We start from the raw sequence: 144,179 nt of genomic DNA on the forward strand, positions 1-144,179 counted from the left end.
CGTTCTTTTTGTGCTGAATAAACCGCTCCTCAGGGACAGGGAAACCTTATTAAATAACAGTCGAGTTGTGGAATGGTTGGAGAAAATATCTTCAAATAAGAGTGTTTCTAGAGAATTTATATCCTCTCGTAAGTATCTGCTACTAAGTATTTTTTTTATATTTATAAAATTTTATTCATTTCTTTACTAGATCGATACAGACTTTACCCAGGCAAGGGAAACTTATTGTTTCTAAAATTGGAGTCTTTTATAAGGGTATATTGGACATTCTTGAAAAAGAAATAAAGGACCGACCGCCATTCCAGAGAGTTATATTTAAAACACCTCAGCGCCTTAATAAAACTGACAAACTTACTATAGCCGATGCTCAAAATGATTTTGTCACTCTCGTAGCAACACCGAATGATTTTCAGCATAAAGTTAGGGACATAAATCAATTTGCTGAAAGAAAAGAGAAATGTCAATCCAGAATCATTGCAGTTGGAACTGATATTACGTGTGTTTCCGAATTTTATATCTTTTGCGATGGCATAGAATCGTAAAGAAGACAAATACAATCAAATTTTTAATAATGTTTATAGATTTCAGAATCATCTTGAAAATCTTACTAAAAGTATTCAAAACAAATACTTTTTTTTGTATTTATAATAATACGTAATAATAATGTTTGCTTAAGAATAAATAAACTGAAATTTTATTTTTTGTTTAGGTATCTATAGGGTTAAATAAATAACAGGTAATCCATTTAGAATTTGAAAAATATCTCTTCAAAAATATTAATAAGATTATCTTCTTAATAACTTGGATATATTAATAAGAACATCTTATCGGTAATATATGATACCTCTATAGATATATCAAAGAGAATCTCTGATGATTTTTCGAAGATATCTTTTTGAAGAATTTAAGAAGTTTTTCTCTACATATATATGAAGAGCTTCTTCTTGAAAAAAATCCATACAGACTCATATCATTTTTGTTCTATTTTATTAGGTGATTTTGGCTCTGTGCGTGAGGACTAGAATGTCTGCAAAAAGCCTGCTGCAAGCCTCACAGCAGGAATCTTTCCAGCTTATTTCAAAAGATTTTATTGTTTTTCAACATCTCCATCGGTTCAGTAAAATTCAGTTCCTTATAAAAAACACAGAGCTTACATATAATGTCAGCGTCTAAAGAAAGTGTACAGCGCATATCAAGGCGCATTCATTGAAGGTGATGACATTAGAACAACAACAATGTTTTGTACGTTTGATTGTCAAAGTATTGAGAGACTAGAAAACAAGCTGGGATACGGCTAAAAAAAAACAAATACGCTGATTTACCGATACAGCTTTTAATAGATTGGCCTTGGCACGTATTGACAGGTTTTGACTATTTATTTATTTTTTATTTAATTTCAATTATATAAAGAAAAATAAAGTTCATACTACGGCAAATGCCATGGAATACAAAGTGGCGACCTTACAAAATTTAAACAAATTCGGCAAATTTTCATCAAAATTTCAAACTTGTTAATCAGAATTTCGGGAAAAATGTCGAGTATTCAGTTCTTATTTTCCTCCAAATAAAAAAAATTCAAGTCTTCGTTTTATGGAGGAAAACACCCAATACCATCAGTAGAAAAAAATACCAAAAATCAAAGCGAATTGAAACTTCCGAATGTCAAAGTTCTAAATCTAAACAGAAATGCTGTTTAAAAGGAAGGCACGGTGGGTGAAACTGAAAGCAGGAAAATCTAAGGGTAGGCCGTCCGTTTATACTGTGATATATTCAAGGATATCGCAGGGCCTACTGGTTACGCAAAAAGAAATATTATGAGATTTATGCGCTTTTATAAAAGAACCGAACGATCCGAAAGGTTACAAACCGATAAATTCATGCACTCATTTCTGAACTATGGTACAGATTTGTAAGTAACAGCCAGGCTTGTTATAAACCACATCAAAATATCAGAGTGGATGAACACTTGTTTCCAACTAATAGTCCGGGAGCCAGGGGCCGATTTTGGACTGCGTTTCTATACCGTTAAATTGTTGACTAAACTTGTGATTTAGCTTTCATGAATAACGAAAGTGAACGTCAGCTGGCGCACCCGCGGTGGGTGTGATTGTGGGAGTGTACGAAACGTGTCGAAAAAAATTTCTACCAACTCATTTTATACCGGCTGAAATTTTTTTCATGTATTGTTGACATTTAGTAGAAAAAAAATAGTCAGCTGCACGGTAGAGGGGGAAAACCACGTCAGCTGAACAGGTGAACTTGTAAAAAAAGTGAAAGGAAAACTACTTTATAGTTCGGGAGCCAGGCGTGATTTTGACCTCATCATTTCATGACGACTGATTTTAATACTGAAGGCAGACGCCATCAAGTTTTTCACAATATTTTAGATTTGGTAGCAGGAAACTCCTGGATATTGTACAAAGGGTGTACTGGATCGAAAATATCCGCAAAGGAGTTTACATTTCCTTTAGCCGATGAATTAGCTGGAGAAAATAAGAAGAATATTTGTCACAGGCGGCCGCCGTAGCCGAATGGGTTGGTGCGTGACTACCATTCGGTATTCACAAAAAATTAAGAAAAACATTTTTCTAATAGCGGTTGCCCCTCGGCAGGCCGAGTGTATTTCTGCCATGAAAAACTCCTCATAAAAATATTGCCATTCGGAGTCGGCTTGAAACTGTAGGTCCGTCACTCCATTTGTGGAACAACATCAAGACGCACACCACAAATAACTCGGCCAAACACCCAAAAAGGGTGTACGAGCCAATTATATATATAGGTATATATAAAGATTTCAATGGTATGGACACGTTGTAAGAATGAGCAGCGAAAGAACGACTAAAAAGTATTTGAAGCAAACCCTAAAGGAGCAAGAGGGAAAGGCTGCCCATGGAGACGATGGTTGCAAGGCGTAGAAGACGATATGCGAAAGATGAAAATCTCACAACATAGAACGAAAGCGGACTGTGGAGAAGAATGCATGCGTACTGCAGAGGAGACAATGGTCCGCCCCCGACCTGTAATGCCAAGATGATTATGGGTACTCATGTAACTGTGCGTGTAAAAATTTTAATTTAAGTGAATTTGAAAAAGTGTTGATGAATATCCCCTATTATATTTCAAACTTGATTCCTGTCCAAAAAACAGCTAAAGTCGCAGCGTTAGTAGCTTTGATGATAAGACTACAATTTCATATTAGCATTCGTATAACTGACAAAATACTTTATATTATTTGTGCAAATAGTGTCTGAGCACTCGTAAAGTACAAACACCTTTTCGCTTTTACCAAATACCTTTGGTGCAATAAATTTCAATTTTTTCTCCAGCATTTTTATCTCTGACGAAAGTTCATTTTTGTTACAAGCAAACTCGTATGCATGGCAATCTTAGAGTTCTTATAAACAAACTAATTTATAGAGATATGTACACAAGCATTTGCTCATTTATTTGTCTTAAATTATACAGCATCTGCTACTGTGCCTACTTCCATTTTTAGACATTTAAATAAAATAGGACAAGCACCGCTGACATCATTTGTTAGCGGTGAACAATGGGGATGACTATTTCTGCACGAGAGTAAATTCGTTACTGTGCTACTCCAAAAGTGTACTCGTAAGCAAAGAGCAGCCAACCACCATAAGTTGAGGATTTCTAAATAAGCGAGGATTACCATCATCGGGGGCTTCAATAGCTCAACACTGAATACAAAATGTCGATCGATGTGAAAGAGAAACAATTGACTATAGATGAGGCTCTGGAACGGACGGGTGAGTAAATGAATTTTAAGCTCCAGTGCGAAAATGTGAATGAAAACTAAGCGCGCTAAAAGTTATACAAAAAAAAATGTCTACAATGATCGGATTGTGCCATCGAATTCTGTATGTTCTTAAAGCCATTAATTGCCATGTGAAGCGCTAATGAGTGAAATTAAAAGAAAATAATCAAATACTTTCGCCTTATTCGAGGTAGAAAAACATGCGCTAGTTTTAAAGGATTTTGAAAAGTAAACTTAAAAACGTTGTTGATAGAAATTTAAATGGTTTTTGAAGGAAAAATCCTCTATTGAAACCAAGGCGCATTCATTAAAGGTGATTGTTAAACCAAGGTTATGGCAAAGTAGAAAACAGGGAATGAATTTGCCTTGCTTCATTCTAGGCTGACAGCCACATTGACACGGCGAAAGAAAAAAAAAACAAATCAGCTGATTTACCGATGCCACCTTTAATAGATTCGCCTTGAATTCAACACTCAATTGTTCATTTTATAGCAACTGTCAAATTTGATTGAATGCGATGGCAATGTTTTAAGTGTGCGCTGTCAAATAGTCCACTACTTTGTGCCCGCGCATTGATTGTTTGAAAGCATGGTTTAATTTTTACGATGAAGAGGGAAGAAGAACGCCGAGATTCCTTTTACAAAAAGGTGAAATTCGCAGTCTGAAAAACTAAAATTATCAAAACTGCTGACGCTGTGAGCGTAACAAAAATATACCATTTGGCTGTCAAACATGCAAAATAAGAGCCTGTTGCTTCACAGATATTGGCTTAAAATTTTTCATGACACGAGTTGCCAACTCCATTCAATTTGGTGTATCGATTGGCAATTTCATCGAAATTGACCATTGAAAAACATCCAAAATTTAGTGTCGAGGTGCCTGGTTAACCCTAAAGTTTGTGAACAGCTAACAGGCTAACTGTTGCATATGTGGGTAATTTTCCGCTTTTCTTATCCAAATTATCCAGTAACTTAATTTCTGAGAACTCTCTCTCGAAGGGAAAAATATAAAAAAAAACAAGGACATGAAGGCAAAGCCAGTAACAATCAAGATTGACAGAGAGGAAGATTGTGCCTTCCGAATTCGCCGGGTCGTAAGAGTCCATGAATAAACGATCAAAAGGAAGGGGAGTTACTTGTTTGTGAAGAAGAAGAATAGGCGAAAGCAATGGAAACGACCAAACACAAGAAATTATACACACACACACACTTTCTGACTACCTGCGGTCTGCTCTTGGAAAGATGGGCTTCGCGACAACTCAGCGAGCGAAATCTTTCTGGCCACGTGTGGATCGGGGGCGCTCGGGCGAGCTTCTGACGTTAACAAAATATCAGGTCTCGAATCTCGTGAGTTTTCTCACAGCACACTTTGCGCGAGGAATGCATGCTGTGAGACTTAAAATTACCTCGAGTCCTTTTTGCGTTGGATGTATGGAGGATGAGGTGGAATCATCTCAGCACCTTCTCCTTAGCTGCCCTGCTCTGGCGGGGTTAAGATCTGGGCATCTTGGCTCTTACTTCTTTTCTACGCCTGCTAATATAGCTGACGTTAACATTAAAAATTTGACGAACCTCATCAACAGCACAAAGCGGCTGACGCAAGCGCAGCACAGTCATCGTCCATAATCCACTCACTCTAAACCCATTCCCCTAACCATCTCTCCCTGCCCTCTCCATGCTCTCTCCTTTCATCTCATCGGTTTTCTCTTTCTCCGTACCTCCTTCACAATGGTACCACAAAGGACGAATCCGTTTATCTTCGCCCAAGTGTGCTCATTCCTTAGGCAACCATTCCAATCTAACCTAACCCGCGCTCCCATACACCCCTACACCATCACCCCCTCCAGCATCATGTTTCACTGTTGTTAATAAATGTTCCTTATTCAGCGTTGTACCAAATTTCCTCAACACAACTTTTCTGCTTTTCATGCCAAAAATTCAATTCAAATAAATTTTTCCTAAAATTCTTCAGGCTTCTTACGATAATTGGCAAGCCATTTTTGCCTATTTACAAGCGAAATAAATGGCTTCTTGCTAGCAACTATTCTATGATTACCGGCTTTTTCAGACTATTCTGACAGTTGAAGCACTAATGTATTATATTTTTGAAACTGTTTATTTTATTTTTCACTTTTCAAGCAGTTATTTTTGCATCTTTCGTCACAAGTTTTTTTCCTTAGTTTACAAGCACGCCCTGTTCTTTGCCTTGAAGTTATAATTCCGGTATTCTCGTACTTTTGAATTATAGCAGACGGCAGCGTTCATCCGGGGCAATTAATTCTGAGTAAATATGTAGTGTGACAGATGGTTGTTATGCGAATTAGTGAACAGCTGATTTGTCTATGGGATAGTTTTGGCAGTCAAATTTCTTTCCCATTAAAACTTAGCGTACATAGGTACATATCATGATTCAATTATACAAGGTTAAGTAAAGTTTGACAACTGATTTCGGATGCTACTTAATCCATTGATGTAATTTGGAAGCAAGGGAAAAAAGGGCATAAGTTTATCCCCTTTCTGAAAATGTAGTAAAAAATTGAAAAAGGTCGTTGTAAGCCATAGAATAATTTTATGTTATTTTATAAGTGGTACTTAATTATTTATATTTTTAATATAATAGTGGAAACTCTTAACGAGGAAAAACCACTTTTATTTCGTTACGTCCGCTAATCATACATTTGATTTTTTAACGAGATTACCTGCAAAGTTAGAAGTATAAAATCTGTGCTAAAAAAAGATAAATTCATATACAGTCACTCACATTCAAAGTCGGGCAGATGCATACGAAAACTTCTAGACATAATATCTATGTTTTGATGAAAGAAAACACGTTCTACCTTTTTCTGTTTTTTCACAAAAATTGTTTTATTTAAAAACAACAAAAAAAATATATTCCAAGTTGCTTTATAAAATGTTAATGTATAAAAAACTGAAAAAGGCCACTTCTTTACATTTAAAGTCGGGCAAACCATGTTTTGCAAATATGCATACCGTTATTTCTAAATTTTCTATACTTGTATTAAAAGTTATTGTTCATTGTTACCTTGTCAATCATTGGGTGAGTTTATAAAAGTACTTTGCAAAATGCCGCGTTATGGTAAACAGTCTACATTGGAGGAACGCAAAATAGTAGTTCAACTGCACTTAATTCTACCAGGACAACGATCCCAAACATTCCTCATATGACGTCAAGAGCTGGTTGTTATATAACTGTCCAAAGGTAATAAAAACCCCTGCACAAAGTCCCGACTTCAATGCCATTGAGCATTTGTGGGATGAATTAGGTCGCCGGATGCAGGAAAGGCAGTGTACATCAATTCAACTCTTGAAAATTGCTCTGCAGGAAGAATGGAATAAAATAAGCCCTGATGTTTGCAAAAAGTTAGTGGAATCGATGCCAAGCCGGCTACAAGCTGTTGAAAAGCAAAAAGGTGGAGCAACGAAGTATTAATTTTGCGTTGTGTACAAATTTTTTCACACCTGTGTATATAAATTTTAAGCAGTTATTAACAAAAAATCAGATTGATAATCTGCAACAAAAGACTTACCTAAATGTGGCTATGTAGCAGATATTTATCAATGTAATTTTCACAGAACTTTCAATAGAATTGAAAGATGCGAAAGTCTAAGCAAAATGGAATAGGCAAAACAATATTGCCTACTAACTTTTTCAGCAAAAATTTTAATTTCTACACTTTTGAGTACTTTTTCTTTAGAATTTGCTCTGAAATAAAAAGTAGCTTTTCCAAGAGGACAACACGGATTTATTAAGTAGCTTCAAGATGGCTAACACAGGGTGAAATTTGGCTACTTACATCACCTTTAATTATTGCTTCATGGGTACATATGTACATACATATAAATGTATTTTACTTTTGACATTTTTTTTAATTTTTTAATATTTTATTATTTATTATTTATGCACTCACAGGTTTTGGAAAGATTAACATTGGCATCATTATACTTTCCGGTTTTGTCCTGGTAAATGTTGTTCTCGAATCAGTTGGCATTAGCTTTGCGCTACCAGTCTTAGAATGCGACTTGAATCTATCACACCAGGAGCAGGGTGTATTGGGTGCTGTGTCCTTTGCCGGCGTCATTGCGAGCTCACACTTTTGGGGATTTCTAGCCGATACTACGGGTCGCAAGAGGATAATGCAACCGACTTTACTTTTCGGATATGTAGTGACAATATGCTCTAGTCTGTCACCTAATTTTTTGACATTCGCCATACTGCGATTTATTAGTGGAATACTGTGAGTACTATTTATAATTATTGTACAAAAATTCATACAAATTCAGTCAATAATATCCAAGATAAAAGAAAACAAGATTTTGCCATCTGAACCCAAAATTTTGAAAGTAACTTTGGCTGCTATATCAACACAATAGCGCCCGCTCTTAAGCTCATCCAATACACCGTTATCCACTGTTATAATATCTTGAGATAATGCGTTCACCATAGTCGAATGGGTTGGTGCGTGACTACCATTCGGAATTCGGAGAAAACGTAGGTTCGAATCTCAGTGAAACACCAAAGAGGAAAGAACGTTTTTTCTAATAGCGGTCGCCCCTCGGCAGGCAATGACAAATCTCCGTGTGTTGTGCTGCCATGAAAAAGTTGCTCGTAAAAAATATCTGCCGTTCGGAGTCGGCTCTCCCAGCCATCAGAGGGAGCCTCCCTGCTCTCCTACGCTGACGATTGTACGATAATGGCGTCGGGCAATGACATCGATAAACTGTGCGCCAGAGTATACGATTGCCTCACCTGTCTTTCTCGCTTTTTCACTGCGGGGAATCTACAACCTTCCCCCCTAAAGTCCACGGCGATACTCTTTACCACCAGGACAAAGTCGGTTAAACCACAGCTCAAGGTTAAAGTTGGCAATACACCAATAAAGACTGTAAACAACCCAAACATATGTCCAGCATGTGAAGGCACCCCGCACGATACTAACCACCTTTTCACATGTCTCATCAAATTTCGCAAATACAGTCCTCAGACACAACTAAGTCCATTGTATTGTCCCTTAATTGTTCCTATTTATATTCTTTAAATCTACTCGACCTCCGAAGAAATCTGAGTAGATCTTGTGGTGCCAAGGAGCCAAGGTGATCACATCAGTGCCAAAGACCTCAAGCCTGGGCAGACGCCGTCTTATCCTCCTTTCCACAGAGTGTACGGTCTGAGAAGCCCACCTTTTCCATGTGCTTTGCCCACAGAGAGTGGCCCATCATCAATCCAACCAGCCTCCTAAAGCCCCCTCTGCTTAGTGACAGGAGAAACTGTGACAGTCGGTCGGACATGACAGGTAACATCAGTTTTTGTCCATCAAACTCACTCATCTAACACCCCCCTCCCGCTGGACCCAACCTGTCGAAACAGCAAGTTCCCTGGGCCTACCGTTAGATGAGCTAGATGAAGACGACCGCACTGACAGGGTTTAGTAAGCTGCTACAACAACAACAACAATATTTCCTCATAATGAGTTAATCAACAAAAATCGTTGGTACTTAAGGGGTTATATGCAGTTAGAAGCCCGAAAGCGAATTTTCCAGAATTTTTTTCTGAGCTAACTTTTAAATTTATTGTTCTAAAAATGTGTACACATATTACGTTATCTTTTAACTCTACTTTAAGACTTAGTATTAGCAAACCGATGGAGACCGATGATTTATAAACTTCGACAGATGGGAATATCTAGCAAAATAACGAACCTCATAGAAAATATTTACGGTAATACTAGATCGGCGGTTTGGACGGGAAAAGAAGTATCCGACTATTTTGAAACCTGCACTGGTGTGAAACAAGGATGTCTGTTGTCGCCATTATTGTTCATTTTATATCTAAACGATTTGCACGACTATTTAGAAGGTGGTCTATTGGTTGAGGGCATGAATATACGTATTCTCCTTTATGCCGATGATATCGTTCTCCTAGCGGATAACCCTAAAGTCATGCAATCCATGATTAATAACCTGGAGAAATACTGCGCTGAATGGAATATGGAAGTAAACCAAAATAAATCGGAGATGATGGTGTTTAGAAGAGGTGGACGACTTTCCCAGGCTGAAAAATGGTGGTACCAAGGTAAAGAAATTAAATTGGTGGCCGAATATAAATATCTTGGTGTCATTCTCACACCCAAAATGGCATTCGGCAAGCACTTAGAAGCCAGAAATACTTCAGCAAAAGCTAGTATTAATTGCACATGGAACGATTTTTTAGCGAAGCCATTCATTTCATTAAAATCAAAATGGAAGCTGTTCCAAGCGGTATGCAGAGCGATACAAACCTACGCAGCGCAAGTTTGGGGATATGCCTTATTCGATGAGGTAAATAAACTTCAACGCTACTTTATTAAAAGAATCCTCAAACTACCCGAGTTCACTCCAAATTATGCAATAACATTAGAAACTAATATAGAAGATAGCCACATGTATTCTTTAGAATTACACATGAAGTATATCTGGAAAACTATTTACAAATATAATTGCAACAGACTCCCACACAAACTAACGCAAGGCATCTTAAATAAAAATGTATTTTGGCTTAAACATCTGAACGACATGGGAATGGAGTTCGGTCTGAAGTTTGAAGAAAACATCACTTCTATAGACTGGCAAGATCGCTGTGTGCAACTTCTTACCGAAATGAGAGTAAAAGATATCAACATGGCAAGGCAAAAAGCACAGTCAAGCGAGAAGCGAATTTATAAACATTTAGACTACTCAAAAGGGGAATCATATATTAAAGAAGATATGCGGCTAGCTGATATTACGACAATTTTCAAAGCAAGATGTGGTTTACTGAAGCTAAATGCAACTACGTATGGAAATGCTCAGAAAATATGCACCCTCTGCAATTTAAACGAGGAAGAAAATATGCAGCACTTCTTAGGAAGATGTCCGGTACTGAAAGAGATCAGAATAAAATACCTAAACGCAGCGAAGCTAAATGAAGCAGAAGTAACAGATATACTTAATGGCCACAATTGGAAAATACTAACTTGCTTTATATACTCAGCCTTACGCTATAGAAATTTTCTTATTGCAGAGTTCAATTTTTGATTAATTTTTGAGTTGTGACAGACAACATTGTTATTGCCACAAATTTATTATTTCTTTCTTTATGTATTTATATGTATATTTAAACGAATTATTGTAAAAATTATTGTAATGTAAGATGAAATATTTATAAATAAATAATGAAGAATTACTACTACTATTAGCAAAAATATTTATTTGGAAAGGAGCTACAGCTGATCTCTGGGAGTTCCTCTCAAAAAATACGTTTTGCGGTGATCACTATATCTCTGAACTGAATCCTCTGAAATTAAAAAAGCAAACAGATTTCGTTAAAGTAATGTTAAATCTAGTAATCAATCGAAGGAATAAGCAAAATAATTTTTTTTGACAAAATGGCGGTTACTCAAAAAAAATCGATTTTTGACCAAAATTTCGGCCTTAAATTGATTATAAAAAATATTTATCGGTGAGAAAAAATCTTCGATTAATTACAAAAAAATATATTTGAAAACTCGTGTTAAAATTTGAGACAAGCCGTTTAGCCGTTTTCGAGTAATGTTGGCCACCAACTTTGAAAACACCATTTTGAAAAAAAAACGCGCTGCCGCTCCGGCTTTGTACGTTTATATTTTTGAAAACTCTAACTGTATTAACTCCTTAATATCACAAACATTCAACTTGAACTAACAGCCTTTGTTTTTTTTTCAGTGTTTCTGCTAGTTCGGCGACAATTTTTGCTTACCTTGGTGAGTTCCACTGCCAAAAATATCGGAACCGTGCAATACTGAGTGGTGCTTTAATGAGTGCGATTGCAGCTGTATTCTTCCCCATTATCGCTTGGTTCTTCATCAATCAAGATTATGAATTCTACGTGCCTTATATCGATATTACTTATAAGCCTTGGCGTTCCTACTTCCTCGCCTGTGGTTTGCCTGGTTTTCTATGTGGTTTGGCATTGTTTTTCTTGCCCGAGAGTCCAAAGTATTTGCTCTGTTCTGGAAAGCCTGATGAAGCTCTTGAGGTGCTCCAGCGTATGCACCGGACAAATATTAAAAACAACGGACTTCAAAAAGCATTCGAGGTAAAATTCAAAATCATTGGCCTTAATGAAAGTATTTGTAGTTAAGTATACAGGGTGCTTCAACAAGAGGTTTCACTTAACAGTACTCAAAATATTAAATATTTCCTTAATTTGTAATAATTCAAGGTACAGATTGTGAGCCTTCACGGCTGGCTAGGCTTTTGGACGCCGTCTGAGACAAGCAACGTAGTGAATAATTCAATTCATATGGGCTCTAGGTCTGATCAGATCTTAAGTGTGTTTGCCTAACTAGATAAGGAAATGAAGAAAGCTTAGTATTCATTCAAGACACTGATGTACGACCACGATAATTAAAAAGCACAAAAATGAGCTTTCCTAATAATGGAAACCGCGGTTTGATCGAATGCAAGTCGTCGAGCATTAATCCAATGACGTATGTATAACTTCAGTTGGCAAGATTTAGATATCTAAAAATGATTTCTCATGAACATTGCATTGAAGCTGGAAAGATAGATCTGGCATTAACTCAGCGAGCACCGGGTAGGTTTACGTTGCAAAGTCGCGAGGTCCTTTTGGCCACGACGCGATCGGGCGCCCTCGGGGAAACTTGTAAGGTTAAAAAAATCGCAGCTTTCGATTTTGGTGGGTACCCTTACCGGGCATTATCCGTTAGGTACCCATGGATTAGGTGAGACTTGGGATTACTTCAAGTCCTTTCTGCAGAAGCTGCCTGGAGGGTGAGACGGAATCATCTAAGCACATTGCGCCCTGCTCTCGCCAGGCTGAGCTTTCACTTTTTGCCACACCTGCGGATATAAAAATAAAATAAATAATTGGCACGTACACTTCTGTTACGTGTTTGGCCGACCTCCTCCTCCTACCCTCCTATTTGTGGGGTGCGTCTTGATGTTGTTTCACAAATGGAGAGCCGTAGATAGTTTTAAACTGACTCCGAACGGCACTCGGAGGTTTGCCATTGCCTGCTAAGTGGCAACCGCTATTGGAAAAAAACTTTGTCTTCATTTTGGTGCTTCATGCACGGAGATTCGATCCTACGCACTCCCGAGAGGCAGTCAGGCATCGACCCATTCGGCTACGGCGGCCACGGATATAGCAGATTTACATATCTCACACTTGGTGAACTTCATTAGCGGCTTCAAACGCTTAACGCAAATATAATATAATTGGCCACTGTTTGCTCGTTATCCGCCAATTCAAAGTCACTTCTTATTCTTTCTCCCTGTCGAGTTCTTCTCCCTCTGTTTTTCCTCTGTATAGCATCAGAATGGACGAATTTGATTCTTTGTCCAAATGAGTCCTCGAATTTTATTCTTTGTCCATCGCACGGACAGCCATTTATCCTCCATTTCTATCAACTGTATGATCTATATTACTCAGATGCCAAATAGAGGCAGCTCAAGCTTCGCCACATTAAAAGTAAGGAAGGCGTTATTCGAAAGGATGATGACAAGTATACCAAATCGATTATATCGTTCGATAGAAGGATCCGTAGAGCTTTAGTGGGTGCAGGGCACTGCCCAGTTGCAGCGCAAGTTTACAAGCTAAATCTAACGTTCAACGATGTTTGCAGTAAATGTATTGAACCGGGTCTAGAGCATCTCCTATGCTACTGTCCGACTCTCTCGAAAACTAGACTATGCTACCTGGGTGCTCTCCGTTTTGAAAAACTAGAATGTAGCCCTGAACTGAGCGATTTGAGCGACTCCTAAAATTCGCGAACAGTACGCCCATCTTGAGTGAATCATATGTATTTTCGTTAAGATAGGTCATTGATCTGGTATCATTATGGTCTCTGCGTTGTTTCGGCCAGCCAGTATAACCTAACCTAACCTATTCAAAGTGAAACCTCTTGTTGAAACCCTTATATATATGTATATAATTGGCGCGTACACCCTTTTTGGGTATTTGGCCGAGATCCTCCTCCTATTTGTGGCATGTGGCAAGCCGACTCCGAACGGCTGATATTTTTTGTGAGGAGCTGTTTCATGGAGCTTGAAATACACTCGGAGGTTTGCCATTGCCTGCCGAGGAACCCATAAATTCTTGCATCATAACTTTTTATGAAATAATCTACTAATTTTCTATTTTATTTGTTATATATTTTTGAATTTGTAGGACATTACTTTGTTGCCAGATGGCGATACACCAATTTCTAAAGTAAATGGATCCGGCAAAGGCAAAAATCTGCTAACATCCATAATGAAATCGATGTGGCAACAAACAGCACCTCTTTTTATGCGACAACACATCCGGAAAACGTTTTTATCTAGTCTCATTTTGTTCATCATATTCTTTAGTGCCCATGGAGTGTACATGTGGTTCCCATACATCCTCAACATCACCATGCAATATACAGACAAGTTTTCGGAACCCAGGAGCATTTGTGACATTATTAAATTTTCGCAAGCGGAAAACCTTACAGCCGCCACAGATGATGTGAGTAAAAATATTAAAGTTTGAAGGAAATGAGAGTAGTTACATGTGTGTGCTTATATTTTTCCCGAATACATCGACAGAATGAGCGCTGCGTAACGCATCTGGAAATTTCCACCTATCAACACACTATAATGCTGGAAATTATATATGTGTCTCTTCTATTGACCGCTATGTATGCAATCAGCAAATTTGGACGCAAGCCCATCCTTTGTAAGTAGTTATATTCAAACCAGTTTTGTATGTAGTCTTGACTCTTTATTTAATTACAGTCGTATTCCTTGCTGTATGCGGAATTTGTGGCATTCTAGCTTTCTGTATAAAGACGCCATTGTTCGCTATTTACCTCTTTGTCGTTGAACTGTGCTGTGGCGTGGGCATTACTGTGGTTAATGCTATTGTGGTAGAAATATTTCCAACGAATTTAAGGTAAGTGAATGAGGTGCATTTAGCGGATTTTGTTTGCGACATATGGAACTTTACTACAGCGCACAGCGCGCTAACTCGACGGAAGATTGAGACATTCGAACGGAACATGTTGCCCCTGACCTCAGTCAAGTTGGTGTTGATCAATAATGATAGATTACAAGGTGGCGATCTACGTGAGAGTACTTCTGACTATGGCCTAACAATTGAATAAACAAGAAAGCGGGAAGTGGTAGAAAAAATTCGCTCATGAATAAAAAAAAATAATTAAAAATTCAATTATTACGTCAGCAAATCAGCTGATTATGCCAGGTTCATTGAGATCATAATAACGGATCGCGGATCTCGCCAACTTCTGAATTCTCTCCAACGTGGGTGTTAGGTTAGGTGAGCCAGGTTGCTTGTCTGAGACAAGACACTCGATGGCCTTAAGAGCCTTCTGTTTGTCACTTCAGACATTTGGAAAAAACGATTGTTAGTGCGGGGAAACAAATATTTTCGAAGTGTTAAATGTCTTTCAGCAATTCGTAAATCTCACTTGTACTTTTACACACTTTTGTAATGCAATCATTGCAATGCGATTTTTCTAAGCTCCCCGCTCCATTGATTTTTTTTGTTGTTCGTTGTTCACTCCTCTTGGGAGCATAGGGCCTCGACAAGGCATTTGTCTTGCGTTGGTTACGTTAATTTATTTGATTTCTGACAGGGTAAGTGATCAGCCTGCCCCCAACAGTCATAAACTGAAGAACAACGCCTTCTTACTGCTTGGAGTGCCATCTATGTTTTACATTTTTCTGCCAGAAGGATCGCACTCCATTGTTAACAAGCGAAATTTGCCACGAGTAGACACTACATACGAACAAAACCAAAAATAACGGAACTTTTTTCTGCGGCTTTGTGCTCGTCGTATGCACTGTAAAACTTGCCACAGAATTTATTGCAAGAGTAAGTAAATCCAAGTAATTCCGGTACTCTCCATTTGTAAAAATCTTCCCTTGCTAGTCTTTGCATTGACAAGTTTTTAGAATAAATTGAACAAAACTATACGCAGGTCTTTAGTTCGACAGCTGGGTTTAAAAATATCCCAATCGAAAGTTCTAAATGTCTAGTAAAACAACCGTTACGTGCATAAATATGTCATAGCTGAGTATGCAAGTATTTCCAAAACTTAACTTGAATTTAATTTAAATATTTCTTTCAGAGCTATGGCCGTTTGCATTTCACTCATGCTGGGCCGCATAGGCAGCGTCTCGGGATCCAACATTTTGGGTGCATTAATCAAAACTCATTGCGAAATAGCACTTTTCAGCCCATCAGTAGCGCTCATCATAGCCGGCGTTTTGGGATTTTTTATACCGAGAGCAGATAACGCGCCAAAAACAAAAATGGATCTGAAAAATACTCCATAGCATGGGGCAAGTTGGCCTCTAACATATTCTATAAGCATCAAACATGTTTTAAGAGAGACAAAAGTTAATCTAAACAAATTGAAAATAATATCGTTGCTTAATGAAAAAAAAATAATACAACTCGTCGCTGCCGTGATAAAAGTTGCTAACTCCTTTTGGTAAAATTTTACATTAAAGCTAAAAAGCATCATTTTGTAATAACTACGCAGTAAATTCCAATACAAATAACATTTTTTAACACCTACTCTATTTATTCACCAAAGAAAAAATAATATTTTTTTAGCTTAATTTTTCCATTATAATTAAAAAAGTGTTACTTATTCAGACCGAAAAGTTGATTTAGCAGATTTTACCGCGGCGGCGCCGTTCTTCTGAATGTTTCAAACAAATTAGCTGGTTATCCAAGAAAAAAAGAATTGGTGTTAATGGTTAATGAACATTTTTCTATTTTGTGAATTTATTATTGGCTGATGTACAGTGAATCATAGTGAAAGTGAGCCCGCTATGCTAGTAAACTTTCGTGAACAAATTACTCAAATTCTGGCTAACATTCTAAGGCTAAACCAGAATGGCTGCGTATTTCCGTTTTATTACTTTTTTTAAGTCAGATCCATTTCGTGAGATCCAGATATAACAGGATTTTGTTGTGGGAAAAGTAAAGAGCGAAGTCGTGTTGTGGCTAAACCTGGACATAAACAGTGACAAAGACTTCATTTCACGCCCTCCGCCTGACAGCTTCTGAAGATGGGATTGAAAGGAAGGTTGAGGTTGAGGTTGAGGAGGTTGAGTCTGGCTGCATGATCCCTTACCTTTCAGTGACCTGTGAGGGTTGCAGTAATACGTGAAATACGCGAGAGCATCCTAGCAGGTAGTTCGTCCTCTGGATGTTATACGACGGCCATGTTTTTTTGATGTAGTGAACGTATTGTAGTTGCTTCCATCTTCTTTCGGCTAAAGCATAGTAGTGTGACGCAATGGATGTTTTTTTTTTTGCATTGAATGGGGAAGCAACTGCCACCGCATCTGCTATCTCATTACCCTCTATATTTCTGTATCCGGGAACCCATAAAGGAGTAATTTGAAGCCAATGACCGAGCAGTTCTAGTTCCTCTCTACATTGTGGAACGAAGTTGGATGAAATGGAGTTGGAGTCTAAGGCCTTGATAGCTGCTTGACAGTCTGAAAAGATAGCTGCTCTTGCACCAATTTCTTTGTAGTGTTTGAGTGATTTGCAAGCTTCCCTTATTACTAAAAGTACGGCCTGGAACTCGCTGGCATAGTGAGGAAGTCGAATTGATTTGGATACATTGAGCGATTTCGAGGCCAGTTCCCACACCATAGAACCATCATCTTAGAACCGTTAATGTAGATTTCGACATCGAATCTACCAATAATTTTCTCTCTCCTCCATTGGGCGCTCGGTGGGAAACGTACCGTAAATCCTTCTTGAAGTTGAGGGTATCACGGCTATGCAAAATGGCGTTGCTCAACACCGAGGCGGTTAGAATTGGGAAGGACCTCTCCGAGACGTTTCATACCAAACGAGGTTTCAGACAGGGTAACTCTGTCGTGATTTCTTTAAGCTGATGCTGGAAAATATTGTACGAGTCGCAGAACTCAATCGCTCAGGCACAATTTTTTATAAGAGCGTACAATTGTTGGCATATGCCAATGATATTGACATTATCGGCCTTAACAATCGCGCTGTTTGTTATTTCTGCCATTTTCTAACAGGATAAAGAAGCAAAGCGAATTGGTCTGCTGTTGAACAAGGGCAAAACGAAGTACCTCCGTCATCAAACAAACAGTCGGCACACTAGCGTATCGGCACCTACGTCACTACCGACAATTATAACTACAATCTCGAAGAGTTTTCGTTTATGTAGGAACCAGCATTAACACCGATAACAATGTCAGCCTTGAAATCCAACGGAGAATCTCTCTTGCAAACAAGTGCCGCTTTGGACCAAACATACCACTTAGTAGTAAAGTCCTCTCTCGACGAACAAAACTAACACTCTAAAAGGCTCTCATCATGCCCGTCCTAACGTATGGCGCAGAAGATTGGACGATCACAATATCCGATAAGGCGTCTCTGGGAGTGTTTAACAGAAAGATTTTGCGGAAGATTTTTGGACCCTTGAACATTGAGCTGTATAAGCTTTAGGACGACATAGACATAGCGTAGCGAATAAAGTTCCGGCGGCTTCGTTGGCTGGGTCATGTTGTCCGAATGGATACAAACGCATCGGCTCTGAAAGTATCCGATGTGGTACTAGATGGTGGTAGCCGAGGACGAGGAAGGTCTTCTCTATGTTGGAAAGATGAGCTGAAGAAGGGCTTAGCTTCACCTAGTGTATCCAACTGACGCCGGTTAGGACGATAAAGAAACGACTGGCGCGCTTTGTTAAACTCCGCCAAAATCGAGTAAGCAGTTATCGCGCCAATTAAGAAGAAGATTCGGCTTCATATAACAAAGTGGGACGCACGGCGGTTTTATATATTTTGCCTTTCACGTCAAGTGACATTCTTTTGTCACATAGCACCCCGATTAGAGGTTTCCATTTGAACCATACCAAATTAACCGTATGGACGGAGCCTAAGTATTTAAACATGGGGAACTCATTTAGTGGGCTGCCGTCCAACAAAATTGGTGTTAAGCTTGTTGTTGAGTTGGTGGAAGACTCGAAGCGCATAACCTCTGCCTATATCTTGTTTATTTTTAGCCCATGCGACTGCTTACAGAAAGTAATGTCTGTAATAAGGAGCTCAATTGTATTTGTATCACATTTTTAATTTGCAATTTCTCTATTCTCGTAGGATATTGAAATGCTATCAGAAATGCGACTATGCTACTAATGACTATGCGGATAACTATGATGACTTCAAGTAAATACTGTTGAGATGCGCATACCATATTGCATAAAAAATGTTTGCTTCATGTTTTCTTATGGAAAATTTATATAAAATACATACAAATGATCGCTATGACCTATATCTAAAACTGCTTGTGAATTCATTTTATATAATTATACTTTATTAAATATGTATAAAAAAATATTTTCTTACACTTTTTGAGATCTCTGTTGCAACAGTTTAAAATTCATCAAAAACATCATGGGAATGCTACTTTGGCGACAGCTATTGGTTGTTTATAAGTGTTAGTTGTATGAACGTCGGTTGCAAAAGTGCGCTTAACATATATTCCATTTAGAAGCCCTCGTTGCTCAATTCATGGACGTTTATAAAAAAAATTATTTCCGAATCGATGATGATGGAGAGTGTTTTATTTTAATTTTAAATATAAGAAAAACGTGATTTTTACAATATAATTTATATTTAGAACATAAATTCTTAATATTTGCAAAATTGATCGAAAAATAAATTATTTAATTTAATTTAAATTTATTTAATCCATTTGGATTTTATCCTCTGCTGTGCACTGTGCGGTATCGTTACAGGTCTGTTTGACGTCCTTCAACTCTGTGGGCATCTACGATATAAAAACACAAATGATTATTTATGCCTATTATTCGAATCGTTATAGTCTATATCCGAATTAGCATTCAATTTCAAGACTTTTTCTCACTGATAAATATTTTTTTGAAGTGAAACTTCTTTTGTCTCGAAGGATGAAACGCTGTGAGGAGTAAAACCATAGCGTTTCATCGATATGTGACGCTACGCCAGCGCCATCTGTTAAAAGCGTGGCGTGGATGAAACGCTGTGAGGAGTAAAACTACGCTAAACTACGCAAAACTCACGCTATGCCAGCGCCATCTGTTAAAAGACTGGTGTGGCGTGTCGTCGTGAATGTAATGCGGTCGTTTATTATTGCATTCTTATCGAATGTAATTTGTAAATATGACATTTGATTGACGGCCGCCGTAGCCGAGTGGGTTGGTGCGTGATCACCATTCGGAATTCACAGAGAGGTCGTTGGTTCGAATCTCGGTGAAAGCAAAATTAATGAAAACATTTTTCTAATAGCGGTCGCCCCTCGGCAGGCAATGGCAAACCTCCGAGTGTATTTCTGCCATGAAAAAAATCTGCTCATAAACATATCATAAAACAAAATGAAATAAATGCATAAAAAAAAAAAAAAAAAAAATTTTCTTGTGATTCGAACCAAGGATTTCGGATCGGAAGCCCACATTGCTAGCCGCTGGGCTATCGCGATGTGCTGTCGCCGCAAAATAATGTATCATAAATCTGTTTACCATACCAAAGACCATACACTTTGCGAACGCATTTCGGTGGAAACAGTTGACAGTTATCCCAAACACAATATTATATTAGTAACGCGAGACGCGTCATAGAGTGTGTGTGTAGTTTTGAGCAAATCTTACAAACATATTTTGTTTTGTTGATTGATTTCTGTTAAATATGGCATCAAATCAACAAAAACGGAAACCGAAAACAGGTGCTGAACGGCAACGTGAGTATTTGGAGCGTAAAAAATTAAGAGCTACTGTTGAACACCGTGACAGTGAATCCTCCGGTTGTACGATAAGTGATAATTTGTAGTACCAACAACAAGATGCGGAACTACCATTGATGCAGTATTTCATCGATACCTTGATAGATTAGAATGTAGATCATTTTTTACGTATTTCAGTTACCATAAAGCCCTTGTTTCATTTTTGGAAAACGAATCCAATAATGATAATGACAATGCCGAGAACCAAATGTAATTGAGTACAATAAATTCATTTCTTTTTATATTAAAATAAATAAATAATTCTGTTTAATAAAATTCCATTCCATGCTTTCCATGACTTCTGCATGCATTATATTGAAATAATAGTTAAATTATTGATTTGTTGATAAAAGAAGTTTCACTTCAATCGTGCGGGTTCCGTGAACTACCACACACTTTCTTTTTTTTTTATTAACTATTTAAAGCCCTAATTTCGGTCAAAAATCAACCAGTTTGTGAAAAAATTTATTTTAATCGAAGGAGCTTAGTATATATGATTGGCGCGTACACCCTTTTTGGGTGTTTGGTCGAGCTCCTCCTCCTATTTGTGGTGTGCGTCTTGATGTTGTTCCACAAATGGAGGGACCTACAGTTTCAAGCCGACTCCGAACGGCAGATATTTTTATGAGGAGCTTTTCATGGCAGCCAGACTAATACCCGATCGAAAAAAGTGGGTAGAAAGAGAGCACGGTGAGGTTAACTATTACCTCTCACAGTTTTCGTCCTGACATGGGTGCTTTTGCAAGTATCTGGGGCGAATGGGAAAAGTGAGCCTACCGAACTGCAAATATGGAGATACTGAGTATGATAATGCGGAGCACACCTTTTTTAAATGCGAGAGGTGGAACGCCTGAAGAAATAATCGAGTAAATGATGATAGACGAAGAAAAATGAAATGCCTTCGCAAATTTCGTAGAGGATATTATCCGAAAAAAGAAGCGCGAAATGGAAAGTTATGCTGAAGAGCATTGAGCATAGGTTTCTCAAAACAGGCGACCCTAGACGCAGGGTAAGTAAGTAAGTGTCCTTCTTAGGACCCCGTCTTGGCGCTCTACCTCGAAGCAATGCGGAAGCAGTCCCGAGGTGGAGGAAAAAATCCAAAAGAAGAGGAGGGATATTTTTAGTGGAATCACCATACACGTAGTAGTGGCGGTTACTATATGGTGCGAAGGCATTTTTAATCCAACCTCACAGCCGAAAAAAAAAAATTGGTTCCAGTCCTCCATGCTGTCATCACTGTCACTCATCATCTTTAACGGTCTGCCCACATTTTGAACAAATCAGAAAAAGTATCTTTCAGAACCAAATACCTTCTATACTATTAAGAACTACTTCCTCAGAAAATATATCAAAAATATCAGAATTTCTAGTTAAATTAGGATTGAAAAAATTGCTTTGATGTTTTCCCCTCTAACATAGTTACTATATTTTTACCATAGTCTTAATTAATGAAGTTTTCTAGTCTCACTCTTACGTGTAAGACCTCTCAGCTAAGTATCTGTTACTTTTACATCAGCTAGATTCCTTTATGCATCAATTTTCTGATTTAAATCGTATCTAAAATTTTCAAATCGAACGGAATACTAAGATTGAAAAGTATTATTTTTCAAAAGAACTCGAATTGTCAGTACAGATCAAAAAGGCAACTATTGAAAAATTCAAGCATAGCCTAGGTTAGATCAAGAAGGCGGCGAAGAGCCTCAATGCCCACGTACAAACTAAGTGCCGTTTTGCTATCAGCCCCGGAAGGCTATGTTAAAGTCAAAAATTAAAGTACTATATATTCTATTCAATGCTTCTCTTATATTGCGCATTACTGTACTATGAATTTATTTTGAACATCTTTAATATGGAACTCTTTATCTTTTGATTTCTCTGTAAACATCTTTCCGCAACTGGAGCAAAGGTACAGTTTCTCACCTCATTGCTTAGTTTTAATGAAAAATGAATTTGCGTGTGGAATTCCCAAAGTATAGGATTTAAATCAATGTTAGCTAGGGTCTTTAGATAACCCAAAGTTTAGATAGCGCTATTTTTACACGTGGACACACAGCACTTCCATAATATGTTTGCCAAAACTTGACTTATTTACACATTTGCAGAATAAATAAACACCCAAATAATGTGAAAAAATGAGAAGACGAAAATAATGACGTTGCCAGGGGGGCTCATATGATGATTAGATTAGTTGAAAATATATCAGTTATGATTCATAACTTTATAAGGAAGAAAATCAAAGGCGAAAAATGTCCATTCGGATAGACTTACAATACATAGTGGAGCCTTCTTGTTTCCTAATGTACGCCTAGATATTTTATCTATTAACCCGTTCTTTTTGTGCTGAACAAACCGCTCCTCAGGGACAGGGAAACTTTATCAAATAACAGTCGAGTTGTGGAATGGTTGGAGAAAATATCTTCAAATAAGAGTGTTTCTAGAGAATTTATATCCTCTCGTAAGTATCTGCTACTAAGTATTTTTTTTATATATATAAAATTTTATTCATGTCTTTACTAGATCGATACAGACTTTGAAAGCCTTTACCCAGGCAAGGGAAACTTATTGTTTCTAAAATTGGAATCTTTTTATAAGGGTATGTTGGACATTCTTGAAAGGGAAATAAAGGACCGCCCTTCCAGAGAGTTATATTTAAAACACCTCAGCGCCTTAATAAAACTGACAAACCGACTATAACCGATGCTCAAAATGATTTTGTCACTCTCGTAGCAACACCGAATGATTTTCAACATAAAGTTAGGGACATTATTAATCAATTTGCTGAAAGAAAAGAGAAATGTCAACCCAGAAGCATTGCAGTTGGAACTGATATTACGTGTGTTTCCGAATTTTATATCTTTTGCGATGGCATAAAATCGTAAAGAGGACAAATGCAATCAAATTTTTAATAATGTTTATAGATTCCAGAATTATATTATCTTAAAAATCATACAAAAAGTATTCAAAACAAATAATTTTTTTGTATTTATAATAATACGTAATAATAATGTTTGCTTAAGAATAAATAAACTGAAATTTTATTTTTTGTTTAGGTATCTATAGGGTTAAATAAATAAAAGGTAATCCATTTAAAATTTGAAGGATATGTCTTCGAAAATATCAATAAGATTATCTTCTTAATAACTTGTGATATATCTTTGGATATATTAATAAGGACATCTTATCGGTAATATATGATGCCTCTATAGATATATCAAAGAAAATCTCTGATAATTTTTCGAAGATATCTTTTTGAAGAATTTAAGAAGTTTTTCTCTACATATATATGAAGAGCTTCTTCTTGAAGAAAATCCATAGAGATATCATATCATTTTTGTTCTACTTTATTAGGTGATTTTGGCTCTGTGCGTAAGGACTAGAATGTCTGCAAAAAGCCTGCTGCAAGCCTCACAGCAGGAATCTTTCCAGCTTATTTCAAAAGATTTTATTGTTTTTCAACATCTCCATCGGTTCAGTAAAATTCAGTTCCTTATAAAAAACACAGAGCTTACATATAATACATATAATGTCAGCGTCTAAAGAAAGTGTACAGCACATATCAAGGCGCATTCATTGAAGGTGATGACATTAGAACAACAACAATGTTTTGTACGTTTGATTGTCAAAGTATTGAGAGACTAGAAAACAAGCTGGGACACGGCTAAAAAAAAAAAAAAAAAAAACAAATACGCTGATTTACCGATACAGCTTTTAATAGATTCGCCTTGGCACGTATTGACAGGTTTTGACTATTTATTTATTTTTTATTTAATTTCAATTGTATAAAAAAAATTTATACAAAGTGTCGAACTGTACAAAATTTATACAAATTCGGCAATTTTTCATCAGAATTTCAAACTTGTTAATCAGAATTTCGGGGAAAATGTCGAGTATTCAGTTGTTATTTTCCTCCAAATAAAAAAAAAAAATTCAAGTCTTCATTTTATGGAGGAAAACACCCAATACCATCTGCAGAAAAAAATACCAAAAATCAACGTAATTTTTGAGCCACTTGAAACTTGCACTTTGTTTAGCAAAATTCAATTGACTGCTTTTGTGGGGTTAGGGGTAGTCAGAATTTTCAAAAAATTGCATTTCGCTTTCATAAAATGTTATAAAAAAGAAAAATTTAAATGCAAAATAAATTTATTTACGGTTTGTTAGATCTGTTCATGAAGCAAATAATTTGCAAAAAACTTGCAAAGTAGGGGAAAGTGAGAGAACAAAAGGCATTTCATTTAGAAGGGAAGTAGCCAATTTTTACTGAAACTGCAAGTGAAAAAATCAGTAAAACTAAACGCGAATTAAAATTTCCGAATTGAGTCAAAGTTTTGAATCTAAATAGAAATGTTGTTTAAAAGGAAGGCTCGGTGGGTGAAACTGAAAGCAGGGAAATCTAAGGGTAGGCCGTCCGTTTATACTGTGATATATTCAAGGATATCGCAGGGCCTACTGGTTACGCAAAAAGAAATATTATATCGGGTTGTGTAACTAAAGCTTTTGAATTGATAATTGCCACTGGCATTATAAAACATGTAAAAGACTGCACCGAAACCGAGGCAAGTCGAGTTTTGAAGAACGACTGGAGAATTACAGTTTCCGAATTACGTAGTTTTCTAGCAATACTATTATAAATATATACGCGGGGCGCGTACGAAGTAAGAGCTTTGAAAGTATCTTATCTATGGTCAAAAAATTGGCCCCTTCTTTTTTCCGAGACACAACTCTCAGAGATAGATTTATGCAAATTCTGAGATTTATACGCTTTTATAAAAGAAACGAACGATCCGAAAGGTTACAAACCGATAAATTCGTGCACTCATTTCTGAACTATGGTACAAATTTGTAAGTAACAGCCAGGCTTGTTATAAACCACATCAAAATATCAGAGTGGATGAACACCTGTTTTCAACTAATAGTCCGGTAGCCAGGGGCCGATTTTGGACTGCGTTTTTATACCGTTAAATTGTTGACTAAACTTGTGATTTAGCTTTCATGAATAACGAAAGTGAACGTCAGCTGGCGCACCCGCGCACAGTGGTCCGACCAGAAGGCGTTGGCGGACGAAATTCAAAAACTCATTTAATTAAGCTGAAAATATATATTTAGGGGTTTTAAGAATCAGTGATGACGAATCTGACCTTAGTTTTAGCAAATTTGAAATTCATTGAATACTATAAATACATTTTTACTTCCGTAATTAGCTGGTGAGTTCATTTTTACATTTTTCACGACCCCAGAGAGTACCACGTGGAGGTTTATGGTAAGGTTATTCTCTCCTCATTTTTTTTTTCTTCTTAGATTTTTTTTATTTTTTATTTTTTTTTAAATATTTTTTTTTAATTTTAAAATTTTTTTTATGTTTAATTTTTAATTTTTTTTTTATTTTTAATTTTAAATTCTTTTTTTTGTTTTAGTTTTTAAGTTCTTTTTGGATATTTAGTTGTTTTTTTGTTTTTAATTTTTAATTTTTTTTTATAATTCAGAATCCTCGGTTTCTGATGAGCTGTTTTCTGAGGCTGGATCATTTTTCAAATTTAAAAGCGGAAGAACCTTTTTTGAAAATGGTTTTGGCTTGTTTTTCGGAACCTTAGTTTTTGATATTATAACTACATCTGATGAACAAAGCAAAGCATTTAATAAATCTGTCATTGTGTCTCTTAATGCTGATGACACAAAATTGCATAAGCCATATGTAACGTTTTGCCTCTGGGTAAATGCACAAAAGCTACATTATTTTTAATTTGCGCAACTTTGCGCAACAGGTTTCAGTTTGAGATCATAGCTGAAATATGTGGCTACATCACTCATGTCGATTTCAAGTAGACCGGTGTGGACCACTCGAAAAAATGATCTTTAAAAAAAAATTTCGAAAAAATTTTAAATTAAAAAAAAAAAGTTGGATTTTGTACCACAACTTAAGAGAATTATTACTGTTTCCGTTAATATATTCAATTATCTTTTGTTTTTTTTTTTTCAATATTTGGTTAACAATCAAATGGTAATATTTATTTGCAGACATGAAAATGAAACTCTTGTATGAAGTGCGATTTGCATATAATTTCATGTTTAAAGTCAAAAAACTACGATGAAAAATTTGTTCAATTAAGTAATATTTTCAGGAAATCTGCCTTGAATATTTAAGAAAACATCTGCATTATCAAATTTTTATTTCAAAAATGTTGAAAAATTGAATTTTGTCCGGGGACCACTGTGCCGCGGTGAGTGTGATTGTGGGAGTGTACGAAACGTTTCGAAAAAAATTTCTACCAACTCATTTTATACCGGCTACAATTTTTTTCATGTATTGTTGACATTTAGTAGAAAAAAAAATAGTCAGCTGCGCGGTAGAGGGGGAAAACCACGTCAGCTGAACAGGTGAACTTGTAAAAAAAATTGAAAGGAAAACTACTTTATAGTTCGGGAGCCAGGCCTGATTTTGACCTCATCATTTCATGACGACTGATTTTAATACTGAAGGCAGACGCCACCAAGTTTTTCACAATATTTTAGATTTGGTAGCAGGAAACGCCTGGATATTGTACAAAGGGTGTACTGGTGTTAGCTGGAGAAAATAAGAAGAATATTTGTCACAGGCGGCCGCCGTAGCCGAATGGGTTGGTGCGTGACTACCATTCGGTATTCACAAAAAATTAATTAAGAAAAACATTTTTCTAATAGCGGTTGCCCCTCGGCAGGCCGAGTGTATTTCTGCCATGAAAAACTCCTCATAAAAATATTGCCATTCGGAGTCGGCTTGAAACTGTAGGTCCGTCACTCCATTTGTGGAACAACATCAAGACGCACACCACAAATAGGAGGAGGAGCTCGGCCAAACAGCCAAAAAGGGTGTATGAGCCAATTATATATATATATAAAGATTTCAGTGGCATGGACACGTTGTAAGAATGAGCAGCGAAAGAACCACCAAAAAAGTATTTGAAGCAAACCCTAAAGGAGCAAGAGGGAAAGGCTGCCCATGGAGACGATGGTTGCAAGGCGTAGAAGACGATATGCGAAAGATGAAAATCTCACAATATAGAACGAAAGCGGACTGTCGAGAAGAATGCATGCGTACTGTAGAGGACGCAATGGTCCACCCCGGACTGTAATGCCAAGATGATTATGGGTACTCATTTAACTGTGCGTGTAAAAATTTGAATTTAAGTGAATTTAAGCGTGTTTCGTAAATTTAAACGTGTTGATGAATATCCCCTATTATATTTCAAACTTGATTCCTGTCCAAAAAACAGCTAAAGTCGCAGCGTTAGTAGCTTTGATGATAAGATTACAATTTCTTATTAGCATTCGTATAATTGACAAAATACTTTATATTATATGTGCAAATAGTGTCTGAGCACTCGTAAAGTACAAACACCTTTTCGCTTTTACCAAATACCTTTGGTGCAATAAATTTCAATTTTTTCTCCAGCATTTTTATCTCCGACGAAAATTCATTTGTGTTACAAGCAAATTCGTATGCATGGAAATCTTAGAGTTCTTATAAACAAACTAATTTATAGAGATATGTACACAAGCATTTGCTCATTTATTTGTCTTAAATTATATAGCATCTGCTACTGTGCCTACTTCCATTTTTAGACATTTAAATAAAATAGGACAAGCACCGCTGACATCATTTGTTAGCGGTGAACAATGGGGATGACTATTTCTGCACGAGAGTAAATTCGTTACTGTGCTACTCCAAAAGTGTACTCGTAAGCAAGGAGCAACCAACCACCATAAGTTTAGGATTTCTAAATAAGCGAGGATTACCATCATCGGGGGCTTCAATAGTTCAGCACTGAATACAAAATGTCGATGGATGTGAAAGAGAAACAATTGACTATAGATGAGGCTCTGGAACGGACGGGTGAGTAAATGTATTTTAAGCTCCAGTGCGAAAATGTGAATGAAAACTAAGCGCGTTAAAAGTTATACAAAAAAAAATGTCTACAATGATCGGATTGTGCCATCGAATTCTGTATGTTCTTAAAGCCATTGCTATGTGAAGCGCTTATGAGTGAAATTAAAAGAAAATAATCAAATACTTTCGCCTTATTCGAGGTAGAAAAACATGCGCTGGTTTTAAAGGATTTTGAAAAGTAAACTTAAAAACGTTGTTGATAGAAATTCAAATGGTTTTTGAAGGAAAAATCCTCTATTGAAACCAAGGCGCATTCATTAAAGGTGATTGTTAAACCAAAGTTATGGCAAAGTAGAAAACAGAGAATGAATTTGCCTTGCTTCATTCTAAGCTGACAGCCACATGGACACGGCGAAAGAAAAAAAAACAAATCAGCTGATTTACCGATGCCACCTTTAATAGATTCGCCTTGAATTCAACACTCAATTGTTCATTTTATAGCAACTGTCAAATTTAATTGAATGCGATGGCAATATTTTAAGAGTGTGCCGTCAAATAGGCCACTACTTTGTGCCCGCGCTTTTGATTGTTTGAAAGCATGGTTTAATTTCTACGATGAAGAGGAAAGCAGGACGCCGAGATTCTGAGTGAATCCCTTTTTACAAAAAAGTGAAATGCACAGTCTGAAAAACTAAAATTATCAAAACTGCTGACGGTAAAATAAGAGCCTGTTGCTTCACAGATATTGGCTTAAAATTTTTCATGACACGAATTGCCAACTCCATTCAATTTGATGTATCCTTTAGCAATTTCATCGAAATTGGCCATTGAAAAACATCAAAAATGTCAAGCGTTGAGGTGCCTAGTTAACCCTAAAGTTTGTGAACAGCTAACAGGCTAACTGTTGCATATGCCGGTCATTTTCCGCTTTTATTTGTTTCGCTCTCTAAAAACACAACTCTCCTCCAATTAAAAGTCTAATTATGTAAACACACACACACCTTCTGACTACCTGCGGTCTTCTCCTGGAAATATGGGCTTCGCAACAACTCAGCGAGCGTTGGGCAAGTACACAAACTTGTAAAGTCACTTGTGGATCGGGGGCGCTCGGGCGAGCTTCTGAGGTTGACTCGAATCTCGTGGGTTTTCTCACAGGACACTATGCGCGAGGAATGCATGCTGTGAGACTTGCAGCTACTTCGAGTCCCTTTTGCGTCGGATGTATGGAGAATGCGGTGGAATCATCTTAGCACCTTCTCCGTAGCTGCCCTGCTCTGGCGCGGTTAAGATCTAGGAATCTTGGCTCTTAGTTCTTTGCCTGCTGATATAGCTAGCGTTGACATTGAAATGAAATTCGAAATTTGAAAAAGGTCGAGCCAAGGAGCACCAGGAGATTTGGTGACTCCCAAAACACTCAGGCTAAAAAGCCCATTGTATTTAAAGCTCTGGAAAGGGGGTAGATAGTCAAGGAGGGAAGGAGAAAAATATCAGAGAAATAGATTGCAAAGAATAGAAACAGAGCTAGAGATAGTTAGTCCTGTCTCCAGATTCTTTGGCAAATCTGAAATTATCCTGACATCGGAACCCAAAACTCGTAGCCGTGCTCTAGCAAAGGCAGGACACTCACAGAGAAAGTGCTCAGTGCTATCCGCCTCCTCCAAGCATGACAGGCACACTGGGTCGTCAATGATTCCAATGGTGGTCATATGCTGACCCCATGGGTTGTGTTCTGTAATGATACCGACCATCAACCGAACGTCTTTCCTTCTAAGTTTTAGTAGAAAGTTTGACAGTTTTCTGTTCGGACTTGTCACAAAACACTTTGCAGTTCTGCAGCGTTCTAGGATGGACCATCGCTCTTTATGTAGATTGCCTACATAATCGCTGATCCAATTCATGATTCCTGCGGAACTGATTCCGATTATTGGCTCTGGCCCTTTTGGGGGGTACCGCTGATCCACGGTTGGCCAATTCGTCGGCAATTTCGTTTCCTTGGACCCTGAAGTGTCCCAATCCAATCTGTTTCCCGCTCCATCGCCTCTCAATCATCTATTCTGCTGCGTTCAAAATGGCAAATATTTTCGCTTGAAAAATAGTTACCATTCCTCCCATAGCGTGAAGATACATATTTTATTACTATCGTTTAAGTACCATCCGGCTCCAGACCCTATTTCATTCTTGGACCTGACATTAAAAATCTGATGAACATCATAAGCAGCACAAAGCGGTTGACGCAAACGCAGCACACTCATCGTACATAATCCACACAATCTAAACCCATCCCCCTAACCATCCCAGCGTCCACCTTTCCCCGCCCTCTCCACGCTCTCTCCTTTCATCCCATCGGTTTTCTCTTTCACCTTACCTCCTTCTCAATGGTATCATAAAGGACGAATCCGTTTATTTTCCTCCAAGTGTGCTCATTCCTTGGGCAATCATTCCCACCTAACCTAACCCGCGCTCCCATACACCCCTACACCATCACCCCCACCAGCATCATGTTTCAATGTTGGTAATAAATGTTCCTTATTCAGCGTTGTACCAGATTTCCTCAATACAACTTTTCTTCTTTTGATACCAAAAATTCAATTTTGGTTTCATCCGAAAAAATAAATTTTTCCTCAACTGGAGGCTTATTACGATCATTTGCAAGCCATGTTTACCTATTTACAAGCGAAATAAATGGCTTCTTCCTAGCAACTATTCCTAGCTTTTTCAGACTATTCTGACAGTTGAAGCACTAATGTAAATATTATATTTTTGAAACTTACTGTTTATTTTATTTTTCACTTTTCAAGCAGTTATTTTTGGATCTTTCTTCACAAGGAAAAACCTTAGTTTACAAGGACGCCCTGTTCTTGGCCTTGAAGTTATAATTCCGGTATTCTCGTAGTTTTGAATTATAACAGTCGGTGGCGTTCATCCGGATTACCGGGACAATTAATTCTGATTAAATATGTAGTGTGACAGATGGTTGTTATGCGAATTAGTGAACAGCTGATTTGTCTATGGGATAGTTTTGGCAGTCAAATTTCTTTCCCATTAAAACTTAGCGTACATAGGTACATATGTACATATGTAAAGTATGTACATACATATAGACGTATTTTACTTTTGACATTTTTTAATTTTTTATTATTTATGCACTCACAGGTTTTGGAAAGATTAACATTGGCATCATTATACTTTCCGGCTTTGTCCTTGTAAATGTTGTTCTCGAATCAGTTGGCATTAGCTTTGCGCTGCCAGTCTTGGAATGCGACTTGAATCTATCACACCAGGAGCAGGGTGTATTGGGTGCTGTCTCCTTTGCCGGTGTCATTGCGAGCTCACACTTTTGGGGATTTCTAGCCGATACTACGGGTCGCAAGCGGATAATGCAACCGGCTTTACTTTTCGGATATGTAGTGACAATATGCTCTAGTCTGTCACCTAATTTTTTGACATTCGCCATACTGCGATTTATTAATGGAATACTGTGAGTACTATTTATAATTATTAAACAAAAATGCATACAAATTCAGTCAATCATATCCAAGATAATAGAAAACAAAATTTTGCCATCCGAACCAAAATTTTGAAAGTAACTTTGGCTGCTATATCAACACAACAGCGCCCGCTCGTAAGCTCATCCAATACACCGTTATCCACTGTTATAATATCTTGAGATAATGCGTTCACCATAGTCGAATGGGTGGGTGCGTGACTACCATTCGGAATTCGGAGAAAACGTAGGTTCGAATCTCGCTCAAACACCAAAATAAAGAAAAAGTTTTTTCTAATAACGGTCGCCCCTCGGCAGGCAATGGCAAACCTCCGAGTGTATTTCAAGGTCCATGAAACAGCTCCTCATAAAAAATATCTGCCGTTCGGAGTCAGTTCGAAACTGTAGGTCCGTCCATTTGTGGAACAACATCAAGACGCACACCACAAATGTGGTCACAATTTTTAGCTACACTGACGTTTGTACGATAATGGCGGCGGGCAATGACATCGATAAACTGTGCGCCAGAGTATACGATTACCTCACCTGTCTTTCTCGCTTTTTCACTGCGGGGAATCTACGAACTTCCCCCCTAAAGTCCACGGCGATAATCTTTACCACCAGGACAAAGTCGGTTAAACTACAGCTCAAGGTTAAAGTTGGCAATACACCAATAAAGACGGTAAACAACCTAAACATATGTCCAGCGTGTGAAGGCACCCCGAACGATACTAACCACCTTTTTACATGCCTCATCAATTTTTTTTTTCGTCGGGGCAGACTAGCAAGTACAGCACTCAGACACAATAAGGTCCAATGTATTGTCTCTTAATTGTTCCTTCTTTTATTCTTTAAATCTACTCGAGCTCCGAAGAAATCTGAGTAGATCTTGTGGTGCCAAGGAGCCAAGGAGGTCACATCAGTGCCAAAGACCTCAAGCCTGGGCAGACGCCATCTCATCCTCCTTTCCACAGAGTGTACGGTCTGAGAAGCCCACCTTTTCCATGTGTTTTGCCCACAGAGAGTGGCCCGTCATCAATCCAACCAGCCTCCTAAAGCCCCCTCTGCTTAGTGACAGGAGAAACTATGACAGTCGGTCGGACATGACAGGTAACATCAGTTTTTGTCCATCAAACTCACTCATCTAACACCCTTCTTACTCTGGACCCAACCTGTCGAAACAGTAAGTTCTCTGGGCCTACCGTTAGATGAGCTAGACGAAGACGGCCGCTAACTACGTTGCACTTTAGTAAGCTTTGCCAGGTTCAGTAACCTGATACAACAACAACATTTCCTCATACGTAGTAACGAATTAGTGAACAAAAATCGTTTACTTGGAGTTGACACTTATCGAATGTTCTGTACATCTCAAATAAATAAAAAAAAACTCGTTACTTAATATCACAAACATTCAACTTGAACTAACAGCCTTTCTTTTCTTCCAGAGTTTCTGCTAGCTCGGCGACAATTTTTGCCTACCTTGGTGAGTTCCACTGCCAAAAATATCGCAACCGTGCAATACTGAGTGGTGCTTTAATAAGTGCGGTTGCATCTGTATTCATCCCCATTATCGCTTGGTTCTTCATCAATCAAGATTATGAATTCTATGTGCCCTACATCGATATTACTTATAAGCCTTGGCGTTCCTACTTCCTCGCCTGTGGTTTGCCTGGTTTTCTATGTGGTGTGGCATTGTTTTTCTTGCCCGAGAGTCCAAAGTATTTGCTCTGTTCTGGAAAGCCTGATGAAGCTCTTGAGGTGCTCCAGCGTATGCACCGGACAAATATCAAAAACAACGGACTTCAAAAAGCATTCGAGGTAAAATTCAAAATTATTGGCAGTAATGAAAGTATTTGTTGTTAAGTATGCAGGGTGCTTCAACAAGAGGTTTCACTTAACATTACTCAAAATATTAAATATTTCCTTAATTTGTAATAATTCAAGGTACATATTGTGAGCCTTCACGGCTGGCTAGGCTTTTGGACGCCGTCTGAGACAAGCAATATAGTGAATAGTTCAATCCATATGGGCTCTAGGTCTCTCGAAAACTAGACTATGCTACCGGGGTGCTCTTAGTTTTGGAAGACTAAAATGTAACCCTGTACTGAGCGACTCCTAAAATTCGCGAACAGTTCGCTTATCTTGAGTGATGCTTATTTTCGTTAAGATAGGTCACTGTTGCGGTAGCGTTATGGTCTCTGCGTGGTTTCGGCCAGCCAGTATAACCTAACCTAATCTTTTCAAAGAGAAACCTTTTGTTGAAACCCCTATATATATATAATTGGCGCGTCCACCCTTTTTGGGTATTTGGCCGAGCTCCTCCTCCTATTTGTGGTATGCGTCTTGATGTTGTTCCACAAATGGAGGGACCTACAGTTTCAAGCCGACTCCAAACGGCAGATATTTTTTATGAGGAGCTGTTTCATGGAGCTTGAAATACACTCGGAGGTTTGCCATTGCCTGCCAAGGAACGAATAAATTCTTGCATCATAACTTTTTATGAAATAATCTACAAATTTTCTCTTTTATTTTTCTCTTATTATTTTTGTAGGACATTACTTTGTTGCCAGATGGCGATACACCAATTTCTAAAGTAAATGGATCCGGCAAAGGCAAAAATCTGCTAACATCCATAATGAAATCGATGTGGCAACAAACAGCACCTCTTTTTATGCGGCAACACATCCGGAAAACGCTTTTATCTAGTCTCATTTTGTTCATCATATTCTTTAGTGCCCATGGAGTGTACATGTGGTTCCCATACATCCTCAACATCACCATGCAATATACAGGCAAGTTTTCGGAACCCAGGAGCATTTGTGACATTATTAAATTTTCGCAAGCGGAAAACCTTACAATCGCTGCAGATGATGTGAGTAAAATATTGAAGTTTGAAGGAAGTGAGAGTAGTTACATGTGTGTGCTTATATTTTTCCCGAATACATCGACAGAATGAGCGCTGCGTAACGCATCTGGAAATTTCCACCTATCAACACACTATAATGCTGGAAATTATATATGTGTCTCTACTATTGACCGTTATGTATGCAATCAGCAAATTTGGACGCAAGCCCATCCTTTGTAAGTAGTTATATTCAAACCATTTGTATGTATTCTTACTTGACTCTTTATTTAATTACAGTCGTATTCCTTGCTGTATGCGGAATTTGTGGCATTCTAGCTTTCTGTATAAAGACGCCATTGTTGGCTATTTACCTCTTTGTCGTTGATCTGTGCTGTGGTGTGGGCATTACTGTGGTTAATGCTATTATGGTAGAAATATTTCCAACGAATTTAAGGTAAGTGAATGCGGTGTTATGTGCATTTAGCGGATTTTGTTTGCGACATATGGAACTTTACTACAGCGCACAGCGCACTAACTCGACGGAAGATTGAGACATTCGAACGGAACATGTTGCCCCTGACCTCAGTCAAGTTGGTGTTGATCAATAACGATAGATTACAAGGTAGCGATCTATGTGAGAGTACTTCTGACTATGGCCTAACAATTGAATAAACAAGAAAGCGAGAAGCGGTAGAAAAAATTCGCTCATGAATAACAAAAAAAAATTAAAAATTCAATTATTACGACAGCGAATCAGCTGATTATGCCAGGTTCATTGAGATCATAATAACGGACCGCGGATGTCGCCACCTTCTGAATTCTCTCCAACGTGGGTGTTAGGTTAGGTGAGCCAGGTTGCTTGTCTGAGACAAGACACTCGATGGCCTTAAGATCCTTTGTGATACCTGCATTTGATTTCCATCCCCTAACTTAGTGGCTTAAATCACTTTGATCTGTTGCTAGTCAATTGGTTTATTTTACAAAATTAAAAACATAGCATTAATACATCATGTTTCGACTTGACTTAAGCAAAATTAAAAAAAAAAAAAAAAAATTAATAATTGTAAAAGTTATCGCTGTTTGTGCGAAGGCCGTTTCTCCAGGAATCTCTTCGATCAGGTACGAGTTATGTTGGTCAAAAGCAGTATAAATTTTATTGAAATCTACCACGCGGCTCTTAAGTTACAGTGATTATTATTATTAGAAGGCCATTACGCACTACGACCAGAGTTGATCTATTGTGAAAGGCCTATTTTGTAACCCTGGAGTTTTAGGCTTTTTAGAAATTTTAGCACAGTTTTGGGTTTGTTGTTCCAAAGATTGCATGGAGATACTACGATACCACTAAGGAGGTGAAGTCTTTGTCTGCCCAACGCAGGACATTCACAAAGCACATGTTCTGAGCTTTCTATGTCCATTTCGCAAAAGCGGCAGACATTGGTCTCGGATAGACCAATATTATTTAGATGGTACCTCAGGCTGCAGTGACCTGTAAGGTATCCGGTTAAAAGACGCAGATCTACTCTGTTTAGTGAGAGAAGTTTGTCAGATATTCCTTTATTGGGACTTAGGAATAGTTTGGCTTGACGCTGACCGGCACAGTTTAGCCAGTGTGCGGCAAGTTTTCTTTCTTCCCATTTCCTAAGGAATTCATTAATGTGGCCTTTTGTTAGTCCACAGAAAGGCTCAGGACCAGTAAGTTGCATATTTGCTCCTTGTTTTGCAAGGTCATCAGCCATTTCATTTCCCTCATGTCCTTCATAGTGTTACTGTGTTGAGGTTTCCTAACGTATTTAGAAGGTTTAGGCAATCATTTACCAATTTAGAGGTGATAGTTGTTGATAGAAGGCCTTTTAGAGCCGCTTGGCTATCTGTAGATGTGAGTACCTCTCATTTTCCTTTTAAGGCATTCTCTCACACATATTTCAATGGCATTTATTTCTGCCTGGAATATAGTTGGGTAGGATCCCATCGGAATCGATTTTTTGAATTTGGGCCCATTGATTCCTGCCCCTGTTCTACCATTTTCCAATTTGGATTCATCAGTAAACCATAGCTGGGAGCCAGGTTTGAAAGTGATAGAGTTAGTTCTCCAGTCTGTTCGTTCATTGATTATAACTTGTAAGTTTCTGAAGAGTATTGGTTTGGGTGATAGTATATCATCCCTATGAAGAATGGGACTATGTAGGAAGTCTTCTAAGATCTTTAAATGTCCTTTCATATCCCCACTTTTAAGTTCAGTTATACCTTTTAGTCTTAAGGCACTCGAGCGAGCTTCCCTTTCAATTAGAATTGGAAGCGGTGGTATGTTCAGGAGCACACCCAATGCATCCGTGGGACATGTTTTCATAGCCCCTGTAATACCAACACATACCAGGCGATGCAGTTTGCTTAATTCGTTTGCCGCCTTTCTTTGCTTGACCTTGGGCCACCATGCTAAGGATGCATAAGTGACTATGGGGTTTACAACTGTGGTGAATGTCCAGAAGGTCATTCTAAGGTTTAGTCCCCATGTCTTACCAAAAAGCCTTGTACAGACAAAGAATGCCCTTGTGGCTTTTGAAGTAACTCTCTCAATATGGGAATTCCACGTAAGCGTTTTGTCAAGACTAACGCCAAGATAGTTCGCTTCTGTCGAGAGTTCAAGTATTGTTCCATTAAGGGTCGGACATTTGAGATTTATGTTCCTTCTCTTAGTAAACGGTACAAGTGTTGTTTTGGATGGGTTGATGGAGAGCCCTTTTTCCGTGCACCATTTGTTTATTAGTGTAAGGGCTTGCTGCATGCGATCCGAAATAGTATCCTCATGCCAGCCTAATACATAAACTACTAGGTCATCAGCGTAACCCTGAGTGTGAAATCCTAGGTTATTCAGTTTGTGGAGAAGTTCATCTATGACTAAAGTCCACAGAAGAGGAGAGAGTACGCCACCTTGAGGGCAACCTCTTGTGGCTTTAATAGATTTGATTGTTCCTCCTAGTTCGGTGCTGATCGTCCTAGATTTCAGCATGAATATTATCCATCTAGTGATGGGTTCAGGTACCTCCTTTAAATGTAGGGCATTATACATAGATTGCCTCATAGGAGGTGTTATCAAAAGCTCCTGATATGTCAATAAATGCACATAGAGCTATCTGTTTGGACTCAATAGCCTTTTCAATAACTGTTACCAGGCTGTGTATTGCAGTCTCAGTGGATTTTCCCTGTTGATAGGCAAATTGAAGTCGATGCAGTGGGAATTTAGCTAGATTGTTTTCCCTAATATACTGATCAACTATCTTTTCCATTGTTTTGAGGAAAAATGAGCTGAAACTAATTGGTCTGTATGATTTAGGCAATTGTTCGGGTTTTTCCCTACCTTTGGAATAAATACGACCTTAACCTCAGCCCATTTTGTAGGCAAATATCCTAGCAGTAAGCTTGCTTTGTATAATCTGGTCAAATTAGGGATAATATGGTGTGCACCCTGCTGTAAAAGACAGGGGAATATCCCATCAGGACCAGGAAATTTGTATGGGCTGAATGTTGATATCGCCCATTGTACCCGCTTTTCATGGAATAGCATGTTTGCTAGTTTTAAGTTCTCAGCACCCGCAGATGTAGTAGTTTCTGCTGGTATAGAGATCTCGTCTAGCACAAGTGATCCAGGGAAGTGAGTGTCCAGCAGAAGTTGACTGGTTTCCTCTGGATTCCTTGTGTAGCTTCCGTCTGGCTTTTTCAGGGTACTAATGCCGTTTGAGTGATCTTTTAGTAGGGCTTTTTGGATACGAATAGCATCCGGAAGACTACAAATCTTTTCACAGTGATTCCTCCAAGTAGCCCTTTTAGATTTCCTCAATTCTTTATTGTAGTTGGTTAGGGCTGTTGAGTTGGAGGACCAGTCCCCCATTGCTTTAGCTCTATTCCATAGGGTTCTTGTTTCTTTACGCAGGTTGGAAAGTGTACTATTCCACCAAGGAACATTTCTTTGTGGCTTTTTCACTTTTACTGGGCAACTTTCGTAAAACGCAGATATTATGTTTGAATGTAGATCATTTGATTCGAACTCAAGCTCAGATGTAAGCTGAATGTGACGCTTAGAGCAGTTAACACTTTGTTCTAAATAGAAGTGAAAGTAGTCCCAATTAGTTTTTCTGGGGTTTCTGTAAATTGTCATTTGTGGTTTGGTTGCACCTATATCGAATCTAATATGTCTGTGATCCGACATAGATGTTTCCTCTGACACATGCCAATTTGAGACTTCGGACAAAACATTATGGCTAGAGAGAGTGATATCAAGGACTTCACCTCTGATTGCATTAATGAAAGTAGGTTCGTTGCCTCGGTTTAGGATAGATATATTATACCTAAGTAGAAATTCAAGAAGGTACTCACCTCTTGGATTTATGTTTGTGCTCCCCCACGCTGTGTGGTGCGCATTTGCATCACAGCAGAGGATCCACCGGAGACGTTTTTGCTGACAATATTCCACCAGGGCTATAACCTCCCTTGTTGGAGCAGTGACCTCATCTCCTGGAAGGTAAGCGGAGGCAAGTACTACCTCATGTTCACCTTTGCTCGTTGGCACTTTTACCCAAATCGCCACCAGGTCTTCTGTAATAAACTGTGATATTGGGATAAAGGTTAGTTGATTATTTATTATCAACGCCGCTCTGGGACGGTCTTTGTTGGCAGCATATATCAACTTACCGTTTACGCTCTGGAGTCCCAGAACGACTCCTTTACGTACCCATGGTTCTTGAATGAAAGCTACATCCAAGAGTTCTTGGTTAAATCTCCTCGTAAGCACGTCCGAGGCTGCTTTTGCGTGATGGAGATTTATTTGAAGGCATCCGAGTTGCCTTCTGGTGTTGTAAGATTTTCGCTTAGGCCAGGTCATCTAGTGATCCTTCGTTTGGCAATGGCTGCCTTTTCCTTGCCTCGGTTGCTTTTCAGCAGGACTGCTTCCTCAGCGGACATCTGATCCCCTCTTCGATCCTTGTTGTGGCTGTGGCTGTGCGCTTTTTTATCAGCCTGCAGCGGGGGTCGCATGCGAATACACTCGGCCACGTTATGGCGCCATGTGCCGGATGTTGTTGGCTTTTCTGCCTCGTGTCTGGAGCAGCTGGCCTTATCGTCCTGGGCTATTGAAGCCGTTGGAGTCAAAGTTCCCGCTTCCTCAGAGCTTTGTTTCGCAGAGGGTGCAGAGTCCTTTTCGGTAACCTTAGGCGGATCAATCGGGCCTTTAGATTTTGGCCGAAATTGGGTTTTACCGAACCCGTAGTTCAGCCAGTTGTTGGAAGTCTTTATGACTTCTGCGGAGATTGGGTCGATAGCAATGGTAATTTCTACCACAGTACCCTTGCGCACTCTGTTGAGCACCCGCCAGTCATTTGTGTTGAGGCCCTCGTTTTGGCCGTCAAGGAGGCTAATAATATCCTCAGTTGAGGTGCTGTCCAATTCTGGAAAGTGACCAACGAAGATTTGTGGGCGCGGTATGTCCGCCTCCTGCACAATCTTCAGCTGTGCATCTTTCCACGGCTTCAGCTTAGGAACTACTTCCTTTAGCCAATTAGCCGTATCATCGCAGCCGCATGATATAACTATATATCCTGGGCGAAAGGTGCAGCTATTAAATTTGGGCTTTGCAGCACCAGTCTGCTTTTTCCTTATCGCCTCCAGGATAGCATGTTGTATGGCCGTTAGTCTTTCTGTCGACCATACTGTAGTTGGATAATCATGAGGAATTATTCCCAACTTCGTGCTACACGCCGCGTCTTTGTAAGACATTTTTGTTGAGTCTACCTTGTCTTCTGGATTAGGCACTTCTGCCTTTGGCCCTTCCGTTTCGGTAGTCTCTACTGCCTTTTTTCCAACGCTAGAGCTCCCCTGTAAATTGGCACGCTTAGGGGAGCTTTGCTTTGGCGTGGTGCTGCTGGAGCGTTGTCGCTTCAGATCAGCTGGTTTTTGAGCCAACTCTCTTGCCTCGTCGATGCTGTGACCTTTTCTCAGGAAGTACTTTAGGCGCTTTCTGGCGGCACCGCAAAGCCGCACCTTGTCTTCGTCCTTTCTTCCTGAGTCACGAGTGGGAGAAGATAATAGTTTCTCCTCTTCCTCTGGTGATATGGTAGCTTTGCCATCTGGCCCCAAGGCCACGTCGTCAACTTCCATATCCGTGATTTCGCTGACAGTTGGAGGGCATTGTTTGCCCTTAGCTGCCTGCGATGTTGTAGGTAGTTCGGCACTGTTTACCGAAAGGTCGTTATCGACCTGGTTTATATTAGGCACTCCTGCCTTTTTTAATAAATTGTTTAACTCTGCCATGTGGTTCCAAGAGTGCAGGGGAAGGGAAGGTCGAGCCACGACAGTGCCCCGGTGTCGCGGTAAGGCTAATTACAACCAGAGGGCGCCCGATATCTGGAGGTTACAGTGATATATATATATATATTTATATATAATTGACGCGTACACCCTTTTTGGGTGTTTGGCCGAGCTCCTCCTCCTAGTTGTGGTGTGCGTCATGATGTTGTTCCACAAATGGAGGGACCTACAGTTTCAAGCCGACTCCGAACGGCAGATATTTTTTTTTTATGAGGAGCTTTTTCAAGGCAGAAATACACTCGGAGTTTTGCCATTGCCTGCCGAGAGGCGAGCGCTATTAGAAAAATGTTTTTCTTAATTTTTGGTGTTTCACCGAGATTCGAATTGTGTATTCCGAATGGAAGTCACGCACCAACTCATTCGGCTACGGCGGCCGCGAGTTACAGTGATCACCAGTTCAAAAATTATAGTTTTGAGAAAAACGCATTTAAAGTTTTGCGAACGCTCCGCCCGAGCGCCTTTTATTAATTGTTGAATAACTCGAAAAGTATTTGTCGGATTCACTTCAAATTTTCACACAATATTTTTAAAATATTATACTTTAAGAAAATGCAAACAAAAATCCAATTTTTTGAAAATTCTGACTACCCCTAACCGCATAAGAAGGTAACTAGTGTCTCCTGTAAGATATTATGCTTATTTCTTAAGTCTTTAAAAAAAAAAAATCGCCAAGATATTTGGCACGTCCTCTTCGAAGTGCAGAGCATTCACCGACGAGAATTTGTACCTACTCAATTTCTTCTTCATCTCCACAACTCCTGGGAAAGCTATTGCGAGGTACATCCATTCATTATACTGGCCTGTGAAGACGCTGGTAAAGGGTTTTCCAATAAGAGGTGTTATTTTGATAAAAGATGAATGGTTTCGTTGCTTGTGTGGCACGTAGTGCCGTCTTGTTGAAAATAAACGTTGTCCAGATCAATACCTTTCAATTCCCCCCATAAAAAATCGTTAAGCAACTCTCGATAACGCAATCCATTCACTGTAACTGTTGTTCCAGCTTCATTTTCGAAAAAGTAAGGTCCAGTGACTCCGCCGGACCATTAACCGCACCAAACATCACACGTTGGGGACAGAGAGGCTTTTCATCAATAACTCTTGGATTTTCTGAGCCCCAGATCAGACAATTTTGCTTGTTGACGAAGCCACCTAGGTGGAAATGGCCCTCATCACTCAAGATGATTTCTCGATGGAATTCCGGATCATTTTCATGCATTTCAACGACCCAATCAGAGAAGACACGACGTTGTTGATGATCGGCCGGCTTCAGTTCTTTTGTTAACTGGACTTTATAAGCCTTAAGACCCAAATCTTTATGCAAAATACGATGTAATGACGTTTGTGGAACGCCTAATTCCAAAGAACGACGAGGAATGGACAAACCTGGGTTTTCTTCAACATTTTGACTACAACAGCAATATTTTCGGCTGTTCTTGAGCGATGTGCACGAGTTTTATTCTTCACATGACTGACTTGTCCCAACAGCTCGAATTTTTTCACCAATTTCCGTATTGCGGTCCGACAAGGTGCTTCACGATGACCCAAAAAAGTTCGAGTTTTACGAACCGTCTCTGCCAAATTTTCACCATTTTTATATTATAGTGAATTTTAATAATTTCAATGCGTTGTTTAAGCGTCTATCGTTCCATTTTTTTAATTAGGTAGTTCCTACTTGTCAAATATCAAAAAATGACATTTAGTTGATTTGTTGAATCCGAGCAGACATTTTGTCCTTTTAAGATTCAGTTTTGGGCAGAGCGTTTTGGATGCATTGCAGTTAGTAGTTGGAGCCCACCTTCTATTGGTTTCCGCGATTACGCTCAAGTTGATCGCAGTGTACTTAGTATCGCCATAAGTTCTGTTACAAGTTAAGTCCGTTATAGATTCGAAATTATAATACTTTTTTTAATGAAGTTAGTTTTATTTAATCATATTAATCAAATATTAAAAACTATTAAAAAAAGTTTTAATTTTCATTCGAAATAGTCACCTTCAAACGATTCGATCATTCAGCTATTGCAGCACGAACGGTTTTCACGCCGCTGCTCGAACCAAATATTGGTTGAGACTCTCCAGGTCCTCGGCAGGCCATGTTCTCTAATTCTGACCATAAGCCGCAGTTCAATGGATTCAGATTTGGACTTCCAGACGGCCAATCTTTTGCACCTATGAACCCAGGATTGTTTTTTAGCCACTGCTGGGTGGTTTTTGCCACCACGCTTTCTCGTCTTCTAAGACATCCTCGTGGTACACTTTTGCCCTGGCCTCAACCTCTTTTTCGCAGAAATGAAGAGATGTAACGCCTCTCCAAGACACTCCCCACCAAACCATTACGGAGGCTGGTTGGTGGCCAAGCTGAACCCTTCGAACAACATATTTGCGTCTTTAGAAGATTTAGCATAGATTTTGTTGTTTCGCTTATTAAAAACTTCTTCAACAGTAAAAATTTTCTCATCTGTGAAAAGAATATTTTCATCGTTGTTGGCCGCGTGCCACCGAATAAGCTGCTTACATCTGTCGAGTCTAATTTTCTTCAAGCGCGTTGTCAAAAGACGCCCAGTTGAGCGACGGAGGGCTTTCATGTGAAGATCATCTATAATTAGTCTTGACATGGATCTGGTCGATAGATTCATTTCCCCGACCATGATTTTCCGCTTTCTAGGGGGATTTCCGCGAATTCTTTCTTGAACGGTTTTTGTGGCTGCATTGGTTCGTACGACGCGAGGACGACCACTTCTTCTTCGGTCTGTCACTTCATAGGTTTGGAAAAACGATTGATAGTGCGGGGAAACAAACATTCTCGAAATATTTAGTTTTTTCAGCAATTCGTAAATCTCACTTGTACTACACACTTTTGTAATGCAATCATTGCAATGCGATTTTTCTAAGCTCTCCGCTCCATTGAATTTTTTTTTTTTGTTGTTCCTTGTTCACTCCTCTTGGGAGCATAGGGCCTCGACAAGGCATTTGTCTTGCGTTGGTTACGTTAATTTATTTGATTTCTGACAGGGTAAGTGATCAGCCTGCCGCTACCAGTCCTAAACTAAGGAACAACGCCTTCTTACTGCTTGGAGCGCCATCTATGTCTTATATTTTTCTGCCATACGAACAAAAGCAAAAATAACGGAACTTTTTTCTGCGACTTTGTGCTCGTCGTATGCACTGTAAAACTTGCCACAGAATTTATTGCAAGAGTAAGTAAATCCAAGTATTTCCGGTACTCTCGATTTGTAAAAATCTTCGCTTGCTAGTCTTTGCATTGACAAGTTTTTAGAATAAATTGAACAAAAATATACACAGGTGTTTACTTCGACAGCTGGGTCTAAAGATATCCCAATCGAAAGTTCTAAATGTCTAGTAAAACAACCGTTACATGCATAAATATGTCATAGCTGAGTATACAAGTATTTCCACAACTTAACTTGAATTTAATTTAAATATTTCTTTCAGAGCTATGGCCGTTTGCATTTCACTCATGCTGGGCCGCATAGGCAGCGTCTCGGGATCCAACATTTTGGGTGCGTTAATCAAAACTCATTGCGAAATAGCACTTTTCAGCCCATCAGTAGCGCTCATCATAGCCGGCGTTTTGGGATTTTTTATACCGAGAGCAGATAATGCGCCAAAAACAAAAATGGATCTGGAAAATACTCCATAGCATGGGGCAAATTGGCCTCTAACATATTCTATAAGCATCAAACATGTTTTAAGAGAGACAAAAGTTAATCTAAACAAATTGAAAATAATATCGTTGCTTAATGAAAAAAAAAAAAAAATACAACTCGTCGCTGCCGTGATAAAAGCTGCTAACTCCTTTTGGTAAAATTTTACATTAGAGCTAAAAAGCGTCATTTAGTAATAACTATGCACTGCCTTCAGTAAATTCCAATACAAATAACATTTTTTAACACCTCCTCTAATTATTCACCAAAGAGAAAATAATATTTTTTTAGCTTAATTTTTCCATTATAATTAAAAAAGTGTTACTTATTTAGACCGAAAAGTTGATTTAGCAGATTTTACCGCGGCGGCGCTGTTCTTCTGAATGTTTCAAACAAATTAACTGGTTATCCAAGAAAAAAAAGAGTTTGTGTTAATGGTTAATGAACATTTTTATATTTTGTGAATTTTTTATTGGCTGATGTACAGTGAATCATAGTGAAAGTGCGCCTGCTGTGTAAACTAGTAAACTTTCATGAATAAATTACTCAAATTCTGGCTAACATTCTAAGGCTAAACTAGAATGGTTGAGTATTTCTACTTAAATAATCTTAATTAACGACTAGCGCCGTTTTATTACCACTTTTTTTTTAAGTCCGATCCATTTCGTGAGATCCAGATATAACAGGATTTTGTTTTGGCAAAGGTAAAGAGTGAAGTCGTGTGCTGGCTAAACTTGAACTTTCGCTTAAATAGTGGAAAAGATTTTCTTTCGCCCCATCCGCCTGACAGTTTCTGAAGATGAAAGGAAGATTGAGTCTGGCTGCATGATCTCTTACCTTTCAGTGACCTGTAAGGGTTGCAGTAATACGTGAAATACGCGAGAGCATCCTAGCAGGTAGTTCGTCCTCTGGATGTTATACGACGGCCATGCTTTTTTGATGTAGTGCACGTATTGTAGTTGCTTCCACCTTCTTTCGGCTAAAGCATAGTAGTGTGACGCAATGGATGTTTTTTTTTGCATTGAATGGGGAAGCAACTACCACCGCCTCTGTTATGTCTAGTGCATGCCGAACCTTTTCCTGCTAGCTCATCTGCTATCTCATTACCCTCTATATTTCTGTATCCGGGAACCCATAACAGAGTAATTTGAAGCTAATGACCAAGCAGTTTTAGTTCCTCTCTACATTGTGGAACGAAGTTGGATGAAATGGAGTTGGAGTCTAAGGCCTTGATAGCCGCTTGACAGTCTGAAAAGGTAGCTACTCTTGCACCAATTTCTTTGTAGTGTTTGAGTAATTTGCAAGCTTCCCTTATTACTAAAAGTACGGCCTGGAACTCGCTGCCATAGTGAGGAAGTCGAATTGATTTGGATAAGGCCAGTTTCCACACCATAGAACTATCATCTTAGAACCGACAATGTAGATTTTGACATCGAATCTACCAATAATTTTCCCTCTCCTCCATTGGGAGCTCGGTGGAAAACGTACCGTAAATCCTTCTTGAAATTGCGGGTATCACGGCTATGCAAAATTTCGTTGCTCAAAACCGAGGCGGTTAGAATTGGGAAGGACCTCTTCGAGACGTTTCATACCAAACGAGGTTTCAGACAGGCTAACTCTGTCGTGATTTCTTTAAGCTGATACTGGGAAATATTGTACGAGTCGCAGAACTCAATCGCTCAGGCACAATTTTTTATAAGAGCGTACAATTGTTGGCATATGCCAATGATATTGACATTATCGGCCCTAACAATTGCGCTGTTTGTTATTTCTGCCATTTTCTAACAGGATAAAGAAGCAAAGCGAATTGGTCTGCTGTTGAACAAGGGCAAAACGAAGTACCTCCGTCATCAAACAAACAGTCGGCACACTAGCGTATCAGCACCTACGTCACTACCGACAATTATAACTACAATCTCGAAGAGATTTCGTTTATGTAGGAACCAGCATTAACACCGACAACAATGTCAGCCTTGAAATCCAACGGAGGATCTCTCTTGCAAACAAGTGCCGCTTTGGACCAAACAGACCACTGAGTAGTAAAGTCCTCTCACGACGAACAAAACTAACACTCTACAAGACTCTCACCATGTCCGTCTTAACGTATGGCGCAGAAGCTTTTATACATATATTTTGCCTTTCAGGTCAAGTGACATTCTTTTGTCACATAGCACCCCGATTAGAGGTTTCCATTTTAACCATACCCAATTAACCGTATGGACGGAGCTTAAGTATTTAAACAAGGGGAACTCATTTAGTGGGCTGCCGTCCAAAAAAAATTGGTGTTAAGCTTGTTGTTGAGTTGGTGGAAGACTCGCAGCGCATAACCTCTGCCTATATCTTGTTTATTTTTAGCCCATGCTATTCTAGGTTGTTTTGCCATTGATGAGTGTGGCCATGTTTTTTCATTTACATCTTCGCTCACTATCATAATGTCTTGTATGGTGTAAGTTTAGAATGAGGAAACACAACGGAAGAAAACTTCCAAACAAGGGTAAAATTAAAGTCTCCCTGCTTACAAAAAGCAATGTCTGTAGTAATGAGCTCAGTTGTACTTGTATCACATTTTTAATTTGCAATTTTTACTTGTGTAATTCTCTATTCGCATAGGATATTGATGGCTATCAGAAATACGACTGTGCTACTTATGACTATGATGACTTCATATAAATACTGTTGAGGTGCGCATACAATATTGCATAAAAATGGTTGCTTCATGTTTTTTATGGTATATAGAATACATACAAATAGATCGCTTGACCTACATCTAAAACTGTACATTTAAAATTTGTGGATAACAAATTTCTAACATGCTTGCGATTTCATTTTATATAATTATACTTAATTAAATATGAATAAAAAAAAATTTTAAGGAGTAAAATTTTTTGATATCTCGCTTAGTTTTCGAGATATTAAATAAAAAAAAAAATAATAATAATAATTTTTTCTTCAGTTAATAATAAAGTAATTAAAATTAAATTAAATTAATTAACACAGTATTTTTGCGTAGAACTTCTTTTCGCATGGGCGGCCTTCGGCCGCGCTTCAAAAAAATAACCCTCATCAGTCCGACTCCGGCTACGCAATCCACCGTATTTTTGCGTAGAACTCCTTTTCGCGTGGTATGCATTGTAGTATTGTTATAAGCAGTTATATATTTTCAGGGGAGTCTTACGTCAGTTTGGATTACCAGACGCGATTATCCAAATTAAAATCGTCATATTTAAAGGTATGGATAGATTGTATAATATATATTAATAAATATTTCGCAATTAATAACAAATTTTTTCCCAGTTTCCGAGCAACAAATCCGAATGGGAGGCTATAGCAACAGAATTCGCGTTTAAGTGGCAATTCCCCAATCGCATTGGCGCATCAGATGGAAAGCATATAACTTTCCGTCCCTCACGGACTGACGGAGCTTTTTACTATAATTACAAAGCACTAACAGCATAATTTTTTTTAGCCCGGGGGATGCTAATTGTAAATTTATTTTCGTTGACGTGGGTTGCAACGGTCGCAGTAATGATGCTGGAGTTTTTCTACAAAGCAAGTGGAGTACTGTTCTTCAAGATGAGAAAGAAATACCAAAAGCAGCTTTAATTGGAAACAATCGAAGCGTTCCATATGTTGTAGTCGGAGACGATGCATTTCCTCTGCAGGTGCATTTATGGAAGCCATATCCTTACCACACGCAATGTCAAGAAAAACAAATTTTCAATCGAAGACTCTCCCGGGCAAGGCATGTAGTGGAACATGCATTTAGCATTTTGTGGAACCGATTTCGCGTTTTTCTAGCTCCTATAAATCTAGATGTGGCCACTGTAGAGAAAATTGTATTAACGTGCTGTACTTTACATAATTATCTAATTGAAAATGGCGAAACATACACTGATGGTAGCGGAAATGTAGAAACTGTAAACAATAACTGCCCAACTGGATCGAATATATTATATAATCCGAGAAAAGGTGAAGCGGAGAATGTTCGTCAAAAACTTTTTAAATATTTGGATGAAGAAGGCAAACTGGATTGGTTAAATAATAAATAATTTCTTTTATTGTATTTTTAGTAACGTAAATGTACTTATGTATACAAGCTTTTGTACTTCAATAAAAAAATTAAATTAAATATACTTCATGTATAAATACTTTACTTAAAATACATAAAAATTATGATCCTTTGATTTTTAAATTTCTTCGACTTAACTTAAATATTATAGGAAACACAGTCTTATATTTCGTAGGCATTTCGGTTTTCAGATTTGGTGGCTTTACACGCAGTATCACTTTTTTGGCGCTTAAGTGTCTAGAAACCGGAAAAAGTGGAAGTCAACATAAACATGTCTCATAGGTTTTATGAATTATACCTACTTTACTAGCAAAAATCATCCTTGTCTAAAACTTCAACCATGGACAGCTGCAGTAAGTCCTTGTCTGATGATGATGATGTTGCTAATGATTCAGGAGTGCGATGATTGGATTCATCAATATATCTTTTTATAATCGTCTGTATTTCCCAAGCAGCGCTTTGTTGTTGGTCATGGTCTATTTCCTCCATTTGATTTGCAACCAAAGTTCCCAACCAGGCGTATTTTCGGGAGTTTTTCTTTTTTTGAATCATTGCTTTAAATAAAGAGAATTCCTGCTGCATTTCACCAAACTGATTACTTTCCTATATAAAAAAAAAAAACAAATTATATGATATATTTTTTTTATTAATCGTAATGTTATGTACCTTTCTTCGTTTTTTCGATGGCTCGTCGTCACCGCTCGAGCTACTATTTTCTGCACCCATAAAGCTGCTATTTTCAGTATTCGTATAAGTTGAGCTACTCGAAGAAGAAGGCATCTGAAAAACAAATTTGTGACGTATGTTAATTATTCTTTCATATCAGTTATACAGTATACGTCTGACGATACCACAATTTGTATTTTCTTAAAATTTTTAACACATTGCATTTTAATATTACCTCAGTATTGTCTTGGCTCTGTCTGGTTGCTAACGAATGAAGCAACTGTCAAAAATTGTTTTGCAGCCAACTTCACAATTGGAAATACGAATAAGTGCCCATTTACACGAGGAGACATCTGGAAGGGAAACATTTTGTTCGCGGGTGAAGGACGACCGCGGAAGAGAGAAGGGAATTTGTCTTCTGTACTGGCGACACGCTTTGCTCTTCTTATTCGTATTTCCAATCTCAAAGCAATTTTTGACAGTTGCTTCTTTTGTTTTCTTCTTTTGTGGAAGAAAGTTCTAAGTTATGTGTTGATTTTCAAGCAAACGGAAGATAACAAAGATGACAAACATCCGAAAACTGCTTGGGAAATGCACGATTATTTTTGCTGGTAAAGTAGGTATAATTTAAAATATATTATGGGGCATGTTTATGTTGAATTCTAATTTTCCTCGCATTTCTAGATACTCAAGTTAATTTTAAGTTAATTATTTATGTATGAAAGATTTTTAATTTAATTTTTTTTATTCAAGTACAACAATTTATAAATATATTTAAATAAAAAACAACAAATTATTTATTGTTTAACCAGTTTGCATTTTTCATTCATATATTTAAGAAATTGTTGACGAACATTTTCCGCTTTAAATGTAAGCGCGTGCGAGAATACATTCGAACCAGACTCTGCTAAAGCATTAAATGTCAAAATGTTGCCAAAAACAATTTTGCCCGTGTGGCCGCGAATGAGACATGAAAAGAGAATTTCCAGTGTTTCCCTTCCAGATGTCTCCTCGTGTAAATGGGCACTAAGAAGCACAAAGCGTGTCGCCAGTACAGGAAACAAATTCCCTTCTCTCTTCCCCGGCCGTCCTTCTCCAACGCAGTGATAGTAAATGATTTTTTGAAATATCCCTACACAGCCCAAAAAAATTCTCTACTTTTCCCTACGCTTACAAAAAATTTTCCCTGTACAATTCCCTACATTTTTCCTCCTGTGTTTACATTATAATGAGGCACTTGCAACGTCAAAATTGAATTATTTTCGGTTTCGGATTTGGTGCTATTTTGACACTTTATAATAAAAACAAATTTTATTTCAAATATATATAAGTGCACATATTTATTATATTATAAACACAAATGTAAAGAAAAATTGAGCAAAAGGACTAAAAATTAGACTTTTTCATTACATTTAGTTCTGTTTAAAGCAAGGCAGAGTTTTTATTTTTTCAGAATCCGGTACGGTTTCTTTTAAGAGTGGGATTAAATGGTTCACCACTTGCAGCGCGACATATGCTCAGCGAAGAACGTGCTAAGTCTTAATTCGAAATTTCTGGAACCATTTGGTTTACTCGATTTTTTCTTAAAAAAATATGTTTATTTTAGGTGTCTTTTTTATTGCCTTCATATTTTTTTGGTGCATTTCTGATTCGGCGTGCTTCTGAAAATTAGACTTGCCGCAGTTCAAAACTTTGTCGCACGCAGCGCATTTTCATTCGAATGGATCGTTAGCCATAGCTTCCAACCAGCCACTAAAATTGTCGTTATCAAGCCACTTGTTATTGAACTTTTGTTTCCGATACTTGCATTGTTTTTTCTGGGGTTCCTCCGAAGAGTCAGTCGAAGAGGGGGAACTCATATATAAGTATATATGCATTTAATATATAAAAAAAGCTAAAACTAAATTATTTACAAACTTACTTCTAAAGTGAAAAGCACCAGAAAACAAACAATTTTCGCGCGAAGAAAAAATCGCTTTAGCGTTAACGAAGAAAAAAAACCCCAATGTTGCCGTATTAACGCTTTTAAAAGTATTCTGCCATAAAGAAAAAAAGTCTGGCATGAAACCTTACTGCGGATTTTTATGAACTTTTCTAATTTTTCCCGCTATTTCAAATTTGTTTCCATCCTTCTTGAAAATTCCTTACATTTACAGAATTTAACAAAATCTGTCCTTCTTTTCCTTACACCCACATTTTTCGACGAAAATCCCTACATGTAGGGAATTTTCCCTACATTTACCATCACTGCTCCAACGAACTAAATATTTTCCCTTCCAAATCTTTCCATGTGTAAATGGGCACTTACACAAAAGGCATATATGCTTTTACTTATATGTGGTTGCCATCACCTGTTATAAATTCGCCTTGTTACCAGGTTTCCTCGTTAGGTATGGTGAAAAAAAAATATTTTTGAGGGGAACTTTGGATTCACGTCACTTAGATGTGTTTCACAAAATTTAGCTTGTAGTGCTGACATACAATAAAAATCATAACAGCCAATGCTCATCACATTGGTTTGTTTACGAATGCGGCGAATGCAAATGTGCAAAGCTGCAAATGGTTGGCGAATGCTGCTGCGTGGTTAACCAATTGCGGAAATTTGTGTATTTTAAACTAAATTTAGCTATATTTGAAAATCAATTAAAATATAATTTTTAATTAAGCCATACAATTTGCACGTTTGTATTCATTGCATTCGTAAACAAAGCAATGATATAAGCACTGGATGTGATAAATTTTATCATTACCATAACCTAAATTGTGTGGAACACATCCCAAGTGACATCAGCAAGTCTGTCAAATACGTTCATTAATACACCTTTAAAAAATCGTTTCACCCGGGGCAACTGCTCTGCTAAGAACCCGTCGTAGAAAACATTTAAATGTGTACTACAAATACGAAAAAATTGTAATCGTGGATTCCATGTGAACACGAAAAACGTGCTGCCAAACTCAAATTTTGGTATTTCGACAATTGCTCACTTTAATGTAAACAGGACAATTTAGCAAGTAATCTTTCAGTTTTCTGACAAATTAGCTGAATATTCAAATCTCGGCATGAGTGCCAATGAAAAACGACAAAGCAAGAAAGAGAAAATTATTTTCCCCACTAAAGAACAATTCCTCTATTACAACCGGAAGGGCTACTACAGTATCAATGTCACATGATTGATTTCTCCTATGTTAGCTCCAACAAAGTCACATACTGGTGCCGTGTTGTTACAAATTTACACCTGTGGAAGTCACATACTTCACATAATTACACGTCCTAATTTTTGTCCGTTAGTCTAACGTCGTCGTAGAAAATTTGTACAAAACTCTAAGATTTGACGTTACGAATCTATTCAGTGAATGCTACTCTACGAATATTCGAATTACAATTTCTTAGTTCTACGAAAAACAATCTACGATAAATTGCATGATACAGCTGAATTTCAGTTTTTGTCGATCCCTGTCGTAAGCCGCTATCACATCCCCAGTTACTTCAGCAAATCAGCTGTCACCTTCAAAATCGGCTAGAGCCGCTTAAAAAAAAAATACCAGTCTAACGGTTAGACGCGATAGAAGTGAAACCTTCCGTAAAACAAACTGAGAGAGAATGAGACGAAAGCAGCATTAGGGGCGGGATAATTATAGGTTCATTATAATATTGCTATAAAGTTCATATTTTATTTTCTTCATTTTATTATTATTCATCCTCAATGTTTTCAATTTCAACAAATGATACGAGTGGCTTATGATAGCTAAAATATGATACAAATGCTTTGGTTTCGATGTTGTCAACATATCTTTGAAATACTGCGTCAATGGTTGTTTTTGATCGTGTTGTCGATTCAGTGCGATTGTTACACATTTTTAAATTGAATGTTGTATTGAGAAAGTCAATTGAAGGAACCGCTGTGTCCAATGCAAAATTTACGTTAAAATCGCCACTTAAAATCATTGGAACTTTATTGTAATCTTTTCTAAGTATCCGCGATACTTCTGGTGTATACTTTATTAAATTTTCGTGAATGAATTCCGTGATGCTATTTATTGATTTTTTTTCTGTCGATACTCACGACACTTTTCTGTATTATTTTTCGGCATAATTGCGGTAAATATTTAAAAATGAAAATATTAACGAATATAAAAATACACACGCGGTTGCTATTATGAGCGTCCCCAGCAAAACCTGCGTGACCGAAACTCTAACACAATTACATTTTTTTGAATGTTACAAACACATATGCACGCAGGTTTTGCTGGGGCGTGACCGAAACTCCAACACAATTACACATATGCACTCGTATTTGTTTGAAAATCGAATTTTTTTTTGGTTCTCCGTCACCTTTGGAAAATGTGTAAACAGTAAGCAAACTTTATTCATATATTTTTCCTCATTTTTGCATCAGTAAAATTAAACAAACGCCGTAGCCGAATGGGTTGGTGCGTGACTACTATTCAGAATTCACAGAGAGAACGTCAGTTCGAATCTCGGTGAAAACACCAAAATTAAGGAAAACTATTTTTCTAATAGCGCTCACCCCTCAGCAGGCAATGGCAAAACACCGAGTGTATTTCTGCCATGAAAAAAAGCTCCTCATAAACATATCATAAAATAAAATAAAATAAAATAACTATAAAAAAAAATTTTTTTCTTGTGATTCGAACCAAGAATTTTGGATCGGAAGCTCACATTGCTAGCCGCTCGGCTATCGCGCCATGCTGTCGGCGCTGGCCTAAAAGTTATTTAGTTCGTCGCTACGTTTATATGTAATATTCGTAGCCAAGAGTGTCGCTTTTTTCGTTTCACTTTTTCTCAAATCACTCCCAACGATTCTAAAGAAGTTTTCACTTCATTAAATAATTGGCGCGTACACTTCAGTTAGGTGTTTGGCCGAGGTCCTGCTCCTATTTGTGGTGTGCGTCTTGATGTTGTTCCACAAATGGAGGGACCTACAGTTTCAAGCCGACTCCGAACGACAGATATTTTTATGAGGAGCTTTTTCATGGCAGAAATACACTTGGAGGTTTGTCATTGCCTGCCGAGGGGCGACCGTTATTAGAAAAATGTTTCTATTAATTTTGGTTTCACCGAGATTCGGCCTGCGTTAGCGGCCTGATATTGGGTACACCTTGTGCATTCTCTATACCGTATATCTCATTCACTCAACACATGTTTACAAATGAAACGAATTTGACTAAAGAAAAGTAATTTTATAAAAAAAAAACAACAAAAAAAAATATTTTATAAAAAATATGCATTCCCATGGCAGCCGGTTCTACGTTACCGGAATAACTCGTGCGTTTCCCGATCAAGGGCTGCCGCTCCAGTAAACTAGCCTTGTCTAGTGAACCGTTTATCATCCCGTTCATATGAAAAATATGTTATGCATCTACAATTTTGTTTTTTTACTTTATGTATTCACTTTTTACGCTCATACTTAAATTTAAAAATCGGCGGTGCATCCTTCGTCCCTTTTCTAATTTTTTTGGGCTTCAGAAGTCGTTTTTGCTTCAGTACGCGTTTTATTTGTAACTTTTGCTGTGCCACTGCCAATTCCTTTTCACGCTCAATACGTTTGGTGAGCTCTTGATATGACTGTTTCTTCAGAGCATTAGCCTTTCTGATTTCCTGTAAAAATGCAAATGATTAATTTTTAAGACCTGGATAATAAATTTACTACTAACTTCTGGAGACAGTTCGGGTAACTTCATTTTCTCTAAATCCTCTATACGTGGCCGATTTGTTTTGCGTTGTAGTAAACTAGGATGCGTGTCGAGACGCTTTGCTAATTCCATCTTACTCAACTCCTTCCCGACTACTTCATCGTCACCATCGTCAAAGAAAGTGTGCTTGTTCTTCACTGTATTTGCGAAATCAATCATGTGCAGTTGTGACTGTAGCCGCATAATTTTCTTTGCTTCCATAGTGCGTTTCATAGTCACATATTGCATATCTTGTGTCTGCATTAGAGCTTTTTGCACTTTGCTGTGCTCATCTGGTTCCTGCTCTTTTTCATGATGAACATCATCTTCTAGTTTGGAATTGATCATATGATGGTAGAATTCATCAGGATTTTTATTTAGTGCGCGTTTATGCAGCAACTTCAATGTGTGCTCCTTGAGATGTTCATTGTTTGCCCGCTTCTTGTAATCCTTCTTCTTTTCCAGCAGACCCAGATGTTTGCGGTCTTCCGGCTGGTGACGCTCGCGATGCACCTTTTGGTTGCTCTTGGAAGCTTTTTTCCAAGAGGACATTGCTAGTTATTTGATAATATTCGATACTCGTTTAAAAGACCAAAATGTACAAAATATAGCGATGAAAACTGACGTGAAGCAGAAACGTCATCGAAATGTCAAATATGTGAAGTGGAATAGCTTAGCCAGACTGCTTAATTTTTATTAGGGCTGTTCTCTCAATGTCTGATTAAGTGTTTAGGGTCGGCTTACATAAGAAATTTAAATACCGTTTCAGCAAAATCTAAGCAAAGTAGAATTTAAGATTTCTTTCATATTTAAATAAAATAAAGTGGCAGAAAGAGCACAAGAAATCGTGATGAAAAAATTGTGGACGTTTTTGGTATTGGAATAACACTACAAATAACAAAAAATTGCAAAAAGCAATGGAAAAGTAAGTTTTGCTCCACAAGTATTGCGGTTATGTTATGTTATGTTATTGCACATTTAAACAAGCTAAGACTAGCTTACTGATTCAAAATCTTTCACGAAAATCTTTTACATCGTTTAAGGGGTTAGGTGGGTTACAGAGGTTAAAAAAAGGGTATTTTTACTATTTTTTTTTAATATATACAGTCATATATTTTATATAAACAATTCAGCATATCAAAGATACATATTTAAACAGTATTTTGTGAAATTTTTATTTAAAAATTCCGAAAACTCAGCCGTTGGTACCTCATCTCCCTTAACGTCTCACAAAAAAATGCTCTTGCCGTGGACAGCATAACTCATTATTGGTTCATTTAAAATCAAAAAACCAAAAATATTTCGTTAGTACATGGATAAATCTCGTTACTGGACGAAGGAAAAAAAAAATTAATTTGAATTTTTGACAGACTTTGAACAAAAAAACACATTTTTTGGTCAAATTTTCGTCATGTGTTGGCTCGAAAAAATTAGTTGTAATAAAAATAAAAAAAATCCTTCGTTCAATAACTTGATAATGTTATTCCAAAGATGTGTGCAAAATTTGAACAAAATCGCTTCATAACTTTTCGAGAAATCGTGTCCACCGACTTAAAAAATCGAGTTTTGAGATAAACGCGTATACCTGCGAAACGCTGCACTGACATGGCCTGATGGGCGGAACTTCTGAAGGGTCTATCTCGTAGAATTTTACTCGGATCAATTTGAAATTTTAGGAGAATATTTTAAACATATTATACTATTTAATAAGACAAAAAAAAATCGATTTTTTGAAATTTTCAAACCCACCTAACCCCTTAATTGAAAAACGTGTACGGTTGAGAATCACCCTGGTTCTCTCTTATACAATTACCTTTATTATTTCTTCATACTACAAAATGCATCTCTTGAAAGTGAATTTATTTTAATTTTTCTAATGTCACTTATTTCTTGCTTCACAATTTGCTTAGCAGCTAATAATCAGCTGTTTGCCAAGGTACGAAAAATTTAAGTGGCCGATTTAAGTCGAACTTAAGTTTTGATCGAAAAGAGATTGCTGGAACGCAAAATATTAAGATGGAGATAAAAATACATGTCAATACTGAATATACGTAACTTAATTTAAACTCAAAAAATTGCCTAACTTGTTAAATAAGAAGCCGTGGTGGCGGTAAGTTAAACTTTATAGTGTTTTCTCTTCTCGAAAAAAAAGTCTATTCAATTTATGCCGGAGTAATGCCTTGTGAAAATACTGCTTTTCTCATATAAGAATAAAACAAGAAAAATTCAACGCTTCCACAAATTACGCATTTAATATAATAAAATAAGTATATGAACAATTACTAGGCTCACCGGCAAGATGCGAACCAAAATACAAATTGTTGGCTGATGGGTTTGTTCGCGCCACTCAATAGTTGCTGTAATATTGCAACCCTGTTACTGTTTTGCAACTCTGTAGCAGATACTCAGCTGTCAGTTAGCCTTAATATTAAGGTGGGTACAGACGACGAATATGCTCGCGAGCATGCTGGCTAACATGCTCCCTGTCGTTTGCCAAAGACGGCGAGCGGCTTGTATGTGATTTTGTGATCATAGCGTAAGAATGGATAACAAGAACGTGGATGAAACGATGGCAATGCTTATTATTTATGCCTGTTTAAAAATGAAAAATGAAAGAGAGCAAAATTAAAGAGAAAATCTCAGAAAAGTATGGGTAATTGATTGGCTAATAAACGGTGTTTTTTTAGAGGTTAGGTTTTCAAGTTGGCACTACTTTTTTCGTAGATGGTCTTTTTGACAGCTGTCACTTGATTTATGCTCAGTTTGGTTTGCCATTTCATAATGAATAGACTTACGCCTGAACAACGTATGCAAATCGTGCAAATTTATTACGAAAATAATGGTTCGGTTCGCGCGACGCATCGAAGAAAATTTTGTTCAGCGATGAAGCTCACTTTTGGTTGAATGGGTATGTCAATAAGCAAAATTGTCACATTTGGAGTGAACATAATCCACAAGCCATTGCTGAGACGCCGTTACATCCTCAAAAAGTCACTGTTTGGTGTGCTCTATGGGCAGAGGGAATCATTGGTCCATATTTCTTTAAAAATGAAGCCGGCCATAATGTTACAGTCAATGGAGAGCGCTATAGAGCCTTGATTAATGACTTTTTCGTGCCTGAATTGGACGATGTTGATGTGGACGACCTTTGGTTCCAACAAGACGGCGCTACATGCCATATAGCCAACGCGACAATCGATTTATTGAAGGAAACTTTTGGTGAGCGCATTATCTCGCGCCGTGGACCTGTGGCGTAGCCTCCAAGATCGTGCGATATAACACCGCTTGACTATTTCTTGTGGGGCTATATGAAGTCACTTGTCTATGCAGATAAGCCCGAGACGATTGACGTCTTGGAAGAGAATATTCGGCGCGTTATTGCTGACATACGGCCCCAATTGCTGCAAAAAGTTGTCGAAAATTGGGCCTCTCGGCTGGAATTTATTCGAGCCAGCCGCGGCGGCCACTTGCCCGAAATCATTTTTAAAACATAATGGCAAACCCTTATCTTTATAATTAATAAAGCTAAATTCTTGGCCATAACATTAAATTATATACGTTTTATTTCATCTTGAAAACCTAACCTCTAAAAAAAACACCCTATATAAGAAAAAGAAATATATCATTTAAAAAACCTACATTCTCGAATTGGTTACGATTGCAATTAAAAAAAAAATACATTAATGAAATTAAAAAAAAAAATACAATTAATGAGGTTTTCCGGTTGTTGTTGAAGTGGTTGAGTATTTCCACTGAAATAATCCTAATTAGTGACCAGCCCCATTTTACTACCACTGCTCCCGTTTGATGATATCTTTTTTTTGTTTTTTTGTTTTGTTTTTGTTTCTAAGCCAGGCCCATTTAGTGAGGCCCAAGTATAGCAGCAAATTCTTTATCTCAATGTCTGAGATCTCATTAATTTGCTGTAAGAAAGGCCTACCGAAGGAAGAAAGTCCTGCCCTAGCTAGCTCTGGACATTCACATAAGTAGTGGGTTATCCGGTACTTTAATATTCCTTTCCTCAGGACAATGCTACGAGGACTTCAAATTCTTGACAAATATTTTACCCCAGTCCCTCGGCTTAATTGTAGTACACATTTGTTCAACAATTATTTCTGCACCAAAGCCGTTTAATCTTAAAGCGAATTGAGTATCTAAGGGGGCGCTTTTAAAAAACGGTTACTCCATTTTTCGCGATTTTAACAGTTGTGATGTCAGCTTCTGCTGCAATAGAAAACATTTTATATGAGGAAAAATTACATGTTTGTGAAAATTCAGTGAATGGCTTTGTCTAAAATAGCTGATTTAAACTAAACAAACTAATTAAAACGAAGTGCCGAAAGCACAAATTAGTATAAAACCTCCAAATGCAGTATGTTTGCGTTTTTATGCGGAAGACGCCGTCACAAGAAAAATTGTGTGCGTGGGTATAATTTCTTGTGTTTGGTTGTTTCCATTGTTTTGGCCTACTCTTCCTCTTCACACACAAGTGATTTCCCTTCTTTTTGCTTGTTTATTCATGGGCTCTTACGACACGGCGAATTCGGAAGGCGTAATCTCTTTCTCTATCATTCTTGGGTTTGCATGCTGATCCCGGCTTTGTGCGCATGAAACGTTAAAAGTCGAATTGCTCCACAACGCATGCTCCAGCGTATCACATTTTTACATCCATTAAGATTCCCAATATTGCCGCATCGATTGAGAATAGAATAAATGCAACGCTATAGGGGAAAAATTTGTTTTACCATCGTTTTGCGAGGTTTACAAAACCTTTTTTTAATAGCGTAAAGTCATGCCAATCAGCTCTACATTTGGTTGATTGGTTTTTTTTAGGTTTAGTTGATTAATAACTGAAACTATGTTTTAAATCTTATTGGTTTTTTTGGTCGTTGCAATATGTCTAGTGGTACACTAGTAGTTTCAAAGGATTGATTGTGAGTGAAGACTGATTGCAGATGTTCAACAAATACGCATTTTTTTTAAGAACCCGTACGTGCCCGGTTACCATTCCTAGTCGAATTGGTGATTCGTACTGTATGGACCGATTGAAGATCCCTTTCCTTTTATTTTTTAAGAGCGCAACGCAACTTAACTGTGCATTCAGACAATAATTTTTTGTATTTTGGATATTGTTGCCAAGACCTTCTCAGCTCTCGTTCCTTTTTAACTAAATCTTCTGCAGTCAATATTCTTCTTGGAAATAACCCAACTTTAGCTATTTGTAGCCACTGCTGCCCTAGGTTAGGTTAAATGGCTGCTCTAGCTAAAGGGCTCACTTGAACAAATGTTAGGAAATTCGTCCGCTGTGGTGACATACATGGGAGAGAAGGAAGGAGATGGGAAGGAATAAGGAGCCTTGGGATTAGAAACGATGATGACCATACATTTTTACGACGGCGCCGACGGGGGCTGATTTGCATTCGTAGTTAGCCGTAACAAGCTACTAATGAACTTCACCAAATTTATGATAGCTACACCGGCTATATCCGCAGGCGTAGCGAAAAAGTGAGAGCCCCGATTTCTAAGTCTTTGCCAGACGAGAGCAGGGCAGCTGAGAAGAAGGTGTTGAGATGATTCCACCTCGTCCTCCAGACAGTTTCTGCAGAACGGACTTGAGGCAATCCCAAGCCTTACGGCGTGAACACCTAATGGACAATGTCCGGTAAATATGCCCACCAAATTTGAGAGCTGGGGCTTTGCTAGCCTTAGGAGTTCCCTGATCTACCCGTGGCCAGAAGGAATTCGCGACCTTGCACGTTTGCGCACTAGCCCAACGCTCGCTGAGTTGACTCAAGGCCCATCTTTCCAGGAGCAAACGACAGGTTCTCAGGGGAACCCCAATTCTCTCATTTCGCGACGAAACCGTCTCCAAAGTTCCCTGTCTAGCCAGCTCATCAGCCCAGCAGTTTCCCTCTATGCCGTTGTGCCCGGGAACCCAAATGAGCCTGATGATGAAGTATTCGGATGCAATCTCGAGCGCTGCTGCCCTAACAGCTCCATGCATTAGTTCAGTCAATGTACATATCGGTTGATAAACTAATTGTGCTACACCTTTTAATATTTTTTTTGTTTTGTTTTCTTGTTCACTCCTCTCGGGAGCATAAGACTCTTCCATTGTACACGGTTCTGTACTGTTGTTTTTGCACCGTCCCATGAGATGTCGGCATCTGTTAGTTCGCGCAACATTGACCTTCTCCAAGTGTTTTTTGGTCGACCCTACGTCTGTTCCCTTGTGGGCTCCAGTCCAGTGCCATTCTCGTGATGCTATCTGGTGGTTTTTTAAAGCGTATGACCTATCCATTGCCACTTTCTGCGTTTGATTTGCCTAAGGATGGGTTTCTCATTCGTTAATCTCCACAGTGCGTCGTTACTGATGGTGTTTGGCCAGAATGTTTTGCAGATGATGCGGAGGCATTTCTTGATGAAAGATTGTAGCCTCTGTGTGATGGTGTTGGAGACCAGCCATGTTTTGTTTCCGTACTTCACGCATTAGTGCGCCTGGAGATTTGCGAACTCCTCCATACTGTATGCATTCGCCCGAACGTCGCCCTTACTTTGTTTAGCAAGCAGTTGACATCTTCATCTGCTCCACCTTCTGCCGTAATGTGGCAGCCGAGGTAGCACAAGCTTTCGACGAATTCCACCGGGCAATTCCACCGTCAACCAATATCTGCCTTGCGGTATTGTGGTTCACTCTCATAGCCTTGGTCTTGACGATGTTCACCTCCAGTCCGATAGTGCGTACCAGCGCGACTACTTTGTCCGCCTTCGCTTGCATGTCAGAGAGCTTGTGAGAGAGGAGGCAGATGTCATCGGCGAAGTCCAGGTCCTCAAGATGTATGGTGAAACTCCATACAATGCCTTTTTTGTGCAGGGTCAGTTGGCTCATGATGACATCAAGGAAGAAGGCGAAGATAAGCGGGCGACAGGCGACAACCTTGCCTTGCGCCTGCGTTGGTAGTGAATGAATCGCTGATATCGCCTTTGTGAAGCACTGCCAGTTCGGAGTTCTCGTAGAGAGCTTTGATGAGGCGGGTTATCTTGGCGGGAACTCCTTTTCTACTCAGTGCCCGTCATATTTCGTATCGTTTGATAGTGTCGAACGCCTTTTTAAAGTCTACGAACAGCATGTAGAGCGGGGAGCGCCACTCAACTGATTGTTCTACTAAAGGGTGGTTAAGTTTCAAGGGCCGGTGATGATTTTGAATAAAATACAATGTTTTTAGGAAATTGTTGTCATTTTTCTTTATTATGATAATACTGGTATGGCTCAATTACGTATGGAACAAAATATCGGCCAAATGGCCGCCGTGGCCTCGGCGGCACACCTCCAAAGACCACCAAATGTAAATAGTTCCTTATCTATTTATATACAATCCGCAGTGTGTTGGCTTGGTCAACAAAGCTTCGGTGAGGGCGAAAACCAGCTTGCTTGTCTCTTAAGGAGCGTTAGATACATTTGAACCTGCTTTGTATGATCACGGCTACAATTTTGTAGATGGTGTTAAGTAGGATTATTGCTCACCAGTTGCCGCAGTCACGCAGGTCGCCTTTCTTGGGCAGCTTCACGATTATGGCTTTTGTCCAGGACGGAGCCAGCTTTTCATTGCTCCAGACGGCGGTGATGTGGGGATGAAGAATTTCCCTTAAATATTGTAAAATTTGTATTTTGGTTTCGAATTTTGCTAGACATTAATGAATAAATAATAAGCCTATTCAAATCCAAGCCGCATTCTTTAACGGGGGTGGCACAATGTTTTCTACGTTTGATTGTCCAAGCAAAGTATTGGGAAAATAGAAAACAAAGAATGATTTCGCCTTGTTTTATTCTGAGCTGACAGCCACATGGCTACGGCGAAAGAAAAAATCAAAATCAGCTGATTTAACGATACCACTTTTAATAGATGCGCCTTCTCCAAATCGCAAGATGTAAGTTTTCTACAATGAAGGTATGATCGATAAATATTTATTTAAAAAAAGAAATCAAAATAGTTTTTAATCAAAAAAATGGCGTATATCACGCTGCTGACAGCCTTACCAGTTCGTTATCATGGCGACAACTGCAACGCAAAGTATCATCTGAAAAGATACCTGAGATGGGTGCGTCCTGAATTATGCTTTCCATAATTATGGTTTGGAAATATTGGGATGGGATGGGATGGAAAATATTTGTAACCAATATTTAAGTGACTGCGCCATGCCGCTTATTATTTAACAAAAACATAAATCAGTTAAACTGTTTGCGTAGCGAGCCGAAGGTGCGAAGGCACTTTGCTGTAGTCCACAACAGGAATGCAAGTGACGTGCGCGTGGCAACCGCCTCTGGGTTGGCCATTGTTCTTGCTATTTTTGGGAACACAGTTAGTTAAGATGAATTAAGATGTCGCTGGGAGAGTACTTTGCCGAAATTGCAGAGCAGCGCTACGCTGGCGTCCACAGGGAGTGTTTCATGTTCATGTGTTGAGTGCTAGTCTCTGATTATAAAATTTAGATAACAAATGAGCTGAGCTGGTGAATGGCAAGCATACTCTCACCGTGCATAGTCGCAGCTGCCCGCCCATTCATGTCAAGGCATTGATGCAGATGACATGTCGCTAATCTGGAGCATGCAAGAGTAGTGTTTCACATGCCATACCATATCCTGTACGTAGCCAGTTTGTGTACTGCGTTGATGTGGTGCTGCTCTTATCGCGCGACACGTGTCCAGCACGTGACTCTTGCCTTGCTATCGTGCAACACGTGCAACATGCTGCAGTGGTTGCTGCGGTGCTACTCAGGACATACTAACAGGCGCCTCTGTTGCCTGGCTGTTGGAATGATAAGCAGGGAAAGTGTTGGTAGGCATTGCATTACCTTCAGTTTTTTGAGTTTTTTCTACTTGTAACTTTTTCTTGCTGCCATTTGAGCTATGCATAATAAGCACGTAAACGCCATTGAAATGCAGCCCTGTGGCATACGAACCTGCACGCTGCCTGTGTGCCGCTATGCATTACAAAACGGAAGTGGGCGTACATTTCCGCCCAACTCTTTTTCCACATTTATGAGTTATTCTCCCATGCGCAGACACACACACCACACACACACAGGTACACTCATACCTGTACAATACACTTTTTCATAAAATTGTCTGGTGTGTAAGGTGACGGGCAAAAAAATATGTATGGTGGAAAAGTGGTGTTACGCGCGTGTGTGGGAGTGGCGTGCATAGAAATTATGTGATTACCCAGCTAATCACTAATAAGCGACTAACAATGAAAACAAGAAAACAACTAATGAAATGTATTTTCTCAACACACATTGACATCATTGACGTTAGAGCTACAACATTAAAATATGTCAGAAGTTGTATCTACTGTAAAGAAGATTAAATTCGGGCCGGACCTGGACCTGAGATTTATAGCTTGTAACATCAGACAATTTGTAACATCAGGAAATTTAGTTCTAGTTAGTACCGTCTTTTTCCGAAAATAAGACACTGTTTTACTTTCGTTTTTGGTCCAAAATACGCGCTAGGGCTTATTTTCGGGGGAGGGCAGAAATAAAAGTATATTTATTGGGAGGTTGAATTAGTTTTAAAGGTGACACACAGATGGCGCTATTTATCACTTTATCGCGTTGGCAATACTGAATATATATTCATGACAAAGTCTCATCCCTAGGCTTTGTTTATCAGTATCTGTCATTTCGCTGAAGTATAAACAACGCAGTGTTTTCGTGCTCCGAGTATGTCAACTTTCGTGCCGTCGAAACGCAATTTGCGGGAAGCTTTGCTTTTCTGCTTCAATTTAAAAAAAATACAGCCCAAGCCCGTGAATTCCTGCAGGAGGCCGATTATCATTTGTTCCGGCATATGAGTCTCGATTTGGCGGACCAGCGGTTCTCCTCGTACGAGGCTACCAAAATATGGGTTGAGTCATGGATAGCCAAGCAGCGGCCAGAATTTTGGAGAAACGGCATTCGGAAATTGCCCGAAAGATGGGCGAAAGTTGTAGCTAGCGATGGCCAATACTTCGAATAAAATATTTTGTACCGTTTTTTCACAATAAAGCCCCAAATCTTCGAAAAAAACCTTTAAAACTAATTCAACCTCCCAATATATATTTTTATTTTATATTTATTTTACACAGAATACAGAAATTTAAATTTATTCAATTACAGTCATGTCATCTTCTTCAGGAACATCGTCATTAATAAAATTCTGAATTATAAAGGGGTTTCCAATAACAGGTGCTATTTTGAATAGCCCGCTATTTCGGTAAATGTCATTTTTGAAGCTGTCATTTATTGATATTTTACAAGTAGAAACTACGCCATTAATAAAAATGGAACGATACACTCCTAAACAACTCACTCAATTTATTAAAATTCACTATAAAAATGGTGAACATTTGACAGAGACGGTTCGTAAAACTCAAACATTTTTGTATCATCGTAAAGCACCTTGTCGGACCGCAATACAGAAATTGGTAAAAAAATTCGAGCTGTTGGGGCAACTTAGTAATGTGAAGAATAAAACCCGTGCACGTCGCTCAAGAACAGCCGAAAATATTGCTGTTGTAGCCGAAATGTTGAAGAATACCCAGGTTTGTCCATTCCTCGTCGTTCTTTGGAATTAGGCATTCCACAAAGGTCATTACACCGTGTTTTGCATAAAGATTTGGGTTTTAAGGCTTATAAAGTCCAGTTAACTCAAGAACTCAAGCCAGCCGAGCATCAACAACGTTGTGTCTTTGCTCATTGGGTCGTTGAAATGCATGGAAATGATCCGGAATTTCATCGAAAAATCATCTTGAGTGATAACGCCTATTTCCACCTCGGTGGCTTCGTCAACAAGCAAAATTGTCGGGTCTGGGGCTCAGAAAATCCAAGAGTTATTGTTGAAAAGCCTCTCTATCCTCAACGTGTGACTGTTTGGTGCGGTTTATGGTCCGGCGGAGTCATTGGACCTTATTATACTTTTTCGAAAATGAAGCTGGAACAACAGTTACGGTGAATGGATTGCGCTATCGAGAGATGATTAACGATTTTTTAAGGCCGGAATTGGATGGTATTGATCTGGACAGAGTTTATTTTCAACAAGTCGGCGCTACGTGCCACACAAGCAACGAAACCATTGATCTTTTATGAAAATAACACCTCTTATTGCAAAACCCTTTATTCTGATTTTCTGCCAAATCCATTTCGTGTAGAATCATTGGTCAGAATCTCTTATGTGTTGCTATATAGCTATCGTTTAATGAATACTTCTTGCCTAAGTAGCCTGCTCGTGGTGCATTGGAAACATCACTGGCAGTTATTTTTTCCCATGAAATTTTTACCCAATTCACAACTTCCTGTAGGCCTGGTTTTACTAAATTACCTTCCCCACCTTCCACATTTCTGTTTTCAATATATTCATTGACTTCTATCGGCAAATTATCCTTGAATGGCTTGTTTATTGCAATGTCAAATGTCTGGAGGCAACTAGTCATTCCTGGCGGAATCATTATTTGATCAATCTTCCTCTCAGCAAGAAAGTTTTTCATGTCTTTAGCGCGGTGAGTGCTGGCTGAATCCCAAACTAGTCTATTCTAACCCCCCACCAGTGGTGGCAGCATAAAATCAATCCACTTTCTTATAACTGCTTGGGCGCACCAGGCTTTTTCACTCCGATGACATAAATTCCTGAAACACGTTGAATCTGGTCTTTTTTATCTTTGGTGATTAAAATCGCCAAAATACAGGTAACTCGTGCACTATCGTAACCGGTAGAAGGAACGTGAATTGACGAAGAAGTCTTGTGGTGAACTGTCGTTTGTGTTCCTTGGCCTAGGAATACCGCCGTTCGTCCATAGCAATCATGTTGGAGAGTTGGTATATCATAAAATCGATACCATCATCCAAAAGCTTAAACGGAAGTGCACGCTTAACGACGTCATTGTCTTCCAGCTTAAACAATGTGGTGATCTGCTTAGAGACAGTTCACATCGTTTAAGGAAGTTGCCCAACCATTGTGACGATGCTTTAAATTCTTCTGTGGATATATCAAATTCAATTGCTGTTTCAAAGGTAAATTTTTGAATATCAGCCCTGCGCACAACCAAAGCCATTGCTCTCCTGTCTGCAATCCGTTTCCAGATGCAATATTCCAACTCAGAAAATAACGGCTGCCGACCTGATCCAATTCTGATTTTTTTCTCATTTCCTTAGTCCACCAGTTGACACAGGTAATCGTAGTCTGCACGCCATTTACGACCCATACGGAGATCCAGCATCTTCTCTTTACAGAATGCTACAAGATTTACACCCCTGGAGTCTTCCCTTTTTGTACTCGACGGAATACCTCTTTCGGTTTGTACTCATTTTAACTGGGGTTGAAAATTATTCCCTTTATTTTTAAATATATTAAAATTATGTATGAGGAAATAATCAGACTTACAAGACTGAAATGAATGAACGTTGTATACCTGCACTGTCGATCAATATATGTAGACTGCTAGACTGGTATTTTTAAGATAAATCCCAAGAATTAATTTGAAAGAAACTGTAGAGATAAACAATTGATTTCTTGGAATATTTTGTTTAAAACATTTCTCTGAAATACGAGTATTAGGAAAATTAAACATATTATTAAAAAAATAAAAATAAATAATTGGCGCGTACACTTCTGTTAGGTGTTTGGCCGAGCTCCTCCTCCTATTTGTGGTGTGCGTCTTGATGTTGTTCCACAAATGGAGGGACCTACAGTTTCAAGCCGACTCCGAACGGCAGATATTTTTATGAGGAGCTTTTTCATGGCAGAAATACACTCGGAGGTTTGCCATTGCCTGCCGAGGGGCGACCGCTATTAGAAAAATGTTTTTATTAATTTTGCTTTCACCGAGATTCGAACCAACGACCTCTCAGTGAATTCCGAATGGTGATCACGCACCAACCCATTCGGCTACGGCGGCCGCCTTAATAAATCAACAGTATTTTTAACGAATTCTTTTTGTCACAATTTTAAATAAACGATGTGGGGAGCAATACATACCCGTACTCAGTTTGGCCGAGTTTTATTAAGTCGTTATCGAGAGATACACGCATTTATTTAAAAGCACCGTAGCACCGCCTATTTTGCAAAATCTATATGGCTGACCACGCTAGGGGGGGCCCCTTGGCAACAGAAGGAAAAGCACCAAACAGGTGGAAAAAGAAGAAGGGGCTTTGGATTAGGAGATGATGACCAACAGTGGCAAAATACTTTCGTGTTAACCGCTTCAATCTGCTGATGAAATTCAACAGGTGTGCGATATTCAAACCCGCCATACTCGTATTCGCAGGTGTAGCGAAAAAGTGAGAGCCCAGATGTCTAAATTTTTGCTCGACTAGAGCAGGATAGCTAAGAAGAAGATGCTGAAATGATCCGACCTCATTCTCCAGACAGTTCCTGTAGTAAGAAATTAAAGCAAACCCAAGTCTCACTGCGTGGAAACCTAACGGACAATGTCCGGTAAGGATACCTACCAAATTCGAGAACTAGCGTTATTTGGTAGGCGCATGGTTATTGACCAACTTAAAGGCCATACATTTAGTTTGGAAAATTACTTTTATTCAATTCAAAGTAAAAAATATGTGAAAATAATATAAAATTCAGAATCAATTTACTTTTGCTCGGTATGATCACCTTTTGCCTTGACTATGGCCTTTTGGCAATCGATGACTCAGACTCTCGTATGAACGGTCGGTCAAATAAAACTTATCGTTTTGGGAGTTTACGAATTGCTTAGTTTGAAAAATTTTCTTGTCAGAAAACACAAAGTTCGGAGATTTATCGCTTTCGGCCAAGGGAAGCAAGTCCTTCGCTCTCTCAAGTCTGAGCTCACGCGCCTTTTGGATCTAGTAAGTCTTAACTTTGAGACCATTTTTCAGGATGCGACGGATGGTACGATCAGATATTTTCAGTTCTTTCGCCATTTGATTGGCAGTTCTTCAGGGATTTCGCTCAAGTCGCCTCTTCACTTTTTCACCCATTTCACGTTACTTTGCAGTCTTTTGATGACCACCTCCATGACGTTTCGCGTTGCTACCAGCATCATTGTAACGAGTAATGGTGCGATAAACAGAAAAAGCTTTTTGTACTTTAAGGAGCTTGAGCTCAAAACATCGCTGGTTGTGATTTTCCAGCCGAATATAATGGAATCACACTATTACGTTTGAAATCCATTACTGATTTTCTTTTTTCGCGTTTACTCTCGGCAAAATGCTTCCGCGCGCTTGTAAACAATACTCTGAACTGTTATTTCGCCAACTAACAGACAGCGAGCGGTCTGAAGTTGGTTAAAATTCGAATGCCGGACCCTGTATTTATCATAGTACAGCGTTGTATTGTATATATATTTTGGTATATGGTATATTTTGTTCGCTGGCAATTCCCGCTAATCAATTCCCAATCGTTTCAAAATTAATTGCTCAATCTTTTATTCAAGTTTCTCTTCACTTTCAATCGCTAACGAAAATACTTAAGGCACATTTACTACATCCAGAACTAAATGTTTGCACTTTTTTGATTTTGTCACGCGTGTAAGTTCATTACGCATGACAATTGCAATTCGCTCGTATTACATTAATGAACGCTCACTTACATTACCTTAAACACAATCATCATCTCGTCACAAGTCATCATCTCGCACCGCATCAGTTTGTAATTCAATATTCCATAACAGACCTCAATCAAATCGGCCATCTCCCGCATTGCTGTTACTGCTTAACATGTGGCAATTTCGTTTCGCAGTAATTAACAATGGCCAGTGGGTGTGCGAGGTGTGGTATAAAAGTGATAAAAGCATATGACACTATTTCGTTAAAAAAAAAAAACAAATCATAAAATAGAGTATTGTGTTGTGACATTCCCGCCAAAGCATATCAAAACGCACGGTACCAAAAAAATATTTGAATACTCTTTAAAAATGTGCTCTCGTAATAATAACAACAACACAATAACAATAACAACCCTAATCGGACATGTTGTGGCTCGTTGAATGCAAGAGTCAGGCACACAATCGGGGTTGCATAAGTTTGGCCAAGTGTGGTGGCACCTAGGACAATTGGAAGTGGAAAAGTGGAAGCTTTAAATCATGCGAAACAACTAGCAATTATGAAGTATGATAGAGAGAATTTTGTAAAGTGACTGTAAATGATGCGCTACGCGGGAACAAGCGGCAGGTTCGATTATTTGAAAGGCTCCAGCTCAAACTCATATCGAGTTAGATATTCATTTATTTAATTAGTAAAAATATATATATATTTTTTTTTGTCGGAACAGACTAGCAAGTACATCACTCAGACACAATTAAGCCTACCGTACTGCACTCGGGTTCCCTTTTTAATTTTCTCTAAATCTACTTGACCTCCGGAGAGATCTGAGTAGATCTTGTGGTGTCAAGGAGCCAAGGTGGTAGGTTCTTAACATATCAGCCTGATTCGAGCGAAGGTCGGGCAGACGCACAGAAAGTGGTCCGCCGTCTCATCCTCCTCTCCACATGCTGGGCAGAGTCCACTAACTGAGATGCCTATCCATTTGCTTTGCCTATAGAAAGTGGCGCGTCATCAGTTCAACCAGCTGTCTACAGTCCCTTATGCTTAGTGACAGGAGAAACTGCGACAGTCGATCGGACATGACAGGTCACATCAGTTTTGTCCATCTGCAGCCCCTCTCAGCCTGCCAAGTTCGCTTGTGGGTTAGAGTAACCCGTTTGCTAACCGTGGCTTTGATGGCTGCAGAAGGGAGTGGCAGAACGGGCTCCGGGCCAAGATAGTGGTCTTAGGCTAAAGAGTCAGATATCTCGTTACCCGTGATACGCACGTGTCCTGGGGCCTATGTTAACATAAGTCCATCGCTTATTGAACAGCATACACCTCCGTTTGAAACACAAACTAAACGCAAATATAGACATACAAGACTACAGACTATATAGAACTGACAGTATTTGTTGAAAGTTTAGAAGTCTGTGCTTTGCGATGTCGTCTTTATTTCCAGCTTTGAACATAGGTGTGATGGAAGTAACTTTTCAAGCATCTATGAATTGTCCACCTACTAAGGAATTATTAAAGATTAGCAGAAGTGGATAGGCAAGAGCTGAACATTAAAAAAAAGAAGGTTGGAATCTGTCAACATCCACTTGCCATGAACTGTTGATGTGCTGAATAACATCCCAAATATCATCAATAGTTAGCAGGAGAGATCCAAAATTAACTGAGGAAAGCAGTATTCCCTCTATCATTCCCCTTGGTAGAGGATATAGACATAAACTTGTATATGATTAGGTGAAGTTCAAATTAAACAAGACTGAGCTAAAATAGAAACCACATGTGCTTTGTTCTGATAACTTCGAGTTTATTTATTACAAAAAGTCCCCTCTGCCCTCGATACCGTGTTTTGCGCGATCTAAAAGCTCTTCGAAAGAGTGTTTCAGGTCATTGACAGGAATGTCCTTCAGGATGTCGGTGCAAGCCTTTTGGATGCCCTTACGGGCGCAAAACGTTTTCCTTTCAAGGCCAGATGTAATTTTCCGTACAGGTAGAAGTCACACGGAGCCATATCAGGTGAATATGGTGAGTGATTGATGGTTAAAATGCGATTTCTAGTCAAAAAAACAGTCACAAGAGTGAATCGATGAGATGGTGCATTAACATGCAATCAGCGCCAGCTTCCATCTTCGCGGTATTCAGGGCGAATTCGATCAATGCGATGCAACAAACGCTTCAAAACGCCAAGATAGAAAATTGCGTTGACGGTATGGCCCATTGGCATGAGCTCCTTGTGGACGATTCCCTTGGAATCGTAAAACCAAATGAGCATCGACTTGATTTTTGACGTCTCCAAACGTGATTTTTTGGCTGGTGGCTCGTCTAGGGCCTTCCGTTCGGCACTTTGACGCTTAGTTTCAGGTTCAAGTTGGAAACAACGTTTCATCACCAGTTACAATGTTGTAAAGGAAGTTCTCGTCTTTTCTCGTCTCTTTAATGAGGCCTTTCGAATGTTGAATTCTGAGCAATTTCTGGTCCTCTGTTAACTTGTGCGGAATGAAACGAGCAGTTGATGTCGATGGAGTTTTCGGTGATTATTGATTTTGGGCGGCCCGTACGTCCATTGTCATTTATGCCCTTACAACAATCTCTGAAACGTGTAAACCACTCATGAACTCGGGTAGACAATCATCGCCATAAACTTTCTTCATCAATTCAAATGTTTCGGTAAACATTTTATCAGTTTTAAAACAAAATTTGATATTAGCTCTTTTTTCGAAACTCATTTTTGTACCGATGAAACTTTAGACGCAATTACTTCGCTTCGACTCAACCGAATGTCTCCAAGCTTTTCCTGAAAGTCGGCGAGCTATGTCATTTTCAACGCACTAACTCATTAAAAAGATGGCGCCATCTAACACATTTTTATGACGCCAGTCTTGTTAATTTTGAACTTCACCTTGTATATACACCGAAATTCTAAGAATGTGTATCTGACCGTTCATATCTCTGCCTGTGCTACAAATAACTCAAGCGCAAATTAAGATACGGCAAGGAAACTTGTGCACAGTTGGAGAGTCCTACAGATTGAAGCCGCCTTTGAATGGCAGAAGGTTTTTTATGAGAAGCTTTTTTATGGTTGCAATGCAGGCAGAGGTTTGCCATTACCATTGCCTGGCATAGGACGATCACTATTAAAAAAGAAAAACCTTTTCTCTCGACTACGGCGACGGTAGGGTAGATAGCCTAAACCTCTAGCAACCTCTCAAATGCCATTTTATGTATATTTTATAAAACAGGAGTCTGAATGACCCTTTCATGAGAGAGCTAATGGGTTACATTTTTCTACAAATTATTCCTCGCAAAATTTTATTACACTCAAGGCGCATTCATCAAAGGTGGTGGCACTATACCAACAACATGTTTTGTACGTTTGATTGTCACAGCAAAGTATTGAGAAACTAGAAAACAAATAATGAATTCGCCTTGTTTCAGTCTGCGCTGACAGCCACCTGAGCACGGCGAAGGAAAAAAATCAATTTAGGTAATTTACCAACACCACCTTTTATAGATTCGCCTTGATTATACTTAAACGACATTTTTCGCACCGGTATGAATTTTAATTTTTTTTTCTTTTTCTACTTATTCTGGAAGCTCCAAGGCAAAAAAATTGCAAAATTAATATAAAATTGCAACTTAACATTTCACTTGGGAATGCAAAAAAATTTGGAAGTTTTACTATATGAGGCTGTCATTCTGAGTTGTAATTGTACCGCTCCTAGACAATGACAAAAACAAAATACATGAACGCTTGCTCATATGAATTCTTCATATGAAGTTCTTTATTCGCTTCTCTGGATTCCCTACATGAATACATTCTGTACTCGCTTCTTTGAGACAAAGTTTGCTCCTTTCGCTTGTCGGTACTGTAATGGTGAAGGGTTTTCAAATAAGAGGTGTTATTTTGATAAAATATCAATGTTTTCGTTGCTTGTGTGGCACGTAGCGCCGTCTTGTTGAAAAAGAAACGTTGTCCAGATCAATACCATCCGATTCCGCCCATAAAAAATGGTTAATCATCTCTCGATAGCGCAATCCATTCACCGTAACTGTTGCTCCAGCTTCATTTTCGAAAAAAGTATAATAAGGTCCAATGACTCCGGTGGACCATAAACCGCACCAAACAGTCACACGTTGAGGATAGAGAGGCTTTTCAACAATAACTCCTGGATTTTCTGAGCCCCAGACCCGACAATTTTGCTTGTTGACGAAGTCACCGAGGTGGAAAAGGGCCTCATCACTCAAGATGATTTTTCGATGGAATTCCGAATCATTTTCATGCATTTTAAGGACCTAATCAGCAACAACACGACTTTGTTGTTGGTCGGTCGGCTTCAGTTCTTGTGTTAACTGGACTTTATAAGCCTTAAGACCCAAATCTCTATGCAAAATACGGTGTAATGACGTTTGTGGAATGCCTAATTCCAAAGAATGACGAGGAATGGACAGACCTGTATTTTCTTCAACACTTTCGGCTACAACAGCAATATTTTCGGCTGTTCTTCAGCGACCTGCACGGGTTTTATTCTTCACATCACTAAGTTGTCCCAACAGCTCGAATTCTTTCAGCAAATTTCCGTATTGCGGTCCGACAAGGAGCTTCACGATGAACCAAAAATGTTCGAGTTTTACGAACCGTCCCTGCCAAATTTTTACCATTTTTATAGTGAGTTTTAATAATTTCAGTGCGTTGTTTAAACGAGTTTCGTTCCATTTTTATTAATGGCGTAGTTGCTACTTGTCAAATATCAAAATATGACAGCTTCAAAAGTGACATCTACCGAAATAGCGGGCTTTTCAAAATAACACCTGTTATTGGAAAACCCTTTATGTCTATGTTTGGGTGATGACTTCAAGTGGTGGATGATTAAGCGATCCCCAATATTTCTTTCAACATATTTTGCATTTATTTCAGTACCAATAGCGATTTTTGCATGGACCGGTCTAAGGTATGTATCTTTGACTACCGTTAAGATAAACTTTTTATCGAATTATCCGCTGATGCAACCCAATATACCGCTTCTACTGCATGTAGCGTGCCAGTTAGTGCCCTAGCACATTGGCTTAGTAATGCAAATTGAAACGATTTAAAAATTCACACTGCTATAACTTCTAGGGTATTTTCAAGTTCGTGTTTATTTACCTTTGTTCCTTTTTTTTATATTTTGTATTTGCGCTGATGGTACCTCGTCGAGGTGGTACCACTTAAACTGACAATCTGCATTCAAATTGTTGTTTAACAACACGTTTTGACTGCGACAATAAATGTTTTGGGCGCGTGAACAATAAAACGCAACAACAAAACCAACCAGGCCTAGAAGTGAATATGTCATATGTGCATGAGAGCAGCGATTTACCTACAAACGACGACTATTTCTTTAGGGTTGTCACATGTAAAGCAGCGAGTATAGCCAAAAAAGGGTTACATTTGCTTTATCAACAGAGTATTTCATGCTTACTTCTGTTTGTATGGCTGATATTCCTGCCAGGCTCAACATAACACAACCCCCTCTTACAAAACTTTTCAAATACACTCAGGGACATGGGTACTTGTGCATTTACATGTAAAAGTTAACTGCTCAAGTGTTTTATAACAGTTTTTGTTTTTGTTGATTGCCATTACATATGTGGTGGCTCACAACCCCTAAATTGACCTTAAAACACTGAAATGCACAATTTATCATTTTGCTACGATGAGCTGCGATTACGAATTTGACAAGCGCATCTCGTTCGTCTTCTATACGTGTGAATGTTTTTTGTGTGTATGTTTGTAGGCCTATATGGAGTATGTGTACCCTGCAGGGAAAAATATTAGAATACTATCAGTGCACTTTGCAGCTCAACTAGTTCGTGTGCTATCTATGTAACAGGTATTTTTAACACGGCGATGTCCTTACGAAAAGCCAATTGCCCGACCATGCATCAGCAAAAAACCAGCCAAATATGTTTCTAAAATAACGAGTTTTAGATTAAAAAAAGACATCCCCCTTTTTAAAATATTCTATTTCATACAAAAAGTATGTACAGAATTGTTTTTTTCTTAAAATTAAATGAAATTTCTTTCAGAAAAAAAATCCCAAAACAATTAAAATAAATTAAAAAAAAACTGCTACCTCGGCTGCATCATCACGGCAGATGGCGGAGCAGATGAAGCTGTCAACTGCAGGCTAAACAAAGCAAGGGCGGCATTCGGGCGAATGCATATAGTATGGGGGAGTTCACATGTATTCATTTAGTATTCTTATACGGCAGTGAAATATGGCTGATATCCAACACCATCACACAGAGGTTACAATCCTTCAGCAACAAATGCCTCCTCAACATCTGCAGAATATTCTGGCCAAACACTATCAGTATCGACGGGCTGCGGACACCAACGAATGAGAATCCCATCCTGTGGCAAATCAAACGCAGAAAGTGGTGATGGTTAGGTCATACATTGAGAAAACCACCAGATAGCATCAGGAGGATTGCAGGAGGAACCCGCAAGGGAGCAGAGGTCCACAGAGGGCGACCAAAAAACACTTGGAAAAGATCGATGCTGCGCGAACTAGCAGATGCCGACATCTCATAGGATGGTACAAAAACAACAGCACAGAACCGTGTAGGATGGAAGACTCTTGTCGAGGCCCTGTGCTCCCGAGAGAAGTGAACAAGGAGAAAAAAACAATAAAAAAATTTAGTTTAAATTACCATCTTATTTGCCAATTCGATTCCATACTGGATTGCCCATATTCGACGGACTCATGTGCTTTTTTTTAAATCAAAGAAAAACACAATTTTTTTGATGTTGACGATAGTAATCATTTTATTTGGTTCAAGTAGATTTGTTGACATCACTTTTTGAATATGATATCTCTCAAATGGCCGCCTTGAGCCTGTACGGCGTGTTGTGCCCGTTTTGCAGCATTTTCCATAGTTTTAGCTAACATTTCGGCTGGAATAGCGCCTATTTCCTCACGGATGTTGTTCTTGAGCTCTTCTATGGTCTTTGGCTTATTAATATAAACCTTTCATTTTAAATATCACCACAAGAAGAACTGAGGTGGCGTTAAATCGGGCGAACGTGGTGGCCAGGCAAAATCGCCATTTTTCGACATCAAACGACGAGGAAACAATTTCTTCAAAAAATCGATTGTGGTGCGAGCTGTGGTGGAGCGCCGTCTTGTTGAAACCAGAACTGCCTCATACGCTTTCGACGAATAATTGGCATCACAAAAGTGGTTATCATATCGCGATAACGCTCCTGATTGACGGTAACAGCTTGACCATCTTCATTTTCGAAGAAAAACGGCCCAATAATCGTTTTCGCACTAACGCCGCACCAAACAGTGACTTTTTCGTCGTAAAGAGGTACCTCTTGAATTTCGTGAGGATTTTCAGTGGCGTAAATACGGCAATTTTGCTTGTTTACCGTCCCATTCAATAAGAAATGAGCCTCATCGGACATGATGATTTTGTTCTTCTTCTTTTGACTTTTTTGTTGAATGTAAATTTCAACAATTTGGGAGCGCTCGCTTGGCGTGTACTGTTCCATGGTAAAAATCTGAGTGGACTGACGCTTCCAACGCGGTATGTCATTAAGCGATCTGACGTCTCTGTCAAAAGATACAGGGTTGCCAGATGGGTCCATCGAATATGGGCAACCCTGTATACTTAGACCTGCCATAAGTTCTGTTACAAGTTAAGTTCGTTATAGATATGAAATTTATTTCTTTAACCATATTAATTAAATACTCAATCAAAAAAAGTTTTAATTTCCATTCGAAATAGTCACCTTCAAACGATTAGGCCTTTCAGTAGTTCCAGCACGCACGGTTTCCATGGATATTGACGTCGCTGCTCGAACCAAAGCTTGTTTGAGACTCCCCAAACTTCTGTGAGGTCTTCGACAGGTCATGTTCTCCAATTCTGACCATAAATCGTAGTCCAATATATTCAGATCTGGACTTCCAGACGGCCAATCTTTTGCGGCTATGAACCGAGGAATATTGTTTTTCATTGGGGACGGGAATAAGTTTCCGTTCTTTCTTAGCCAAAGTTCCAAATTATTTAAAGAATTAAATAATACTCGATATTATGTGAAGTAGGTGCCATTGGAAGCTACAATTTTACTCCATCTTTCAGGCAGCATACAAATTCCTCTGACAAAAAATTCGAGTGCTTTTGACTTGATCCATTCATTGAGCCAGTCTGCGATGCTCTCGTAAGAAGTGAACCGCTTTCCAATAAGGGCTGACTGCATTGATCGGAACAGGTGGTAATCCGAAGGTGCAATGTCTGGGGAGTACGGCAGATGGGGCAAGATTTCCCATTTCCCAATTCAGTCCCTCTAAATATTTTGGGACCGATTTAGCAACGTGTGGCCTGCCGTTGTCATGCAGCAAAATTAGTTTGTCATGTCTCCCGAACCATTCCGGCCGCTTTTCTTTGAGAACTCGATTCAAACGCATTAGCTGCAGTCGGTAACGATCGCCAGTGATGGTTTCAGATGGTTCAAGGAGTTCATTATAAATGACACCTTTGAAGCATGAATATTTTTTTTCGCTGTCGATTGTCCTGGTTCACTTGACAGGGCTCCTACATTTTCAACGCTTAGGGTTATCGTAATAGATCCATTTTTCATCGCCAGTGACGATGGGATGAAGAAAACCTTTTCTTTTCTGCCGTTCAAGAAGCATCTCACAAGTCATCAAATGTCTCTCGATATCCCTCTCCTTCAATTGATGTGGCACCAGTTACCTGCTTTCTGCTTTCTGGACCATTCCCATCGCGTGCAAACGTTTACCGACGTTTGATCTGTCAACATCCAACTCTTTAGACATATCATCAAGGGTTCGACATGCGTTTTCATCCAAAAATTCGAATTTTTTCAGTACCCTTTGCGATCTTTGTCACTCACGTCGAAATTACCACTTTGGAAGCATCGAAAGCACTCTTCACAAGTTGTAACCGTAAATATTGATCAATATACGACACGCTTCAGCTGCTCCTCTCTTTAAAAGGTTATAATCAAGCATGACTTCCCGCAAATGGTGTTTTTTCGGGACGAACGTAGACATCAATATTTTTGACGTGAGATAGAAAAGGATCTTAACGCTTCAAACGAATGTCAACTACTGCGATCGAGATCTCACATCTACACCTTCAAATCACCAGTATATTACTAGAATGAATACGAAAATAGTATCAGTAGCGACACCTCTTTTAGGAGGGCGGAAACTTATTCCCATACCCAATAGCCACTGCTGAGTGGTTTTTGACTTATAGGCTGAAACGTAATTTTGCTGGAAGATCCAATGCTCTCAATTGAAGGGAGTACTGCTGAACTAATATACATCGCCACGACTTCTAAGACAAGCTGCTGGTACACTTTTGCCTCGGTCTTTTTTGCAGAAATCAAGAGAAGTAACGCTTTTACAAGACACTCTCCACCAAACCATTACGGAGGCTGGATGGTGGCCAAGCTGAACACCTGGAATAACATGTTTGCGCATTTAGAAGTTTTAGCATAGATTTTGTTGTTTCGCTTATTAAAAACTTCTTCAACAGTGAAAATTTTCTTAATAGTCTTCATCTTTAATAGTCTTCAAATAGATCTGGTAGGTGCGTTCATTTTCCTGGACATGATTTTCCGCTTTCTAGGGGGATTTCTGCGAATTCTTTCTCTAACTCCACTACACTGGTTCGTACGACGCGAGGACAACCACTTCTTCATCGGTCTGTTTCTTCATAGGTTTGGGAAAACGATTGATAGTGCGGGGAAACAAACATTTTCGAAGTCAGCACTTCGTAAATCTCACTTACACCTTTACCACACTTTTGTAATGCAATCACTGCAATGCGATTTTCCTAAGCTCCCCACTCCATTGTTAATAAGCGAAATTTGCTACGAAACTGAGTATAATTTATGAGTAGACAATTCATAAGCATTGACGCAAAAGCGAAAATAACGGTACTTTTTTCTGCGAATTTGTTCTCGCCGTATATATAAGTAGCAAGGCGAATTGAATATCTAAGGTTGCGCCATTAAAAAATAGTTACTTTATATTTCGCGATTTTGACAAGTCTGACGTTAGCTCCCTTCGCAATACAAAACAAACGAACAACACAAACAAAAATAGGAGAAATCCAGTGAATGGCTTGGTAGTATTGTGATTTGTGAGATTTAAACTAATCAAACTAATCAAACTTCAAATCGTGAAAGCCCAAACGATTAGAAAGCCTCCAAATGCAGTTTGTTTGGGTTTTTGTGCGGAAGACGACGTGGCGAGAAAGCGTGTGTGTGTGCGTATAATTTCTTGTGTTTGACTATTTCCATTGCTTTCGCCTACTCTTCTTCTTCACACACAAGTAATTCCTCTTCCTTCTGCTTGTTTATTCATGGGCTCTTATGACACGGCGAATTCGGAAGGCGCAATCTGTTTCCCTATCATTCTTGCATAAGTAGTACGTTTTTCCTTTATTAAATGCCAGTATCTGAACTACAATGTATTCCTGTTAATTCGGCTTTTCCCTGCAGGGTACATATTTTTGTAGAAATATATGTATAATAACCTCTGTGGTGCATATAACTCAAATGCGTCGCTTCGTGTGTCTGCCTGTCAGACTGGCTGTCAATCCTTTGATATGTTGCCACATCCATCCACCAAATGCGACTATATAAAATGCCTCCTCGTTCTTGTGTGCCCGTCTGCCTCACTGCCTGTTTGTTTGCAAAATTCTTCGTGTGCACTTCTTTCGAAAATCTGTATCAGATGTGACCCAATGGTGTACTTGTGCATATTTTTTATGACCATCGCTGGTACCATTACCAAACCATAACAATTCGGCTGCTGCACTTTGGGTCCTGATTTCGCTGTAGCTCGGTTGTTTGTTTTTATTTTTTATTTTTTACCCTAAATTCGTATTTTATTGTAGCTGCATAAAAAATTTTCGTCTTTTTGGTTTTCATGGTTCATAACTCTTCTTTTATTCATTAATGTTGTCAGAAATGTAGAGGTTCATTTAAATGTTAAGGGGTTACTACTTCTGACTTTATGGCGCATCAGTAAACCGGCAGACAGGTTTTGCGCTTTTTATAATAAATTGTTATTGCTTGGCAATCTGTTAGCTTAGTTGTTAACATTTTAAACCATCTGCATTGTTGTGGGCGGATTTCTGCGCAAAGGCAAGGTCGTAACAGTTATCGCAAAGCAATAAGAGGAAAAGTACTTAAGGGAATGCCATAGCTGACTCAATACGCTGCGATTTTCGATGAAGGTGCACAGTCTTTTCCAATAGTGAAATGCACATATTTGACCTGATTACGCCCCCTAACTATATAGACTTACAATTAAGTTTTAATTACTGAGAAGATGTCAATCGTTTATCTATAAATCACTGTAATTGAATGTTATATTAAGTTGATGAGATGAGATGTCATCTGTGTCATTTTTATTTAAGGCTGGGGATACTAGGGGTGTTTTGTTGTGTCTTCATGTCTTCATAAGTAACAAATTTAACGTTTTTTTCAAAATTGAGGGATATCTAATGTCAATGGGCAAGAACAATACAGGGTCCGGAACTCGAAGAGTAACCAACTTCAGACCGCCGGTGCATCAGCTGTCTGTTAGTTGGCTAAATGACAGTCCAGAGTATTGTTTATAAGAAGACAACGTTTTCAAGACAACGTTCCCAAGCACCGAAGCCGAAGGTGCGTAGAGTGGAAACAGCAAAATGGAATTGACCTTCAGAGTTACCTTATGCCAACCCTATTGAAAATGGGAGGGATTTGTTTTTCTTGACGGTCAAATAGGTCTCAAGGCGAATTCGGATTTGGAGCCTATTACCTTTCCCAATTAGCGAAGAAATTAACACCAACTATGACTCGAAGATGTGAAGCCAGTATAGCAAATGGCGCTGACTATACATTTTATTCAATATTTTGCGTGTAGTAAATATTAAAAACCCATACAATGCAGTTTGTTAGAATCGAATTGGTCAACTATTTTCTTAGTTATGGAGGGTGTTTTTCAGCTGCATGAGAACTAACGACATCGATAGATATGGTTTGACAGCTGAGAATGATAAACTGTGTTGACATTTCTGCCCGAAAAGGTTTGGAAAGTCATTATGAATCGTTTAACACCAGAAAAACGACTTAACACAAATGGTGAAAATTTACATTGAAGAAAAATAAATCTGCCCGCGAAGTTCATAGAGCACTTTGTCTAAGAATTGTCTTTAGTGATGAAGCTCGTTCCTGGTTCGCAAAATTGCTGTATATGGAGCGAAGACAGTCCTCAAGCCGTTAATGAGTCACCATAGTATCCACCAACGATTTGACGGTTTGGTGCTGTTTACACGTTGGCGGTATCATCGGTCTCTAATTCTTTCGAAATAAGGAAAGAGCTGCCGTTACGGTGAATGGCGAGCGCTATCGAGACATGCTGACTGAATTTTTCTTTTCAATTTACAAAAATTAATCGCTTAAACATCGACGATGATGTTGGTTCCAACAAGGTGACACAAATTGCCAGAACCGCGCTTAGCAATTGATTTATTGCAAATTCAATTTGGTAACAACTTTTTTTCTAGAAGTGGTTCCGTTCACTGGCCCCCTCAACCGTGCGAGTTAACGCCTCTGGATTACTTTTATTGGGTTAAGCCTTTCGTTTATGGCGACAAACACGCAACTCTTGAAGCATTGAAAAACAATATTCAAGCCATCATTGACCGCCTACTGCCAGATTTATTCGAAAAAGTAGTAAAAAAGAAGATTATTGAGTTATGAAAACTGAATTTCAGCTATCTCACCTGGTTATCAGATCCTCTGAAAAATTATAACATCATCAACTAAAATTACAGCAAGTTTACGCTAACCTCCGCACAGCAGTAAAACTGTACCCGATTACGCTTGTAAAGGTGTTACAAATACATATATCCCTCTTCCCCTCTACAAAACCTAATAAATAAAATACAAAACTATACTTGAGCGTAAACAAAATACTTGTTGTTTATATGGCATCTACTGGCCTGTGTGTACGAGGCTTTGCAAATCCCAAATTAGGTGACTCCACTTAATAATGTCAAGCATAAGCTATTAAAGAAACTTAGCAAGTTATGCCAAACTCAATGATAGCACTAAAGGTTGCTCATTAATAATGCACGCTTTGCCCAAAGAGTATTGCCAACGCCTCTTCTTGAGCAAAAACAAAAAATACAACTTACTCAGCCACAAAATATGCCACAAAAACTAATGAGTTGGAGTGGAAAATATCAAGCAATATTATTCTAAATGTTTTTGTTGTTGTTGTTGTTTTTGCTTTTTGTACCTTTCTCAGTTGTCTTGTTAAACCTTAGTTGTTGTTTTTGGAATGGGTGTGCGCATTTTTTCTTTATTAACTTTCTTCGTGACATTAAAGTTTAACACCGTCAACAGGCCATAAGCAAAGTTGCCACCCTGGCCTTTGTATTGGTGTGGGCAGGACATTTGTTTGAGTTAACTCGTGGCCGAACATCTGTGAACAAATATGAATTTGTATTTGCAGCGCAGGTAAACAGCAATGGCAAGAACCTTAACAACTCTGACAACAATAGCAACAATAGCCGAAATAATATGTAATTATTATAGCTGTAATCATTTCATAATCATATTTTGTGTGCACCTCAAGCATGCCAAACCCCCCGCACGCCGCGGGCTCGAACCCATAGCGAATGTGTTGTTGTACATTGGCAACAAATTCGATACAACTATTGTTCATTCGTTTGTCACACACGGCGCGCAGCGGGAACACGCCTCTGAGTCCCTGCTGGCTTTTGCGAGAATGCTGAAAGGGCTGGTGGCTAGGATACAGTGGGTAGTTTTTGAATGTTGATGTAATTATTATGAAACTAAGGGAAATAAATTGTATGCCATATATTTGCATTTTGCCAAGAGTAAACGCGAAAAAAGAAAATCAGCAATGGATTTCAAACGTAATACCTATTGTGATTGCACTATATATATTTGGCTGGAATGGTACCACCCGCGATTGTTCGTGAGCTCGAGCACCTTAAAGTAAATAAAGTTTTTGTTTATCGCACCATTACACGTTACTATGATACTCGTAGCATCGCGAAACGTCATGGAGGTGGTCATCAAAAGACTGCAACGTAACGGGAAATGGTTCAAAAAGTGAAGAAGCGACTTGAGTGAAATCCCCGACGAAGTGCCAATCAAATGGCGAAAGAACTGAAAATGTCTGATCGTTGCATCCGCCGCATACTGGAAAATGATCTTAAAGTCAAGCCTTACAAGATTTAAAAGCCGCATGATCTCACACCAAAGCAGACTTGACAATTTGGTGGCAGATCATGGACGTTTCAACAAGACTCGGCACCGTCTCACAAAGCCCGAGTGAACCAAGAAAACAACGTTCCGAACTTCATAACCTCCACACTATGCCTCTCAAATTTACCAGACGCGAATCCGATAGATTATTCTCTTTACGCCATTTTAGAAAGCAAAGTCCGAACTAAAAGATTCACCAGTCGCGAGGCGCTGAAAAAAGCCATTATCCGCGAATAGGCCAAAATACCTGTAAGTCACATTCGGGCAGCTGGGATTCGCTTCTGGATTGTCTCAAGGCCATACTCAAGGCAAAGGTGGTCATATCGAGTAAAAATAAATTGATTCTTAACTTTCTGTTAATTTCACACATTTTTTACTTTGAATTGAATAAAAGTAATTTTCCAACTTCCACTTCGAGTGCCGGACTTTGTAATTAAGTATCTTCGAATTTTTTCGGTGCCCCTTCGCGATCTTTATCACTCACGTCGAAATTCCCACTTTGGAAGCGTCGAAACCACTCTTTATAAGTTGTAAATATCGGTAAATATTGATCAACATACGACACGTTTCAGCTGCACTTTTATTTAAAAGGTTATAATGAAGCATGACTTCCCGTAAATGCTGTTTTTTCGGAACGAACGTAGACATCAACATTTTTGACGTCAGTTAAAAAAAGATCTTTACGCTTCAAACGAATGCCAACTACTGCGATCGAGCCCTCACATATACACCTTCAAATCACCAATATATTACTAGAGCGAACACAAAAATAGTAGCAGCAGCGACACCTCTTTTACAAGGACGGAAATTTATTCCCTCGCCCTAAGCTTTGTTTGGTGCTAACTGAGATTTATAATTGCTTTTATTTCCTGTCTCTTTCTTTCAAGAGTAAGATTTAAGTTTTATTCCATTTTATTAGCATATAAAAACATTTTATTTTTATTTCTATTTAAACTGAAAATATCCACTACTTAAACACTGTGCCTGCTCAGCCAAAAAACTGCCGCTATATTTGACAATGCATTTTTTATCGTTGTCCTATTACCAACGATTTTTAACACCCCGTTCATTCATTGCGGGTTCATCGTTCAGTGAACATTGCCAAAAGAAAAAGAAGAAATTACTATTACCGCAGCAGCAAGTACCGGCAGCGCCAGCAATCATATCATTAATAGCAACAATGTATAACAACAGTTGCAAGCGCTTCTATGTTTGTTTGTATTTACATGTCGTTCCAGGCGCTACCTTTGTTGGCAGACGCGACAGATGCGTTTCTCATTCGATTTTTAATATGCGGCCAATCTAACTGTAATTGGTTTGTTATTGTTCCGCCAAAGACACATACATACATACGTAGTTAAGTATAGACGAACCAGCTAAAACATGAGTATGGTTATGGACCTGCTGCTTCTGAAGACTAGAATGCTTCCCCTTTTCGAAAGGGGAAGCTTGCAAACAGTTGTTATTTGTTGCCTCTTGGAAATAGTTGCTTTCCCTTATATTTACCATTGCCTTTGTTGTTGTTGCCGACTTCTACTTTTTTGAGTTGAATTTCGCGAGGGTTTGGTGGCCCGCCTGCTGTGGTGGCGGTGCGAGACCGATGCGATACGAACATATGCGAATTACTGGCCGACGATTGCAGTACCTTGCTTGTGCTCTCATCCTGTCACTTGGGTTATTGTAGTTGTTGATGTTAAATTTATGAAAAATGATGTTCACACTTCGTAGAAAACCTTTGTTTTTGCTTATGCATAATATGTAGATACTGTCTGAATTATTTCATTTAAGTATTAAGGTCCTAATGAGCTCGTTCTGTAACTGGTTGTAAAATTACAGTAACCACATTTACGATATCCACCATCATAGTGACCTTATCTTATTCAAAGACTAGGTAAGGCCTATTGTGATACCACAGCTATTTTAGGCTTACGAGCCTACCTTCCTGAGCCATCAAGTGTCCCTAATGCATTGGATGATCAGTGTATCGGCCCCTGGCTTTTGATATCTAAAATCGATAGAAAGTTTTTTCCTCCTCAACATTATTACAGCTTCTGTAGCTTTTACGGTAGCGATTACGCGTGCTGCGGTCAATCGCAACCGCAGACTTGCAATCTTGATAGTAAAATACTTGCAAGGAGTGTTGCTCTGCAAAAGTCCTGTTGACAGATAGGAGACCATAAGGCCATAAGGTTAGTGTGAAAAAAATGTGTGAAAATAATAAAAAATTAAGAATCAATTTACTTTTGCTCGATATGGCCACCTTTTGCCTTGACTACGGCCTTGAGACGGTCTAGAAACGAATCGCAAGCTGCCCAAATGTGACTTGCAGTTATTTTGGCCCACTCGCGGGCAGTGACTTTTTTCTTTGGTGAATCTTTTATATTATTTCGTACTTTTCTCTCCAAAATGGCCTAAAGAGAATAATTCAAAGCAACCTCGAGAATACTTTCGCGATAATATTTCGCATTTACTGGCGTCAAGACTCGACGAAAACGATTGGACAGCGCTCATCTACGGTTACAGCGGCCCAAACCATTACCTGTGGCGGTTGCTGACTCCTGGTGGCCAGTCGATTACTCAAATTCTCGTATGAATAGTTGGTCAAATAAACCCTATAGTTTTGAAGCTTACGAATTGCTTAATTTGAAAAATTTTCTCACCAGAAATCACAATGGTCGGTAATTGACCGCCCTCGGCCAAGTGAAGAAACTCCTTCGATTTCTCAAGTCTGACTTGTTGCTGCTTTGTTGTGAGATCATGCGCCTTTTGGATCTTATAAGACTTTACTTTGAGATCATTTTTCAGTATGCGGCGGTTGCTACGGTCAGATATTTTCGGTTCTTTCGCCATTTCTTCTTCTTTCTTTCATTCCTTTACTTTTTGAACCATTTCACGTGACGTTGCAGTCTTTTGATGACCACCTCCATTACATTTTGCAATGCTACCAGTATCATTGTAACGAGTAATGGTGCGATAAACAAAAACTTTATGTACTTTAAGGTGCTCGATTTCCCGAACAATCGCTGGTTGTGATTTTCCAGACAAATTAAAAAATGCAACCGCACTATTACGTTTGACATCCATTAGTGATTTTCTGTTTTTTCGCGTTATAATACTCTGGAATGTCTTAAGGGGGGAAGCTGGTCTAGAGCGCAAAAAATGGGCATATTTTATGAATTTATTTTGACTCAAAGGAATCAATCGAAAATCTGTGAAATAGGTTTAATAATATAGCTTTCATGGTACAAATACAAAATTTTTCGTCTGAATTAATTTCAAAATGGCCGCTGTCCAGCAGTTCTCCTAAGGCGCCTTTTTTTCTAGTGGGTCCATTGCCGAAGACGTAAACTCCTTAATTTTTGTCCTGGATCAAAAAATAAAATTTTTTTAGTTTCTATATAACAACAGAAAGAGACATACGTAGGATTTTTTCGATATTTTGTTTTTTCGCGAAATGGTGCACGTTTGAACAAAAAGTTACAATTTTCACTATAAAGAACGACATAATATTGTTTTTGTTAAAAAAAAAAAAACTATGTAATATAAATAAAAAATCCTACGTACGTCTCCGGAGAAAGGTATTTCGAATGTATTGTCAAAATTTCGTAAGAATCGGTAAAGATTTGTTCGAGTTATGTCTTCGGCCAGTTTAAAAAAAGTGATTTCGAGAAAAACGCGTTTAAAGTTGTAAGTATTGTAAAATCATACCTGCGAGGCACTGCCGTCGAATGAAAAATTTGGGCATTTAGACATTTTTGCTGGCATCCCTCATTTGGTATATTATTTCTAAGACCCTAAAGCACCTTTTAAGACAAAAAAAAATTTTTCGATTTTTTCAAAATTCTAGACCAGCTTCCCCCCTTAAGCCAACTAACAGTCCAGAGTATTATTTACAATACCTGTATCAGCTACGCGAGCGGTCTGTAGTTGGTTGCACTTGGAGAGCCGGACCCTGTATGATGTAAAAAAAAAATTGTGTGGGGAACTTCGGCTATCACTTGGTTGATCCGTCAGCCGAATTCTGCACGATCATTTCCCACGTATTCATACACTCGTCCAATCAGCTGTTATTCAGAAGGCAACGAAGTGTCATTGGTTGATTTTTTTCGTATTTATATGATCAACACAATCTCAGCGTTTTGTAAACACATTCCAAATGACGTCAGCCCATCAGCTGATATTGTCAAATTCGCGTTTATCACCCGCACAAACGCAGCGATTCCAGGACCGCAGCAACGGCACAAATTACCGCAAGGCAATACCAATAAATCCGACGCCGGAATGGATAGCACTTTATAGTACGCACAAGCAATAGGCAGGAAAAAATGTTTATGTAAGCCTCAAACCATTTTGTAAAGTATATAAAAAACATTTAAACCAGGGTTTACACTTTATTGTGATGTTCGGAGTGTAAGTATGACTTTATCATCTTTAGCACAAATATTTAAATAAAGTTTTTAAATTTAATAGCAATTTTATATAAAATTTTACAAACAAAATTTGTGCCCGTCCTTCTACTTGCCTGCCTTTTAGCACAACGCCTTTTTTTTCGTATGTTAAACTGATGTTGTTTGAACTTTGTAGTGTAAAGTACAGTATAAACGATTTAGTAAAAAACCATCTGAAAACCTTTGACGATGTCTACATCTGCGGCATAGATTGTGGCCGTTATAATACCACCTGAATTCACATCATTTTATTTGCGTAATATAAACTCTGTGAATATTCTCTTTTCACTTGACACACCCAGAATTCCCCACCTCATACCACACATACATATGAGAAAAGCAGCTTCTGCTTCAGCTTTAACTTCAACTTTAACTTGTCATTGTGAGATGTGGCCAACTTCGAATGCTATCAATCAAAACACTCGGTTCGATGGGAGAATTTATTCATGTAGAACTCTGTGTATGTATGTGCCTACGCAAGTTTGTATTATTGTATATTCAGGCACATACGTATATATTATCTAACCAACAACAACCATACAACAACATCATGTGAATAGACACAAATACATGTGCAGTATACTAAACTTCAAAAAATGCTCTTGCAAAGGGACATAAAACCTAAGCCAAAGATTTGGCATGGATCAGTAATCTAATGCCAGATTACGATTTCGCATGAGTCGTTGCTCAATGCGTTGGTGTGAGTATTGATGTTGGTGTTACTGTTACTTTGGGAAAAGCCCCTTTTCCATTCAATTCTGTCCTGTTCTAAACCACCATCTACACTCCCACACCACCCCATCTCACATTTGCTGTGCTGATGCCGCTTGTGTGTATTGTGTCTCATCGTTCATTTGGTTGGTTTTACCGCTATTGTATCCATTGCTCCTGCTAACACTATGCTACTCAAACTGTTTTGGTTTTGGAAATACGCTTGGCTGACTTAGAGGTGACTGAGATGTCTGAAGTGGCTTCACAGTGAAACGGTCTCATAAAAGTAGGGACAAACGAAATCAATGATTAACTGACCTTCGTTACGGGACCAAAGCCTTGATGGGTAGGATTAACTTATCTTTGGTTTTAATCAGGATACATTAGCTTGCTAGTAACTGTTGATTCCAAGAGAACGTTCAACAACTGGTTTGTGAATCCCATTACATAGACATAGAGATTAATTCCATGCAGGCCCACGAGCCAGAGGTGTATATTTGAAACACAACGAAAAAACTCAAAACACTCTAAACTTAACTTTGATTTACGTAAGAGGTGAAGTCCAAAATAAAACAAAGACTGGCGTCATAAAAATGTTTCTGATGGTGCCATCTTTTTAATGAGTTAGTGGAGTAAGTGCGTTGGAAGTTACATCCCTAGCTGACTTCCAGTGAAAGCTTGGTGACACTCGGTTCAGTGGAGGCGAAATTATTGCGTTTAAAGTGTCAGTACAAAAATAAGTTTCGAACAAAGAGCTGATATCAAATTTTTGTTTTGAAGCCGGTAAAACATTTACCGAAACATTTTAATTGATGAAAAAAGTTTTTAGGCGATTATTGCCTATCTCGTGCCAGAATTCATGAGTGGTTTACAAGTTTCAGAGATAGTTGGGAGGACATAAATGACTACTAACATATGGGCCGCCCAAAATCAGTAATCACCGAAAATCAGTAATCCATCGAAATTTTTCGTAAGTTTATCAAAAATGAGCCGAAATCATCGTTGAAATTCATGGAATCGGATTTGAATATCTCTAAAACATCAATTAATTGCAACATTTCATGCTGTCGCAGAAAGAAAAGATGCTGCCTATAGAGCCACGCTGCAGTGGGGCGCAACGTGAGCCTTGTGAGATCGCTACCAAGAGTTCAGAAAGGAAGAGAGACGTATTATCCGACAGAAAAAAACGAGAGGCCAAAATACGTGAGTGCGAGGAGCTTAAGATGCTGGCCAATAGGAACAGGCCAGAAAATTCTACCAGAAAATTTAGCGGCTTACAGAAGCTTTCAAGACCGGGGCGGTTTTCTGTAAGAACAAAGACGGCGATCTGGTGACTGACATCTAGAGCATACTTAAATCTCGGAGGGAACATTTCTCGAACCTGTTAAGTAGTGATAGCTGCGCATGTCAGAGAGAATGTGAAGATACCGATACCCAAATCGTTGACGACGGAATTGTCGTTCCGCTACCCTACCATTCCGATGGGAGAATAGCGATAACGCGGCTAAAGAACCACAAAGCCGCGGGCGCCGACGGACTGCCGGCTGAGCTATTCAAACATGGCGGCGAGGAGCTGGTAAGGTGCGTGCATCAGCTTCTATGCAAAATATAGTCGGATGAAAGTATGCCTGCCGATTGGAATATAAGTGTACTCTGCCCAATCCATAAGAAGGTGGTCCTACAATCTGTCCCAATTACCGCGGGATTAGTCTTCTAAATATCGCCTATAAGGTTCTAGCGAGCGTATTGTGTGAAAGGCTAAAGCCCACCGTCAACCAACTGATTGGACCTTATCAGTGTGGCTTTAGACCTGCAAAGTCTACCATCGACCAAATATTTACAATACGCCAAGTCCTGGAAAAGACCCACGAAAGAAGAATTGACACACACCATCTTTTCGTCGGTTTCAAAGCTGCATTCGACAGTACGAAAAGGAGTTACCTGTATGCCGCGATGTCTGAATTTGGTATCCCCGCAAAACTAATACGGCTTTGTAAGATGACGTTGCTCAATACGAGCAGCGCCGTCAGGATTGGAAAGGACCTCTACGAGCCGTTTGTTACCAAACGAGGTTTCAGACAAGGTGTCGCTGTCGTGTGACTTCCTTAACCTGATGTTGGAGAGGATCGTACGAGCCGCAGAACTTAATCGCTCAGGCACAATACTTTATAAGAGCGTACAGGGTTGTTAATATTCGACGGACCCATCTGGCAACCCTGTATCTTTTGACAAAGACGTCAGATCGCTTCATGACATACCGCGTTGGAAGCGTCAGTCCAAGCAGATTTTTACCATGGAACAGTACAGGTCACGCGAGCGCTTCCAAATTGTTGAAATTTACATTCAACAAAAGAAGTCAACTGTGAAAACTCAAAAAATTAAATAATGTGAAAAGTGCGCCTTCTAAGAACACCATTAAACGTTTGTACGAAAGGTTTCTAATCCAAAGATGCCAAATCAAAACCGACCAAGGCGATCGGATGAGAATATTGCTCTTGTATGGGCCAGTGTTGAGACGTCGCCAAGGACATCCCAAAATCGCCGTTCTCAGCAGTTGGGCATTGCTCGGACCACTTTATAACGAATTATCCCCATTGATTTGCATTTATTCCCGTATAAGATTCAATTGACGTAAAGATTGTTGCCTGCGGACGATTGGAATGGGCCCAAAGAGTCATCGAAATGGCTGAAGATCCGTCGAATATGGGCAAACCATTGTTGGCGTATGCCGATGATATTGACATCTTCGGCCTTAACAACCGCGCTGTTAGTTCTGCCTTCTCCAAACAAATAGAGAGGCAAAGCGAATGGGCCTGGTGGTGAACGAGCTATGAATGTGGCAATTTTCCTTATTGACGTAGCCAGTAAGCCAAAAATGGGCTTCAACGCTCATCATTAATTGGCCTGAGCGCGCGATGAACGTTTTTTAAAGAAGATCGAATTTCGTAATAAAGTGGTATGATTCGTAAATGTTATTGAGGCGTAAGTTTTTCCGTGATGAAATGTCAACGAATACTGGCTTTAGTTTGAAAGTAGTCACGCGTGATCTGTCACAAAGGATCCTATTGGAAAAAGTACGTCCAATCTGATCACCCTTTACGTTATATATATGTGTGTATAATATTTATTTAGAAAATCATAGCTAGTGCATTCAATTATGATACTTTCAGGTTTAAAAAAAAATGCATTATTTCCATATTATTCTACCTGAATGCACCACTGTATGCCATCATCCAATGGTATTGGTATATCTGGTATTGCCTTAAGCTTGTGTCTGAATGTGAATAGGGAGTATCGATTGCTATTACTGTCGCAATGAAAAGCTACATCCGATAAAATATGTATGTATATATGCATGTTTGTATGTATGTATGTATGTACGTACACATACATTTATTTCCTTTGACGAACCGACTAAATTTGGGGGAGGTGGATGTATTTTTATGGACACCAATCGAAGGTAGATAAGCCAAGTACATACGCATGTACATACATATATTTACGTAAGGTATTTTGCAAAGTATGCACAAATCTATAACGAGCAAAAAATGAAAGAATAAAAAATAAATAAATATATCTGCATCATGTTGCGACTGCTTCTGAGCACGACATCTTTAATATTTGTAGGCAGCCTTTTGCGCACTGTGTGCAGATTACCAATCTTCCTATAAATATGTACATCTTGCTATAATCATATTTTCAACCATATACTCATGTACTTATACATCTATGAACTCACCCGTACCCGAACTTATTTGTGTGCTACGCTAGCACTCACCGTCAGCCATGTATCAGCTATAACTATTTATAAGCAAAAGTTCACAGAAGTGGTGTTTTTGTTTTATAAGAAGAAAAAAGGAAAAAAGAAAAAAAAAGCAAAAAAATCAAAAACCGTAAAAACCTCACCTATTCCACCCACAATCAAAATGGCCACAGTTCAAAAGTAGCTCTTAAGCTTCTCGTAGTCACATAAAAACCTCTACTAGCGAGTCAGCACGAACGTGCCACAAAGGCTATAACGTGGCAAAGTGGCAGTAGTAGTCTGTGTGCCTGCTGCCTGCTGACTGCTGATGGTTCCCGAGGCGACCCAACTCGCAATGGAGTGTGTTGTTGTGCCATTATTGGGTTGCTGGTGTGGTGGAGCTTTGCTAGAAAATCATTGTTTGTTTGCCCGTACGTGACTGTAGCGTTTCGACTCGTATTTGTTCAAACGCTTCTTCCCCAACATGTCGTACTCGTCGTCGGTAGTCTTGGTTGTCTTACTGTTCTTTGGTCTTTTGGTTGGTTGAATGTCTGATTCGTTTGGCCGTTCAATCGTTGCGTTGTTCTTCCCATCTATTTTATATTCTACGGTTGCCTGCTGCTTGCTGTCAACGGCCAACACCCGCATACTAACAAAAGCATATATTTACATATTTTTCTGCTTATACCTACATATGTACATACATCTGTATATACTATGGCTCTTCCTTTGGCAGTCGCTGCTGTTAGCATTGGCGCAGTTTGCCAGTTTGCCAATGAAAGGCAGATATAAAAGCTTGTTTGCCATTCTGGTATTGCTCCACATCGCTTCCGCTAGCTTAGTGACACTAAGACATAAAGGCTGTCGGTGATGTGTTTGTTTCTATGTGCATTTTATTTTTTACTATGATTATTATTTTTTTCTTATGTACTCACGTTATTCCACTTTTTGCGGTGTCGTGCATCGCCTTTGATCGGAGGAGTTGGTTTTGGGGGCAGGTAATATTCTGATGATTCTGATGTTTATTGGAATAGCGGCCATGCAAACAGATAAATTTTAACATTTCAAAAACAAGGTAAAGAATTTAAGGTATGATTTGTTCTTTCTAAAATTTTCTACTTTCACAATTATATCCCGTGTAAAACGGGAACGAAAAAAGATTTTTTATTTTAGTTTTCAGCATTTTATTTTCTTAATATATATATATATACTAGCAAACCCGGCCCCCTTCGCTGGGCACACTAAAATAGAATAGATATGGTTTAGAACAGAAAATATATGGTTTTCATATTATTTATTTCTTTATTCTTTATTCAAGCGCTTTGGCATAAACAATATTTTTTGTTTTTCTATTTGTTTTTGAGTAAATATAAAATATAAATTGAAAATCAGAAAAAAAGAAGATTGTTTTTAAATTTCAAATCAACGCAAATGAATAACTAAGAAACAATCGTCGTTTTTCCTGATCATCCCTGAATTTTTCGTTTCAATTTATATGTTTTATTAAGCATTGGAGCTTTTTTAACCATTATCCATTTATATTTTTCAAAAAAAAAAAACGAAAAAAATTTCATTCACACATAATTTCATTCGGATTTCACATTAAATTCTCAAATTTCGTAAGAAATTATTCACTGTTCCAAAATCCACTCCAAAAAAATTCACAAACAATTTTTACATGTTGCACTTACGTTTTTTCCTTATGGCATCCAAATCAGAAAGAAATATTGGCACATTGTAACTCACACTGTCAATTTGACAGTTTAGTTCCGCCCCAAGCGTTAAAAAAGTAAGCGACATTATGGCTGGTTCAAAAGAACGCTGTACCCGTTGCCAGTGCTCCGAATTACAACCAAACTTTACGAAACCCATTTTCAATACTTACTTAACAATGTGCGTACGTTTGGTTTAATTCGGTTTAAAGACACAACGACTCCGCGTTTTGGCATATATTTCGAGACCCTAGTCATCAATAGGTATGAAAATTACCCCGTATTAAAGCACTTATCAACAGCTTTCATTTGATACCCATATTGTACATACACGTCCGAAGGTTACCCGGGTCCACGTTTTGACCTATATCTCGAGACCCTATCTACCAATAGGTATTCAAACTATGCGGAAATCATCTTCAATACCTACTTAACAATGTGTGTAAGTTTGGTTTAATTCGGTTCAAAGACACGGCGAGTCCACGTTTTGGCATATATTTCGAGACCCTAGTCATCAATAGGTATGAAAATTACCCCGTATTAAAGCACTTATCAACAGCTTTCATTTGATACCCATATTGTACATACACAACCAACGGTTACCCGGGTCCACGTTTTGACTTATATCTCGAGACCCCAGTCACGGAGCGGCATGAAAAATACTCTGTACTAAAGCATTCACCAACAGATTCAATTTGATAGCCATATTGTACATACACAACCAAAGGTTACCCGGGTCCACGTTTTGACCTATATCTCGAGACCCCAGTCACGGAGCGGCATGAAAAATACTCTGTACTAAAGCATTCACCAACAGCTTCAATTTGATATCCATATTGTACATACACATCCGAAGGTTACCCGGGTCCACGTTTTGACCTATATCTCGAGCCCTATCCACCAATACGTATCCAAACTATACGGAAACCATCTTCAATACCTCCTTAGCAATGTGTGTAAGTTTGGTTTAATTCGGTGCAGACACGGCCGGTTAGCGAACACACACAAAAAGTTGACTTTATTTTATATATAAGATTTTTTTCAGTTTGTGTCCGAAAAATTCAAATATCTTACGGAACCCTATTTTTTCCAAAATAAAATGTAATCCATGTTACTCGTGGATAATGTAGTTTTCGAATGGTGAAAGAATTTTTAAAATCGGTGCAGTAGTTTTTGAGCCTATTCGTTACAAACAAACAAACAAACAAACAAACAAACAAACAAACAAAGTTTTCCTCTTTATAATATTAGTATAGATATATATATATCTAGAGAACAAACATTATACCATGGCGGCATTCTTGGATATAGAAGGCGCCTTTAACAATGTTAGTACAGATGCCATCCAACGGGCGTTGATAGACTTAGAGGTGGACAATTGCATCAGAAATTGGGTCATCTCTATACTAGAAACCAAGATCATCAAAGCTAATATGAGTAATATCAGCATAACCAAGAAGGTCCACAGGGGCACTCTACAGGGGGGAGTATTATCTCCACTTCTCTGGTTATGCGTTATTAGCAAAGTCCTAACAAAACTTAATAGAGGTGGGATAAAAGCTGGTGGTGTACGCTGATGATGTGGTGTTAATGGCGTCAGGACTGTGCCCTAATACGATCAGTGGGATCATCCAAAGGGCGTTAGGCGAGATTAATTCTTGGGCCACAGGCTGTGACCTAAGTTTAAACCCGCGTAAAACAGAACTTAGGACCACTTTGCCACTCTCTTTCCATCTAAAGAAGAATGGAATAAGGGATTCTCTCTAAACAACTTCGACACTACAGACTATACGGATGGAAGTAAAATGGACTGCGGTGTTGGAGCTGGTATATATTCTCATAGACTTGGAATTGAAAAATCTGTGCGTCCCCCTAATATCAGCAGTGTCTTCCAGGCGGACCACACCCCATTAGGTGCAGCCAAGAATGCTATTTCCCAAAAATACCTTCGAATCGCGGATTGTAGGTGGAAAGACCAGACGAAATACAAAATTAGCAGAACCTACAACTTAAGCAATCGTCAACACTGATAAACATGAAACGACGGGACGCCTGTAGACTAACGGCAGTCATAACTGGCTTTTGGTCCATCGGAGAACAAACCGCCAAAATGGACATACCTCACACACATACTGTCTTAGTTGTAAACAACCGCAGGAAAAAGAAACAATCTACTACTTCCTCTGCGAATGCCCTGCCCTATGGAAGGACAGAATGTTAACGCTGGGCCAACCGCTGTTCGAGAATCTTGAACAACTGTCTGGCTTAAACGTCAACAACCTAATAAGGTTCTCAAACCGCACAGACTGGATATAGTCATGCTGTAAGTAACCGTTAAACAAGTTGGTAACGAGGATGTGGCAACAAAATGGTGCGGAAGCGCTAATTGGATTCTGGAAGAATCACCCATATGCATATATATATATTGACGGCGAGTACACCCTTTCTGGGTATTTGGCCGAGCTCCTTCTTCTATTTGTGGCGTGCATCGTGATGTTGTTCCACAAGTGTTTCAAGCCGACTCCGAATGGCATATAGATATTTTTTATGAGGGGCTTTTTCATGGCAGAAAAACACTCGGAGGTTTGCCATTGTCTGCCGAGGGGCGAAATGAAAAATGTTTTTCTTAATTTTGGTGTTTCACCAATATTCGAACCTTCGTTCTCTCCGATTTCCGAATGGGAGGGTATTTTCTTAATCCATTGTTAAAAAATGAACAAGGTTCGTTCAAAAACTTGGCAGTTTACAAAAAATAGTTTTCCAAAAAAGGGTATGCCACTGACGACACAGATTCTGGGAGTCACAGGTGTCTGAAATCGGAAACTCAAAAAGCGATTAATAAAGAAGGAGGTCGCTTTTTGACAATAGTTTATTATTATTGGGTCATATTGCACTGCGATATCTTACAATAGTCTATCGTGCTTGGGTATCTATTATAATGAGTTCCAGTTCTTCTTCAGAGTTTCTACTTCTCATCTAGCTTTCAAGAGTGATACGTTTCCAAATAATGTATTCTGTTGTTTTATAGTCTGCAATCTGCAAACCCGACAAATATTTTTTTTTAAGACATAGAAATGTTTAATTGTAGAACCGCCAGTACCGCATGTACTACCCATAGAAAGTTCGTAGGCTTTCTATGTCTTAATTAAGAAGTCCGTTTTATGTTTTCGATGGTAAAATAAGCCATCTGACTTTTTGGTGTCAATGGCAGTTAAAAGTTTTAGCTTCCCAGTTGCTTCTATGGCAACCAACAATTTAAAGTTGTTTAGTACTTTATCTACCTTGGGACCAGCATTAACAAAAAAAGACGTCAGCCTGGAGATCAAACGGAGAATACAGTTGCCAACAGGTGTTACTCTGGGGTCAGTAGGCAATTGAGAAGTAGAGCTCTCTCCCGAAGGACCAAACTGCCACTCTACCAAACGCTCATCATTCCCGTCCTGCTATGTGGCGCAGAGGCAAGGACGATGTGAACAGCAGATGTAGAAGGTTTGGGAACTTTCGAGAGCAAAATTCTCCGACAGATCTTTGGCTCCCTCCACGTTAGGGAGGAGTATCGTGTACGGTGAAATAGCGAGCTGTATGAACTATAGAGGGATGCTTCCACGACAGTCGGTTCTACGTAAGCGGATTGACCCGGCCAAGGGCTGTCACTTCAGCAGCATTCCCTGTATATGTATGTATGGAGAATGTTTATGCTGCTACAACAGCAACAACTACAGCTATAGAGGAACGTGGACATAGTTATGCGTGTAAAAATAAAGCGGCTATGCTGATTTGGTCATGTTATCCGTATGAACGAGGGGCAAATCTACGGCACGGTATCCCAAAAAGAAGGACGAGGAAGAGCACGACCACATCTCCGTTGGAGGATTAAGTACTGCACCTATCAGCACTCCAGATTTCTAACCATCTCAGCGAGCGCAAGACAGAAACAGCTGGCGCGCTATTTTGGATTCAGCCACAACCGACACGGGAATATAGCGTGGCTCTATGCGTTCTTTGTAAGCTTGCAGAAAGAATCCGCTAGGTAGTTCGGCTATTTGTGGTCCTCATATGACGTCCTCATGCTTTTATACTCGGACCACGAGTCTAAAGCTCAGTGATACCATAAAACAGTAGGTCCTGCATCTCTAAATGAGGTGTAGAATAAGGATTTTTTGTATTCCAGATCACTCGGTTCACAATTGATATATCTCTCAAAGCTCCCTGAGATCTTGTGTGTGTAGATGATGACTTCACGCTCTCAAAACTCAAAGTTCTATGAACTCCAAGGCCATTTATGAATTTCATTAAGCTCTCCTTATGACTTGAGGGGACTAAGAAAATCGGCAAGGTGATATTTGCTTTAATTTAAGTGGTAGTAATGGTTAATTTAATATTAATAATTTAAAAAATTGGACCCGGACGATCTTGTCCATTTTGGTTCTTCTATCAAAATATTATTTACACTGCCCAATGAGATGCCGAGAGCTTCTACTAAATCTCTCCCAGTCACTCGACGATTTTCCAATATGATTTTCTGTATTCTTTCTATGATTTCTGGTGTTGTTTCTGTTTTTGGACGTCCTTGATGTGGATCAACTTCAAGACAATCCATCTTTCTACTGTACTATTGTAATTGATGGCGAAAAGCCCTTATACACATTCAACATTCGTTCATAAATTTCTTATGCTTTTGAGCCTTCCAAAAATAAAAATTCAATTTGTGGACGATATTTGACTTTTTCCATTGTAGAAAATACTGAATGGCTTTTAAACAAAAAATGAATTGGCGAATTGAAATGGAACTTCACATACATTTATATGAAGAGTGTACCAACATAATAAAAAAAGTTTATTAAAGTAGCATTGCTCTCTCTTATCGAACTGCAAAACTTATTGAACAACCTAGTATGTCAGATATGCTCAGCCCATTCTTCGGGTTTTATTCAAATCTCTTGTTTTTTCGGCTATTATTAGCCATTGTTTTTGGCTTTCTTGAGTTGTTTATGCAACCTGGCGTAAAATTATTCTCCCTATGGAAAGTTTATAATTTTTGCAAATGGCGGCATACGTCAGTCATATTTGATACTTGTGAGCTAAACAGATAAGCAGGTATACAAACAGACAAAGAATGGTGAGCGTAAAGCTCAATTTTTATTTAGTAAAAAAGTTCTTCAAACGCAAAAAGTAACTATTTTTTATTTAGTAAAAAAAAGGTTAAAAAAAAAAAATTGGATGATTAATATTGCACCACCTTGTACAATACCTGCCATGCACTTACATGCAACTCAAAGATTACGTTGAAATTTTAATGCACAGTTGGACTCGCTGAGTGCTAAAATCGACGTTTTGCTCTTACACAAAATTGTTACTTAGTTTACGTTAGGTTATGGTAGTAGTCGGTCTGCACGACCAACTCACCTAGATCTTACAGGTCCGTTGTGATACCACTGTGCTGCACGGGAACCCCATTTACCTTCCTTCGTGGAACCATTTTGTGACTCTTATGAAACGTAGAATTGATCCCTACCAAACGCCAGACAGATCTGTAAGAGAATTAAAAAAGTATTTACCTAGACAAACTGCTCTGATTTTAGCAAGGGCTGGACAATTGCAAAGTGCTCAACTGTTTCTTCCTCATCTCTGCAACTTCTGCAATATTCATGGGAGAAAACTCCTAGTCTCGAGGAATGCTTTCCGAATAGCCAGTGACCGGTGACACAAGCCACGACCTTCGAGATATTGTCTCTTGAGAGACTAAGCAGTTCCTTTGTCCTTTTCGTGCTCATTTGCGGCCATATTAGCCTAGCTGTTAGACACGCATCTTCATTTCCCCATGACCTATTGGCCTCTTGGATAATGTTGTTTTTATTATTAATTTACTCGTATCCATGGGTATTCCAATGGTACTTTTATCACTGAGCAGTTAAAGAGCATTACCTTTTCTAGCTCATCAGCTTTACAATTTCCCTCTATATCTCTGTGCCCCGGAACTCAAATAAGGCTGACCTTGAATACGTCACTAATGTCATTTAGTATAGCCGCATTCATTGATTTGATGGCCGCCTGGCTATAGGAGAATATATGTATAGTCGTTTTTGTTACGGCGTGCGTATTCAGATATGTAGCCATTTCTTTTATAGCTAGAACCTCTGCCTGATAGACACTGCAGTAGTCTGGTAGTCGAACGGATAGTTCCAGTCCTAATTCCTGCGAGAAAACTTCATAGCCAACCTTATCGTTTAGCTTGGAACCGTCTGTATAAAAATTGAATTCCCACCTTTTCCATGGCCTTGGTGTCGGCCACTCCTTTCTTGTCGGTATACTCGTCTTGAACAGCCTTTCGAAGGTGAGTCTAGGAGAAGAGTAGTCTATTTCTTGTTTGTGGCTAATTATTTACTCACCATAATAAGGCATTCTTTTAGGAATTATGATGTATTTTGAAAAAACGTTTTTTGTTTTGAGATTCGTGCAAAATTTTGTGCCAAAAAATTTATTAGTGAACCGTGTAATTTAAAAATTGGAAAAAAGGCTGCGTAAAAAGAGAGTTTGGTGTACGTGCCTTGGGCTGGAACTTAACAGCCGCCCCTCAAATGTACGCATGTAAATATGACGGCATGTATGGGCTCAGATTTATGCAGGAGAATAGAAATTGCCATCTGTACGAACCCCAACTTCGCGGTGATAAGTGCCACGTGATTCGTTGTGGCAGAAAATAAGAAATTTCGCATGAAGTGTACAAATGGGCGTTTGAACAAAAATATGTATAAGTATACTTATGTCATGTATATGTACATATGTGATTACGAAAATAAATTTACATACATGTGTCTACGAAAGTCGTCGTCAAAGTAAATCATCAGTAAATGGAATCTTTGCAAACCTACAGTTCCAGCCAACTACAATAATTAGCAACTTAGTGGTATTGGCCGTTGTTTTAATGTTATGGTAATGGTTAGGCGAAGGCCTTTATGAACTGCGACCAGACTGATCTATTGTACGCTCCTAGTTATTTAATTATAATATAATTATTTAGTATACCGAGGAATCGAACCAGCTCCTTAGGAGGGAGCATTTGTAAGTCTTCCTCCTCTAGTAGGTACGAGCCCATGATTCTGTGTCTCCAGTGGCCTAATTCCTCAGAACTGGTGATTAAGTGTTCCTCTCCATCACAGCAGAACCTGTATGATCTTGTACTAGATAATCCTATTGTGTTAAGGTGTTTATTACAGGTAAAGTGACCTGTAAGTGCTCCAGAGAGTAATCTGAGGACCTTTTTATCTAGGGTTAGAGCAGATTTTGCTCTGTTGGCATTGAAGTTCAACAACTTTTTCGAGTGATTAAGGCCGCTATTAGGAAAAAGGAGATTGGCCTCTGGAGACGATTTCTTGTAGGACATAGTAGCATCTTGAAGCAGATCTCCCCTTCCTTCTCTGTTCTTCGTATTGATCTCTCCATCCGCAAACTGGGATTTGAGGGTTGTGCTAGGACTATCTTTCCGAGCAGGCAAGACTGGAAAGAGGGAAGAGTCGGCACGGATATAGGTACCTGTGTTTTCACTGATGGATCCAAGGTGGAATCTGGAGTGGGAGCGGAGGTTTTCTCTAAATCAGCCAGCATTTCGGTTTCCTTTAAACTTCCGGAAACGAGTAGTGTTTTTCAATCAGAGGTCTCTCTGGTAAACTCCGGTAAGGAGGAACATTTCCCTTATTTGGGTTCCTGGGCACAGGGATATAGAGGGAAATGAAATTGCTGACGAGCTTGCCAGGAAGGGGTCGACAGAACCGGTTTCAGCTGTCTCCCTGTTGTTGTAGCAGCATAAACATTCCTCATACTTACATACGGGGAATGCTGCTGGAGTGACAGTCCTGAATCCGGGTCGTTTCGATAACGTAGATCCCACTATCGTGGAAACGAGCTGTCCCCCTCTCAGACATCGGTGTCCCTTTGTCCGTTGTTAAAGGGAAACTACACAATTTCTTTCTAAAAACAGCGCGGAGGTCTGTCTCATCGAGTGCTATTTCGAAAACACTATGGCCCCAATACGATAAAAGCAGAACGGTTAAGGTGATGAGAGCTCCCCGCCATTCATCTATTAAGGTGATGGGAACTCCCCGCCATCCTGCAGAGAAAGAGACTGTTCAGCACTTTATCTGCAAATGTCCTAGGCGCTTGAGATTCCTTAGCGTGCCTTTTGGGGATGACTTGAAGGAATTCTCCAGCCTAGATCTTTTTCTCTCCTCCACTACATCAACAGCACTGGATGTTCTCTTCCCAACAAATATTTCTTTGCACAGGTAGTGGTTCACATTATGGTATCAAAACGGCACGTAAGAGCTACTTGAAGTGTGCCTGTGGTATTTCTTCCCATTTTTCCTACCTTTCTAAGGCCGCTTGTGCCGTTCCAGTGTTCCTTGATTTTAGTTTGGATCCACTTTTTGGTTTCCTGTTTTATATTCTTTTTGTTAGAGCCAAAAAATGGGGTTGGTCCAATAAATAGCCCATCAGCCCCTTTTTTGGCATAAAAATCTGCCTTCTCGTTTCCTTTGTGACCCTCAGTGAGACCTGATTATGAGTGGCCAGTTTGTTGAGTGCATTGTTACACTCTATTAGAACTTTTGACTTGAATGTGAAGCTATTCAAGGCTTTGAGAACCGATTGGCTGTCCGAAAGTATTTTAAGGATCTACCCAAGAGTTGGTTTGTTGTCCAAAGGTTTTTCGTTGCTTTTTTATTACTGAGTTCAGGTGAGCCTCCCAAGTGAGTTTTTTATCCAAAATAATTCCTAGATATTTAACCTATTCGTTTAGAGGTACGTCTATTCCATTTATTCCCAGGGTGAGTATATTTCGAACCCTTTTCCTGGTAAATGGGACAATAGTGGTTTTCGAAGGGTTTGAATGATAATCCCTCTTTTCAACACCACTCCCTGGTTATATTTGAGGCATCCCGCATTAAGTCCTTTATGGTTCTTTCGTGGTTGCCTTTAATTATTACAGAAATGTCATCTGCATACCCTATTGTCTTATACCCTTTATTGTTAAGGGTTTGTAGCAAATCGTCAGCCAGGAAAGACCAGAGCAATGGCGATCCTTTCGCGTCTTTAACACTTAGAGTAACTTGCCACAGAGAGGCCGTTGCTTACCCATTAAACAATTGCTGGATCGGCTCCCCTATTGGAGAGTGCCAGTTCTATTGCTTGAAAGTTCACGTTATCAAATGCCCCCTCAATGTCCATAAAAGCACAGAGGGCTATTTCCTTTAGGCCAAGAGCCTTTTCTATATCGCGAACAATTGTGTGTAGTGCTGTTACTATGTATTTCCCTTTTTGATATGCAAATTGCAGTTTATGGAGTGGGATTATCGCGATAACCTCCTCTCTGAGGTAACAGTCTTATAGCTTTTCGATGGTTTTCAATATGAAAGACGTAAGAATGATTGGCTCCCTTTGGTAGGAATAATACCATGACCTTCCGCCAAATCTTAGGGACATAACCAAAACTAAAGCTTGATATGAATATTTGTACCAGAATTTGTATAAATTTCACAGTGCTCTTGGAGAGCAGTGCTGGAAAAATACCATTTGGTAGGGGTGATTTGTAGGGTTTGAACGAGTTGATTGCCCACTCGACCCTTTCGTAGTTTACTCTTTTGTAGATAGTAGGACTCGATGTCCTGAACAGAGTGTGCGCTGGCACTCCTTGATCAGTGCGTTAAAGCAACCAGTAAAGTGAGTTCTGAGCAGAAGCTCTAGTGTTCCGTCGAAACTGCTTGTAAAAGTACCATCCGGTGCCTTAAGCGCGCCAATTGGATTTGTCACTCGTTTGATCAGTGATTTTTGTATTCTTGCCATGTTTTAATGATAAATCTTATGTCTAAATTTGTCAGTTATCTTTGAAAACTATGTCTTAGTAGTTGTTAAATGAATTTCAGATTTAATGTACCCATTATTGGCGGAAAATGTGATAGTCCAGCACGTCGATTTCTGATTATTAATATTGTCAAAGTTCTCAGCGGACTTTCATGATGATCCCTTTTATCCGTAAATTTGATTTCTTTTTAAGAAAAGACCAAAAAGTATTTTCAAATAAGACCCTACAAAACTCGTCTACAAAAATATTTGTCCGAGAATTTCAGTGTTTTTGTTAGTTATGTAAAAATCGCAGACATTTTTGATTTATGGATATTAGATTTTTTTCAAATATAGCTTATATTCAAAGCTAGACACATTTAACATCACAACATTGATATTCGTGGAGTAGGCAAGCACTTATTCATATAATTACTATATATCACATCCAGTCAGCCAATGTAACCCACCGCCTTCTTGGTGGGTGCGCTATCTGTGTACTTTAATAGCCCACTTCAATTTCATTTTGTAGTACCGACCTCATTTCACCACTCACTTTTTCACTTTTTCCTCATACCACGCACATATCGCACACCAATCCTGCTATCCCCTTAAAGTTGTTTTTTTTTCTGTACTTTCAGACAGACTGTTGTTGTTCCTGTCATTGCTTATCGCTTTGGTGAATATGTCTCTAGGCTGTCATTTTCATTTCGATGAATATCTCGCCCAACGACGTATCGTCAACATTAAACTCATCCACAGAATTTCGCATGAATTGCAGTGTGCTACGTTTTCATCGGACTACTGAATGTCATTTGGTGTGTGGTTTCATGTTGCCACTTACATTTACGAGCGAGCAGATGAGCGGAGGTGAGCGATGTGGCGTGAGGCAAACATTATCATTGGTATTCATCGTAACTGGAGCTTTGAAGGCACTGCCATCATTATTACCGACATTTCGACTGACTTCAGCTATCGGCGTAGTGATATCAAAAATCTGTTGTATGATAAAATGTAAGAATAAAAAAAACAACAAATGTGTATAAACGGTAAACCAGTAGAAAAAATCGTTTGCTCAAAATAACGTCGTTACCAACTGCTAGGTGCTGTTTGTTTTTAAAGTTGACAACTTTGCTGTGTTTTTCCATGGTGTAAATGGTTTCCATTTATTTTGAAAAGATAACAGATTTAAATGTTTAGAAAAAAAATGAAAGGTTACCGAGCAGCTACTAAGGCTTGTGTTTTTACTCTATGCAAATATTGCGCATACGACCTGGCGCTCAGTGAATCAAACACTAAATTTACGCGGCCATAACAACCGCGCTGTTAGTTCTGCTTTTTCTAAGCTGAATAGAGAAGCAAAGCGTATAGGTCTGGTTCTGAACGAGGACAAAACGAAGTACGTCCTATTATCAAACAAACAGTCGGCGCACAACCCGTCTCGGCACCCACGTCACTGTTGACAGTTATGATTTCGAGGTTGCAAGAGACTTCATTCATCTAAGAACCAGCATTAACACCAATAATATTGACCAGCCTTGAAATCCAACGGAGAGTCTCTCGTGCTAACAAATGCTACTTTGGACTAAGTAGGCAAATGAGTAGTAAAATCCGCTCTCGACGAACAAAACTAACACTCTACAAGGCTCTCATAATGCCCGTCCTATCAGATGGCGCAGAAGCTTGGGCGATGATAATATCCGATGAGGTGTCTCTTGGAGTGTTTGAGAGAAAGATTCTGTGGAAAATTTGTTAGACTTTTGCACGTTGGTAACGGCGAATATCGCGCGCGATAAAACGACGAGCTGTATGAGCTTTAAGACGACATAGACATAGCCCAGCGAATAAAGATCCAGCGGCTACGTTGGCTGGGTCATATCGTACGAATGAAAATAAACGCTCCGGCTTTGAAAGCATTCGATGCGGTACCAGTTGGTGGTAGCAGAGGAAGAAGAAGACGTCCTGTGCTTTGGAAAGATCACGTAGAGAAGGCTTCATTTGTGCTTTGTTAATCTCCACCAAAATCGCTTAAGCGGCTATTGCGCCAATCAAAAATAATATGAAGAATATTTTTGAATTTGTTTTTCTATAAATTAAAGCCAATGCGTGTTAAAAAACTGTCTACCTAGAATAGTAGGAGCATGTGTGGATAGAGGAGGACAATGTCCTGTTATGACAGAAACCAGTGTGCTAAGACTGTGTTTATTTTGGCTTAGCAAAGATTCTGTGCGTTTAGCATTGAAAGTCGGCCACTGTTGTCGGCAATTCTGCAGGAGACTTTATTACTCTATCTTTCGTTTGCTGCTCTTACGATTTCTTCAAGGATAAGTAGCTTGCATGTCTGTAAGGGTATGTCTATGTACTCATGGGTAAATTTTGTGCCGAGTTTCGCTAGTTCAGCGTCTCTGCAGTTACCCTGAATATCACAAAGGTCAGGTGCCCATATTACCTTTAGGTGAAATGACTTAGCCATGCCGTTGAGAGATGTGCGAAATCTTGGCGGTTGTCGACTGATTTGTGCAGATTTTTATCGCCGCATGGCTATCAGTGAAAATGTGGATATCATCTACCGGTGTCGGGGATTTCATTATTACCATCAGTTGAGCCTGAAAGAAGCTACAGTAGTCGGGGAGGTGAAAACTGATGAGGATCCGTAAGTGTTCGGAATATACACCTGCGTACACTCTGCCCTCGAGCTTTGAGCCTTTTGTGTCCACATGGGTTTACTTGCTCTGTCTTACATCGTCCCGTTTCCACACTTCCCTTGATGGTAGGACGGTCGTGAACGCTGTAATGGCAAGTGAAGGCGGGAGTGCATAGTCCACCAGTCCGGGAAGCATTGAAATGCCAGCCAGGGCTTAACCGTGACAGTAGTCCATATTTGGCCACTTACGTAAAGTGTTAACCCTTTTCGCCACACTTCGCGCACATTAGTACAAGAAACATATATCTCAAGAAGTGAGGACTCTTTATTATAGAGCGAAAGTGGGCTGTTGAGAAGACTGGAGACGTGTTGTAAATGAAGCAATAGTCCACCCCGGACTGTAATGCCAAGATGATGATGATGATGATGAGGACTCTTTATTATGTGAAGGAGAGAGGACTATTTGAATTGAAAATTCACTAAAAGCCCTCCCATTAGAAGGTGATATTCTAGCAATAGAATCAAACGTAAGTTCATGTGTTCATTTCTCTGATCTGAATTCCAGGACATAGGAACAAAGAGGGAAATGAAATTGCTGATGAGTTTGCCAGGAAGGGCACTGAATTGGCCTCAGAGATCCTCCACCCGGGCATCGGCAGTCTCCTTATAGTTTTTAAAGGGGAACTGCACAAAATATTTCTTTGGAAATCATAGAAAAGATGGAGCTCCAATTCTTCATGTGCTATTTCGAAAACCCTTTGGTCCCAGTACGATAGACACAGGACTCAGAAAGTCCTTTGGACTCCTCGCGATTCAATTTCCAAATTCGTAGTTGTACTTATCGGTCACACGGAAACGCTAGGATTACCATTTACCCCCATTGCAGAAGCTGTGGGGACCTTTCACAGAAGGAGACTGTTGAGCACTTTCTTTGTAAATGTCCGGGTTTAGTAGCTAGACGATTAAGGTCACTGGGTGCTCCTTTTTTCGACAGCCTGGGGCAGTGCGCCAATCTAAATCCAATCAATCTCCTCCATTCTATCAACAGCTCCGGTTGGCTGAAAATATCTGCCCTTTGGAGGTCTCATAATAGTATCAAAACGGCGTTTTAGTGCTACTTGAGGAGTGCCAGAGTGATATTTCAACCATTTCACCTACCTGCCACCCTAAGGTTTGGCATGCTATCATGAATCGCCATGGCATGCCATCAGAAAAAAATAAATCTGTTCGCGAAGTTCAGTTTATCTTTGTGGTGAAGAAGGCGCCGAAATATCGATTCATCGTCGTTCTCAACTTGTTGGCCTTTGTCCTTCGACTACGTGGAAAATCTTACGTATGGATCTTGACTCTCGTGCCTATAAAATATAGATCGTGCAAGAATTGAGCTAAATGACTATCGTTTGTGTCGTATTTAGATTTATTATTCAGATGTATTGGAGAACGTCAAAATCAAAAATTGGACTGATCGTTTAGACCATGTAACTCGTAGTCGCGACGGGCATATGCCGGATATGATATTAAAAAAATAAATGCCTTGAAATTATTTACCAGAGTATAATAAACAAAACTCATTCTAACCATACTTCTGTTTTTTTTGTTATCATTTTAAGTTCTCAAGCTCTAAAAAAGCATCCGATAGTTGTAGAAGCACAATTTAAGACACCGTGCAACAACTCGTCTTCACCGGCACCCTGTGTAGCAAGCAGCACCAGCACATATCACCTCGTAAGTAAGAGATCTCTTCTGCACAGCGCATAGCTTTTCGTTCAACGCGGCACCAGATGGTTTAGTCCAGCAGCGACGCTTCCCCACTCAACATTGATCACTTCAATTCATAGTTTCAGCAATCGCGCAATGCTCAGCGCCCATCATCTCATCAGAAGTTGTCAGTTGCTTAGCAGTGTGTTTCCATAGTCAAAATATACGAAGCAATGTGGACACCATGAAATCCTGTCATGATTTTCCACAAAGTTCCCGCCGCAAAGGTTCCAGTGCCTAGTACGCTTGAAAATATAAATATTCAACGCATTTGTACCCAAATATTATGCTTTGTGACTGTTGCTTTAACTGTTGTTGTTGCTGTTGTTCTTACTGCCATTGTTTATGCTCCAGCGAGATAGGGAAAATGTCATTTTCAACCAAAGCGCTCGGCAACACACTTACGCATACATACAGACACATGCTTGCCTTAAATGGGCAACAACACGAGCCAACAACAGCTAACTGACAGCCAAGCCATCCGAACTTTATCCCTCACGTGGGTGTGATTTCAAAGTTGGTGATGCGGCTGTCGATGGCGTTGAGTACTTTGCATAAATTTGAAATAACTTTGTAACTTTGCATTTGGTAGCAAAAAGTATGGTAATTCTTTACTTTTTATGGCTTAGATTATCATAATTATTGTAATTCCTTTCGTGGTGCGCACAGGGTGCACGGCGGAGTAAGCCTTGTGTTGCGATTTGATCCGGCGGTTTGGCTGCTCTTTGGCTGTGTGGCCGGTCAATGTGGCAGTGAATGGGCAAGTGGAGTTAAGTTGATGGGATTTTGTTGGTTAGGCCACTGACTGTCAGACGTTGGCCCTTCGGTTGGCTGATTTGTGGGACTTTTCGCTCAGTGGTTTGGATATTTTTTTATTTACATATTTACTTAATGCAAATCATTTGGATGCGGGGTTGTTGCCAGGACTGCCGAATGTACGATGTGAGAAAATTCACCAGGGTGGGAATTAATGATTATTACAAATTCAGAGATTTTTTTTATATTCTTCTTAAGAATTTTTATATATTACCAACATGAGGTGGGCTCGTATTGATAATTCACTAAAAAGAAATATCAAACGGAGCCAAATTTCGAAGACTTTATTTTCCGTTTTTCTCAAAATAAACTGGATAAAGAGAAAGAATGGAAGGAAAATTAATAAAAGTATTGTTACGAACAGTATATACAGGGTCCACCACTCGAAGTGTAACCAATTAAAAAGACCATAAATTTAGTTTGGGAAATTTCTTTTATTCAATTCAAGGTAAAAAATGTGTAAAATAATACAAAATTAAGAATGAGTTTACTTTTGCTCGATATGACCAACTTTTGCCTTGACTATGGCCTTGACACGGTGCAGAAACGAATTGCAAGCTGCACGAATGCGTTCTGCAGGTATTTTGGCCCACTCGCGGATAATGGCTCTTTTCAGTGCCTCACGACTGGTGCTTCTTTTAGTTTGGAATTTGCTCTTCAAATTGGCCCAAAGAGAATAATCCATGGGATTCGCGTCTGGTGAATTTGAGAGCCCTAGTGTGGACGTTATGAAGTTCGGAACGTTAGTTTTTAGCCATTCTTGGTTCACTCGAGCTTTGTGAGATGGTGCCGAGTCCTATTGAAACATCCATGGCCTGCCAACGAAATGTTTGTCTGCCCTCGGCTTCAAAGCAACCTCCGGAATACTTTCCCGAAAATATTTCGCATTAACCTTGACGCCAGGTTACAGCGGCTTAAACCATTACTTGTGGCGGGTGCTGCTGGTGGCTAATCGATGACTGAAATTCTCGTATGAACGGTCGCTCAAATAAACTCTATCGTTTTGGGAGTTTACGAATTGCTCAATTTGAAAAATTTTCTCGTCAGAAATCACAATGCTCGGAAATTGACTGCTTTCGGCCAAGCGAAGCAACTCCTTCACTCTCTCAAGTCTGACTTGTTGCTGCTTTGGTGTGAGATCATGCATCTTTTGGATCTTGTAAGGCTTGACTTTGAGATAATTTTTCAGTATCGGGCGGATGCTACGGCCAGATATTTTTAATTCTTTCGCCATTTGATTAGCACCTCGTCGAGGACTTCGCTCAAGTCGCTTCTTCACTTTTTGAACCATTTCGCGTGACGTTGCAGTCTTTTGATGACCACCTCCATGACGTTTCGCGATGCTACCAGTGTCATTGTAACGAGTAATGGTGCGATAAACAGAATTTTTTTTTACTTTAAGGTCCTCGAGCTCACGAACAATCGCTGGTTGTGATACAATAACACTATTACGTTTGAAATCCATTACTGATTTCTCTTTTTTGGCATTTACTCTCGGCAAAATGCTTTCGCGCGCTTGTAAACAATACTTTTAAACAATTCATCTCGCCCAAAAGATGGAATTAACTCGCGAAAATTTGTGTGTGATGATTTGATATGATTTTCGAGGTGGATTTTCGAGACAGGAGTGGGTTGATCAACTTATTTCGACTTTTGGCATTGGAGCGCCACATTTAGCCACTGTGAAACGCAGTTACAACGTGACCGTTTATCCTAGCAGGATGAATTTCGTGAAGGCCACCCGACAGTCTAGAAACAGTCGTTGTTGAGCGTCAATTTATAAGGCAAGATTGTCAGGTGACATATCGCGAGGTAGAGGAATGCTTGGATATTAGTGGGACCGGCATACATTCAATATTCCATTGACATTTGATCGTCAGGAGGGTTTTTTCTCGTTGAATACCGTTTAATTTGACAGCAAGCTAAAAAGGACTCTTGTCGATTGCTGTAAAGAAATTTTAAAGAATTCAATCGCGGGGTTTGAAGCACGTCTGTGCCCTCGTCACACGTGACGAATCTTAGATTTATTCGTATGAGCTGGAAACAAAACAGGAATCTACAGTATGGGTATGGGTGTTCCAAGACGAACTTAATCTAACAAAAAATTTTTGCAGATGAAGCACCTCAAAGCAAGTGGTCGTCTGTTTGTGGTCGTCTGTACCCCTAGAGAAGCTAAAACAGTTATTTCTGAGTCTGAGTGGTACAGAAGCATTTGGTATTGGAGAATTAGGGAAAACCAACCGCCGAATATGAATCATCGTTCCCCAAGACAATGTGAACTCTCCCGTCTCGGCTTACAAAAGAAAGTTTTTGAGCAATCAAATATCTAATTATCATCCGTCTTTAAGTCCTGATTTGGGGGTTTTTGTACAAGCATCAGACATCAAAAATAAAATGCAAGGTCTGCGTTTTTCAATGCCTAAAGACGCTGTTGAAGCCTTTAAAGTCCTCGTTTTCGAGGTATCCATTTCTTAGTGGCAAAAAAATTGAGTGGCTGTGAAAACGGGTTCAAGCGAATGCCGAAGTGTATTGAAGTATGCTCCCCTGTAGTCTGGTGGAAGGCTACTATTATTAATTCCAGACTAAAATACCTAACCAGACTACAAAGAAGTGAGAGCTTGGGTATCAGAGGTGCTATAAGTACGACATCTGGATATGTCCTTAATGCCATCCTGAGCTTGCAACCTCTAGATGTTCAAATTCGAAAGCTATGTTAGTAGTCGTAGCATCACCCAGGAGCTAGAGATCGACGATAAAAGAGATTTAAGCCATTTGCGCAAAAATGTTATGCAAGAATAGTGGCTTCTCTTCCCCCCAACCTAATATTTACAAATAAACTTGAGAGCTGAGAAAATTGAGACTAATTTTGTATTACCCCTGTCTGGATTCTTTCACCTGGAATGCTTCAGTTCCCATAGACTGAGAACTTGTTACAGTCAAAGGTATACTTATGTATGTACTTATATATGCATATACGCACATGCAAAAACTTACCACGAAAGTGCGAACTCTATACTTGAGTCCGTTTCCTTCCCTATTATCAACGTACGGATTTATTTATGTCTGTATGTATTTGTGTGCATGTGTTTATGTACATATGGATGAATACGCACGTATTTAACGGTGCTGTCATATGCGCGTGCGGCGAGGCGTTCACGCGGAAGGAGTCCATTTCTTGCCTGAAACCAAAATGGCGTTTGACTGAATGCTTTCAACGGCACGTCGGTGTATTGGCGTGGGTAGGCAAACACTGGCGCACACTCATAAATATCCCACGCAAAAGCCTCTCTGTGCATACTACATATAATACACACACACACACACGCGCACACATTCACTGGAATTTGCATGCTTATATCAGTTCATCAATGTGCTGGGTCGTTTCTGCCGGTTGCACTGCAACGATTGTGGTTTGAAGCATAAGCTTTAGCTTCTTATCAGATCGTTTTATTTAAATTTGAACTCATTGCTAAATATTTATGATTTGATTTATTACGCATAGTTAAGGTTTCCTCTTTTGATGCCGATGTGGATTTTTTATGAGTTGATAGCATAAATTACTTTAAAGGGGCGTGCGTGGGCATGGCGTAGGTGTGGTGTAGGCTTATTCTAGCTTAAATTAATTGCTATAGAAGGAGTTTCTGTATAATGTACCTACCTTTTTTATTAGACAATTTGGGGCTGAGCTTCTCTTCTCTTCAAAAAATCTACGCTTTAGACAATAGTTAATCGGAGTATCAAAAAAGCAACACAAAGCGAGGCATTCACAAATCCTTTGAGAGATGCAGAAAAGTGTGCATAATAATGCCATTTATTTTGAATTAAATGATATCTGCCATTTTTGAATAAAAAACATGCATTTTTTGTAAAAAAAATGCCATTTCATAGGTGGCTTAAACTTCTGATCCTTTAGAGTTGTAAAAACTCATGACCCACTTTTGACTTTTTCACATCACTTTTTTTGGGACAACTTTCCGAAGGTGGCCTCCATTCAGCACCTGGACGTTTAGTTTCAAAGACCACGACTTGTCACCAGTAAGGAGCGTTGCTGGAAAGGTTTAAACACAATTAATAACGTTCCTACAACGCACAACTCGATAGATTTTTGTCAAAGTTCTTTGTTCGAAATTCAATCACCCAATGACCGCAGTACAGACTAAATCCTCTTTTATCCAAATGTCGTCTTTATTTCGCCTAATAAAGATTCTGTATTAGTGTTTCGTATACAAAATTTTTTTCAAAAGAAGGAACCACAAGTTTTTTTTATTTGTGAAAAGATTTTCTTTCTTAAAATAGGGGGTGCACTATTACAATACCTGCTAAGCCTAAATTAAGCTGCTACAATCAACTGATACCTCAATAGTTAGCTAGGTGGGTAGGTAAAAGTGGCGGTCGGTCTCTACACTAACTCAGTTAGACTCTTGCCGACCAATTGTGATGCCACAGTAACAGTTTATCTGCTACTCCTCGTTAAAATAGTTTATTCTAAGTGCAAACCCATTGATCTGGCTCACACTTGCCGTCCTCCTCATAGTCGAAATGAGGTACATTCAATCTTTGCGCATGCCGACCTAGGAGGCAGCAGCCTCTGATCAAAGCAACTAACATGTTTTTCCTTGACCAATTAAGTAACGCCTTTTAGCACCTGATGTCCCATTTTGGCCAAATTCTATTTGTAGCGTTGCATGTCCAGACTATTAATCCATCTCGTGTTGGCTGGAGTGACTATCACACTATCAATTCATCTCGTCTGTACGTTGAACGAGGTATACCTACAATCTCCATACGAAGAGGGAAGCGCTAATTTGTTTGCCTTGCAATTCCCTGATATATCGAATGCTTTCGCGCCATGATAAACGACTTTTAGATGCCGGAAATCGAAGCTTGCGATCTTCCCAGCATTTGGTTCCATCAAGACGGCGCTGCTTGCCATACAGCCTGGGAAACAATACATTTACTGCGTCGTCGTTTCGGCGAGAAATTTATTTCTCTTCTCGGACCATTGGATGGGCCACCAAGATAGTAGGATTTTACACCTTTGGACTCTTATTTGAAGCGGTATGTAAAGTCTAATTCTTTATGGATAAACCAGGTTCTGTTGACGCATTGGAAGCCAACATTACTAAAATTATTCCCGAGATACCGACCGAAGTTCTCCGGCGACTCATTCAAAATTGGTGTTTACGGATGACTTATTTACTGCGTAGTTCCGGCCAACATTTGAAATAGATTATCTTTCAAAATAAATGTCATGAATAGTTCTACAGGGTCCGGCACTCGAAGTGTAACCAACTTTAGACCGCTGGAGGTGTTCATCAAAAGGCTTCGACGTCACGTGAAATGGTTCGAAAAGTGAAGAAGCGTCTTGAGAGAAATCCCCGACGAACTGCCAATCAAATGGCGAAAGAAATGAAAATATCTGACCGTAGCATCCGCCGTATACTGAAAAATGATTTCAAAGTTAAGCCTTACAAGATCCAAAAGGCGCAAGATCTCACACCAAAGCAGCAACAAGTCAGACTTGAGAGAGCGCCGGAGTTGCTTCGCTTGGCGGAAAGCGGTCAATTTCCGAACGTGGTTGTTTCTAACGAGAAAATTTTTCAAATTGAGCAATTTTACCGACCGTTCATACGAGAATTTGAGTCACCAGGAGGGAGCACCCATCACAGGCAATGGTTTGGGCCACTGTAACCACAGATGGGCGCTCTCCAATCGTTTTCATCGAGTTTGGCGTCAAGGTAAATGCGAAATATTATCCGGAAAGTATTCTGAAGGTTGCTTTGAAGCCGAGGGCAGACAAACATCTCGGCATCAGGCCATGGACGTTTCAACAGGAGTCGGCACCGTCTCACAAAGCTCGAGTGAACTAATAATGGCTAAAAAACAACGTTCCGAACTTCATGACGTCCACACAATGGCTCTGAAACTCAGTAGATGCGAATCCGATGGATTCTCCTCTTTGGGCCATTTTGGAGAGGAAGGTCCGTGCTAAAAGATTCACCAGTCTCGGGGCGCTGAAAAAAGTCTTTGTCCGCGAGTGAGCTAAAATATCTGCAAGTCTCATTCGAGTAGTTTGCGATTCGTTTTTGGACCGTCTCAAGGCCATAGCCAAGGAAAAAGTTGGTCATATCGAGCAAAAGTAAATTGATTCTTAATTTTGAATTATTTTCAAAAATTTTTGATTTTGAATTTAAAAAAAGTAATTTTTCAATTTATTAAATAACCTATTAAAGAATGATTAATTCAAACAAGAATCAGAGGACCCTAGCCAGTAGTTGGACCCGGACCGAGTGCTATAGGCGAGAGTCCAACGTCTAAATCGCGCCATTGATTAGTGTTTACCAACTAATCCTAGGAGGTAAGAAGATTATTCAGAGCATCAGAGGGTATCGTTCCAAGAGAGCCGCTGATACATATAAGCGCCATACGTTGAACTTTCTGAAGTCGAATTCTAATCGTAGTCTTTTCGTGAGCCGCCCACCAGACAATAATCCCGTAAACGAACATAGGTCTAATAACGGTCCTGTACAGACAGTGAGTGTTCTTCGGAGAAAGGCCCCACTTGCATCCTATGGCTGTTTTGCATGAAAATCGATTTTTTTGTAGAGCTAATAGTTTTATAATAAATATATAATATATATATAAAGTGTTTGGACATTTTTTGCTCCTGTTCTTTCATGTGAATACTAGCCGACGTTGATGTAGCTCAAGTGTTGATGTAACCTTTTCAAAACCCCCAAAAACAAAAACAAAACAAAAAAAAACTGAATCTTTCAACAGACACATACAAATTATTATTTTTATTTACTGGAGTTGCCGCAAGCATTTCACTAAAGGGAATAATGCAAATTGATGTAAAGTATACAGGACCGTTTATGGCTATGATAGATTACTCCCACGAGGTCAAATAGCTAGTTACGAATAAGCAATTTAGCAGATGTTACGAAATTTCGTAAATGCTTACGTATACTTGGACTATGTGCATATGTATGTGTGTGCGAATGTATATGGGAATACGCATAAATGAATGCTTGAAAGAAGTTGACTTCAAAGAGAAAATTGCGGTGGTGGTTGTTATCACGTTTATAACGTTAGCTTTATGGCGGAAAACTATTTTACTTGATATACATACATACATACATACATCTATATACATAGATAGATAGATATACCTGTATGGGTAGAAGTTTGCCCTTCGACCTTAACATTTTCGGTGATCTTTACTCTTCGCAAAACCTCATCCAGAATAAGTTGTTTCAATAAAACCTGGATGGTACTGGGCTGGGTTGAGCGACGTACCTGCATGAGATGCTTCCTGCATCTTCTCGATATGACATCTTAAACGAAAAGCAAGTGTGGTGGTTTTTCTGAAGACATACCCTACTAGACTCGTTAGACAATTTTCTGTTCTTCTGCAGTGACCGATAAGAATGCCGGTGAGCATTCTCTGTTGTTCTTAGGGAGATTTATGAGTTGTTTAGATCTCTTCTGATTATATTCTCCTGGCAAGGACCCCTTGGAGTGTTTGAGAGAAAGATTCTGCGTGAGATTTTTCTATGTATTTTTGCACGTTAGTAATGGCGAGTATTGTAGGCGGATATAAGGAACAAGACATAGACATAGCGCAGCGAATAAAGGCCCAGCGGCTCCATTGGCTGGGTCACGTCGTCCTAATGGACACAAACGGAAAGAATTCGGTGCGGTAACAGCTGTACCAGCTGGTGGTAGCAGACGAAGAGGAAGGCCTCCGTTGCGTTGGAATGACCAGATGGAGAAGGATTTGGCTTCATTTGGTGTTTCCAACTAGCGCCGGTTAGTATCGGAAAGAAACGACTGCCGCGTTCCATTAAACTCGGCCAAAATCGCTGAATGGGTTATCGTGCCAGTCAAGAAGAAGCTCCATATCTAATTTGAGTTCCGTAGCCTTAGTTCTCCACCCCGCGGCCTTTCTTGATAGTATGTTATCCCATAGCCAGAAAAAGCTCACATTAGCTCTTTTCCGGGCTTGCCCTTGCGACCTGGAACCCATATGAGCTGAATGCGATTGCACGCCCCTAATACATTTAATATCTCTATATACTCCAAAACTATTCGGGACCTAACCTCAAAGAGTGACAAAGATTTGAGTGTAGCCCTGCTGCCGCTTAAAATTACTATCCGCTATTTGCGAAAGTTTCTCTACAGATTTATTTCTGCACATAAATTTTTGACTGGAAGATGCTTGGAAAACTGTAATATGAGACTCCTAATGAATTTGAGTCCAATGGATTTAGTGTCGCACAACCCAGGTGTATGAAACTTCAGCTTACGAGAGCTGGATATTCACAGAGAATATGTTCTGGCACTTCATCATCCAGTTTGCAAAAACGGCGGATGCTTTTTTTCTTCTAATTCTTTTTTCGAGACTAGATTAGTAAAAAACTTGCCAATTCAAAACATTTCGGAGTCGACTTAAATATGTTTTTTTTTCTAGAGGTGGTAAAAAGCATTGAAAGCCGACAAGTGTGGGACTTGTCTTTCGACGCACCCACTAAAAACCCACCCCAGCCCCTTTTCCTTCCCGCGTTACAACCGTTAGGTAGTACTTCACGGGATGGGGAGCGGCCTATTGCATCTACATGCCTTTACGGTTTGGTAATTGCCATTCTTGCCATATTACTGACAGCGAACCAATGTTCTTCTGAGTCAAGCATGATATCTACTAGGTTACTAACCATTATTGGCTTCCCAACCCTATCACTCAAATTTTCCCTTTCCAGCTCAAACCGGGGGCAGACAAAGAAGACATGCTGTGAATCTTCAACTAGACCGTCACAAAAGGTGTAATACGGGTCGTCTTCATGTTTAAATCGATGCAGATGAGATTTAAAGCATCCATGTCCACTAAGCACTTATATAGGGTGGGCCATGTAAAATTTGCTTTTTGAATTGGCTATAAAAAAACTGATCAATATTTTTTCAATTTTTTTTTTTATTTTGAAGATTGAACATTGTCATTTATGAATGAAAAATAATATCGTTCAAATGACTGCCACGACTGGCTTTACAGTAGGCCATTCGATCAACCCAATTTTTAAGCACATTTTCAATTGTTTGGGCTCCAATTTCATGAATGGCAACTTCGATTTCGTGTTTTAAAGCATCAACCGTCTCTGGATGGTTCGCATAGCATTTGTCCTTAACGGCTCCCCACGAAAAATAGTCCAACGGGTTTAAATCACAGCTCCGAGGCGGCCAATTGATATCGGAATTTCCGGTAGCCAAAAGTTCGAGTGGAACTTTGGCAGTGTGACAAGCTGCACGGTCCTGTTGAAACCAAATGTCGTCCATGTCATCCTTTTCAATTTTTGGAAACAACTCGTTGAGCATGTCACGGTAACGCTCACCATTTACTGTAACCGCGGCTCCTCGCTCATTTTCAAAAAAAATGGCCCGATGATGCCGCCAGACCAAAAACCGCACCAAACAGTGATGGCTGGTTCAAAAAGCAAATGCTATATGTCCCACCCTGTATATATATATAATTCGCGCGTACACCCTTTTTTGGGTGTTTGGCCGAGCTCCTCCTCCTATTTGCGGTGTGCGTCTTGATGTTGTTCCACAAATGGGGGGACCTACAGTTTCAAGCCGACTCCGAAAGGCAGATATTTTTATGAGGAGCTTTTTCATGGCAGAAATACATTCGGAGGTTTGACATTGCCTGCCGAGGGGCGACCGCTATTAGAAAAATGTTTTTCTTAATTTTGATGTTTCACCTAGATTCGAACCAACGACCTGTTTAGTGATATTCGGAATCAATCGATACGTCCATCGTCCGTTCATTGAGTTCCTCCATTCCTTTTAAAACTTAAAATTGTAGGCTCCTCTATTTGTACAAAAACATTAAGATGCAGGAGGAGCTTGGCCAAGCACCCAAAAAGTGTGTAAGCGCCAATTATTTATATATTTTTTGTATCTAGTGAAAGTTCTATCCAGGAGCCTATTTGATGCTCTTCTGGAGAAGTCTTTGCTCGTCTCTGATGACTTCACTTATATGGCCTTCGATGAGCGAGTGTCGGTGTTATTAAAAAAAACAATCACAATCTTACTTTTAAAAGTGAACTGCTTCCACTTTCAGTAGTTTGTTTGAAACTATTTAATTTCGAGTGAAAACACTTTTATTTTTTAATTTTCTGGCAAATGTGTGTCTCCGCCCGTGGCTCTTCACGTTAACAAATGTCACGCGCATGAAATTTCACTTGCGAACTCACAAAGATTTCCCGCTGCTCGGCGCTAAGGAATCCCGCAGAGCGAAGTGCATAACGTTTTGAAGCGGTTTGGCGGTGCCAGTATGTCTCGCGCGACATGTGTGCAATGCAGTTGACACTTTTTTTTAGGCCAACCCACTTTACTCTTTCCCTGTGTGCAAATACTCATGCATGCGCCTGTGTGTGTTTGTCTTTGGTTGACAAACCCATTTTATTCACGTCTGCTGCTATTTGCTAAAAATACTTTTCTTTTTTTGCTATACTCGTACACTCTGAACTTTGTTCCATTATTTCGCTCACTTGCTTCTGTTGCAATTTTCAGTTTTCAAGTTTTCAACGCGCCTGTTGGCCTGTCATTGCTGCAGTGCAACGCACCGCGCTGCTCATCGGAAGTAATCATTTTGCGCGAACATATGACCATGGCAGTCTAAACAAGTGCCACAGGCGTTCACTGGGTCCGGCAGTCTGTTTGCTTACTCGCAGTCTCGCAGACTTACAGACACAGTGAATCGTTGGCGCGCGCCCTGAACTCATTCACGTTTTGCCACACAAACTCAATGCATATACATATCTATGTGTGCATGTATGTTGCGTATGTGTATGTGCAAATACTTGTATGTGTTACAGTTTGCTTTGTAAACTTCGTTGGTTTGGCAGCTTTCGCTTCATAGGCACACAGGGGTTGTTGTAAACAATTTTATTTGCTTATGTTGCCCTCTAGCCAGCCACCGTTGGCGCGTTTCATTGTTGTTGTTGCTACAATTTCGCCAAGGACCTGTACAACTCATCGAACATCATCATTAAGAGCACGCAAAGAGGGAAGTACCACATAAAGTGCATAGCTTCAATTCGTTTGCTGTGTGTTAAATTTGCTGTATATTATACTGAGTTTTTTGCAGAGGGAAGGTCTTTAATGCTTTATCAGTTTAAACAGATAATATTTAGATTAAATGGCGAGAGTTTTGTATTGCGGATATATTTTCAGCAAAGCTAAGTCTGATTCTTGATATCCATTCAAGCCAGCAAAAATAGGTCCGTTTAAATATGTACACAGGTGAGCTCCACAATCAAACAAAGACACGACCAAACCATCGTTTTATCGCATTTTAACTGATCATTTGGACTAACGAAAGGTCTGTGAACGTTTCATTCCGCACAAGTTAACTGAGGACCAAAAATTGCACCGAATTCAACATTCGAAAGACATCATTAAAGGGGTGAGAAAAGACGAGAACTTCTATTCTTCTTCTTCTTAATCGGCGCGATAATCACTTACGCGATTTTGGCCGAGTTTAACAAACCGCGTAAGTCGTTTCTTTTTCGTGCTAACCGGCGTCAGTTGGAAACACCAAGTGAAGCCAAGTCCTTCTTCACCTGATCTTTCGAACGCAGAGGAGGTATTCCTCTTCTTCTGCTATCACCAGCTGGTTCAGCTGTTACCGCATCGAATACTTGCACAGCCGGAGCGTTTGCATCCATTCGGACTACAGACACAGCCCACGGAGCCGCTGAATTTTTATTCACAGCGCTATGTGTATGTCATCGTAAAGCTCATACAGTTCATTGTTTAATCGCCTCCGATATTCGCCGTTGCCAACGTGCAAAGGTCCAAAAATCTTCCGCAAAATCTTTCTCTCAAACACTCCAAGGAACGCCTCCCAGGTATCATCATCCAAGCTTATGCACCATAGACGTGCTATGATGAGAGCTTTAGAGAGAGAGAGAGAGAGAGAGAGAGAGAGGGAGAGAGAGAGAGATAATCCACGGCAGTCCTTGCGCAAAATAGCGGCTACTCTGGGATTTCCAAAAACTATTGTGCATGAAATATTGAGGAAGTATCAAAGTTCAAATCGTGAAGGCGTTTGAGCCGAATGATTAAAATGTGCGTAAAAAGTTTGCGAGACAATGTTCGAGGGATGAAGCTCATTTTCACTTATGTAGATGGTTTGGTCACCTAAGGGACAGAAATCACTATTAAAAACATAAACAGCCAGACTCTAAGAGTAAGAGAGGAAATAATTTTTTAAAAATAGAATACGCACTTGTCCTCTTTGTCATAGTTAATGGAAAAAATGAAATTGGGCAAACTACAGTGAGCCGGCCTGAAAAACCAGCAAGCTCGTATTAACGGCCAATAAAATTTTGGAGTATGTCAGCATTTGAGTGATATCAGAGTTGTGTAGCATAAGTCCAAATCGATTTAAGATCAACTTTGTATATGGTCAGTTTATTTTCCAAGCTTAGTTCAGAGTTTTTTCTCAGTAAGAAGCCAGTACAATTTCTCTCTTTTTCGGCTTAGTTGCTTTACTATAGCGTTTCGGTGAGCTTTTCATGCCAGCCTGCTTTTGAGATGTACACCAAAATACTTAACTATCGTAGTTTGGAGAATTTGTATACCTTACAGACCAACATGAGAGCATTCTCCTCTTCTAAGACTGGAGGTTTCATGAGTGGAGTTTTTAAGATTAACGCTCATTTTCCATTTCCTTAACCATTTTCCTATTTCTACACACAGTGTGGGACATCTTCTGGGGACATACGTGGCAATGTTTACATCCGCCAAGGCAGGTAAATCAGCAGTGAATGCTGCATATAGGACCGCAACCAGAACGCTTTCTTGTGACACGCCTGCGTTTTATGTGTCATACTTCGTATGTGCAATCTTGATGTATACCATAAAACTGTCGGTTATTTAGATACGACTTTTGCAATAAGAAATATGAGCTCGAAGATTTTTTTTAATTTTACTGTAAATATAGGTCTATGAATAAGTTCGTGCGGGTTTTTTTCGAAATTTGAATTTCGGATCATTCCCATGGCTTTTAAACGTTTGGAAATGGTTGATTGATCAACTCCCAAAGTTTTTGCAACCTCTTCTTGCGTTTGAGCCGGATCTTGATCGAGCAATTCCTCCAATTCGGTATCCATGAACTTTGGCGGCGCGGCCAAAATCACCACTTTTAAAGCGTGCAAACCACTTCTGGCCCGTTCGCTCAGCTAGAGCATGCTCACCATAAACTTCCACCAAGATACGATGACTTTCGGCTGCTTTTTTCTTCATATTAAAGAATTCCCCGCAAAAACACATTATTTGGCACGAAATTCGACATTTTCAAGTGTGGTAAAAATATTGTTGTTTACGCTTCAAATAAAAAACTTATACTGACGTTTGTGCCTTACGACAGTAGCTCTCCAATGAATGTTTGGAAATGTGGATCGATGGAATAATAATCAAGTTACGCCATCTGTTGTAAAACCGCACGAACGTATCCATAGACCTATTAAATAAAATGCATAAATTTCCTGGGTGCCAGACTCTATCGAATGCCCGCTGCACTTCAAGAGATATTTCCCAACTTAGTCCCTTTAAATATTTCTGGACCGACTTAGCAACGTGTGGCCTGGCGTTGTCATGCAGCAAAATTAGTTTGTCATGTCTAGCGTCCTAGCGTCCCATTCCGACCGCTTTTCTTTGACAGCTCGATTCAATCGCCCTAGCTGCAGTCGATAACGATCGCCAGTGATGGCTTCAGATGGTTTAAGGAGTTCATAATAGATGACACCCTTCTAATCCCACCAGATGCGCAACATAACCTTTGAAGTATGGCTATTTTTTTTCGCTGTCGATGGACTTGGTTCACCTGGCAGGCTCCTACATTTTCGACGCTTAGGGTTATCATAATAGATCCATTTTTCATCGTCAGTGACAATGCGATGCAGAAAACCTTTTCTTTTTCTTTTCTGCCGTTCAAGAAGTATCTCACACGTCACCAAACGCCTCTCTATTTCCCTCTCCTTCAATTGATGTGACACCAGTTACCTTCTTTCTGCTTTCTGGACCATTCCCAACGCGTGCAAACGTTTACCGAAGGTTGAGCTGTCGACATCCAACTCTTAAGTCGAATCAGCAAGGGCTCCACATGCGTCTTCAGCCAATAATTGTTGTAGTTGAGTATCATCGAATTTTTTCGGTGCCCCTTCGCGATCTTTATCACTCACGTCGAAATTGCCACTTTGGAAGCGTCAAAAGCACTATTTACGAGTTGTATTTGATCAATATACAACACGTTTCAGCTGCACTTTTCTTTGAGAGATAATAATGAAGCATGACTTTCCGCAAATGCTGTTTTTCGGGACGAACTTAGACATCAACATTTTTGACGTGAGATAAAAAAGGACCTTTACGCTTCAAACGAGTGTCAACTACTGCGATCGAGACCTCACATATACTTACACCTTCAAGTCACTAGTATACCTATTACTAGAGCGAAATCAAAAATAGTATCAGCAGCGACACCTCTTTCACGAGGGCGGAAAAAGTTAATCCCATACCCAATAAAATCCGATACCTCTAAATTGATCACCATCCGTACTAGCGCCAGTAGTTGTATGCATTTAAGGGCATACTTTTTAGAGTGCTTCTGTCTGTTTTGTCAAATCCGGGTGATTTTTTGTGGCTCATCTTATGAATCTCTGCTTTTACTTCCCATGTGCAGATTGATGACTCTGAAGTCTGATTGGAATACTCATTTGGAATGGTGCATCTAGAAGATTTATGACTATGTAATAGTCAAAGATATGACAGGCATTGAAAATGAGCGCGTGGCACCGCCCATACAAACTCAAATTTTCTTACTTATTTATCTCTGGAGCGACGGCTGCAAGGAAGGATACTGGAATTCGGTAACGTTTCATGTGTGAACATATTTGGTATTCAAATGCCATTCTACTTATATCGTTAAGTGGGAGGTATTGGGAAAAGGGTGTCGCTCGTCTCTAACCAACTGAATGCGTCATAAAATACCCAATCGATTCTTGAACGTATGCAATCCAATTAAAGTAAATCGCTAAACAACTTCATGCAGACATTGAGTTTAAGCAGAAGTAAAGGAAGAGGGAAATAACAGAAAAGCGTGACAATCGCGGTTAAATGCCAATTCGATTTTAATTATCAAAATGCAATTGAAGCAGCGGAATCCCAAAAAAACCGAAAACGAACACTTTGTTGTACCTACGATTAATATCGAATTACCAGCTAACTGTACACAGTTGGGCATATAAAAAGGCAACGCACACACACCCATACACACCACAGAAACTAAGCTGATGCAGTGGTAGCTGACAATGACACCAAAGCAACGTTGGTGCCAGCCACAACAAACACATCCATGATAAGCCCAAAACGGCAACAATTACAACATATGCATGGACGTATGCACTGGCACACAAACAAATAGTTGCAACAGACAAACATTAAATCAAAAATTCATTTGACAATCAAATCGAATTTAGTGAACTTACACAGATAAATGAGACGAAGGGCAGACGAATAGATATGTAGATGGATGCATGAATGGATGGATGGATGGATGGATGGATGACTGGCTGGTATGGTTGGGAGGGCTGGCAAAGGCGCTGAACACCACAAACAGGCAATTTCCGACAGGCGGGCAAATATCGAAATGTGAAAAACGGCGTGCAGCGCAAAGTCACACAAAGTTGATATCAATGCAATGTAAACAACAAATCGAAAAGAAATAAAAATATCGACAAGATAAACTAAATAAAAGCAGTCAGTCAGTCAGAAAAAGCCGACAATGCGGGCAAGAGCTAACTGCCATGGATGCTGTTGTATAAACACCCTCGTTGCCAGTTTGGCAGGGTAGTTAACGTACATCAACCACTGACGCGCATACCGCCCGACGACTGGTTTGGTAGGCCAATGTGCTGTGTAATTAGATGATCCCAAAATCAGCCGCTAATTTTTCCGCAATTTGCTTAGTAATGCAATATAAATACAAATACAAAACACATAAATACAAATAGTCAGCGGGGAGCAGGGGGATGAGGGTTTGGCCAGCCAACCAAAACGCGCGACCCTTCCATCATTCTGCAGCCTACTTACTGGCGTACTAACTGCTGACCCCTCTGTGTCTATGTGCGGGCAATCGAAATGAAGCACAGAGGTCGGAGGAATGTAGATATAGTCAAACATGCCCCGGAGTGTTGCACATGTCCCTGATCAGCCAACAAAAACAAATACGCAGATATGCCTGCCATGTCTGGCAGAGGGGCAAAGCGCGCAGGAAATGCAACAGCGCAGTAATATCCTTGTGATCCCAGCGGGAGTTTTCAACATTTCGGAAATCACTTCATCGCTACATGAAACAAATGCAACGCTATTTAAAAGTATAGACACGGGAGGGAAACAACTTCAAAAAAAAAAAAAAAAATTCAAAATAAAAAAAAAATAATAAAGAATATAAAAAAAAAAATTGTGAATGACCCTCCAGGCGTTAAAGTTGAGTGTTGTGCGGGCGCTTGAATTGAAACCCTCATCTTTCTGCCGCGCTACGGCCGCCGTGCGTGTGGATGGCACTTATCTATAATTTTTGAATGACTGCATACAACAACACTTGACGCATTTGGCTTTTGTTATATGTAATGTGATTATTCAACGATTTGATTTGGCGCCAAATGCAATTTCGCTTGCACAAAATATTCAAATACGCAGTTGTAATAAGTGAGGCAGCGCAGCGCTGTAGGGTAGGTGGCACAACGGCCGCGGCCAAGGCGTCTGCTATGGGTTGCTACATAGTGTGAAGCGAAGGCGGCAGAAGGAAACGGAAATGTTAACAGTTACAATTTCATATGCGTTCACGTTAGCAATTTGTGGGTTAGAGCGATTGGTGGTGGTCGCGCTTAAGCAGGAAGGATGCACGCTCGTACGCATTACCTTTGTGACAGGAAGTTCCTGTCGCTAAACGCTTCGTGTGCCATGAATATTGCCAACACAATTGCAAACATGTGTATGTTTATTTTCGCATTTAATGCATAAATGTTGGTTTTTTTAATTTTTAATTTATTTTGAAGTTTTAAAAAAAATGAATGGAGTTATTTATATACAAGTTTCGTGAGGACGTCGTTTGTAGTAGTTGGTGGAAATGAAAAATATTGTGCAAAAATATTTGACTGGCGAAAAGGCTTCGACATCTATTTTTGCAATTTTTCTTCTACAAGGAAATAGAAACGACAGGTGCTTTGTTCTGATAACTTTGAATTTATTTAGTCAACATTGTCCCATCTGACTACTTTCCGCGATCTAAATTCGAAAGAGTGTTTCAGGTCATTGACCGGAATATCCTTCAGGATATCGGTACAACCCTTTTGGATAGCCTCTACGGACGTAAAACGTTTTCCTTTTATGGCCAAATCCAATTTTTTGAATAGGTATATTAGAAGTCACAGGGAGCCACATCAGGTGAATACAGTGAGGGATTGATGGTTAAAATGCGATTTCTTGTCAAAAAATCAGCCACAAGAGTGGATGGATGAGATGGTGCATTATCGTGCAATAAGCGCCAGCTTCCTCCTTCGTGGTATTCAGGGCGAATTCAGCGAATGCGATGCAACAAACGCTTCAAAACGCAAATATAGAAAATTGTGTTGACAGTTTGGCCCTTTGGTACGCACTCCTTGTGGACAATTCCCTTGGAATCGTAAAACCAAATGAGCATCAACTTGATTTTTGACTTCTTCGAACTCGAATTCTTTTTATTCGGCACTTTGACGCTTTTAGGGCACACTGTGTGCATGGAAGACAGCCGCCCCCAAAAATCTTTTTTATCAACGAATTGTCTAATGACCCGAGCCCGAGGACGTCCAAGGTTAACCTGGCTTGACCAAGCCATAGCCGACCTGAAAAAAGCTACGAGTTAGGAGCTGGAGATCTGTTGCTATGAACTGTGCAGATTGGAAGAGGATTGTGGATGAAGCCAAAGCTCACCCTGAGCAGTAATCGCTACCTGATGATGATGATGATGATGACTTTGACGCTTTGTTTCAGATTCATGTTGGAAACACCACGTCTCATCACCAGTTACAATGTTGTAAAGGAAGTTCTCGTCTTTTCTCGCCTCTTTAATGAGGTCTTTCGAATGTTAAATTCTGAGCAATTTTTGGTCCTCAGCTAACTTGTGCGGAATGAAACGTGCACAGACCTTTCGTAAGCCCAAATAATCAATTAAAATACGATACATCGATGCTCTGGAAATATTCCACTCCGATTCCATGAATTCCAACGATGATTTCGGTTCATTTTTGATAAATTTACGAACAATATCGATGAAGTTTTCGGTGATTACTTATTTTGAGCGGCCCTTATGTTTATTGCCATTTATGTCCTCTGAAACGTGTAAACCACTCATAAACTCGGGTAGACAAACATCGCCGTAAAATTTTTTCATCAATTCAAATGTTTCGGTAAACGTTTTACCAATTTTAAAACAAAATTCGATATTAGCTCTTTGTTCGAAACTCATTTTTGTACCGATGACACAAACATACTGACACTTCAGACGCAATACCTCCGCTTCCACTCAACCGAATGTCACTAAGCTTTCACTGGAAGTCAGCTAGGAATGTAACTTCTAACGCACCAACTCAGTAAAAAGATGGCGCCATCAAATACATTTTTATGACGTCAGTCTTGTTTATTTTGGACTTCTCCTTTTATGCTCATTCATGTAGAATCGTGTCCGTGTTCATTTGTATTTTGAAAAGTTATGCGCATTCCACTGTAAGCTCGCTTGGATTACTGAGCGTAGTCTAGGTTAGGTTAAGCGGTTGTCCACTGTGGAACACACGCAGGCTCATTTCCACAGCACTGAAATTTTCCAGTTCATTAAAGAATTCCCTATCTAAAATGGTAAATCTACGTCTAGATAGAGCAGAACAATGGCACAGTAGGTGCGAGATTGTCTCTTCCTCCTCCTCATCTAGACAACTTCTACAGAAGTTATATGGTAGGTTAGGCTATTAGGTAGTGCTCCGTTGTGACTGAAATCAGTGTGCTCAGACTGTGTTTGTCTTGACTTAGCAGAGATTTTGTGCGTTTACCAACGAGAGCAGGGCGATTCTGCAAGTGGTTTCATTAGGCCATCTTTCGTTCGCTGCTCTTACGATTTCTTCAAGGATAAGTAGCTTACATGTCTTTAAGGGCATCCCTAAGTCATTGTCTATGTACTTATCCTACAGGCCCTACATTTACCCTCAATTTCGCAATGGCCAGGTGTCCATATTACCTTTAGGTGAAATGACTCAGACTTAAAAATAAGTATTTTTTATATTAAAAATTGTACAAAGGTGTTGAAAAGAATAGAATATACATATTTCACTTCAACAAATTTTTTATCATAATTTTTAATCTATATATATAAATGTGAAAATCTGTCCCTATATTCGCTTAAAACTCGAGAACGGCTGAACGGATTTATCTTATCTTGGTCTTGAATTATTCGTGGAGGTCTAGGGAAGGTTTAAAAGGTGAGAAAAATTCGAATAATTGCCGGGAAAATGGTTAAAACGTGGACCCGGGTAACCTTTGGTTGTGTATGTACAATATGGGTATCAAATGAAAGCTGTTGATAAGTACTTTAATACGGGGTCATTTTCATACCTATTGATCACTAAGGTCTCGAAATATATGCCAAAACGTGGACCCGCCGTGCCTTTGCACCGAATTAAACCAAACTTACACACATTGTTAAGGAGGTATTGAAGATGGTTTCCGTATAGTTTGGATACCTATTGGTAGATACGGTCTCGAGATATAGGTCAAAACGTGGATCCGGGTAACCAGGGGATGTGTATGTACAATATGGGTATCAAATGGAAGCTGTTGGTGAATGCTTTAGTTCAGAGTATTTTCATCCGCTCCGTGACTAGGGTCTCGAGATAGAGACCAAAACGTGGACCCTAGAATATGTTTGTGCAATATGGATGTAAAATGAAAGCTGTGGTTAAGTGCTTTAATACGGGTTAATTTTCATACCTACTGATGACTAAGGTCTCGAAATATATGCTAAAACGTGGACCCGCCGTGCCTTTGCACCGAATTAAACCAAACTTACACACATTGTTAAGGAGGTATTGGAGATGGTTTCCGTATAGTTTGGATACCTATTGGTAGATACGGTCTCGATATATAGGTCAAAACGTGGACCCGGGTAACCTTCGGACGTATATGTACAATATGGGTAGCAAATGGAAGCTGTTAATGATTTCTATGGTATAGACTATTTTTCATACCGTTCCGTGACTAGGGTCTCGAGATATAGGTCAAAACGTGGACCCGGGTAACCTTTGGTTGTGTATGTACAATATGGGTATCAAATGAAAGCTGTTGATAAGTGCTTTAATATGGGGTAATTTTCATACTTATTGATGACTAGGGTCTCGAAATATATGCCAAAACGTGGATCCACCGTGTATTTGCCCAGCGAAGCGGGCCGGGTTTGCTAGTATTGAATAAATTTCCAAATTATTAAACTTTTTTCAAAAATTTTCCAAGTAAAGTAGCGCGAAAATATAGTAATGAGTATACCGCAATCTCGAATGAAGCCACGACTCCATCATCATTTGAAAGATGAACTCCTCATTAGTCCTAGATTAGATCCTCCCCTCCGAGGGATGTATAATTTCCTTCAGTTTCTCCGGGTGACAAGAGCTTCAGCAGAAATGAGAAAGGTGTGAAGTTTTAAAATGGCCACCAACAATAGGACGTCAGTTCTTCTTGGCGGTGTGAAAACTTACTATTTAAAAAGAGGCAACAAAAGGCCAGAAGAGCCTAAACGCATTATGTGGGCAACACCGAACGGGACAACTACTAGGCAAATTCCTTTCCGAGATGGTATGACTTCAAGAGGTTTAAACATCTTAGAATAAACTGCGTATGCTTACAGGCTTCTTCACGGATCACTGCAAGTAGCCAATTAGTGAAGTTACCTGCATTGGCTCAAGAAATGTTTTTTGAATGCTGTATCTCCAAGGCAAGAAAAACACTTTGCCTTGGTGCGTTCGAAGGAAGCTCGGAAGGAATTGAGCAGAGAATACAGTCAAAGTGCGTACCTCACAAAACTAAGCTATAAACACTGTTTTTTGGTTCTATCGTTTAAATTTCAATTTATATTAATTAATTTCAGACATTGCGGTTTTAATTGCACTAAGGAAAGACGTGGCATGTAAAAGCTTCTCATAAAAAACCATCAACAGTGGCATGTAAAAAGATGGTTGGGGTCACATGGGGTCCACCACTCCAGAGTACCATAGAGAAGTAACATCAATGCATCTTCTCCCCTCTCAGAGTGGTGGACCGCGACTAGAAAATCTTCATACATTGCGCCTATGATAAAGGTTCAGCGATTAGCTGCTTTATGCGTTACAGGAACGCTAAGAACGGTGGCCCTCGGATACATACTTGACTTACCGCTGTTAGATCTTTTTGAAGAAAACCTTGCCGCGAAATTTTCAAGAAGGCTAAAAGCCCTAAACGAAGTTTTATGCAGGATCTATGGACACAGCTAAATAACCCGGAACAATATAGTTAATATGCACGATATGGCTCCAGTTTTTAAAGGAGGAAAAGGTTCAAGGTTACTATCGAAAAAGTAGGCTGGCGTAAGTGCTTTAGCTCCAAACGCAATACACATGACACGTATGGTTCTAAATTGACTAGTGGAGTAAGCGCGGGATAAACTGTTCAGAGTCAGACCAAAGGAAGTACAAGTTTTCAGACTACTGCCGTGCATTCCCAGCCGAGCTTTTCGCATTTCGAAAGTCTCTTGCCTCCAAGGATTACTTTCACATAGATAGTCAGGCAGCTATTAGAGCAATTACAACTTTTAGTAAAACCCTTAAGACAGTTCTTCAGAGCAGGGAGGAAGTAGACCGGTTGAGTTCCAAGCCATAAAGGCATTAAAAGGAACAAGCTAGTAGACGATATATGGAAATACGGGGTTTCTCTATCTTCGGATCTCATTAACGAGCTGTCAAAGTCAATACGAATACTATACAACGAACTGAATGATCAGAAAACTTTGAACAAGATGGGAGAGCCGGTCCACATGCAGGGAAGCAAAGATCATGCGTAAACAAGACGATCACGGTCGAACTCCATTTATACTATCACTAACACGAAGACGTTGTAGAACTATGATGGGTGTGCAGAGGGGACGTAGCCGAGTAGCAGCGTATGCTTATAAGATAGAAGTTTCGGACAGCGAGCAATGCAGGAAATGTAGGGGGCAGGGCTCAAGGGAAACTGTAAAGCATCTCCTTTGCGAATGTACTGCGTTATTCAACACACGCTTAAAATATATGGGGTCAACACAGTTTGACAGATGGGAAGCAAATCTGGCTCATCGTTGACGTCATTCAACAATTCCTGAGCGATGCTCATGCGATGTTGTTTTTGGTCAAAATTCAGTAATTTTGGTACGAACTTCGCTGCCACATGCTTCTGCCCAAAATTTCCGAAATTATTGCATGGCATGAGCCAACCGCTATGCTGACATCATCAGCAACTTGCCTAATTGTTATTCGATGATTCTCCATAATAATTTTCTTCACTTTCTCAACATTTTCATTGGTTGTTGATGTGCTGGGGCGTCCAGAGCGAGCGTCGTCATTCACATCTTCTCGACCGTCTGTGGAAAGTTTGTACCCCCTGTAAACATTTTTTTTGACTCAGAGTACTGTCAACATTTCAAGTGTGTTTGAGTACCTAAGTCCATTTTTTACACAAAATTTGATACAACTTCAATGCAATGTCTTGAAGAAAATCTATAAGTAGCCAGCCAATGCTCCAATTTACTCAGTTCCATCAAAGAAAATGCTAGAAAAGTAAATAATTTTCTTTGTAGATACCTTCACTCTGTTGCAAAAATTTCTGATTGAAGCTTCCGAAATAATGAGAATGTCGCTAGTTATTTGGTACGAATGTTTAGCCAATGGCGGTGTACAATGACGTTGGCAACTGTGATGGCGATTTCGATGGCGATTACTCACTACCAACTTTTTGCTATTGCTTTCGGCAACTTTTCTTTAGCTTGCAAGTTGCTGACTACGGCGATGACGAGCAGAATGATAATAATGATTTGGTGAAAGTTAAAATTGCAGATGACTGCTCTCATATTGATTCAACGCGCGATAGCTAGAACAGCTTAAGTACTAAAGGAAAGGTGCGCTAACTAAGAATATTTCGCAACAAATGGTGTTGAAGGAAAGTAAAGCCGGCGCGGTAATGGAGCTCGGTCAAACACCCAACAAAGGGTGTAAGCGCCAATTGCATATATGTATGTGTATATAAAGCCAGAGCGTAGGAGAAATACATATTTTTAGTGCCCTTTTTTTGGGTGCTGACAGTTTTGTTACTCACTCTTCGTGGAACGCCAAACATTGCTGTAGGTGATTTTTCAAAAAGTTAACGAAATGAGTTGTTCTTAGGTACAAGTAATTTGTCGTAGGTAGAGTGCGGTTCAAGTGAGTGATAGCTGGAAGGTAAAATGACAGCTGTAAAGGTGTAACAGATAGATGGTATATGTAGATATGTATTCGGGTGCTTGTAGCTGTCATGAGCTTGATTGGCTGCTTGTAAAGGGAGTTTTTGTTACTTTGCCTAGTGGCAGACAATTTCTGTGGCAATGTTACTATTTTTTACGATACTGCTAAGAATACTTATGCTATTTGGTCATGTTTGAGCAGCTTCTTGCCACTTACTATGCATATTAACTTTATGCCACCTTAAGCATTGGAGGCGCTGACTACTATTACCCGTATTACTTTTGCGCAACACCAAGAATATTGCAAAAACGCTTTTGGCGATTTGACTGAGATGTTCACAACACACTTAATCTTCTTCTTCTTCTTGATTTGCACCATAATCGCTCAAGCGTTTTTGGCCGAGTTTAACAAAGCGCGCCAGTCGTTTCTTTCTCGTGCTAACCGGCGCCAATTGGACACACCAAGTGAAGCCAAGTCCTTCTCCACCTGATCTTTCCAATGCAGAGAAGGCCTTCCTCTTCCTCTGCTACCACCAACTGGTACCGCATCGAATACTTTCAGAGCCGGAGCGTTTGTATCCATTCGGGCGACTTGACCCAGCCAACTTAGCCGCTGGATCTTTATTCTATGTCGTCGTAAAGCTCATACAACTCATCGTTCCATCGCCGGCGATATTCGCCGTTGCCAACGTGCAAAGGTCCGAAAATCTTCTGCGGCATCTTTCACTCAAACACTTCGAGGGATGCCTCATCGGATGGTGTCATCGTCTAAACTTCTGCGCCATACGTTAGGACGGGCATGATGAGAGCCTTGTAGAGTGTTAGTTTTGTTCGTCGAGAGAGGGCTTTACTACTCAGTTGCTTACTTAGTCCAAAGCAGCACTTGTTGCCACGAGAGGTTCTTCGTTGGATTTCAAGGCTGGCAAATATTATCGGTGTTAATGCTGGTTCTAGGATGAATGAAGTCTCTTACAACCTCGAAATCATAACTGTCAACAGTGGCGTGGATGCCTATACGCGATTGCGCCGACTGTTTGCTTGATGACAGGATGTACTACCAGGTACTAGAGAAGACAGAACTAATACCGCGGTCGTTAAGGCCGATGATGTCAATATCATCGGCATACGCCACCAATTGTACACTTTTATGAAATATTGTGTCTGAGCGATTAAGTTCTGCGGCTCGTACGATGGAGGATGGTTCCATATGTATGTAGATGTCCACGCAAGTGGGAAAAGTTACTGATCGCCATTCATTTGGGAGTGGCCAGCACGATTCTTCTACATATGGTTTAAACAGTTCACAACTTCCGGAATTAGCCCAAGTATCCTCTGGGTAGCTTCCGAACACCCGTCCGGGAGTGAGCCAACGTGACAAGGCGAAGCATCCCAGGATAGCTGGTTGCGCGCTGGGTTTGGGATCCGCCACTTAAAAATCCCCCCAATGGAAAGATCTACAAGGCCTCGGATAAGAACTTCCTATACTAACGACGACCCCTGTCACTTCTATCTATTCGGAAAATTGCATTTGGCCAGGAAAGAAAAACATTTTGCGTTCGTAGAGGCCATTCAAAAGGATGGTATCAATATCCTGGAGGACATTCCGGTCACTGGCCTGAAACTCTCTCTTTCGAATGGCTTTCAGATCACGCAAAACAGTGTATCAAGGTCCGAGGAGACTATTTTGAATGACTCGAAGTTATCAGAACAAAGCTCCTGTCATTTCTATTTGAGTTCAGTCTTGTTTATATTGGACTACACCTTGTAAAGGTATTGATGTGGACAACGTTTATTTCCAACAAGACGGCGCTACGTGCCACACAAGCAATGAAACCTTTGATCTTTTACGGGAAAAGTTTCCGGACCGTGTTATCTCTCGAAGAGATGATTACAATTGGCCACCGAGATCTTGTGATTTAACACCTTGCGACTTTTTTCTTTGAGGCCACGTGAAAGAGAAGGTCTACGCAAACAGCCCAGGGTCGATTCAAGACCTCAAAGATGGAATTCGTGAGGCTAGCGAGGACATAGGGCAGCCATTTTGCAATTCAGTTATGGAAAATTTCATGAAAAGGATATTGTCATGTCAGCGTGGATGTGGTGGTCATTTGCCAGATGTTATTTTCCATTATTAACGGCATACCTTCCTCTTTATAATGAAATAAACATCCGATCATTTATATTACTAAATTACATTTTTCTTTGAATATCAAAATAAGACCTCTTATTGGAAAACCCTACTATATAGCGTAGGTTGTAAAGAGGAAACATTTAAAGCAACAGCTATGTAACACACATCGAACATTTTTCGCAAAAGATTTTTCTTGCTTCATTCGCCAGAGCCCCTAATACTATTTGCGACTTCTCAGAAAGTCGAACACAAGCTTAGAGACAATTGTGCTCCTACACGCCCACACAAATTTATACCACACTATTATTTTGCACACACATCTACTAGTACATTCCGCTGCCGCACTTCTACATTCACAAATTCTTGGTTGTGTAAGGACTTTCGTAGATCCAGCATTACATTCCATTTCATTTAAACAGTTCGTAAGTTTCCATTCATTATGCCAGCCACGATATTTTTTATCATTGCTCATTTTCTTCTTTTGTTGCCAGTTAGTATCTCTTTAATGTTGTTGCGTTTGTTGCGCTGACAACTCGTGCCCGCTGCTGCTTGCTTTTACTTTGACTTCACCGCCAACGCCAACCAACTTTTCTGCGTTTTCTGGTGCTCACAAACGACAAGTAGAATGCGAAGTAGTAAGAGAAAAGAAATGATCAAAGTTGACAGATAAAAAATAATGCAAGTCTTCTACCAACGCCAATCCCGCCACAACACCCACGCTCACTCCACACACACACACACACACACTCACTACACACACACTCACACCCACACACGCACAAGCACCCTTTCAAACAAATAGCTGCTACTCACAGCTCCACTCGCCGCTTTTTCTCTCTTATCTTGTGCACTAACAATGTCCTTGCTCGATACGGATCCACAGTCGCCATTTGCCGTTGCCGTTGCCGTTGCCGTTGTCGTCGTCATGAAAATATTGCAACATTCGTCAACTTTGGCGCGATGCGGGTGTTATTACGTTATTCATACTTTTGAGTACCGTAGGTATCTGTGAGTTGGTTCTTGGACTCGCCTGAGGGACGCGTACAGCACAACCAACTCGAATGTTCGCCCAACTCCAGTCATTTGCAATTTTTGCTTCGTGCTGCTTTGATGGCTTATTGTTGTTGTTGGTATTTACCTGATTGTGCCAGTTGCCGTGGCAATTTTTCTTGCTTCATTTCATTTCTTTTACCTTCATCCGCTCCGATCCACTTTTCTGTTCAGTGTCTATGTGTATACCTTTACGCTTTTCGCATTTTCCTCATTATATTGACCTCTCCTCCTCTGTGTTCGTCTTCCTTTGCGACTTTCATTGTGGAACATTATTTATCTGTTTGCACATCAAATGATTTAAGGTGCGCTCGTTTCCACTACACATTTTTTTCCATCGTGTTCCTGTTGTTGGTGGGAGGGAATGAGTTTAGCGGAGCTTTGTTCATTCAGCAATGGCATCGTTATTGTTTTTTTTTCCTTTTCGATTCGTGGCATTTTGGTGCCAGCTGACAGCAGCGAGCTACTGTTTGTTCTTTACTTGGTAATGTTCTTCTTTTGCTTCTTTGCTTCCCTCTCCTTGGCTGGGTGTGTGTATTTATTCCTTTCGCCATTTTCTTACCTTTGTAAAAATGTTTTCTTTTGACGTTTTCCATGTGAAATGCAATTTAAATATTTGCGCAAGTACACTTTCGAGTACTTGCGATGGCTGCCACGAGATTAACATCGATTGTACGAGTAATGAATAGATGTAAATGTGTTTGTTACATGTGCGTGTATTTCTGGTAAGTTCTAGGCTTCAGCCCCACTTTTTTTTAATTGTAGAGAATAGAAAAGAAATAAATTTGTTTTAAAGATTTCAAAAATGGTAGAAAATAGAAAATTTGCGCACACTTCCGCAGGATTAGCTTGTTTATCATCGCATAGAAGGTCCTTTCAAGCGTACTGTGTGAGAGAATGACGCCCATTGGAACTTTCTCCACTAATATTCCATCCAGGGAAGAATGGACGGGGGGGTTAACTTAGGGATAGGGCCTGGTGAATTTGTTCACGGATGGATCGAAGCTGGAGGGAAAGGTTGGAGGAGAAGTTTTTTGCGAGGAGCTCCCCATCAGACCCAAATTCGGGTTACCGGCCCACTGCAGTGTGTTCCAGGTAGAGGTGGCCGCAATCAAGGAGGCAGCTGATTGGCTGCTCACATGCGTACTAACAGCCAAGAAAGTAAATACGTATTTACTCCGACAGCCAAGCGACAGGACGGGTCAGTGACGGTGCATTCGCAACTGGCCAGGGAAAGCCTGATCTCACTTTCGACTGCGTCCGAATTCTTTAACATAAGCCTCATCTGGATTCCTGGTCATAGCGACATTGTGGGAAACTGTGAGGCGAATGAGCTGACCAGACAAGGGACATGTGAGGTGATTTCCCCGTGAAGGGAGAGAATTGGGCTCCCTCTGACTACCTGCGGTCTGTTCTTGGAAAGATGGGCATCGCGCCAACTCAGCGAGCGTTGGGCAAGTACACAAACTTGTAAGGTCGCGAAGTCCTTTTGGCCACCTGTGGATCGGAGGTGCTCGGGCGAGCTTTTGAGGTTGACAAAATCTCATCTCTCGAATCTCATGGGTTTTTTCATCGTACAGCTATGCATACTGTGAGACTTGGAATTACCTCGAGTCCTTTTTGCGTCGAATGTATGGAGGATGAGGTGGAATCATCTCAGCACCTTCTCCTTAGCTGTCCTGTTCTGGCGGAGTTAAGATCTAGGCATCTAGACTCTTACTTCTTTGCTACGCCTGCTGATATAGCTGGCATTAAAATATCTGACATTAAAAATCTGATGAATTTCATCAGCAGCACAAAGCGGCTGTCGCAAACGCCACCACCTCCTCCCACCTTCTCCTTTCATTCCATCGGTTTTCTCTTTCACCGTGCCTCCTTCACAATGGTATCATATCGAATCCTTTTATCTTCGCCCAAGTGTACTCATTCCTTGGGCAACCATTCCAACCTAACCTAACGCCCATTGCCGACAAACTGATTGGGTCTTAACAGTGCGGCTCTAGACCTGCTAATTCCTTTATATTATATACCATATCTTCTCAATATGCCAAATCCACCATTTCTTCGTCGATTTAACAGCCGCTTTTGATAGTACAGCTAAAAATCGCTTTTATGCAGCTATGTCTGAATTTGGCCACAAGTTCCTTTACAATTAGAAGTAACCTTTCCGAGCCATTCGATACCAAATCAGGTTTCTGACAAGATATCTATCTTGTGATTTTCAACCCCTTACTGAAAAAAATTTTTCGCGCTGCTGAGCTAAACTGCACTGGGACATCGACATAACCAATCGCGCTGTATGCTTGGTATACTACATGCCGTGCTTTAACGAGTCTGACTCGTAATGAAAATTTTGGCCCAAACATCAAAATGACGAGCCAGGCTCGTGAATAGATCGTCGGATCAAACATAAACATCACGAGCTTGGGTGTGATTGAATGTTAGTTTCTCTCTGTATGCCACCAGAGTTAGTTACGAGTCTCATAATTGCTATTACAAAGTAGTTTATATTATTCTGATTTGTTTACCACACGTTGACGCATAACACTTGGACCCGAGTTTCGTCGAGCTAAATGGCACGGCAAGGCGTTAAAGGCACCCTCTATGCCGAGAAAGGCGACAAGTGAGTATTGTTTATATTCTATGCCTCTCTCTATCGTACTTACAACTTCATGAATAGCTGTCTCTGTAGATTCCCCTTTGAGATAGGAATGTTGAGATTTTGAAATTGTAGTAGTTGTGATCTTCTCTCTAAGATATGCATCGAGTAATCGTTTAACAGTTTTGAGGATACAAGACTGAAGGGTCTGAAGTCTTTCGCTGTATCATGACCGCGTCTACCAGCTTTGGGGATACAAATCACCTTAGCCCTGCTCCAGCTTTTTTGAATATGCCCTAGCATAAGACTTTCTTTGATGAAGATCTCTAGCCATGGAATCGTCGTTTCTCGAGTACTCCACAGCATGACCGGGAATATCCCATTCGGGCCGGCTCCTTTGTATTCTTTGAAGCTCTTCAGCGCCTATTGAATTCTATCTGCGGATACAATGTGGTTTTTTTTCGCTGTTACCATTGTTCTCAATATAGTTTGTTTAGTTTCATGAAAATTGTGTGTTCATGAGATAATCTAATGTATCGGCTGATTATTTTGTCCATTTCCCGTTGTCCTTCTCAACAAAGAAGAATAGGAGTGTTTCTTGGATAAAAGCTTTCTGAATTCAGCCGTATCTTTGGTTGATTCAATGGAGCTACAGAAAGCTTTCCAAGCATCTGTCCGATCTTCTCTGATTGCTTTACTGTAAGACAATCTTTGTAGGACTTAAAGTAGTTGTGTTTGTAGCAGATGTTGAAGGTGTATCTTCTTGAGCTTTTTCAGTATCGGCAACTAGAGCAAAATAGTATTAACTCCCTGATCACACCGAATTTCCCGACAAGTGTTAAAGCTAACATGACACAGTGTTCCAGAGGAGGTCGACTCAGACATACCGACAACAATTACGGACGCTTGAGCTAACGACTCACGACCATATTATACGCAGACAAGACGGTAGACTTCTTAATAAGTAATGAAGACTATCACCGACGTATAACCTCCATACGTCATACGTAGAGAGCCTGGACGCAGGTTTCTTTTGTGGTTGCTATTCAAAATCACGGCTCCACCCTCGATGTACTGCACATGCAGTCCCCGGGTGGAAACCAGCCGAAGAGGGGAGGTCTGTTTTAGTGGGAGCGCCCCATATCTCATTGACGCGACGGCATCAATTGAATGTTTCTGACATTTTTATCCTCCCCTCCCAAAAAAAAAAGATGTCTCTGGTTATTTTTTAAGTTGACTTAAACCACCAGGTGGAATAAGTAGTTTTACCATATGTGACAGAAATTGAAGCTTCAAATCTTTTCGCCAAGTTCGAAGCTTCGAAAGCACTAACTTTTTCATCTAAGTCTTTACTTGTCGTTATGGTTTTATTGATATGTTGAACTTTAGACCGGGCTACTCTGCTGAATATGTGCCAGTTTGTTCTTCTGTAGAGTACCTTCACTTCACTTTCAAACTTCTTTCGAATTCTTTAAATATATTTTTAATAGGTAAATGAACTCAAACTTAAATTATTTAAACCATTTCAATGTCAATGCCATTGTTGTCAAATAAACACTTTAATTTCAATGACAAAATTCTTTTTCCTTTTTTTCTGAAACCCAAAACATAAGCAAACACATGGCACACACCAACTACATTTTTTCTGTCATATGATACCTCACTCCAAAGCAAAACCATAGCTTACTGTCAAGTAAGTCTGCCTAAGCAAAATTTTATTGTGTAGTATTTTTTTGAATTTATAATTTTGTTATTGATTTTTACTTGTAACAATGTTTAGTTGTAATTACAATATATATTTTATTGATGAGAAGACAAAAAGAAAGTATAAAATAAAGCCATTCTATCAGAAGGCGGGCAATTCAGTCTTAGCCTGGTAGTTGGAAGGCAGTCATTTGCCCTAACTAAATAAAAAAAAAATATTTTATTTAAAAGAAACCTTTAGTCGGCAGGTTTGCTCTAAAGCTCTTCCCCGATAATAAAGTACTTTTCACTTCTTGGGTTTGAGCTGTTACAGAAATGAATTGAGTGAGAACGTAACAGTTTTGACAGTGAAGGCGAATATGGGTAGAGCGAAGAGCGGCAGTGCTCTGTTACGGCGAAGCGGATAAAAGGCGACGGTATACTTTTAAAGGCGACGCAACACCACATTTCACCCTTTGGGGATGAAGCCGCTCGACGGGCGAGCGTCGCTGAGGTCGAGAGGTATTGGAGTGCGCATAAAAATTGTTTTCTTAAAATCAAAAAATAGTTATAAACAAACTGCTATCACTGCTAATGTTAAAATGCCTGAGTGGATTCCTTATTTCACAGGTTTTACTTTCACTTTACGAAGTAATGCGGTCATCATTCGCCTTATCAGATTGAAGGAAATATTTGTCAGAACTGTCACTGTCTAACGTACCATCTCTAGATCGCTTAGCCATCGTGCGTAGAAGGAAATATATAAAAAGCCTGCTGGTTCTTAATCGGACTTAATCGAAAAACTGAAATGCTTTCTGACTCTACCGTCGTCTCACAAAGTAAGTTTACATTGTATAAAATATAAGACTTCATGTTGTTGTTGTGAATGCTTTTGGAGTGACAGTGCTTGGCCGGATATAAATCCGGGTCATTTCGGTAACGTAGAACCGACTGTCGTGGAAACGAAGATAAGACTTCATCGCTAATGGCCCCTCATGCCTTTAAATGAAATCGTAAGTCTTTTGCTATTCCTATGACTATTATATCGGTCAGAACGACAGACGTCGTGAGTCTTGCAGCTACGAACTAATTTGGGCGGCTATATGTCGACACTCGTTCCCAAAGGGTTAATAATTACATACTTTACAAAATTTTTACTGAAATTAACTCTATAGCCACTCAGTTACGGCGGCCGCTGCGAACGCCGATAAGTCCTTAGCGTTAAAGACTTTTTAAAACCCCCATACAGAATTTGCATATTAACAATTTTTGCTACCGGTTTTTTGCTTTCGTCACAATTTAAATTCACACAAAATTTATTATTAAAGAAAATGCATTAAAGTGACTTTAAATGAGAGGAATAAAATGCGTTCCCTAGCTTGCCACTCTCAACGCCACGCAAGCCATTAAATTCTCCAAGTGAAAACTCATAAAACAAAAACCTTAACAAGTACATCCCGAAAGCAACAACAACAACAAAAAAAGTACAACACAACATAACTTTGCAAGCATCATCATCAGCGTTGCTGTTGTAGTTGTTGTTACCATAGCCTATGCTGTTATACACTTTTATACTTTTTTCATACAACCAGAAAAGTTCACACTGGTGACAGCATCACAACAATTGCGAGCAGCAAAAAAGAAAAACGCTTGTCAACGTCAAACCGAGCTGCGCTGAGCCATAGTTGAGCATAGCAAAGGAAAAAATAAAGCAAAGTTGAGCAGAATGAAGCAAGACTTGTTATTGCCTATGTGACATCCAATGGATGTCTGTTGGTACGAATATACTAATATATATAGTATTTATGTGCATATGCATGTGCGTCCAATCCATCGCTGTGGTCCTGCTATGCCATTTGAGTATGTCCCAGAACATCCTTTCAACACGTAGGCCAAACAAATAGCAACAGCAGCAACAACAACAACTACTCAATAAAAGCGCTTTGGCAGGCGGAGCAATGAGCGCAGAAGAGCATGTAGCCAGGGATGAAAATGAAAATTCAGTTATGAATTCATTTCGAATCGAGGTAATATGATTACCGTTATGATGCTCATCCGCTCATTGGAAACAGAGCATAGCGGTAGGGGGAAATCTGCAGTGTACGAAGGACTGTTGACTATTCTCGGCGGGTGAGAGTTTATTGGTTGGGCGTGTGTTTTTTTTTTGCTTTCTGTTTTTTTTTTTTGTTGTTGGTTATGTTTACTTACAGTCAGTCATCGGCTTGAATGTTTGCAACTCGAGCTGAAGCGACTAATAAATACAAGCCAACTGGCGTGGGATAGGAAAATGTTATGAGCAAGAAAAAAACAACAACAAAGACGGTAGTAGTAAAAGTGGTAACAAGCACAAAACAATAATAACAAGTGAAATGCTGTCAACACGAAGCGCCAAAGCGCAAACGACACTCGGGGAGGTAAGTGAGTGTGCATTGGAATGAGGGGTTCGAGCTGCTGTAAGAGCGTTTTTGTTACCACTTTTTTCTTAAAAATTTAATAAAACAGAAGTTTAACGATATTTCGCTTTCGAAAAATGTTCCCAAGGCTTTAGTAAGCTAAATACATATTTTTTGAAAATCCCATAGGGGTCCGCGAACCGAAAGCATTAAATCGAAGCAAAAATTTCTACAACTTTTTCTAAAAAGGTTTTAAAACTGAATATTGACTTTGAAAATTAATTAAAAAAACTGAATTTATAGTCTGTTTCAACACATATTTCGCTCTGCTTTTTGCTGCGTAATAGTCCCACTCAAGGGCTACGACGCCAGTGCTAACTCAGGTTAGTATCGTTCGAAACTTTCCCGTAAACGCAATCAAACAAAAATGAGTGAGAAGTACGCGAAGCGTTTTGAGGCGGCATTTTTTTGCACACATTCGAAAGGTACGAAGCCGAAATTATTCTACGCCGCCGCTGCAAAAGTAACTAAAAAATAAAAAAAGGTTGTTGTGATGTGGAATCAGCGGTATAAGGGGTAAAAAAATGTTGATGCCTTTTCCGAGCGCGGCTTGAAGCGAGTGACGACAAAAAAGCAGGATAAAGTGATCGTCCAATTTTTTAAGCGGGACTCTTCTTTGTGACTAAGCCAAGCACGATGAGTTCTTGCTAAAAACGGAATAGATGTGAGCATCAAAACCATCGAACGTCGACTGAAGGAGGCGAGCATATCCCATCGTCCCACACCATCAAAACCACTGCTCTCAGAAAACACATTGAGAAATAACAAAACAAGAAAATGGCGTCACAGTATCGGACTGGCCTTCCCAGTCCCCGGACGCCAACTCCATTGAAAATGTGTCCATGATTTAAAGCAACTCGTGCGCTAAATTCGCAAACTCTAGCTCTGTTCG

General features: G+C 39.5%; 4 protein-coding genes across 5 annotated transcripts; 2 read left to right on the forward strand and 2 right to left on the reverse strand.

Moving 5' to 3' along the window:
* The first annotated feature begins 3,520 nt into the window (after positions 1-3,520).
* On the forward strand, positions 3,521-16,306 carry LOC129239061 (uncharacterized). Its single transcript, XM_054874341.1, has 7 exons — positions 3,521-3,767; positions 7,706-8,030; positions 11,512-11,884; positions 13,982-14,302; positions 14,383-14,512; positions 14,572-14,728; positions 15,927-16,306. The coding sequence occupies exons 1-7, from the start codon at positions 3,710-3,712 to the stop codon at positions 16,132-16,134; spliced, it is 1,572 nt and encodes a 523-aa protein (XP_054730316.1). The 5' UTR covers positions 3,521-3,709; the 3' UTR covers positions 16,135-16,306.
* Positions 16,307-28,236: 11,930 nt separating this feature from the next.
* LOC129239488 (synaptic vesicle glycoprotein 2B-like) lies at positions 28,237-45,077 on the forward strand. The gene is made up of 7 exons (XM_054875000.1): positions 28,237-28,484; positions 31,632-31,956; positions 33,408-33,780; positions 34,514-34,834; positions 34,914-35,043; positions 35,105-35,261; positions 44,618-45,077. The coding sequence occupies exons 1-7, from the start codon at positions 28,427-28,429 to the stop codon at positions 44,823-44,825; spliced, it is 1,572 nt and encodes a 523-aa protein (XP_054730975.1). The 5' UTR covers positions 28,237-28,426; the 3' UTR covers positions 44,826-45,077.
* Positions 45,078-49,009: 3,932 nt separating this feature from the next.
* On the reverse strand, positions 49,010-49,864 carry LOC129238697 (uncharacterized). Of its 2 annotated transcripts, XM_054873815.1 has the most exons (4): positions 49,800-49,864; positions 49,565-49,678; positions 49,201-49,501; positions 49,010-49,135 (listed from the first exon to the last, which is right to left on the reverse strand). In XM_054873815.1, exons 2-3 carry the CDS (start codon positions 49,676-49,678, stop codon positions 49,205-49,207), a joined length of 411 nt encoding a protein of 136 aa, XP_054729790.1. In that variant the 5' UTR covers positions 49,800-49,864; the 3' UTR covers positions 49,010-49,135; positions 49,201-49,204. The 2 variants fall into 2 exon arrangements, with proteins under 2 accessions (XP_054729790.1, XP_054729791.1); XM_054873816.1 differs by lacking the exon at positions 49,800-49,864 and having other exon boundaries at positions 49,197-49,501; positions 49,565-49,765.
* A 5,073-nt stretch (positions 49,865-54,937) lies between these two features.
* LOC129237611 (probable U3 small nucleolar RNA-associated protein 11) lies at positions 54,938-55,896 on the reverse strand. Its single transcript, XM_054872454.1, has 2 exons — positions 55,241-55,896; positions 54,938-55,184 (listed from the first exon to the last, which is right to left on the reverse strand). Exons 1-2 carry the CDS (start codon positions 55,808-55,810, stop codon positions 54,975-54,977), a joined length of 780 nt encoding a protein of 259 aa, XP_054728429.1. The 5' UTR covers positions 55,811-55,896; the 3' UTR covers positions 54,938-54,974.
* Between the last annotated feature and the right edge of the window lie 88,283 nt (positions 55,897-144,179).

This window comes from Anastrepha obliqua, chromosome 2 (genome assembly GCF_027943255.1).
Source record: "Anastrepha obliqua isolate idAnaObli1 chromosome 2, idAnaObli1_1.0, whole genome shotgun sequence".
Taxonomy (NCBI): domain Eukaryota; kingdom Metazoa; phylum Arthropoda; class Insecta; order Diptera; family Tephritidae; genus Anastrepha; species Anastrepha obliqua.

Coding starts and splice junctions, on each gene's coding strand:
- LOC129239061 (XM_054874341.1), top strand. CDS start 3,710: ATGTCGATCGATGTGAAAGAGAAACAATTGACTATAGATGAGGCTCTG. Junction 8,031..11,511: donor CGATTTATTAGTGGAATACT/GTGAGTACTATT, acceptor TTTTTTTTTCAG/TGTTTCTGCTAGTTCGGCGA. Junction 14,729..15,926: donor ATATTTCCAACGAATTTAAG/GTAAGTGAATGA, acceptor TATTTCTTTCAG/AGCTATGGCCGTTTGCATTT.
- LOC129239488 (XM_054875000.1), top strand. CDS start 28,427: ATGTCGATGGATGTGAAAGAGAAACAATTGACTATAGATGAGGCTCTG. Junction 28,485..31,631: donor TGAGGCTCTGGAACGGACGG/GTGAGTAAATGT, acceptor ATGCACTCACAG/GTTTTGGAAAGATTAACATT. Junction 31,957..33,407: donor CGATTTATTAATGGAATACT/GTGAGTACTATT, acceptor CTTTTCTTCCAG/AGTTTCTGCTAGCTCGGCGA.
- LOC129238697 (XM_054873815.1), bottom strand. CDS start 49,678: ATGCCTTCTTCTTCGAGTAGCTCAACTTATACGAATACTGAAAATAGC. Junction 49,502..49,564: donor CATCGAAAAAACGAAGAAAG/GTACATAACATT, acceptor TTTTTTATATAG/GAAAGTAATCAGTTTGGTGA.
- LOC129237611 (XM_054872454.1), bottom strand. CDS start 55,810: ATGTCCTCTTGGAAAAAAGCTTCCAAGAGCAACCAAAAGGTGCATCGC. Junction 55,185..55,240: donor TACCCGAACTGTCTCCAGAA/GTTAGTAGTAAA, acceptor GCATTTTTACAG/GAAATCAGAAAGGCTAATGC.